Raw genomic sequence first — 105,814 nt, 5'->3', positions numbered from 1 at the left:
GTGACACATCCAATGGTCTGATCGATCTGGAATCTAGGATTTTAATTTATTTTATTCTTAAGAATCTAATGAATAGTGAGGATTTAATCACACATTTCAAATTATGTTATATAATTCTCTGTGCCAAGTTGTAGTTTGTGCAAAGAACTACTCTTCCAATATTAATTCAATTTCGTTAGATTAAGGAAGACATTTTGTAAATCTATGAATAGTACGGTCCATTGAAGTATCGAATAGGTCTGATTCTTAAAATTATTACATAATTGAGTCTTAGAAAACCCATGAACTATGCAAATCATATCCATCATAGAAAAAATTTCACCTTCTACACATCATTCCTAAAGCCATGCGCATTAGTGTACATTTCCACATGGTCAAATTAGACCTATACAATGGATGTTTGATTGATTCAAGATCAATGTCAAATTAAACTACTAAAAAAGAAAAAAATAAATAAATAATAATTATACTAACTTGAATAAATAAATTTCCTCCTTTCTACTTTTCCTTTTATTTTTTTCTATGAGTTTTTTTCTTTAGTTCTGTAAGCTTTTGTGGAAGTCTTGCTCTCACATGATCCCTTTTTAAAGGAGGGGGTTCGTTGGGAGACTAGGGGAGAGTTTTGAATAAAGAGAGATAAATGAATGATAATGAAATTGGTGGATCTCTCTCATTCAAAATTAAATTTAAAATTTTTAATTTTATTTTAAAAAATATGAGCATTACACTAAATCTCTATATTTGTTGCCTAAGGGCCTATTTGGATTCGCGTATTAAGCGGTATTGTATGATATTAAAGGGTTTGATTTGACGTTTGCGGTGTTTGGTTTGGAGTGTATATGCGTGGAAAACCATGCGCACAAACACAAACTCCAGCCAAATTTTCTAAGTGACTGTAAACGGTTGTCAGTCGGCTCTGTTGCCATCAGTACTCTCTCATCAATGGACTGTATTCGGCTATGAGAGAATTCAGAAATCTATTTCTCTCCAAAAATCCTTCCTCTCAATCTCTAAAGCCTCGCTGTGCAGATCTCAAGATCGAGAGAGAAAGATCTGTAATCGCCATGGTGATCTCTTCGCCTCGAATTCATTTCCTCATTGTCCTCCTTGTCTTCCTCCTCTCAATCTCCATCTACAGAGCTGAGATTCGCTTCTCTAAGATCCGATCTGATGGCCGATCCATCACCCGCTTCGACGAGTTCGGATTCACCAATACGGGCCGCCTGGTGCTCAACATCTCTCGCATCTCCTTCTCCAATCCGAATCCGGACCTCTCCCAGCTTGGCTTCTTCCTTTCCACCCGTGATTCATGGCATCTCCTTCGTCTGAGTAATATTCCTTTCTTAGGCTTCTGACCTAAATTCCTTGGAAGAGGCTCAAAACATTCGCCATTTTGCCAAATTCCGATAAGGGAGAGTCGAAACCGTTAAATTTATCTTAATGTTTTCCACAACTTGTTTCTTCATTTTCGGAATGTTTTATATTTACTCAGCTTCATGTTCTAAATTCTGAAAACTATGTTTTCTTCTCTGTTTTTGTTCTTGTTCGAGAGCAGCGATCGTGTAGTTACAGATTTTCCGCCGTCACATAGAAGGTTTTTATGATTTACTTCAATCCTTAAAACCAGCTTTGGGTCCTTTGATAAAGGGACAGCTCCTTTTCCTGGTTGAGACAAGACCAACCTGTAAGCATTAGAAGCAAAGACTACGGAAGGAAATGGAAGTTCGTGAAGTAGAGGGACGTTCTTTGCGGCCTCCTTCAATTTCAATGGTTGCAGTGGCTGTCAATGGAAAAAACAACTGCAAATCTGCAGTTAAGCGAGCATTGGGGAAGTTTTTTCCTAAAGGGAGATTTCAATTCAAGCTCTTGCATGTTGGACGGGTCAGATCATATCAATTAACGGTGATCATATCAATTGACGGTGGGCACCACCTCCTATGAAATGGATGAGAATTTTATTTTATTTTTTTATTTTTTTAAAACAATCCGTACAAAAGCTATTATATGTTGTACAGTTGTACAATACGCAGGCCTAATACATCGTATCTAAACATTGATCTGTACAAGATATTGTATACTTGTCTGAATAATACCTCCTATCCAAACATTGATTAATGGCATGTTGATTTTGATGTATTCTGAAAACCATCAAACGTATACATGAACGATACCCAAATAGAATACAATACACCCTAATATGCGAATCCAAACAGGCCCTAAGGGCCCGTTTGGCCGGGTGGATTGGAAGGGATTGAATGGTATTAGGGTGGATGGCATGGATTTCTAGGTAATGATGGTATTGTCAGTGGATTGTCTTGAGATCCATGGGATTGCTATATCCCTGGATTGCTATATCCAGTCTATTTGGCACGCCTGGCCAGTCCCGGGATTAAACCTTCCCATCCCTTCCAATCCCTCAAACCAAACACGTCCCAAGCAAATTTGAACGGATTAGGGTGGATAGGATGGGATTTAAAGGTAATGATGGTGTTGCCAGTGGATTGTCTTAAGATCCATGGGATTGGGATCAGAACACAGACTCTGTTTGGCACGCCAGGCCAATCCGGGATTTAAGTTCCAATCCCTTCCAATACCATCCAATCCCTTCCAATCCGACCGGCCAAACGGGCCCTAAGGGTTATTTATTATTCCAATACTACCCATCAACCAGGTGGGACATATCTGATAAAGAAGGACAATTAAAAAATAATTGAATAATTATCCACATTCTAGGTACACTTGTGCACGCCTAATGAGTGGTCCGTCCTGATCTTATTGCCAATTCATGTTTAGAGTGGCCCCCAACTGATGAATTAATGTAGATCTCCCGGAAGTGCAACATCTCGTGTGTGCTTAGTGTGCAAATCTTCCATCATTCCTCAATTGTTAGTGAAAATCTAAAGACTCATTTCAAAATAGACTTTCGAATTTTCGATTTTTGAAACAGTGCCGTCGACTGTCATTAGAGAGATGATCATCAACTACAGGCATTGTATTGTGATCGCATCTTTTTGTTTTTACAGCATGCTACATGTGTAGAACATCAGTTCCATGAAAGTTGTACGACCCACCATGAATATCATCCGGCATAAAATTAAGCTGGTCTGATCATCTGGTGGACCACACCAATGAAAGAAATGGACAACCGAATATTTGAGTCAACATACAAATGGAGCTGGTGTGGGTACGTTTCGTGCGAAGCGAGCGCTGACGCTTCTCGTGCTCTGAGTTGTACGAACGGTTCAAAGGACAACAAAGTTACGTGCCCCCAAAATGATGTATTTATCATATCTAAACTGTTCATCCATTTGGCGAGATCATTTTAGATCTTCATGGTAAAAATGAGTAATTTCAAAGGCTCAAGTGGACCACGCCAAATATAACAGTGGGGACAATAATTCTCACTGTTAAAACATTCGTAAGTACCCACCGATGACGTTTACTTTCCATCCAATCTGTTCGTAAGGTCACGCAGACATGGATGAAGAGAAAAAATAAATATCATATTGATCCAAAATTTCTATCATATTGATCCAAAATTTCTATTACCCCGAAAGGGTTTCAATGGCAGGCGTTCAATTCTCCACTACTTTTTACGGTGTGGCCCACTTGATTTTTGAATCTGTTTTATTTTTTTCTCAAGCCTTACGACGAGCTCACCAAGTGGACGGACGGTTTGGATATAACTCATGCCTCAGGACCCACAGAACTTGGTGACGTCAACACACAAGCCACATCGGTGTGTGTGGTCCACAAGCCAATCCGTTTCCATACAAATGTGGCCCACCTAGTAGGTGGATATGTCTAATTTTTGACAAGGGATATCTCCATAGTAATAAAAATAGTTTTAAAGGTACAGATCTGCTGCACAAGTGGTTTGATGGCGGGAAAGAAATTAACGTACCACAAATTTTGGTACCATCGCGTGTACGTGATATGTTGTACGCCCTAACTCACCGTGTTTCCCGGCGAACTCACCACGAGTTATGATGAAGTGCAGGTGACATGCACATGAAATGAAAGAAGGGATGGTCAATGGTCAAGTCAAACGGTCAAAGTAGGTGATCCTGTCGGATGGAATTGAATGCATCCAACGGTCCTCGTGGCCCCATGCCCATCTGAATTGCTCTCCTCCACTTCCATTAAAACAGTCGGCAGATTCCAAGCTACAACCTGTGGATCAGAAACTACAAGGCCACTCCTTCACAGTGTACTCTAACCACACGTTTCCTAATCTCACACACGTGTATAGCCCATCCTCATGCACACACGTGCGCGAGATCCCAGCTGTCCAACGTGTTGATGCCCGGATCCAAGAATCTGGATGATTTATCCATTAGTTGGGGCATACATGTACGTTGAATGTAGACCCTTGAACAGTTTTTTTTTTCGATTTCTTATTAATTATTGGACCAGGACATCTCCATGCTGGGACCCACCTAACATACTGCTCGGATCTTCAACATTTGCCACGTTGGCATATAAAACTGTTCAGTTTCTCTTCGCACGTGGAAATGAGATGCACGCTAGCAAGATTGAGGCTGCTCATCAACTGATCCTTGCCGTGAAGATGCTAAGTCACGAAAATCAGGCCAATCTGAGCCACGTCACAAGTACTCAACCCACATGTTTGGTCCACCTAATGGTAGACATGCAATCTAGACGGTGCAGATTGACTGATGAACGGCTCCAATCTCTCTCATACAGCTCATGAGCAAAATAATTACGTAAATGATTGCCCATAAATGATTCCAGATATGGCCCACGACTCGATCTGTGATCTTCACGTTCTAGACATTTCTTCTTTGATCGTGTATCTGGGGCCCAGTGATGGATATCTGGGGCACAGCATCTTTAATGCGTTGATTAATGCAGATCGCCTTGTATCTAATAGCTAAAATGGCACATGATAGAGACTCCATCTGCTTACGTGTCATGTGCGCATGATATGACCGATTTCCGCCCAACTGGCTGGGATAACCATAAAAATCACCCAGCGAACAAATCAAGCTGTTCCATTAATCAGGTGGCCCACACTCCACACATGTACTTTTGGACCAGATCGATGGTTGTCAACTGCTACTTTGGTGTGGACCACATGATGAGTGAATCAGCCAGATTTATTTATTTACTTACACTAAGTGCTGTTAATGGTTGGCCTGCCCTTTGGACGGTTTGGATGCGGTACACACTTGAGAGGTTGATATTTATGAGCTAGTTGGACGGTAACTTATAGTACAACTAATTGCGTGGCAGATCTACTTAAATCCACTAGTAATCCCAAATTTAGAAAGGCCACACGTACACGTCAGTACCATTTCTGGGTCGATGCTCGCAACAATCCCAACCGTCCAATTTGAGAGATTTTCCAACAGTTGTTCCCTTGTGCTTTAGGGTCCGCTTGTGTATTTGAAATGCACTTGAATCCAAGCCACAGATGAAGTGGGGAAAAGGGTTTTTCCATGGTCTTCGTTGGGACCTTCGTCTATGCGGGGCCCACCAGGTCTCAAGTCCAACCGGTTGGACCATAAGTTACCATCCACCCGGCAGATATCTTCCAACATGTCATTTGCGTGTAACATCCAAACCGTCCAATAGATTGGAGCCAAAATTAACATAACCATGTATAATAATCAGCTTAATCCACTCAGTGGGTAGAGCATATTTGAATCCTGTTATTTATATATTGCTATACATTATTTTCTATGGTGTAGCCTACCTAATGAGTATATCAGTCTAATTTCAATAGGAGGCGATCCTCAAGGTGGGACCAACCATTTGGACCGGTTGGATTTCACATGTACATGATAGATCCCAAGTTATCTGCTGGGTGGATGGTAACTTTTGGAAGTTGGACTTGAGACCTCATTTGTACAGAAAATAGGACACGTATGTATACATGCATCATACGTACATACGTTTCATATATACGTAGACACTTGCTCGTGTGAAAATTCTTCTTGTCCATTTTCATTTAAATACATAAACACGAGTCTGGCTACCTAGTCTATATACTATGGGAAGCTTTAGATATGAAAGAAGTCCACTCTCAGCTTTTGTCTTATTGGGTAGACTTCTGCACTGAAACTTGAATCATCCATTTTCCTCGTGTGGTCCACCTGTGCTATATCCATGCCTTTCAACAAGTGGGTCCCACCCTGTAGATGCTCTTCCTAAAAAATATCTGGTTGATCCAACCATCGAGCAGGGAGATAAGAGAAAACTGACAGACGGTTCATGTTCGATGTACATGCATGGCCCATCTAATTATCGGATGAGCCTGCTGGATTTTAAAGCTTGGAACTAACCCGGCTGAGTCATTTTTGTAAAGTCTCGACCGAGTCAAATCAACGGCTTGGATTTCGTCGAAATTGAGCTGAGTCGGCTCAGTGGAGTTGAGAGGTAGTTGAGTATTGAATTATTGAGTGGGGGTTGACATTTTCGTGAAAGAGATTGTCTTGTTTTTGTCTCTGTGCAGCCAAAACGTTGTGGCCCACCCAAGTGTACGGTGTACCTCTTTTGCTTTTCTTGCTACATTCACCAAAATATGGGGCTCATGAGTCATAACCTCAATGCACCTTAAATCCTGTTATTTTTTGTGGGAATGATCACGTACAGCCATTCCATACTCACTTTCCCATACCACAACCATATTTCTTCCTTCAACGTTTTACAAGTGGATGACATCGAAGCTATGCAAAAGGTGGGCCCCATCATGACGATCAGCTGACATGAAAAACGTAGAGATCTACTCATCATATGGACCACAATTATAGATTGGGTCAGATCAACGGCCATGCTTTGATTTTGATGATGTGGCCCATTTTTCTTGCCAGATGACTTCGTGATGGACCCACCTTCTTAATAGCTTAGCTGTATTAGAAAAGTCATAATATAGCGGAGAAGGTAGTGGCGTATGGTAAGCTTAGTTTGTTATGGTTGCATGTGAGATGTTATGGTAAGTGTCGTTGTCATGCCAGAGCACGAGATCGACCCGACCCATGTTGTACATCCATGTGAGATAAAAATATGGGGAGTTATTTAATACACCGGCTGAGAGTGACGCTTGATACGCATGAATTTAGAAATTGCCACGTAGCATACATCAACTCAAATTAAATGGACTAAATTACGGATCTCTTGGTCATCACTAAGTTAAAATACCAATATTAGATTAGCAGAACAAGCCTAACCTCTGATTTATTGGGACTTATTCATTTATAATAAGTCACTGGATATTTTTCATTTTATATTATCTTGTTGTTATGCGATCAAGACACATGGCCACACATGTAACAAATGGCTTGATTTTGGTTAAATATATGCTATTAGAAAAGATGTTGAGCATGTTAGGGTCAAGTTTGACTTGAATCGAAGTTGTAAACCTGGGCGCTAAGCTAGTCGGATTAGGTTTAGATTTACGACATTTCGCTTAACTGTTCAGCAACCAATTATTATAGTGATCCAATTATTATAGGGATTAGACGATTTTAGAAATTGAGAGTTAGTCTTTTTGAACGCAATCTTTTATTTCAAAAGATTTGACCTTTTTTTAATAGTAATAATTTGAACCGTATTTTTTAATAAAGTAATAGAGACATAAAATAAGGTTAGATTGTCAATTTTATTAATTCAAATGGTAGAGTAGTACAATTAAGAAAAAACTAAAGTGAGTAAAGAAAAAATTAAACTACCTACGACAGCTTGTACTAGCAAAACGGCTGTGGAAAATATTATATATCGATGAAATAGTTGTGGCGTGAAGTCAGCAAGATTGCAAATGTATCCAATAAAAACTCGATAATTGAGGGATCTGACAAAGGGGCCATGAATACGTAATCTATTCTTGCATGTGTACTGTCGCAATGCAATAGATAGTATGGAAATTAAGTTAAGACTAATGGCTTCGAGCTTGGTTGGACAGAAGTGAAGAAACTAAGCGAAGAAGCTAAACTTACCCGTGGTGAATGAAATGGGTAAGAAGTGTAGAGCTTAAATAAATTGATTGATTTGTGTTAGCGAATAAGTTAAACTTGCCCGTGGTAGACGGAATGGATAAGTAGTGCAGAGCTGAAAGAAATTGATTGATTTTTTTTAATGAGTACTTAAAATTCATTTTAGAATAGTGTTTTTATAGATTTAGAGTGACAGTGATTTTACATATGATTCAACAATGTGAGAGATGTAAGTTATTGGCCATGCAAATCGCATTAATTTTCCACATAAGCGTAGGTCATTTATATTAGGCCACGTGCACAAGAAATTATGTACACATCTTGCTCATACGTAAAAAGATTTATTGGAGTCTTCATGTCACTAAACTCTTACATAAGAAATTCCGTTTGAGTTTTCATGTCACTGAATTTTTACATTTGCATAAAATTATTTTCGATAAAATTTTAACATTTAATACTTCTACATATACATATTTCTAATTAAGATTCCTTTTAAATTTGATCTAAATAACGTATAGTGTAGCAGTTACATGCCATCATTTAGACTGTTTAACTAACCATTGTCAGCTGAATGTAAACATGTCCAATAAATATTCATCAATCCAGTAGTAGGTGATTAGATAGGTAATTCAAATTGTGAATCATAATCAAAACAATTGGATTTGAATTAATTGAATGCCTCATTTGCAATTTCCGAGTAATTTTCAAGTGTCTGCGTTTCATCAACTACACCCAGCCGTATGTACTAACATGGGGGTGTACTAACAAGCTAACCTTTAAAACAAAATAAAAAAACCTACACCCAGCCGTATCTCAGTGTTTCTCATGAAATATATATACTAATCAGGGTGTGTAAATCATCTCATCCGTCGATCTGCACATGCTTAATTGATTTGGCCATCTCTTACAGTGGCTGCTGCCAAAAGATCATGTTAATTGGACCTTATTAAAGGGGTGGATCGATAGCTTGTTTTGAGAGGATCGACTGAAGTTAATGATAACCGTCCATAAAGTAGGTCAATGGACTGGATGTTTATGATCATTTATCCTTTTAATTTTCAACATTGGTCCATCCAAGAAGTGATCCTATAATTGAATCGTATGATTTATAAGCATGGGCCACTAATTGGACGCTTGAGATGGTTTCACACTAAATTTTATATAGCTTAGACACATGATCGTTATGTGCATGATGCTGTCCATCCACATGCAACCACACGTGCCAATAAGCCAAATCCTCACGAGATCCAAGATTCCATAAGGTGGGCCACACTGATTAGATATTCTGGAGTAGAACTCAAGTCATTGCAATCCTCAGGTGGGGCCCACTGTACGAACAAATGAACCACGCTCCCATTTGTTTTGTAGAGTACTGTAGCCGCCTCGAGGAGTTAGACGGTCCTGCGTTCAGGCCAAAAGATCGTGGCCCACCTGATGGGAAGCTCGAAACTCACACACGTGTGCCATGGGGCATGTGTGCTTGCATGCATGCCTTATTACTTACGCGTGGGAAAAAGATAAGATAAGATGAGGTATGATTGGGCATAGGGATGTGTGTTTCTAGAAAGAATGACGTGTCAAGATCATGGGTCCTTCCAAATTTCCAAAGCCAAAGGCGGTCGATGACCAACGATCCAAACAGACCCATAGGGTCGGTGATGGTGAACCCACTTGGGTCGTCGGTTTATTTTATTAATGTACTGTCTTTTCATTAACATGGCCTCTAAACCCCTCTCTCGGTCTCTCTAGACCGCCCAAATGGTCCAGGCCACAAGATGCTCTATTGATGGCTACATCTCACCTAACCAAATGGGCCACCATCTAACAGCCCAAGGCCCACAACCCAAATCAGTGGGGCCCACTCCCAGTCCCCCAATCCCAGTATCCACCCACTTAAACCATTCTGACAAGTGACAAATATTACCTAGATTTTGAAATTCTCGCGATATGTTCCTCCCAATTCAAGCTTTTCAAATTCACGGCAGTTTGAGTTATTTGGTATTAAAAATATATTTTTTTTTATTAACATATAATATGTATTTTTAAAGTTTTATTTTAAGTGAGATGAAAATTCTATAAAAATATAAAAGAAAATCTTGCGAGAAATTGGTGAGATGTAGAAAGCTTCTCATGCTGATATTTTTTAGCAGATGACTAGGTGGGCGTTATGCACTAGAGGTTACGAAGGCATAAAGCAAACAGTGGTACCTACCGACCATTTGACCTGGCCACGCCTGTTTTCATCATTTCTCCTGGAATTTTCTATTCTAATACTGTTTGGGGTCAGGATTTTGTGATATTTACATTTTTTTTTAATTTTTTGTTTGGAATTTTGTGAAATTTGTGATTTTTCACATCCACACCTCCATAAATTTATGAATTTAGTGCAAATTTAAAATTTCAAAAATACTAAAGACTTGTCAAAACTTTAAAATGAAAGACTTATTAAAAAAATATATACCACAAGATTCTACTAAGATTTGGGTTTCACCAAACAGTACCTCCAGGAACCGTTAATTTCAGACTGTTTTTTAAGAAGAGAAATTACATTGTTACCTTTGCATTTAAAAATAAATAAATAAATAAAATAGTAAAATTGAGAATCAAAAGTTGTGGGGCCCACATGATATGTATCTCACATTCAACCTATCCAATAATGCACGCCATCATTATTATTATTAAACAAATTGAAAATACTGTAGATACAATCATAAGGTAGGCAAATCCATAAAAAGTAATGTACACCCTTCAAAATATCATAATCTAAGTGTATAGCCCATCTGATGGTCCAATTGACCTAATATTTTGACCATGTTATCACCATAGTGTGGCGCATACATTTGACAGATAGAATGTTATATTCATACCACGTGGACTACTAAGTCTCAAGTTTCATTACTTATTGGAAAGAAAAATAAGCGAGAGCATTTCTATAATTTCATCCCTCAAAAGCACCTCATAGAGACATTATTTGGTAAACCATAAATTTCTAATGAATTTTGCAGTAAATATTTTTAAAAAATGGTAATTCTTTTTAGTAAATACTCCAATGGATCTGTAATTGGGTTCTCAAGCAATGGATTTGGAATTTACCAAATTCAAATCAATCAATTTGTCTAGTCCATGGATTTTTTATTTTTTTTTTGGTTCTTTTCTTTTCCCTAGGTAAATGTGGCATGCATAGGACTACAATTAATACATTGGAATGGCGGACCCCAACTTCAAACTAAACTACCCATTGGGTTCGGTAGGTCATAACCCCCTGATGAAATTGATTGGACCATCTTAACCACTAATTAGTGGACATTTACAAATTGAGTTTAGAGAGTAAATTAGTTTTCATTTCAACTGTCCATCAGATACACATGGATTGCACAGTTAGAACATTATTTCAAGCCTAAGTTTTGGTTTATTATTCATCTACAATACTGTTAATATTGAGTCAGGTGTATGCAAAGAATCCAATGTTTGAGTGCCTGCATTGGAATCACATTTTCTAGAAGCAAAGTATCAACCACCAGTCAGTTCTTTGGTCAAAGGTGTAGTTGCAAGACAGATAAATGAACGTAGGTGTATAATAAATGTCTCTTGGGCTGGGTATGATTTATTTAGATTTCTCTCTCTTTCTACGTCCCCACATTTTAGGGGTCTCAGAATTTTAAAACCAGGCCGAATCGGGTGGTTGGTTGGACCGGAACTGGCTACTATAACCACAACGTTACCTTAAATGTGGTCAGATAGAGTGGACAACTGTCTGTAAAATAACTATTAAAAAAACATCAATCAAAGGTTCAATTATGACTCGAAAACCTAAGTTTCTTTATTTATCTTTGGTTTTAACATTTTAGGAGTTTTTTGGCGAACTGGAAAGTACATGTCTAGAGATGGAATCCATTTGGAGGGTCATTTCCTCGGTTTGGGACCATGAAAAAGGTTAGAAATTGCTTTCAATTGGAAACCAACGGTAGCAAAATAACTGATTATTTATTTTATTTTTCAATTCAAAAGGAATGGATTCCTTCTTTCCTAATAACCAAACACAGCTTTGAATTCCATGGAATTACAATATTCCTAGTAACCAAACATGATTGGCAGGATTTCTTTCTCAGGAATATGTTTCCTGGAAAAAAAGAAAAGAAAAAAATCTTAAAGTAATCCCAAACGTGTTGCCAACAACCCCTTACAAATGTTTAGGTTGAAACCGGCCAGTGGTTCGATCGAAATGCCCCAATATGTGGACACAAAGCTGACGGTTGAAACCCTCTTAGATGGAACAAATTTCCGGGTTGAAATAAATGGACGGCCAATGGTTTGACTAGATTTGTTGTGTGTTCTGCACACATAATGAGTGTATATAGCTCCAATTTTCCCTTGAGGTGATCATCATGGTATGGTCCATTTCCACAGCTGGGAGGTTCAACTAAAGTGACACATCGATATAAAATAAAAATCTTACTTGTAAAAGTTTAAAAATATAAAACGCTGCATGTAAAGATTTCTCACTTTGGCATATGAAATATTCTTCATTGACATAATAATTGGAAAATGGAAAAGATAGTGGTGATGATGAAATAGCTCTCTCTTCATTATGTCCCCGACCATCTGTATGATATGAGTACTAAACCCTAGTTGTTATCTACAATTACAATTGTTTTAACCTAGTTATAATGCTTCATCATCATCATCTTACCTTTTTTTCACACTAGCATGCCTGACTCTTTAATAATAGGTTGTCAAAAGATGCAGGATCCAATACAAATACTTCTACATTTGAACTTAACCTACAAATCTACATGTGGGGCCCAATCTACCCATCATGTACAACACCTCTATTCTCCTAGGCTCGAAAACTGAATATGGCCAAATGTTTTGGGTGTCCATTCATCCCGGATGGATGCATCTTTTGAATGGATTAGATGGAATATACAAAAGATAGTGAGATCACATGCAATTTAGAAGCTTTTTAATGCTGAGCATTCTCATCCTAGTTGTTCCTATAGTGTGGCACACATTTTATTTTTTTTGTTGGGCGCCAAGATTAAAAATGGGGGCCACAAATGCTTTATAGAATGGACTTGGATAAAATATCAATGTGGCCCACAAGTCGCCTGTTACATTAAATCTCAAATCTGGAAATGTTTGTAGCAGATCCAGCTTCCAAAAGAGTCTGCAAGCCTATATTAATTTGCCCATGTACTAGATTTAGCAAATGCATCCTTTGCTAGACTCAGCCCTACCAATACATGTGGGAAAAAATGGATTTTAAAAAATAATAATAATAAAAAGAATCTTTTTCAATTTTGTCCATTTTCCTATTTTGTCTTATGGTGGAGTTTGTCGTGCTTTTTTACATAATGATATTTTTAGTTCTTAGGAAATGGGATGAGAAAGTACTTATATTATATCCCTCTCCTAACAATTTGTATTGAAAATCAAGAATATATTTATAGAACAATTTCACACACATCAGGCACGGCATTGTGTCTTTAACTTAAGCACTTTGTGTGCATAAAGCTATCATGTGTGCATCATGTGTCTAGGCTTGCCTCGTATGTTTACTCTATATATAAACTTCATTTTTCTATTTCATTTTATATAGAAAAAACCAAATCCTCATTCTATTACCCTATTCTTCTTTACTTTATTTTCTATAACTAAATTAGAGAGCAAACTCAAGCTTTTGCAAGTTGTGATTGTGTATACACGTAAACCTGGCCGTCCATCTTGAAGGAGAGTTATTGTATCCGAGAAATGGAGTTGTTAAGACTCCGTGCACCGAGGATAGGATTGTACATGAGCAGAGTTAGCTCGGTAACTCACTCGACTAGACTTGAAAAAGCTCGATTTGACTCAGTTCGAAACTGAGTTCGAGCTGATTTTTTTAACTTGAAAAAATTTCGAACTAAGTTCGAGCTTGCCCGAGCTCAGATCGACCCTACTCGAATCAAACTCAGATCAATTCAATTCGGTGACTCGGTTACTTTGATATTGTTGTTGCTCACCAAATGTTTGATGAAATGACTCAATGAAGTATGGCTGATGGCAAGGAATGTATGTATATGAAACAAATACCATTTTTTTCTTGATTTTTATGTTGTTTACAATGTGTTTGATGAAATATTTATAAATCCATTGCTGCTATTTTACATACAGTAAGATTTTGAAATTGCAGTTCATGTGTTTGTGAAAATATTGCACAAATGAACCCGGCTTGATATTGGCTCGAACTCAGCTCGAACTGGCCCAAGCTACTAATGAACCGAGCTGAGCTAGCCAGTTAGGCTCGAAGACCGAGCGGAGCCGAGTCCAGGCTGAGGTCAACAAATGGCCGAGTCGAGTCAAGCTGTGCCAAGCTCAACTCCGATCGACTCGTGTACACTTCTAATCGAGGAGTCTTCCTTATAAGGACAAATCTATATATAAGATAGTAACAATGACATGACATGCCTTACCTCTCTGAATTTTAATTCTTCTTTTATTTTTTTACCTCTAAATTTTCATTTTCCACCATATCTCTAAAATTAAAATCAACAATACATACTTTTTGGAAACTAATGCCGCCATGCTTTTAAAATCTTAACATGGTACCCTCACACTCGGAGTTCTATCAAGATACCCTGTGTTCAACCGTGCCAGCATGGGTCACTCATAAAGATCACCTAGTACTAAAAAATTTATCAATCCATTCGTCACATGGACCACATCTATAATTTGGCTGGAGCTCTTGTCCAACCAGTGATTTTGATAAGTGGTCCATATCACAAGCTGGTGATGCTGAGGCACGCCTTCTTCACACCGTCGAATGTCACATGTTACCATAGGGCCTGGATGATTGGCGAAAAGCATGTTGGGTCCTCTCTATCCAAATCCTTGAAGAAGTTACTCTTCTCAAATGATTTATAAAACAAACATGTTTAATTATTTTTATTCTTCTTGTGGAAAAATTGTTAATTTTCCACCAACCCACGTAACCAGTACTAATCCATTGTATACGTGTGTGTGTGTGTGTGTGTGCACGCGCGCGTGATACAGACCACACATTAGATAGATCAAGGTGGACAATCCACGTCCGCTCATCACACATGCATCTTGACAGAAAAGAAGAGCTAGCGCACCAAGTTTAACCGAGGCAGTGGTTTTTCTTTTGAGGTAAAAAAAATACAACGGCCATCACACGTCCCTAGACCGCTCGTTGTTTTAAAACTGAGTTGAGATGCATGAAGTGATTTTGTGGGGGATAGTTTCCACCTTGCTCCATGATTCGATCTACACAGTCATGTGCACAAAAACGTTAAACAAAAGGGGGAATTTTACAAAATACTATGTGGCTAATATTGTATTTAATTCCCAGTACCTTTTTCAAAAAGGTTTTCAATGAGCTATCCTAGTAATTTAAGTGATTATCATGCCATGAACTTTCATCAGATCTCTTAATGGAAGTCGGGTTGCCTTTACAAGAAAGGGGTGAGATTGGCTCGAAAGTCATGTTCATATGAAATGCACTACAACTACCATGTCACCCCATGTTAAGCCCAGGGCCCATAATCAGGTGGACCACACGATTGGAAGCAATGTATAGGGCAACACTCTGTGTCAACACTATTTCCCTTGGTGTAGCCCACTTGAATCACGAATATATTTGACTTTTGGGCCTTAGGCCTAAATTTTGGTTTAGAATCTAATGGTTGGAGTGGATTTTATATAATTGTCATAGTAGGCTCCATAAAAATTAAGAATCAAGGGGTGAAGTCTCTTCCAACTATTTTCTTTGGTGTGGGCCACCTAAATGATCATATGTAAACTTGATTTTTTGTCCATGTGACTAACATGGGATTACACATCTAATTGCGAGAGTGAATCTCACATGCACATCCAGTTGGGCCCCATAAAAAATCAACAGTAGGCATCCTCTAAATATTTTTTGAAGAGTGTGTGGAGTCCAACCAGGACCATAGAGTTACGGTCCACTCAATGGATAACCCCAACCTATTAATCCAATGCAACATCCCACCCTTCCAATAGATTGACCCCACAATAAGGATCACCTACTAAAAAATCAACTCCATCTAATCCTATAGTGGGCCAAATCATAGAAAATATTTTTACCATTGATAAATGAAAAAATACAAATGAGGTCCAATAGATGAATAAATGTGTTTGATTTTTGCATGAAGAAATCATCATGGTGATTCTAACCTTTTGGACGGGTTGGATATTGCATGTATATGAATTTTTAAAGGGCCCATCGTAATGTATATGTGAAACTCTGACTCTTTAGATGTGTAATCTCATGTTAAGCACAGGATCTTTAAAAAAAAAACTCAGGCTGACCTGGGATTTCAGGTGGGGCACACCAAAGGAAACAATTTAGATAGATATGTCCACCCTTGGATTTTACGGGGCCCGCCATAATGATTATATAAAAACCACTCCAACTATTGATTCTAAAAATAAAAAATAACTAAGCTTAAGGCAAAAAATTAGATACATCCGTGATTCAAGTGGGCCATAGATAGAGAAATAGTTTGTAGGTTGAGCGGGGCTATTTTCAATCATATGGCCCACCTAAATCATGGATGGGACTGATATTTGGGCCTTGACCATAAAATGGATTGACTTACCCGGTGGTTAGAGTGGATTTCACATAAATATCATGATGGGGCCCACTCAAGATACTAACCCCTCACGCGACCAAACTATTAAGAAATCCAAGGGAAGGTACTCATGTTGAAAATCTTTTCGAAAAAGAAACTCGAATGTAAATACCAAATTAATGAGGTAGTAATTTATCAAATTTCCAACAAAATAATGTAGGGAATTGTTAATGGCACCCACTGAGTAAACATATATTACATACTCAAAATTAATATCAAATATGAGACTTGACTGATAAGTTTGTGACTTGTGATGCTTTGACTGTGGTCAAATTCAGAGAATTCAAAATTAATGAATATTATTGCCCATCCACCTTGAGTCCTGCCAAGAATGGGTAGTTATTTTATACTCTGGCTGCCCGTGACGCTTGACATTCAGACGCTTTGAAATGGTTCATGCGAAAAAAAATTAGCTCAAATTATCAGACTAAATCGTAATATCCAGAAATGAGCAGACACCTTGAAATGGTACATGCAAAATAGATTAACTCAAATTAATGGACTAAAGTGTAATATCCTGAAATGAGATTGGTTGAACTAGGTCGACACTTATTTTTTAAATAAAATCATTGCATATTTTTCATTTTTAACCCTGAATATGAGAGGAGAGAGAGAGAGAGAGAGAGGAATGCGCACCTGCCGTAAGTTCCCATGAGAACTCATGAGAATTTTTTGAGAACTCATCTCATTATTATATGAGTGCAAGATTTAAACCTTCCATGTCATGTAGCAACCCATGAAACTCATATATCCCAATTTTTACCCTAAGCCAATACTTTGGTAGGCCATGGAAAAAGAGAGGCCTTCTCACGAGTTCATGTGAGAAGTGGTGCACACTTTTTTTATTTTTTTTATTTTACACACGCGCACACACCCCACACACTCACGCTAGTGGAATTTCACCACCTATGGGTACTCGAACCCTTGACCGGGACTTGAAGGTCCTGAGAGTCTACCACCCAAGCAAGAGTAAGGACCCTCACACCCTTGAGCATTCGTGTGTGTGTGTGTGTAATAGTTAAATCTCTAAATAAAAGAATTTTTGCTCACCATGATACATCTAAACTGGTACCCATATTTGGACGGTTTAGCTTAAATTACGTGCATGCTCGTATGAAATTTCTTAGTAATTTCAACTGCCCATCCATCACGCTCCACCGAAAGCATTGAAGTATCTCTGACCAATGACAACTGCGAGCGGTGCATGTTAGATCTGGACAATATGGCATGCGGTCAGGACAATTAAGTAAGCTGGTCCCACCATAAGTTCAGACAATTGTAGGAAGAAAGTATATGATTAGACAATAGACTGATGGTCCACGCTCATTGTACAAGTGTACCCACCTCATGGTGGTACCCACTTGATGACGCGTTTTGTACACTTGGATCACACTAGCAGCAGTTTCCCCTGATGACCTGCTGTGGGACCCACCATGATGTATGTATTTTATATCTATACCGTTTATCTGTTTTGTCAACTCGTTTTAGGACATGAGCTCAAAAATGAAGCAGATCCAAAGCTTAAAAGGAGCATACCACACGAAACAGTGGGGTAATGATACCCACTATTCACAAGTTCCCATGGCCCACCGTGATTTTTATTTGCCTTTGTTTCTAAGGTCACACAGACCTGGATGAAGGGAGCTTTTGATCTACTTCATTTTGGGCTCCCACCTAAAATGAGCTGACAAAAAAGAGGCAACATGTTAAAAACAAAATGGATGGGGCTATATAGTAGGGGATGTGGATTACCAGCTAATGTCTGTGAGAAATCCACTTATTTGTACATCCCTTTTGCCAGCTCATGTGAGGACATGATCCCAAAAATGAGCTAGACCAAAATTTAATAGGGCCGAACAGGAAAAAGTGAGGAGGAAAATGCCTAACATTAAAACATTTATGTGATCATTCGTAATGTTTATATGCCATCTAAACCTTTCGTAAGGTTACTCTCATTAGGATAAATTGAAAATATTAAAGTATTAATCTTTTTCAAAACTTTTGTTGCTCTAAATGTTTCCTATTAGTTCTAATAAAGAAACAAAGCAAAAATAATCATATTGTGAACAAGAAATAATACAAATAATATCAGGAGAGCTATTCACGTTACAATCACTCTCTCAAAGACAAATTTATCCCCATAAGAAAAGTCATTGATCTACTAGGGCTCAGCAATTCTACCCCTAGAATACAATAGCTCTCCTTATCAATAAATAACTTGAATCAGGTGTAGACACCCCACCCCAAACTGATAAGCTGGTTGAGTTTGAACTAATGAATGGACAACCAAATCCCAATCCTAAAACCTAACTATAGAAGCCTAAGCCCTAAGATCCCCCTTGTCATAAACTCTAAACTCAATACATTCAACCCAGTCAACCCAGTCAACCTAACCTTAAAACCTAAAAACCTAAAGCCCTAAAACCTTGAGTCAGCTCACCCAGTCAACTCACTGAATCAATTCACTTAGTCAGCCTACCCAATCCAACAATACAGTCAACTCACCTAGTTAAGTCCAAAATCAAGCCCAAACCCAAGCCCAATAAGAGAAAAAGATAAAACCTCATAATAGTAACCCTCATAGCAAAGGCTCTATACGCTTGGAGGAGGCAACCTGCCAAAGCTGGGAGTCCAAGTGGAGACCGACGGCAACCAAGTTACCACCAACCATGTGGCACTCCCCCTCTTTGGGGTGATGTCCCTCAAGCACATGGATTTCTCCTTTTTTAAACCCCAAGTGTGCAATAGAAGTATATTTACTTTGATGTCAACCTTCTTACCCAAAATTATAGTTTACCACATTATCCAACTCATGATATGATACCATATGACAATCTCCAATCATATCTCTTCAACCACCTTTGCCCTTAGGATAACCAGGAATTATAAGAAAATCATATTTAGAGGCTATAAATAGCATCCTCCCCTTCTCATTTCAAGCACACACTCCTACCCATCAGATCCAGGAAGCATCTCTTCTCACTCAGAAGTCCCTTAGCCTTAGTCATTTAGTCATTCCTCCACCAAGGAGAGTAAAAGTGAGAGTAAGAGAGAGAAAGAGAAAGAAAGCCCAGCCTTAGTCTAGTTTAGCCTAGCCTAGCTAGAGTCCAAGCTTCCTGCGTCACCTAAGTTCAAATTTGAGCCACTTCATCTAGTTTTGCGACACTATCGTTCATCCAACCATTCAAGCTTCTATCAGTTTCATCAAATTAGAGCATTAGCATCGTGCAACATTTATTTCCTTTTCAACCCCCTTGCTCCTCATATACATCAGTATCATAGTGCATTTCATCGTTTTCTTACATCTAACTGGCGAGCGTATGCTCTGATGCTTGCCGATATAACCGGATTCTACCCCCAAAAGACTTAGCCAGTTAGCCATTGTTTTGACATATACATTGCATTCCATCGATTTCTCGTATTTAACTGGCAAGTGTATGCTCTGAGAACTGCTGATATAATCAAGGCAGGTCTACCAGAAACCTTAACCAATTGACCATCATTTTATCATAAGCATCAATACAGCATTAAACATCTCATACATACATACTTTGCACCCTACACTCAATCGTTTCAAACGTATGTTATGTGACTTGCCAATATAAATATATTTTGCCCATTAGAAATGTGGATCGATCAATCACTATTGTCATTGTATCACATTACATCTTCTGCATGTAAAAACAAGTCTCATTCCTCATAAATTAATCAGATCTTGTAAAGTAAAGACCGTACATCTATATCGGTAGAGTGGTACCTAACACATTCTCTCTCTGTAACTGGTAGTCTCTTACTCGGAATCTCTAAAACGCAAACTCACGAGTCATCTTAGGGATAAGGATCATCAAGTTATCAATCTTAAGCATTTCTATAGTGTCTAACCAATTGTAGGATCGTAATAATTAGTTAGTAGCGACTCTGGTCAAATATAATACCTTTTTACCCCAAACGAAAGCCCTCGAGTAATGCAACCAGTGGAAAGCAAGAGTCGATCTCCCATCCCCTCTAAAAAATCGTCTTCCAGCATCCACATCAGGTGCACACACGATCTCAGTCATACGAACCCAAACTTAAGCTTATTGATTTACCTAAAAAAAAAAAAAAAATGCAGAGAACACCAAAGAAAAGAGGAAGAGAGATTTTTCTATATGTTATAACGGAGAAACAAGATGCCTTATAAAGATTTAAAAGATAATCATTGGTCTCAAGGCACATGCGAACAGCACATTAATGACATCTCAGTGCATGCAGGCTCATTTATTATTGTGCGACCTCATGATGGCTCTTTGTCCATGCATGCATACGTGATATCACTTGTGCAAAAAAAAAAAAAAAACTAAAGTAGCTTAACTAAAGATATTAAACACTGCACTGCATGATGCCTTGCCATAACCATAGCACGTGCATACGTGTGTGAGGTTACTCCCATGATATACCATTGGTTTCCAATACAAACAGGTAAAGGATTAGCATATAAAGGCTTTCATTTTCCATCTCCATTTTAGCCTAGGATTAAAACCAACACAGTAAATAATAATAATAATAAATCGAAGGGGAAAAGAAAATTGAACTTTTCTTGTTATTAAGTACTTTTATTTTCTAATGTTTCAAAGGTGAGCTTTCAATTCCTACCGATTTTGGTAGTGTGGTCTGCTTGAGTTTTCGTTCTGCCTCCTTTTTTTTTAGCTCATGTCCTCGTGATGGGGCAAAACAGGTGGACAAGGTAGCCTTCTCAGAAACGGTGGGGCTCACCTAAGAGTTGTAGGCTATGATAGCTATCAGCTTCCGTGGGTGGGGAATAGGTGAGTACTAGGTAACAGCTCAATGGATGAGTCCTTGACAGTGGAGCTAATGTATGTGTTGTATACTAGTTGGTCCATCACTTTTCTCAGATCATTTTAGGGCATGATCCCAGAAAATAAAGGCGATCCAAATATCCCATGGATCAGACCACAGGAAATAGTGGTGATTGACTCCCACCATTAAAAAATTCCTAGGGCCCATTATAATGTTTGTCTGTCAGTCATCCAACCTATTAATAAAGTCACATAGATCTGGATGAAAGGAAAACACAAATAACAGCTTGATCCATAACTTTTCTGGCCCACAAAAAGTTTTTAATAGTCAATGACTACTATTTCGTGTGGTGTGGTCCACTTGAAATTTGGATATGATTTATTTTTTGAACCATGTCCTTAAAATGAGCTGAAAAAACAGATAGATTGAGTGGATATATAACACAAACATCAAGGTAGGCCCACGGTCAGGGACTCACCTACTAACCTGTTACAAAACATCATGATGATATCTTTTCACAATACCATCACAAGATGGTAAAGTTTAAAATGTTGTGTTTTTATCGTGATGTTAACTTGAAAAAAACATCAACGGCTATGTTACACAGACATGTTTTTAAATTTCAAATTTATTTATTATTTACAATAAATTTTTTATTTTAATTAGATTCTCCTGATAATATCACAGAAAAACCTCAAATTTCGAAAATATCTAAAGAAATTTCCGTGCACGTGGGGGCACGTGTACTAATGTGGCGCGCGGAGTTATTTCATACTCCAGCGGAATGTGACGGTTCATACACATCCACTGAGAAATTGTAGACATGGATGTGTTTACTCAAGCCAAGAAGTCAAAAACATGGGACCCTCCGTAGAAATGTCATGACTCGTTACCCCAAATTAAGATCAATGGCAGGATCTAACCTCCTACTTTATGCATGTGTTCGCCAAATTCAGATGGTTGATGCCCATTTTCATTTCAACCTTCAATTATATTTCCACCAATCGGCCATTTGAATCATCAATTGAGTGTAACTTTCATTTTATGTCTCCATACAAAGTGGGCCCAACAATTTGGACGGTGTAATTTAAGTTACGTATATGCCATATGTTCAGTTGGTAAGTGTGTGTATGAATCATGACGCTCTGCCAGAGTACCAAATCTTTTGTTGGGATACACGGACACCTGCGAAAGATGCGTATCATCCATGACCATGAGGTTCAACCAGGCTTATGCGATATCCATTTTTTATCCACTGTATTATGCATGTATTCTACGTAAAATTATCTCAACCGATCATTCGAAAAACACCACCGTATCTGGACCATTGCTTAAAGTTCTCAGAACAAATATAGATAAACGGGCCATGGCTTAGGTGATCAAGACCGTCAATATTATGGGTGTCACTATTGATGAGGGACCAATTAGAAACCTTCTAAATTAATGGACCTTAATCCTCAATTAATGGCCTAGAAAGAGACGATTATGAGGGAATTGTAACAACGATTCCCTAGAAAGAGACGGTTGAGAAAAAACGCATCAACGGTCTTCTGGGAATGGACTGTTAGAAGAAACATGCAACTGTCCAAAACGACGGCCAAAGAGTACTTAATTCTACAGTCTTCCCACGAGATCAACAGTCTGCGTCAACGAATATGGACGCCACTTGGCATATCTGATGCATCCGCTGTCTTCCAATGAGATCAACGGTCTGGGTCAATGAACTATAGGTCCCACTTGGCATATACGATACATCTATAGTCTTCCCACGAGATCGACGGTCAGGGTCAATGAACTATGGACCCCACTTTGGCAGTCTTCGCATGAGATCAACGGTCTGGGTCAATCAACTATGGACCCCACTTTAGCAGTCTTGAGATCAACGGTCTGGGTCAATCAACTATGGACCCCACTTTGGCCCCCAAGAAGTTTTCAACGATAAGAGTTTAATCCCCATTGTGTATGAAAACAAAGAGAAGACAATATATAAACAAAAAGAAGATAATCCTCCTTTAGTTTTCTTATATTAGAGACAAACCTAAAGGGTTAAATATATAGAGTTCTACAGTCATCCATAAAAGGCAAATGATAAAAACAGAATTATCTACCTATTGAAATTAGATATATATCATCTATATATGAAAATTAGCTATACATCATACATCTATGGAAAGTATCTATACAAGACGCAGCAGGGGTGGTCGGACGGGGCTGGGTGACGCGGTAGGGGCCGGATCTATCAGGAAGTGGTGCCGCAGGGGTTTGCTGACGCAGGAAAGGCCGGATCTATCAGTAGGTGGTGCCGGTGAAGAAGGTGGTACTGGATCAAGATGTGCAACTGAATATGGTAGAGCAGGGTTGGATTGCTAGAGATCGGCATGTCTCTGATACTATGAAAATAAAAAGAAGACAATAAAGAAACAAAGAGAAGACAATCCTCCTTTGATTTTCTTGTATTAGAAACAACCCTAAAAGGTTGAATATATAGAGATATACAGTCATATATACAAGGTAAATGATAAAAACAAAATCATCTATCCATGAAAATTAGATATACATCATCTATCTATGGAAATTAGTTATACATGCATCATCTATCTATGGAAAGTAGCTATACAAGGCATGTGACTTGTCTAACAGTGTAGTTAACCTAAGTCTTGGATCTACCTCATTTTTGGGCTTATATCCTAAAATGATAAGAAAAAAATGGATGGACGATGTGGATAAGACCCATACATCACGGTGGCCGCTTAAAGCTCCTGCCCTCATATTGTGACTTATTTGATACTCTATCAAATTATGACGCTTGATATGCAGGCCCTTAGAAATTGTAGGCCACACGTTAACTCAAATTAAACCTTCTAAATTGTGGAACCCACTAAGATGAAGTCACAATCTCAGTCATATTGGTTGAACAATCCTAACCAATGATCCGCAGACACTTGTTTGTTGAAATATTATCATTGGGTATTTCTCAATCTTCAACGTCCAATAAATGTCAATCAATCCTATGGTGTGATAATTAAAGGGGCGTAATTTTTTGTTTATGGTACATCAAAACATGGAACATGATCTCCGCGGTTTAATTTGAATTAATTGATTCCACGTTTGCAATTTCTATGTGCCCGCGTATCATCCATTGTACACTTACAGAGTATCCAAGTTTTTCACTTCCGCAAGTGGACTCGAATTCGGTGATTACCCGGAAAAGCTATCTGTGGGCCCCTACGTGATTATGTGTTTTATCCACGTGGTCTATCCATTTTTTTCAGCTCATTTTAAGGCATGAACCCAAACCTAAGGTTGATCCAAATCTCAGTGGTTGGCACCACAAGAAACAGTGGTGATTGAGCACCCATCATTAAAATCTTCTTAGGAATATTACAAAAGTTTTGGATCAAGCTGATATTTGTTTTTTTGGTTGGATGGAAAATCAACATTAGATTGAGCCCTAAGAAGTTTTTAATGGTGGGTATTAGATCACCACCGTTTGTTTCATGTGGTGTGGTCCACTAGAGATTTGGATTTGTCTCATTTTTTGTCTCACGGCATGAAATGAGTTGGAAAAATGGATAGACGGTGTGGATTAAAAAAAAAAAAAAATACATCATGGTTGGGCTCGCAAGGCACTGACTAGCAGCAACATTTGTACGAGCAGGGTCAGCGTGCAATCATGCGTCCCTATTGCTCATTAGGCAACCGTTGTATAATGAGAAATGGTACCTGGATTTTGGATAAGGGCCTCAGTTATGAAAAAGGAAGAGGTCAGACACTTTTTTATTATCAGTGTGAAAACATAGTCTTTACTTTGCGAGGTTGTAATCTTTCAAAAGATATTAAAGAAACTTCCAGTAAAATACTAAGATTTATATGTCCAAATTATAAAAGATAAACTGAAAATGAAATGAAAATAATAGAAAAAAAGATTTTTTGACTGAAATATGGAAAAGAAAAGAACACGGAGTTTTGGTTACTCTAAGTCACGTATTTCAATACAGAAGATCTTCAAGAGAAACGACTATAGAACATACTTTATATGATATCAAAACAGAACCTACTACCTCAGGTGTTTAAAGTAACGAGGTTGGAATATACAAACTTAAAAGGAATAGAATGAAAATGTGGCCTTTGCTTTGAAGTTGAAATATAATAGAAAAAAATTAAAGGATTAAAAGAGACAAGGGGACTCTCTCTCTCTCCCTCTCTCTCTCTCTCTCTCTCAAGTTCTCTGTTGGCTTTGACTCCCCTCTCCCTCTATCGGCCTCTGGAAGCCCTTCTATTAGTGTTTTGGGTGAAGAGGCTTGGCTACCACAAGCTTCAGGCTTGAGCGCAGAGTTAGGTTCATGTGAACCAGGCCATCCCATGAATCATGGCTAGGCATGGATGATGGTGCGGATCATGATAGGGAAATTGGATTGCTCAGTACGCTCTTATCATACTGAGTAAACTTTGCTGGGCCCACCGTGAATGCATGTGACTTATCTACACCATCCATTCGTTTTTCCAGATCCTTTTAGGGGTTCAACCCAAAATTGATGCATATACAAAGCTCAATTGGACCATACCACAGGAAAAAGTGAAACTATTGATTTCCATTGTTGAAAAGTTTCTAAGGCCTTTGGTGATGTTTATTTGTCATCCAACCTGTTCATAAGATCAGACAGACATGGATGAATAGAAAAAACAAATATCAGCTTGTTCTAAAACTTTGGTTGCCCCCTAGAATTCTTCAACAGTAGATGTTCAATTCACATTGTTTCCGGTGGTGTGGTGCAGTTGAGGTTTGGGTATACTCTATTTTTGGGATAAATCAATAAAATTATGTGTTAAAAGAGATGGACGGAGTGGATACAATGCATGAATGAAAGTGGGGTCCACAGAGTTTACTCAGTACGCTTAGCGTACCGAGTTACTCAGTAGGCAATCTGCTTCCCATGATAGGGATCATGGCATGGATGATGACGTGTATGAGGCTCATGCGAGGCTTATGTTAGTAAAGCCACGTGTTAGCAAGCAGTTAGAGGCTGGCCAGAACTGGCGAAATATTGCCAAAATTCAATTTTTTGAAAAAAAAAATGTCTTTGTGTCTTAATCCAGACCATTTAACACAATGCTAGGCTAACTATGGCTTAATCCAGACCATTGGAATGGTCTCCTTTCTGTGATGATTTTAGTTGTTCAAATCCAGTACCCACCCAAGTTACAAAGACAAGTAGTTATGTTTTGATTACAGGGTGTTTATAACGAGCCTATAGGATTCGAGAGTCTACATGATATTACAACCTTCACAAAAGCTAAAAATGTACAGTGCACATCTAGTGGTCTGCCTAATTTTAGGGTTCATTAGCTTGGATCATTCCTTGGCCAGATGAACAAAACCTACAAATATAGAAGATGCGATTAAGGAGAGATCCACATCCCAATTTCAACTATAATTGAATTCAATTTTAAATTCAATTATTTTTAAACTTAAAATTTAGAATTCAAAGGAAAGCTTGCATGGGAACCACCCACAAGTGGGCCCCACAGGTCATGTCCCACACCGATTTGGCCCACCCAACGAGTGGATTGGCCTAATTTTTAGGCCAGGTAATAGTCATTGTGCGGCACACATCACATGTTTGCGGAAAAATAATTGATGTACCACAACTTCTGGTACAGCTGCTGTACCTGTTCATTTCTTATACCTTTTAACGGAGAAATGGTCACATGTCAATGCTTTTATTTTCCGTTTCAGTGAAACATCTAGCTAAGGATATAACATAACATGATGATGATATATAGTGAAACAAGAACTAATCACTCATCAGGTGGGCCACACGAAATACCTTATTTTGATCAACGGTTGTAAATTTACAGTTTAGCCGCCTAATAAATGGACCATTCTGGCTTTCGGCCCACGTGATCGTCATTAGGCGGCCTGACTTTTGCATGGATGGATATTAGACGCAACTAATACGTGTGTTAAAAAAATATATAAAAAACTAATACGTCATCAAAACATAAAAACGTTGTGTAACATACAATGTCTGTTATTATCATTTCCTCTCTATTTTCAATTTTCTTATGAGAAAATGTTCAGGTACAGCGTTGTATGGGAACTTTAACATACAATGCTTTCTTTTCCGATAACATGTCAGTTTTTATAACATCATATCGAGCTGTAAAATAGTGAGATATCATAAAAATCACCAAGGGAAAAAATTAAGATGGTCCATTAATCAAGCAGGCCAGACCTTTGGAATCAATGGATAGATGATGGTCAGACTCTATGTATGTTTATGGCCCACTTAATCAATGGGGTGTGTCAAATTCTTGTCTAGGTGATCTCTATGGTATTGTCCACAATTTCCATGGATTGGATTCTCGTGTGAAGTGACAAATAAGCAGAAAATAAAAAGGTGTATGCTAAAGTTCCCATACAATATCTTCTGGTCTGTTTGCCTTATAAAAAAATGTAAAAAATAAAAAATAAAAAAATTTAAAAAGGTTTCCATACAAAGCTGCATATGAATATTTCTCCTTTCTTATATCGGAAAGTTCCTCGTGCATCGTCAAATCGTGCATCTAGTTTCTGCTGAATCCTGACCATCAACATGAGATGGACGGCCCACTATGGATGGAGTAGCTTTGCTAAGCAACAAGTGCCCATGAGGCAGATCATTCACACGCCAACATGTGGCCCCACGCCATCTCAGATATGTGGAAAATCCTAGCCATCCATCAAAGTGGATTAACCATTTAGATGTTTCTATCCAAAATAGATTTGGCTCAGTTAGCAATTAGCTCGATGTTAGAAACAGGTGAGTGGATTAGAAAACTTTAAAGAAGTTTTTCACAGCCGTAGATTTGTTTTGTAACTGTGGCGTCCTTAATTGGCTAGTGGACCAACCTGATTCTTGGTCCAGAGCATCTGATAGTGATATTTATCCCCCATTATGGATTGGATCTCGCACCCGTGTACATGCTGGCACACGTTTGAATGTACGTCTTCATCGAGAACAACGGTAGAGATCTCGAATATATGGGCCCCACCTGCAAGATAAATCGTCACGTGAATGCAAGTAAACACGAGAAGAGCAGTAATTGAGGTGGGTGCATCTCATCAAATGTCTTTGAAAAGGCCGTATAGATCGGCAAATAACTAAGACTTTAACAGATTTTATAAATAAAAAAAATCTAATAGTAGGTTTCAGTGAATTTTAAATAATAATAATAATAAAATACGGTTGTGTTCCTCCTGGTTTCTCCAATCTCGGTATGTTCTGATGCTATCTAAAGTGGACGGACTAAAGATATACAGATGGAAACATCCTAGTAGTTAATGTTGGGCCTTTTTTCAATTGATTATAGATCAGAGGTGAACTTTTTGGATGGTTATAGAATTAGTTAAACAAAAGCAAGTACATAAAATGCAATTTCAATAACAATGGGAGTTGAGATGAGGAATTAGATAAGATTGATGGTGAAAAAGTATCTGAATGATCATTTTTTATTACTTAGGTCAAGTAATTTATGAGAACAGAGAAATTGAAAATATATTATTTATAGAATTAGAGGTGGCTAAAAAGTGAAGATGTGCCTCTCAAGTTTCACGTCGTTACTATATGTATTAAACTAATAAATTAGAGAAGAATTTATAAGAGTATTGTGCTTTAAAGACAACACATTCATAGTGTATATGAGATGAAAATGTTGAGATGGAGAAATAACAAGATGACGCAGGATAGAAAAACAAAATGAATGTATTTAGGAGAATTTATTTTCACTCTTTTTTATTTTTTACACACACCTCCACCAAATGGGCACTTGAACAAATGACATCATGGTCTTCTTTTTTTTCTTTTTTTTTTATAGCTTGTTAGTACACCCCACTTTCAGTTCACACTTCACTGTTAGCCACCCCCACTAAGGATCGATACCAAGACCTCAGTGTTGAAACGAGGTATCTTTCACTCAATCTACCACTTAAGCTATGGGTCAGGGTGTAAATGACCTCATGGTTGAAACGCACAATATCTACTGCTAAGTTATAAGTTCGAACCCACTATACAAAAAAGTATAAGGTTACTAAGACTCGAACGACAGACCTTAGTAAAAGGAACAAATTAATCATTATCTAAATGATTCGAATTGTTTCTTAGACCTAGCATGCAATTTTATTTTATTTTTTACATTGGGCTTTTTCATTAACTAATATGAAGGTCATCTTGTCCACCACATTTTTTTCTTCACAGGAAAATAATGAGATGTCTTCATGTGCTCTAACTCATTATTTGTATTCTGATTCAGGAACAATATTAAAGTCTTTCAAAGAAGGGTTATCTTGATGTAGGTCTGTAAGTTCTTATTTGTGTGTGTATGTAATCCCACTAAATAAGACAATGAAAAATAAACTTAGTTTAACTATGTGTGTTTGAGAATAAAACTGCACCAATTAAGATTAAGTGAGCTAAGTTGAAGGGTATGAAAAAGCAAAGAAGAGGTTAAAAGCATGCAGGTGAAGATAATAAGAAATATAGTTTTGAAATACAAATGATTTTGATATACCTCGTCGAGGTCAACTCCAAGTGGGTAGCACCCGATCTGGTTTGATACTAGGAGTCCAGTCACCCCTAAGGTAAGTTAGGTTGATTTTGTCCTGACTTAAGTCGTTGGACCCACCGCAAGTCCTTTAACCATTATAAGAAAATATTTGATAGTATATAATGTATTATTTAACTAATGATATGATCCTTGATAGAATATAATAATAGAACCCCAATATTTGGGATGAGACTTAAATGATGATACGTGTGTGGTTTTTCTTCTCATCTCGCTGTCTAAGATAGTTTGGGACTGAGATTCCGTGATGACCCCTCCATTATCCAGCTCTATGGGGCTTATAGTAGTGGTGCTCAAAAAAGCTCTATGTGCTCTATCATGATGTATATGTTTTATCCTCGTTATCTATTTATTTTTTTCAGATCATTTTAGAGTAGGAGGTCAAAAATAAATTAGATCAAAATCTTTAGTGGACAACACAGTGAAAAATTATTATAATTGAACGCCCACCATTAAAAGCTTATCGAGTTTCACAAAAGTAATTAGACAAATATGATATTTGTATTTTATTTACCTAATGGACCGGCCGGATGGCAAATAAACTTTACAATGAGCCTTTGAAGTTTTTAATGTCAGACCTTTAATCACCACTCTTTCCTATGGTGTAGTCCACCGGAGATTTCGATATACCTAATTTTTGTGGTCATTCCCATGTGTAATTGCATCATCTTTTTCTATGATTGATTTAACTCTAACTTTTCTCAGCGCTAAAATCGAGAATGCTGCCAAATATTTGTGGGGCCCACCGTGATGTACGTGGATTATCCACACTACCCATCCGTTATGCCAACTGAATTTAGGACATGAGCCGAAAAGTAAGTCAGATTTAAAGTTCAAGTGGACTACACCACAGGAAAAAGGGAATCAAACACCCAACGTTAAAAACTTCTTGGGGCCATTGTTTACTTCAGTGTGGGCCACTTCAACGTTAGATCTGCCTCATTTTTCAGCTCATGCCTCAAAATGTCATGGTAAAGCAGATGGACAATACGAATATATCAAATGCATCATGGTGGGGCCCACAAATTTAAGTTAATCCTTTTGTACTATTTTTTCAAGCAGAAGTACCTGCTTATTTCCAAACATGCTGAAATTATAATAAGTAGGTATTCATAGGGCATTTACAATGAATTTGAAAATTCAAACCGGATTAAATGATCTAGCAAACTGGATGAAAGGTGTGGATAATACACATACATCATGGTGGGGCCTACAGGGCTTTTACAGCACCGACCAGTACCGAGAGCAGGGGTTGCTACCGAAATCGAGTCCCTGGGAAGAGGCGATCTAAACATAATATTATTGGAGCATCGTCCATACACTGCAAGAGTCATGAAATTTTGTGCATGAAGACTATCCGGAAAGGGTCCTACAATTTGAACGGTTTAATTTGATTTTAATGTTCTACTGACATCCAATTTCAGGACGCCTGAGTATCAACTATCATAGTCCGCCGGATTATCAAATGCCTCCCACAATCCAGAGAGTGTACATGAGGATAAATGCGTCATGTAGCGTAACGTGTTGACTAAAAAGGCTAAACGCTCTAGGGTTACGACTTGCAGATGCCCATCGTCACGAGCCAAACACTGACATAGAACTTCCCTGTGTAGCACACGTGCACGAGATCCTAGACATTCAACTGCACGGCCGTAGATGCGCTGCACGTGTACGTAGGATGGGACCTTTTGATTATCCTTTGATGACATCCGTTCTTAAGAATTGATTGTCCAGAATTCAGACCAAGGACTTTCTTAATTAACGCGTGGATCCAGCTCCATGAACGTACAAGATCTCTTACACGTGTGCTCCCTTTCGGCGCGTACTGCAGATGCATGGCTGCAACGAGCATTACTCTCTCTCTCTCTCTCTCTCTCTCTCTTGAAGGAAATGAAAATCTACAATGTCATGATTCCTGCACGTGTGGAATGCATGGACGATCAGTGAATGGTTAGGATTGTCATCAAGGCAATTTTGGGTCAGTGGTCAATCAACGGAGGAGGAAGCTCAACTGGACATATGGTCGGGATCATCATGCACATGGTTTAAGAACACAAAAACTCGAATCAACTCAGTACTATTTAATATTTAAAAAGCATAAATAATGCTGAGTTGCACTGAGTCGAATCGAGTTTTCTCAAGTTATCGATTTTTGCTGAGTTTCTTAGTGCGGGTTTTGAGTGAGTCCTTTCCAGATGAAGTTTTTCATGAGCCTTTGTGAAATCTGGTCGAATTCAGTCGACTCGGGCCAGTCCAGTACAGTTTTTTGGAGCTTTTAAACTATAATATTTCCATGCATAAGTGCCAGTTCATGGTAGATGATTCTCGGGGGCGCCTTTAATATTTTATAAGAATTTTAGATGACATGAGAAAAGGAATAAAATAAAAAATAAAAGTCTGCTGGAGCCTAGCACATTCCATTTGAGCCATGGTTGAATATCTCATTATAATATGAGCCTCCGGCCGAGTATATTCACTGTATCGTAGAGCTTTGATTTGGAGTCTTTGATAAAATGTCCAGTAGGGCCCATGAGTCGGTGATCACGACTGTTGGTCTGAAAGGCCAACCATTGATGGCGAATTTTCCAAAAAATCCTCTTAGCTACACAATCTTAACTCATGTACTGGTGACATGCAAATAGAGTTTAAGAAAAAAAATGAATAAAGACCAAAGGTTTATCACGTTGGTAACCATTGTATTGACGATCTAGATCATTAAGAGGAGGGGCCCACATTGTAAATTTCATCGAAATCGGTTGCGTATTTAGTAACTCAGTACACTATACTATGTGGGGTCCACCATGAGTTATGTGTCTTATATATCCACCCGGTCCATCTGTTTTAACAGCTTATTTTAGGAAATGAGCCTAAAATTGAAGCATATCCAAAGCTCAAGTGGACCACACCTTAGGAAACAGTGTGAATTGAATACCTAATATTGAAATCTTAACGGGAGCTACAAAGGCTTTGGATCAATCTGATATCTGTATTTTCACTTCATCCATGTCTGAGTGACCTTATGAACAGGTTGGATGACAAATAAACATCACTGTCGGCCCTAGGAAGGCTTCAACGGTAGACATCCTTATCCCCACTGTTTCCTGTTGTGGGGGACACTTGAGCTTTGGATATGCTTCAATTTTGGTCTCATCCCTTAAAATGATCTGGAAAAACGGATTGACGGCGTGGATAAGCCACATACATTCATGGTGGGCCCTACAGAGTTTACCCAGTACGATAAACCGTACTGGGATTGCCCATTACGCAATCCGATTTCAATTTCATCATGCATGTGTGTGGGTCCCCACCTCAGATCACAAGTCCATCACACCGTAGGATTCTTAAACCTCCCACAATACGTTAACACGTCTCTCATCCATTGGATCTATTGGCCACGTCATCAGCAACACGATATTCAAAACCCAAATATGATTTATGTTATTTCTGATAATTCCTACTCCCTGCGTAAAGAGAAACCACATCAAAAAGATCCAACCCTGTACGTCAATCCGTTCATCATGCAGAAAATGTAGCTGCAAGAGTCACATTCACACGCGCGCAAGTGGGCCCCACACGGTATCCGACAATTTCGATATATATGCTAGCTCCCAGCTCATCTACAAAGAGAAATTTGTCTTAACCTCAACGGCTATTAAGCTTTTTATCATAGGCTATGACTTGTAAAATGTTAAAAAGGCTGGATGTGTTGACTGGTTTAGGGTTTTTGCATCCCACCAAAATCATAAAATGTTTATATTTGAAAGGTGGCCCACTAGAATGAAAATCATGTGTATCACGATCTAAAATGTAGGTGTACTACTATGGTATTCATTTGATTCAACTCATGTCTTTCAATCACTATATTGGAGATTTAAGTATGTTTTTAAAAGTAATTTTAAACCAAAGTAATAAGTCAATTTCGACGTCGCATTATTTGATTTGCACTATTATAATCACAAGACAGCTTAGCGCGTTGATCACATGATGTTGCTAGGAAGGATCCCGCTGGAACGGACCATCTATGGGCTGGATCAAAAAGGTTTACGCGTAATCATACTTCAACTTGCATGTTTTTGGGTGGTTAGTATTTCTTTCTTATTTTTTGGATCTCCTGCTCTCTAGAGAATTTGCTCTTTGGAGTAGAACACTGTCATTTTCGTTGAAAATTCAATCTGGCTTACGTCTTATGTTTGTGATTTTCCCCTGATGAATTTGTCAAGGAATGTGGAATTTCACTTCTTTATTCAACATAATTCAAAAGAAAAATAAACTGAAAGAATTACTGAAAGTAAGAAAGAAAAAAACACTAATTAAGGATAGAGATGGACTGTTTCCCATTTGCATGCACACAGGCACACATGCCAATATAGAACGGTGTGCGTGATCTAAGCTTTCCATGTGGTTGGAAATAATGTTTAGATCTTCCATCTCAAAATTCAGGCTGTTTCACTCCTCAGGTGAGCCACAGTGTAAAAACAAACTAACACTTAAACATTTTTCTAGCCATGCATTTTTTTGTATGTTGTGCAACAAGACATGCGCCATGGTCTGATTTTTAGGCCAGAAGATCTAAACGGTCTAGCATACCTGATGGAAAGCTCAGATCTCACAGGCTTATTCCATATTGCCATGCTTGCTTGTGTGTCGAGTGGCAGGGCTCCCAAACACCTGTGGAATTAGCAAAACCTCAGATAGAAATATCCTATTTTTCTTCCATATTCACATGGATAGAAAAAAGAGAGATGATTTTTTGGAGGGCCCATTTGCATGACTTTCCATTGTAATAAGACATGGTTTGGCTTTTTCGAAACAAAGGAAGAGCTTTATCAAATTGCAATGAATAGATGAATGGTCAGAGTGATGAATGGTGGAGAAATGAGCAGAAGGGTCGATCAATCAAAATAGTGGTCCGTTTGGATGCAATGCTTCTTGAGAAATCCTAACCATCATGATTGCTCCTTTTGCTCCAACTACTTGTAACCCATTAAATGCAAAAAGGCCTTCTCGAGTGTTATTGTGAGGTCTATAGTCAAAACCAAGATAGCTAAGTGGGACTTATTCATACTCTGTTAGAGTATGATTCTTGATACTCTGGCGCTCAAAAATTATAAACATGCCATGCATTAACTCAAATTAAACCCATCTATAAGTTATGGAATCCACTGATGATAAGCCATAATCCCAAAATCAGATTGGTTGAGAAATCCTAAACTTTGATCCAAGGGCTTGAAACACGCTAGTCTGATATTTTTCACTTTTAATCATCCAATAATGACTCACCAATCTGCATGATTTTTGGTTCATGATACAACTAAACTGGAACCCATAATTTGGACAGATTAATTAAAATTACATATATGCCATGTGTGCAATTTTTATGTAATCTGTAAGTGCCTGTGCATCATCCATCACACTCTGCCAGAGTATCAAAGTCTTTGTCATGACAAAAAGATATTTATGAAGGACCAAAAACAAAATGAAAGGAGAGAGAGGGGGGAGGACAAAGTGGTCTTTTTAACATCACAGGGAGAGTGTTCACGGAATCACGGGTTTCCCTTGACTCCACACCATGCCATCAGGCCCCACAAACCCTAACACCATGTCTCCATGTCTACAAGACCCAAACGCATGCACGAACATGCCTATAACAGTTTTGGTAGCCCCACATGCATCTTCTCCACACGAGCCACACATGTGAACGTTAAGTTTTCGTGGGACATCAGAGCCGTGCATTAGGTGGACCTCACAATGAGGATTACCATAAGCTGAAATCAGGTTTGTCCACTCATCGGACGACTAGGCCGCATGGGCTCCAAAAGAATGAAAAGAACTTGCACCCACCATCCAAATTCAATGTACATATGTGATATGCCTAATCAGTGGACTAGCTTGACTTTTGCTTATACTCATCATCTTCATGCTGTGGTCCACCTCATGGACCACTCAAATTTCCCACACGCTTCAAAGGTTAGTATGTATGATGCGCTGGTGGGATTAGAAAACAGCGTATAGGTATGAAGTAGGTGAAAGAGTGCATGCATGTATTTATACAGTACATCTCATGTACATGCCACACATGTACCAACATGGCATGTGGGTCCGAAATCCAAACCATCCATCAGGTTGGTCAGACCTTGTAGATGTTTTTTTCTCAAAAATAAATCCGGAAAACTCAGCAGGTGGGCCCCAGTTCTAGAAACAGTTGGATGTGTTTGAAAACTTCAGCCATGTTTTTGACAACCGTACATTTGTTTTAGAAACTGTGGCCCACCTGACCAGTGGATCAAATTGATTTTGGGCTACGGCATCAATATAGTGGTGCACTACTTCTGATGGAAAGATTGGAGCTCGGACATTTATGCCATGTTGGCACGTATGTAGCATGTACGTGAGCTGTATTGCACACACGTGTGGGCTTAGCAAAGCCCTATTTAGATATATGTATTTTCATGCACATGCATGTGTGTATTCATGTGTACAGAATATAGAAAAGAGTGCACATCAATTCGTACGAGAGACGTGCATTTATATAGATACCCAGAATACATCTCTACGTGACATACATACATAGACAGACAGAGAGAGGGATCTAACATGTAATTGGTTGTTAACATGTATGACTAGCGCATACGTGTCAACTACGTGTCAACGTGTGTGCAATATCCAACCCGTTCAAAGGGTTGGACCTGCCATGAGGAACGACTACTGCAAAAATCTGGCCAATCCATTCATCACGTGTGCTATAATGTATAAAACCATGGATATCCCTAGATCTGATCTGAAGAACTCATCTGGCCCGCCTAATGAATGGATCGGGTAGGTTTTTGCTGTAGGTGATCTTCATGGTGAAACACGATAGGTTGACAATTATGCCCCGGATGGACCTCTAGCTGCATATGATCCAAAATAAACACGTGCATGTGTCACACCTGATGAGTGGATTGGCCTGATTGGTGTCTTTCATGTTTGCATGGCCTGGATGCCTAACACGCATGCTAAATGCATGGATGTGTGTGATCTATCATCACACACATGCACACGTCCACGCACGCATATATTATTTATTTACACACATGTATCCACAGAGACAGAGAGAGAGAGAGAGAGAGAGAGAGAGAGTTGGCCAGTTTGATAAAAATCCAAGTAGAAGTAGGTAAAAGCGAAAGAAAGTAAAAAAGGAAAGAGACAAGTTGGTAAAAAGAAGAAAACTAGAAAGGAATGAGCCCAAGGAAGAAAAAGCCCGTATAGAAGCAAAATGGAGAGAGAGAGAGAGAGAGAGAGAGAGAGAGAGAGTCCTCTCTCTCACGATTAAGAAACTCTAGCCAACCTGTCCTCTTCTTGAAACGTCCCTTTCCCTTCTTTAACTCTTCCTTGTAGGCCCGGAATGCTATGCAAATCTTCCCCTCTAACCTCTCTCCCTCCTTCCTATAGACTACAAATGAGAGAGAGAGAGAGAGATAGAGAGATTTTAAAAAATATTAATAGTAACATTAACCTTTTCTAGGTATGAAGTTTTAACTCTCTTATCTTCTTCACCACTTGCTTGCACCACTCCAAAACATGCAAAAAGTTATTCTTACTAGTATATAAATGGTATGGAGCTATCTTCTACACTTGGAGTGATGATCATTGACACTGCTAGTATATGGCAATTGCAGCTTCTATGAGCCACGATGACGAAAAGGATGGCCACGAGCATGATGTTGTCATGCCAGGCTTCCGCTTCCACCCCACCGAAGAAGAGCTTATCGAATTCTACCTCCGCCGCAAGGTCGAAGGGAAGAGATTCAATGTTGAGCTCATTACCTTTCTCGATCTATACCGATATGACCCGTGGGAGCTACCTGGTGCCGTTTCCACTTATGATATGATTTGGGTTTGTAATTCTAGTCATTGGATTTGTGATTCTAACATTTTTAGCCTTGAATTATTGGTGTTTTCAGCGATGGCGGCTATCGGGGAGAAGGAATGGTACTTCTATGTGCCTAGGGATCGCAAGTACCGGAACGGGGATCGACCCAATCGGGTGACGACTTCTGGATACTGGAAGGCGACGGGAGCTGATCGGACGATCCGGACTGAGAGTTTGAGGTCAATTGGGCTGAAGAAGACACTAGTCTTCTACTCTGGGAAAGCTCCCAAAGGCATTCGAACTAGTTGGATCATGAACGAGTACCGGTTGCCCCAGAATGAGACCGACCGGTATCAAAAGGTAATTTCAAAAAGATTCAAATTGAATAAGATGATGAAGAAATCAAGAAGGAGAAGAAGATATGGATGGGACTTATCTTAGATTATTTTGGGTTTTTTTCTTATTAGGTTTTTCAAGAACCCATCTTCCCTTCGAGATAGTATCTTTGAAATTCATCACTACACTATCAATTAATGCCATTATAGTCCTTGTAGCAATTAGGATTTCAATTATTCATTTGTTTCTTCTTTTACTATTGTTTGGTGGGGAATTTTTGAGAAATTCATGGTTTTTAGGTCATAATCAATGACCCATAGGACCTTTGCTTTTAACACCATTGACATTTCCCATAACTTCATCTTTCTCATATTCACAGCCAATTCTTCTTCCTTCTTCTTCTTCTTAATTATTATCCTCCTTCTTCTTAATTCTTCTCTCCCTCTCTCTCTCTCTCTCTCTCTCTCTCTCTCTCTCTTGAACAATCATTCCATTGCTTCTGCAGGCTGAAATCTCGCTTTGCCGAGTCTACAAACGAGCAGGAGTAGAAGACCACTGCCCACTCCCCAATTCACTCTCTTCGAAGCCTTCCTCATCAAGAGGGGTGCAATCAAACAGAAAACACAACACAGATCTTCAGGCTACAACAAGCTCCCAAACTCCAAGATTGAATTCGTCATTGATAGGGAAGTTGGACGAAGCAGGCAGTAGCACCTCTGCCACCGATGATGATGGGACCGAGCTTGGGTTATCCAGGCATAAAGCTTTTGGTGCAATGGATCCGGGAGCGCCCATGAATTCCACCTCGATAGAAGACGATGTGTCTCTACTGCATTCAAAGCAAGCAAGCTCTTTACTCCCAACCTGCACTCTCCTTCCTCCTTCCTCTTCTTCTATTCCGGTGACCGCCATCGATGAACTCCGCAGACTAGTAGATTACCAACACATTTACACACATCATCCTGCCCATATCCTTCCGCCGTCTTCTTCATCCCAACCACCATTTCTATCTCTCAACAACCAACCCAACTCGATGCCGACCTTCTCAGACAAGCTATGGGAGTGGAATCCCATCCCAGATGCTAACAGAGACTACACTAGTTACAAATAACTGCTGAATTGAACATATATACACCGAATAATCTCCTCTTTTTCATCCGCAATTTTTCTTTTTTCCTTATATATCTGTAACTTGTTGTGCTAATTGATGTTGGTGAGAAATGATTGTGATTTAGACTTCTAGCTCGAATGTGTTCAATACATTTCTCTCTAAGACTTTAATTTGAGCTTATAATTTGAATTTTAGATTAGGAGGTGCTTTAATGAAGATGGGAGGACTGAGAGATTCTTCTACTGGTTTTTTTTTTTTTTTTTGTCTTTTGTACTGCTAGTAATGGTAATGATGATGCCAAGATTGCAAAAAGATTTTGCAGAGAGACAGGTGACTTGAGCTCTAGAAATAGATAGAATGGCGTTGTCTTCTTCTTTTGATGGTGGGGACTAACCGACACAAGTAAGCATCTTCTTTTGTTTTCATGTGTAGATGAAGAAGGAATGGGTATTGTATGTTGGAACAAAAGGTTGCTCATATCAGGTATCTCTAGAGCAGTTCCATGCATTTCCATTTCATCTTCTTTTCCTTCTGTTATTTTAACTCTCTCACATTAACATTTGAAGGTACATGAATTTGGGTAAAACTCAAATTTATGGAATTTTAAAGACCTTTGAGACTAAATTGATTTAGGGTAAAATTTATCATTTGCTGCCGTGTGCACAGCTTTTGCAGGTGCATTGTTCGTAGGTTCCTTTGATGCCTGCGAACGCATGAGTCGTCCTAATCCCCCATACCGCTTGGGTCATGTGGAATTCATGAAGACAGCTTGGAGGGGAAGAAGGTGAGGTCCTGCATCACACCTTCATGTCCATGGCCCACTCCTTATCACTACATTGCCATAGTTTGGGGCCTTTTCTGTTGTTGTTGTTGTCAAATAGGGAGGGTTTAAAGCCTGTCTTTGTGTAGACGGGTCCAGGGGAGCTTGGTTGTGTCTTTTGTGACCATGGAATATCTTACCCAATTCATAGAGAGATTGTGCTCTTTCTTGAAAGGTGGTCCAACTTATTACTTGTTTGGGTTTTAGGAATCTCATTTTATAAGATTGTTTTAGATTCCTATTAGTGAGAAAATCCATCCCCCCACCCCCAGATTTTTCCATTTTCTAAATAATTTTAGGGCTTGTTTGGGTGCCACTAAAAAATGAGTTCATCTCAGTTTATTTAATCGTAATTATGTATTAGAGATTATACTTGTTCATTATCGAAATTATTTTTAATCCTTATCAAAAAGACATATGATCTCTAATATGTAATTATGATTAACAAAATAAGATGAACTCAATGTTAGGTGGCACACAAACAGGCCCTTAAAGGATCAGCTGAATGCAACTCTAGATGGCTATGAGACCCCTAGTGTTTTTGTCTATTCAAACGGTTATTGAATTCTCCTCAGTTGTTTGAATTGCAAGGATAACAACCAATCGACAATAGAGTGTGTAATGGGCATGAAAACTAGAGTATAAAATGCCAAGATGATTCTCAATAGTGTGTTTGGATATTCCCTAAATTGCCGGTGTAACGGATATTTTGGCACCTAACTAATACACCGAAAGCAGCCGACATCCACAGTGGCTCACCATGACCTGTCTAGGTAGCCCTTTCCACCTTGTAATGGCTTTTAATTTGATCTAGGATGGCCTTTCCATAGGTCACCCTACTCTGGAGTTGACATCCACAATGGTGCACTATGTGGCAGCACTCACTTTGGCCTATTTCTAAGTAGCCCTTTCTATCTTATGGCGGCTTTCACTTTGATCTAGGTTACCCCTCTTAGAGTTGAAACTTAGAATGGCTTGCTTTATGGCGGCTCATTTTGGCACACATGGAGGGTAGTCCTTTTCACGTTGAGGCAGCTCTTGCTCTAGTCTCAGGTTGCCTTTTGCGCAAGTCACCCCCTCATGGATTCAAACACGGGACGTGGCATTGGCTCGACCTAGGGCTGCAACTTGGGTTCAGGTCAACCCAAACTCGACTGAGGACTCTCAAGATGGGTTAGGGTTGGAAAACTCTAACCTAATTTGAAAACTCGGGTTGAGTTAGGGTTGTGTAAATTAAGAATTGGGTTAGGTCGGGTAAGGAATAATCACATGTATTTGGGTCCAATTCATCAGTTTTAAGTTTGAGTATAGAAGAATTTGGGTTAGATCATGTCTTGGATTGGGTTGCCTTGAGGTCCATTTGGGTTTGGAATGAACCTCAACCTTTTTTTTTTCTTTTTTTGTTAGCTTGTTAGTACACCCATGGTCAGATCATGCTTCACTGTTAGCCACCCCCACTAGGGAATCGATGCCAAGACCTCAGTGTTGAAACGAGGTATCTTTCACTTAGTCTACCACTTGAGCTATCGATCTGGGTGTGAATGAACCTCAACCTGATCCAACGTCCCCGTGTTGCAGCCCTACTTGTAACTATTAATAAGTTAACCAAGGGATCGTGAAATTCCATCATGGTGTGAGTGCATGGGTGTGTAGGGAGTGTGAGTGACCATTAAAATAAAAATAATAAAAATAATAAAAATAAAAGCTAAGGGCTCATCTCAACACACAACTACTTACAAAAGACAGTAGTACGAATAAATTTTTTAGTGTCACGGATGAGACGAGGGTTATGAAAGTGCATCAAAAAATAAAACACGAATGTGGTTTAGCTCAAGAGGGTCAAAGGACCCTTTCCACGCCTCTGATTAACAGGAAATTCGTTTCTTGACTTTAAGCTGTTTATGAAAATTTCCGTTTACTACCGTTCATTAGATGGAGCAGAAGTGGCCCATCTGGATCATATTTGTAGTGTAATTTTGTGTTATAATCCATCCATTGGAGGCCCCACTATTTGGGCGGTTCAGATCTGAGCTATGTGTCACATGTACAGTAGGGCAGTTTAAAGGGCATGGAACCGGTTGGAGTTGTAAGGCCTTGTTCGGTTTTCACTTAAAAACGAGTTTATTTCATTTTAGTTAACAGCAATTATGTATTAGAAATTTTGGTTTAAGGTATGTTTGGGTGCACTTAGTTCCAAAAAATATTATGATATTTTCTACCATATATTAGACTTATTAATCATGAAATTTCATTATACTTGGAGCAACTAGATGTACCCGGCCTTATAAGTTATCAAGATTCTTTTTTAGTCATTGCCAAAATCTCCAATACACAACTACTGTGAGATGAACTGAATTTTTTAGTGGCAACCAAACAAGGCTTTCCAAAAAAATAACTATGCTTCTTTGCTTTGATTGGTTTGCATACGCTCATTTTCCTTTTTTCCGGAATGGAAATAATTCCAAGTGGAAATGGGCGAACACAAATCAATCAGGTTGGATTCTTTAAAAATAAAAAATAAAAAGGTATGCATATGCTACTTAATTTGTGGTGGGTGTAAATAGAAGATCTCTAAAAGGAGTTACTTGATACTCTGGCTGAACTTGATACGCAGGCACTTAGAAATGATAGACCAGGCATATGGTAACTCAAATTGAACTCACGAAACCAAGTTACAGTCTAAAAATCAGGTCGGTTGAATAATCTTAATATCTGATTCGGGCACACTTGTTTTATGATATAAGATGATGGGATATTTTTCATTTTTAACCATCAATAAATATCCAGCAGTTTAATAGTTAGATAAGCAAATAGAAGTAATTTTTGTTTGGAGGATTTAGTTTGAATTACTTGCGTGCCACATATGGAATTTCTTACCAATTTCTAGCTGCCGGTGTATCATCATCACACTCTGCCAGAGTACAAAGTTTTTCACATGTCAAAAAAGAATGCAGATCAGACACGAAGCTATAGCCCATGCATGTGTAGTAAGGTCTAGAATCTATTTGGATGCCTCATTGAATCGAATTGCAGTCTATGAGTATAATTGAGATGAAATAAGCAAATTGTGATTTCCTTACAGCTTCTTGTTCTCTCTGCATATCGATCTGACAATGCAATTCAATTGTACATCCAAACGCAGCTGAATCTTGCTTTCTTGCACTGATCCAATGCACCCAGTTGCTTTCTTGCATCAAGAGGGAAACTTCACCTGCCTCACTCACATTCTGCAGCCGCAATTCCTTTGATTGCATAAATGCTGAGCTTTTCTCAGTTGTTCATGGGCTCAAAAAGAACTTGGTAGCCCCTCTTTACACCTTCCCTTTTGATGGATCCACCCCTTTTCAGCTTTTGGCCAGACGAATGGTACTCTGCTTATGTCATTGTATTACCAGAGTAGAAGCAAAAGGATATCTATCAAACAGAGGGTATAAATACCCACAGTTTAAAAACCTGAAACCCAAACACTATGTGCTTCCAGGTCGGGTCACCTTGAAGAGTCGACTCGATATTTAATAATGATAAAATAATTATGTTTATTACAAGTCTTATAAAGTATGAAATTTAGTAATAGAGCATCATATAGCCTGGTGATCCCCATTTTCATTTTTTAATAAATGACCATTTCACGAGCCGAGTGACTCAGCTCAAGTTGACCGGGTTTGTGACCCGACACGACTAGTCTTCCAAAGCCCAAGCTGAGTCAAGTCTCAAGACTGAGCTTCCTAATGACTCTGCTCAAAATCTCCCCAATTCGAGTTGACCCGACCAAGTTTGGAGTGAGCCCGCAAGTTTTTGAACTATGAAAATATATTTCCTGCTGCAATATTATCATGTTAAATACTGGCAAGGAATAAATCTTAAACCCTAGAATGATTCTCTTCTCAAAAAGGTTTGTTGATTCAACACACAAGCACTGCCCCACTTCCCATACATTCCCCACATGTGCAACCTTTGGACATGAGCCATTGGCTATGCATGCATGCAGAATTAGCAAACTCAGTTTCCAAACACCCATACTAATCCTGTTGTCATCACAGTCACCATCATCGTCATCATCCAAGCCTTGTCCTGGCTATTTGAATTTCTGCAACTTCTAACAAGAAACAATGAACAGAAACAACCATTATAGTTGTGAATTATCTGATTTCATTTCTTTGGAAGTGCAAGGATGGCAACAAAAATGCAGCCAAACAATCTCTGCGGAGATTGTAAACTAATGAGCGCTGCCAGTTTACATTGTATCACTTCCCTTGTGTATATGAACTGGAAAATTTTCTGCCAATACAGAGCCGTATGCCACTGCTTTGTATTTCCAACATACAACCATTCACTTCTAGTAATTTCTAGTAACTGGACAAAGATGATATAGAACAGTCCCAGTTGAGTTAGGGTGCAGGCAGTGGTGAAGCGGCAGTTCTTTTGTCAGATCCAACACGGACATGCATCCTAAAAGTGGGGCTCTTGATGCTGTTGCCACCTCCCTCTTTTCTAGGGACCGAGCGCTGCATAATCCGGATGGGGATCCCGCCCATATTGAAATCTTCCTTGAGAGACTTCATTAAGAACCTTATATCTGTTTCTGCGAGCTGGGTCTTCCCACTTACAAAGGCAACAAATGTCGGGGGGCGAGCCTTGACCTGTGTGAAGTACTTAATCTTGGGTTGTGCAGCTTGATCTTTCCAGGAATGCCTGCTCATAACCTGTCAAGTAGAAAAGAGAAGGGAAAGAAAAGGAAAAGGAAATTATTGTGGCTGAATTGTTGCTTCTACACACTTGTTTTGAATTCCATAATCTTTCCTATGGTATTATCTTCCTGAAATGATTGAGGAAATCAAAACCATAGAAATTACAGTGGGACAGCGAACTAACACAATAGTTTGGCACTACTGCAAATGGGCAATGATCCCCAAAAGCTAGTATGTTGCAATTCTCATTCTAGTATATTTCACAAAGCAAAGTTTCAGGAGGTAACTGAGACTAAGATTTGTGGCAATGAAATGTGAGCAACCTGACTAAGCAGATGCCTGGAGTAGTTCAGGCTGTGTTTGGTTGCAAACCAAATCAAATAACAATGACCGCATTTTCTTTCAAGTCTTATCTTGAAAGTAACATAATTGGAATTTGGAGTGCAGGCCCTCAACATAAAAGATAGGGAAGGAAACCACAAATTGGTTAAAAATCTGCTTTATAAGACCAACAATGGCATGCCCATTCAATAGTGCATCCAAATGAATCCTAGAGGATGGGAGTGTAGGAGGTCGACTGATGGAGAAAAGATATAACGAGGGGCAATGAGAATCCAAGGCATTTCTTAAGAACGTGGCCAAGGGAGCACACTCCATTATGCAACCGATAGGCGTACAGGAAAACAGTCTACTACAGACCTATTAGCCTTACCTTCCGCAGCCAACGATTAAGACGAGCAGTTGATAACCTTAAACACCATTTTTGGTATGTATCCACAACCCGTCGCATGACAGCTATCCGGCCCCTCCCCTCCAATGCTGAAATGAAAACAACTGGTATCCCTGTGATCTGTTACCGCGGTCATATAAGTAGGGAGTGATTTATTCAGTTTGAAAGTAAAAAAACAAAGGAAAGCAAAAGCATTGTGATATTGTTGACAAGGCCAACAAGAAAGAAAGCATCATATTCTTCCCTAGTCTGATGTCACATGTCAGTATTGATGGCAAGATAATGTTTCTTCTTTTTTATAGGCAACAATATCCCTTTATGAAATGAGAAAAAATGATGGCAAAGTTGTTCTTTTGATTCTACTATGTAAGACTAAACTAAGAGCATGGCAATGGATTCTGTGAATTATGTGACTTCTGATGCCCGATCCTTCACGGTCTTCTGGAAACATAATGCCAAATCATTTGGAACTGGAAGTGAAGCTTCAACATGTGAATGTTTTAAGATTTACAAATAATAATAATAATAATAAAACGAAAGAAAAGACAGCAATGATTGTACCATCAACATATTGGCGGCAAGATCAGGGAAGCATGCCTTTATTGTGTTTTCTGAAACTTCAAATGTGTTCTATTTGAAAATTACAGCACCATATATCTCCACAGACTTCAGGGTGGATCTTGGCTATTGCCACTATCCACCATATTGAAGGTTTTTCACTTTCTTTCTTTTTTTAAAGATGATAATTTTATTAAATGAAAAGGCAAGAACAAGAAGAGCTAGTGCATTGGTTGACCCTTCATTACTCGATACACAACCAGTGTTCGTGTTGTCGGTATCGCTACAAGTTTCACTGGCCGGGGATAAAGAAACAACATTATTATCGCTAATAACTGGTAATGCGGGGGAAACATGGGGAAAACAGTGGAATTTTTTAGTAAAACTTCAGGACATGCCTAAATACACATATTTGCATATTTAGGAATAAAAAAATTACAAAAAGAATGCATACATAGTAAGTTTTCATTTAATGAGAGCCTAAAAGCATGCACTGCCATAAAAAAGTCACTCCAATAGTAACCAAAATGAGTTTATATAATACAAATGCAACTGCTATTGGGCCTAAAAAATCACTTCAATAGTAACCTAAAAAATCACTTCAATAGGGAGGATTGAACGTCCACCGTTGACCATGGGGCCCACCTCGATGCATGCATTGCTTATCCACATCGTCCATCTGATTTTCCAGATCAATTTATACATGGGCCCAAAAAATGAAGCATATCTAAATCTCAAGTGGACCACACCACTAGAAAAAAGTTTTCATAGCCCGCCATTAAAAACTTCTTAGGTTCCACCATAATGTTTATTTGTCATCCAATCTATTGATAAGGTTACAAAGACCTGGATGAAGGGAAAACGCAAATCCTCCCTACGGCAATATAATATGGCCCACAAAAGCTTTTAATAGTCATTCACTTTCTTGTGGTGTGGTCCATCTGAGATTTGGATCCGCTTTATTTTTGGATCCATGCCATAAAAATGATTTGGCAAAATGGATGGTGTAGATATACAACACGTACATCAAGGTGGGCCCCACAGTCAAGATCCCACCCACATCTAGTGCGACTTATCTGTCATAGAGGGACAGATTGCATACTTACACTGCCAATAGTGATGTAGATAATGGACAGTGCTCTGTGGGTCCCATAATGATGTAGGTGTTTTATTCATGCTGTCCATCCATTTTGAGTCATTATTTCAAGGCATGAGCCCAAAAATGAGGAAGATCCAAATCTTAGGTAGACCACACCACAAGAAAACAATGGTGATTGAATGCCCACTATTAAAAACTTCCTATGGCCCACTGCAATGTTTATTTGTAATGCAACCTATTGATTAGGTCACATAGATCCACCCTACAACATGGGGTCAAAAAGCCAAAATAAGTGATTCTTTTTTAGCCCTCATAAAAAGAAAACTGATTCTTGAACCTTGATGAAGGTAAAACAGAAGTATCACCTCAATCCAAAACTTTTGTGGCCCCCAAGAAGTCCTTAATTGTGGGCGTTCAATCACAACTATTTCTTGTGTAGTCCACAGTCCACTTGAGATTTGGATATGCTTCATTTTGGGTCCATGCCATAAAATGATCTGGTAAAATGGATAGACTGCATAGATATACAAAGGATACATTGATGTGGGCCTTACAGTTAGAGGTGGGCAATGATCCGGGCCGGACTGAGTTAGCCCTAGGTTGGTTTAGCTCGTTTTTGTGCAACCCCAGTTTGTGAATCAGCTCAGTTTGGGCCGCAAGTTAGGTTTTCTCCAGAAAAATTTGGTTCGGTCCGGGATCGATTTGGTTGAAAATTTCGAACCGAGCCGAGCCGAGTTCGAATAGGCAGCGGCTCTTTTTTTTGTTGGTTGTTTAAATAGAAAAGAATTATAAAGGTTAGAAATAACACAAAAAACAAAACAACAACAACAAAAAAAAAAAAAAAAAAAACAAAAACAAAAACAAAAACAAAAGTATCGTACTACATGATGTTTAACATCCTCCAAAGGAGGAGTGCAACTTCAAAATAACTATCGTCGTTACCTTTGGGGTTTTTCACGTTGAATCAAGGGTGGCCAGGCAAGGGCTGTTGGATAAGGGTTTGAGTAGTGAACAGTGGACGGTGTCGGCAAAACAGCATAGCAAACGGACCGGGGCAACGTCATCAGGCAAAGGGTTTCGATCAGAGAGAGAGAGAGAGAGAGAGAGACGGGGGTGTGGCGGGAGAGATCAGAGAGATTTGGGGACTAGGTGCGGTGGGAAGAGTTTATGGGTTTTTTTTAATTATTATAACTAGTATTCTACGGGCCGGACCGATCCAAACCAGGCCGAGCCGAGTTTCAGGCCAAGCTGACGCTGCAAGAATTTGGGTTCGGGTCGTCTATTAAACAGGCCACGTTAGGGTGGCTCGTCGCTGGCTCAAACTCCGTTTCGAACCGGGCCAAATTGGGCTTTTGTGATACGGGTCAGGGAGAACTTTTGAGCGGGCTCGTTTATCCCTAGCCCTACCTACAGTCAACCCACATCTCTCAATCCCTGTGTGGACAAGGATAACACGGACAAACTACCACTGAAAGCCTTTCGCCTGAACTTCCTGAAGCTAGGTGGGGCCTACCGTCATGCTTATGAGAAGAAATTCACCCCATCCATCCATTTTGCCAGATCAGCGTAGGGCATGGTCCCAAAAATGAGGTAGACACAAAACTCAAGTGGGACGCATGATAGGAAACAATGAGGATTGAACGTCCATAGTCGAAACATTTGTTGCAGCCACAGAAGTTTGGGATTAGGGCCATCTGGCTTCTTCTTTTTTTCAGTTCATTCGAGTGGTAATGACCTTATGAACGATATCGATGGCATATAAACATCATGGTGGAGCCCAGGGAGGTTTCAACGGTAGGCATTTCCCTACCCACTTTTTTTCCTGTCATCCAACCCACTTGAGTTTTGGATCTTCCCCATTTTTAGGCCCATGTCCTAACATGATATGGAAAAATAGATGTGTGGGGTGGATTCTAACAAACATCACGATGGACCCCACAGGCCCCACCTAGCTTTTTTGTCGTGGGAACACGAAACTCTTTACCTTGCGCGACTTTGATGGATCTCTGAATCCACCGACTTAAGTGGATCCCCAACCGTGATGTGACTTACATCCACGCCGTTCATCCATTTTGAGAGCTCATTTTCGGGCATGATCCAAAAAATGAAGCATATACAAATCTCAGGTCGGACCACACCGTAGAAAACAGTGGTGGTTGACCATTAAAAACTTCTTGTGGGCCACAAGTTTTAGATCAATGTGATATTTGTGTGGTCCCTTCATTCAGGTCCTTTTGACATTATCAACTAGTTAGATTGCAAATAAACATTCCGGTGGCTCCAAGTTTTTAATAGTGGGTATTCAATAGCCACTATTTATTATGGTGTGGTCCACCTGAGATTTGGATCTGCTTCATTTTTTAGATCATGCCCTAAAAGGATAAAGCACGAATGTACGACACATACATCACTATGAGCCCCACAGCAAGGGATCCACCGAAGCTGCAACCAGCTTTTAGCCACTTTTCCAACGAGGTGGGTGGGACAAGACCCACCTGTGGGGCCCACCTCAATGTGTGTTGTATATCTATGTCGTTCATCCGTTTTTCCACCTCATTTTAAGGCACAAGCCAAAAAATGAAGTAAATCCAACTCTCAAGTGGACCACAGACCACACGACAAGAAAAAGTGATCGATGACCATTAAATACTTTCATGGGCCACAAGTTTTGGATCAAGCTGATATTCATGTTTTTCCTTCATCTGAGTCTGTGTGACCTTATGACCAGCTTGGATGGGAAATAAACATTACAGTGGACCCTAGGAAGTTTTTAATGGTAGGTTTTCAATGACAACAGTTTCTTGTGGTGTGGTCCACCTAAGATCCGGATCTACTTCATTTTTCAGCCCATGCCCTAAAATGACATGGGAAAAAGAATGGGGAGCATAAATTACAAAGCATACATTGAGGTGGGCCCCACAGTCACACACATCCCCGATTCGTCACTTGCATGACTTACATTTGTAAGTCGAAAAGAAAGGGAAGTGAAGGTCGAACCCGACCATGTCTCAACCCTAGAATCAGAATCGAAGCCCCCTTCCATGAAAAAATGCTCGATTCTTACAATCCAAGAAAATTTCAACGAAAAATTGTTATTCCTAAAATTTGTCAAAATCCCTATATCAAAGAATTTTTTAGTTATTTCATACCTTTTGAAGACCGGAGGATCAATCCTCATAATCCAACCACTTCTTAATCTTCTAAAACTACTCCAAAGTAGCTGAAATTGAATTTCTCAAACAGATCGAATAAGAAAAATGTATTTTTTATTTTTATTTTTATTTTCAGATTTATGTTGGACTATGAAACAAGTTTATCAACGATAATCGACATAAATGTTGAAAATTTTGCCCTTTTATCGACAAAAAAAATTAGGGCCGTTAGCTACAATAGCACCCGTAATAGCTAGCAACAATAATTTATAAGCGATATTTTCAAATAAACGAAAATACCCACAAAATTAGCGAATTTTCATTGATATCTAAAAGAGATATGACATATCTATTGTTCGGTATCGGAGAGCAAGCCATACTAATATTATCAACGATAATTCGATATTGTCATCAACAACTCAAACACTATACATAACCCAAACAAACAATGTAAGGTAAAAGGACCAAGGATTCCAAAGAATAGAAATGAAGAAACGGGGCTCCAACTACAAGGAGGTCAGTAAGATTGATGCCCAATATCCTCATCCCACTCCCCTGAGAGTTCCTCCCTAAAGCAGCCATGGTACCCCACTCATGATCATAAACAGGATACCTCTTTTTAGAGAGTTGCCTAAAGCATACTTTTCCTTAAAAATTCTTATATTCCTCTTTCCACAACCCCCATAATAACCCAAAAGTTATCATATTCTAGAGAAGCTCCATTCACCCCCCACAATACCCCAAAAGTTACCATATTCCAATGAAGCTCCTTTTGGCCCTTGAATAGACCATAGCACCATTCCAAGCGCGCATCAGCAATAGGGTCGTTTAAGGACTAAATAACCTTGAATTAGTTAGGGAAAAAATCCCATCTCTCTCACCTCAAACCAGTAGATAAAAAGATGATCAATTAACTCCTCAATCTTTCTGCAGATAACACATTTGGATATGCAATGCTTCGTTTCTTTTAACTATATATTCCCAAGATCTTGTTAGCCAAAGCAAACACAAGAAAAGCCTTAACTCTTGGGGGCACAAGAGCCTTTCCCATCACTTGCCACCAACTTCGAGGATAAGGATTTAGTTGAAAACTTTCCTTTTGGAGACGACTTCCACACTTTTATAATGTTCACTAATCAATATACACCTCCTTAGCATGCTTAAAAGATTCGGAGAGAGAGACACTACTTGATCATGTACAATCTTGAATTTTTTTCCTCCTTTGTGATCACAAGTTAGAATAAAACATGGTAAGAATGAACCAAAGGCAAATCATCCAACCAAGCATCCTTCCAAGAGAGAATTATATCCACCTTGCCCTCCAAAAAGTGGATGCCCTTGTTCAAAACCATGCCCACTCTATTCACAATTCCTCTGTTATCATTGTCTGGTATCACCCCAACCTTACTAATAGCTTTCAAAACCTCAAAGCCATTGGATCTAACACACATAGTGTTTAACTTGTTGATGACAATATTGAATTGTCACCGATAATATTGATATTGCTGGTTTTCCGATACCGAACAACACATGTTGTATCTCTTCTGAATATCAGCGAAAATTTATCTATTTTTTCAGTATTTTCAATCATTTGAAAATGTCACTAACAAATTACTATTGCCAACCACCACACGACTGACACCGCACCACCCACACCCACCCCCCCCCCCCCCCCCCCCCTTTTTGTGGATAAAGGGGCAAATTTTTCGATATTTTCATCGATTATCATTAACAAATTCGTTTCACAATCCAGCATAAATACTGAAAAATTAAAAAATAGAAAATACATTTTTCTCTTTTGATTTGTTTAAGAAAATTCAATTTCGACTACTTTGGAGTAATTTTAGAAGATCGAGAAGTAGTTAGATTGTGTGGATCGATCGTCTAGTTTTTAAAAGGGATGAAAAAACTAATAAATAAATAAATAAAATGGATTTAGGTATATCAGCAAATTTGTAGGGAATATTGTTGCGATTTTCTGTCGACTACAATGTTGTTTCTTTATCTCTGGCCAGCAAAACTTGTAACGATACCGACAACTCGAACACTACACACACACACACACGGAAAACACCCACCATCGACAATACCATGTTTTCCCACAATAATTTTCCTCCAAAGTGCATTTGGCTCCTCCCAAACCTCCACCACCACTTTCTTAAAATAGCCCAATTTCTCTCCCTAACATTTCCAACACCAAAGCCTTCTCCCACTGGTCAATTTCCGAAAGAAATTTCCTTGGCTTTGCTCAATTTCAATGCTACCACAACAAGAATCTTAAAGAAAGAAAAGAAATGCACCAGGAGATTAGACACGGCAGCTTTGATGAGGGTGAGATGATCCCATGGGAAAGATACGCACCCTTCCATGTGGGTAACCTTTTTTCAATTCTCTCAACTATTGGACCCCAAAGGGGACGAGCTCAGATTACCCCGAAGAGGAAGACCCAGGTACATGCAAGGAAGGCCCACATTGAAGGTTTCTTCTTCTTCTTGATTCACCACATTGAAGGTTTCTAATACTGGTTAATGACAAAACTATTTGTTGATTGTTGTTCTTATGATTACCTGCATTAAGGAAAAAAAAAAGGAAACACAAAAAACTTCCAAAAGAATATGTCAGCGGAATAAATTTTAAAATTTCTTTCTGGAATGTCTGCATTCTATGCATGCAAGATGCAAAATTCATCTCTCATCTCCTCCTGCACTACCCCTTTGCCTCGAAGGTCTAAAAGGGTATTTTGCTCTTTGCGAAGGTTTCCTGGGTGTTCCCTTGCTCGATTAAAGCCCGTATCAGATCGTGGGATGTTGGAGGTGGAGGAAAGCTTGGAAAAAAGGTATGGAAGATGTCTGCTTGTAGCCATGTGGATCATCTGGCTAGAAAGGAACAACTGCTGTTACAACAATGCAACTGGTTCAGCAGGTAGGGTCTTGTGTAAGGTGTTCTATTTGATAAGGGAATGGTCTCCGGGTTAGTGTCTCTAGGCTGGGTTTGGGTTTGAACTTCTGCTCTTGTATATTCCTCAACTGGCCTCTTTTGCAGGCTTCCTTTTCTTTTTGTTTTCCTTCAGTTTTCTTTTTCTCTCTTGTAGCTTCTGCCTTTCAGCCTCTTTGGTTTTTTTTTTTTTTTTTAAATAATATTATTCATCTTTCAAAAAAAAAAAAAACTTTGAAATATAACTCCTCCATTTTTTTAAAAAATGGCCTCTATAACCAGAAAAGAAAACAGAAGAACCAAATCCATTAAGAGTACGAGGTAATGAATTCCACATAATTGCAGATAGTCCAAACATGAAATTTGATGGGCACATACTCCACAAATAAAAACAGGTGTCATGCCCTTTTTCCATCAATGACAAAGATTTTTTTTTTTTTGTTTTAAAAAAAAACAAGGGAGCAAAAGTGACAAAAAATCAGCAATACGAATTCATGGTTAATTTGCTTAAATACAATCCCCCTTGAGCACAATAGCAATCTCAATTCATTAAAGATGAAAGTGAGCCACCACAGAGGAAAGCATGCCCCAGAGGCCCAAGCAATGGCATTATGTGAGCCCATCTGCCATCATCAGCCCTCCCATCCATTTAGCAAAGACATTTGTGTGTCTATGCATAAACTGATATAAATTCACATTTGGGAGATATTTATATGGGATGTGACAACCAATGATTGTGGAAATTTAACACCTCCAGTAGAAAAGTTCACAGAAGGAACCTGAATTAAACTCTGCCTATCCTTCAAAAAAAAAAAACTCTCATGATGGATGTCAAAACTGACCAGTCATCACCAATCTTTTTCTGAATGTAACACCAATCTCATCAAAAACAATACACGAGAAAGGGAAAAAAAAATGTCGAATACACAAGAAAAATCAAGTATCATTAACATGTCCAGAGAACATTTTAGCTTGAAAAGAACTGTAGAGCCAACAAAACTGGAAACCAGTTCCTCAATGAAGCAACGTGAATATCCTCAGCAAAAAGGGTCCATCATGTGGTTGTTTTAATCCAAAATCTAAGTGCATGTAAGCTAGAATATGTTCCAAGCAAACATAAAAAGCAACCCAAAAAGCCGAATTGAAAGATCACTATGTTGCCATGGATATTAGGAACTGCAAAAATGCTAGGGACTGACAAACCTGAGGTATAACTGTTTGAATTTCTTCAGGAACAGCCTTAATGACCTTCTCATATAACTTCGCGTTTTGCTTCCCACTTAGAAGATCCATCTTGTTGACAATCACAACCAGACCACGACCTTCTTCTACTGCTCGACGTGCTATAACTACTTCAGCATGATTCATGCTACTTCTGGCTTTTGCAATCTATACATTCACAGATCATATGGTAAAGGTTATGGCCAATAAATGCAACAGAAACACCCTCAACAAAATAAATGGTTACAAAATTGTCCATCTTGCAAACATGTATTATGCATGCAAGCAGATATATGGTTATTATGATTTAGCCCGAAGAAGGCTATCTCTACAACATATCCAGAATGAATGATATTGCAAAACCAGGCAACAAACTTACGCAAGTACCTTTATGAAATAAAAGAATAATAATATAAACGTGTAAGAAATGATTGACAAAACCTCATCATCTGCTGCCTTGAACTGTTGTTCTTGCATTCTTGCTTCTTCTTTTTTTCTTTTTTCCGTTAGTCCGGATACCATTTAGAAAACATATGCCTATAGACTCTCAAACACCAGACTGGTTGGAACCTATCTCAAGGTAACAAGATGTCCATTTTGTGATTCCAACCATGGCCCCCTAGTTTTCACTGGGATATAGAGATTGAAAGAGCATAAAAATTAGAGTTTCTCAGGAATGTGTTTTGTGGTTTCAGTTTAGAGCAGAAGGATAGTGATGGATACTTTGGAGAAAGCCATCCATTTATGGTTCTGTGGAGGCTCATCTGCTTAATTCTCTGGCTCTTGCAATAAGGTTTTCATTGATTGGCAACCAACAGGAGAGCTCTAAAATGAGGTTTGGGCAAGCGGCCATCACTCTGGGATTGCTCCCTACGAGTGTGGGTTCGATTCCCCTCCTCGGCATTACCCGATACACATGGTTGTGGGTGATTGCATGTATCCGCAGGGAATAATCTCGCTCTAAGGGGCCGGAACACCCTGTGTCTTCATTAAAAAAAAAAAAAAGGAGAGCTCCAAAAGTCAAGTGAGAGTAAAAGGAGTATGTACATCACTTCTTAAAGCCAAGTGGCAGCTTCATCATATCTGCAATTGTTGGTTTTCTAATTGTTTTTAAAATTAAACGAGGCTTGTCTTTTCTGCATTACAACAATCAGATCTATTATAGATCTCAACAGATCTACAATCTTGGCAACAAGGCAAGTGGAAAGTCACCGCACAAAAAGTAAAAGCCACACCTCTTCTGCATCAAGCACCAATGCAACAACATGAGCCCTCATAAGATTTTTTCTTGACTGCATAACACTCAGTGATGCTGGTCCCTTTTCTTTCCCTGTTCTTTGTAGCCAACCAGCAGTATCTACCTGCAAAAGAAAACACACCTAACAAGATGAAAGAGCAAAACAACCAGCTTTATACCACTTGATGAAAAAAATTCATCATCATCATCATCCTCTGAGCTTTATCCCAACTAATTAGGGTTAACTACATGAATCCTATTCTGCTATTCCATTCTAGCATAAGTTTGGAATGCTGTATTTGTTCGGATTCATGATGGAAGTTATGGCATAAGTTTGACATCAGCTGCCAACATGATGCATCCCTCCTCTTTTATCAGGGCTTGGGACTGCAACGAAAGCACAAAACTCCCATAGGCACAGTGTAATATAATTGATTACAATCAAGCACTATCTTATAGTCTATTACATAAGTTGATTATAATCAATGAGTTGCTTGAAAAAAATTTAATTGTATTAAAGCAAAGAAACTCTTTGCTAACCGTAAAAGAGTAGTGTGTGTGTGTGTGTGTGTGTTGCGGCACTGTAGCATGGTACTGTATATTGTAGTCGCACTGTAGCATGTGGTGAGGTATTATTGTCTAGAAGATCTGGTTGCTTGGTGGATGATGGAAGAGAAGAAAGGAAAAGGAGGGTAGAAAAGAAAAGGGAGGAAAAGAAAGGAAGGGGAGGGAGGTGGAGGGGATCTTAATGCTCTGATACCATGTAATTGATTACATGGTGGAGAAGAAAGGAGAGAGAGAGAGAGAGAGAGATCTTTGGAGAAAGGGTTGTGTAGAGAATATGTCCATCTCACGCCCTAATGATATTTTATTAACCCCAATGAACATAAATGAATGGTGTCCTAAGGGGCACCAAAGCATATCCACACATGCCCTTACAAATGAGGTTTCATATATAACATAAAATCCCAAACACTTAGATGCACATACATATGCACACACTCTACTCTCCTACACTAAACAAGTTGCAGATGGGTTTTAACCTGTGATGAAGTGAAACCAAACAAACAAAAAAAGCATTAAAGCATTAAAGCAGGGCAACACTTTGCTATGTAACCTGCAAAACTAGTGCATAACCTATGTTCCATCTCACGTTCTACAATTCCACTCCATCAAGGATCCTATCCTCTGTAAAGCAATAGGTCATCAAGTCTTTTCCTTTCCCCTTGCCCTTTTAGAGCCTTCAACTTAAACACACTCCAAACTGGCATAGTTCTTGGTCTCTATTGCACATGGGCAAACAATCTAAGTCTACTTTCCCTCATCTTATCACCTATTGGTGCTACCAAGGTATTCCATAACAATGAGAGTGGCCGTAATGACCGCCACCATTATCACTATGATATGGGCCGTTATGGCCTCTCTCTTTTTCTTTATATATATATATATATATATATATATATATATATATATATATATATATCTGTGTGTGTGTGTGTTTCGGGCCTGTAATGTGTAACTGTTACCACCATTACTGTTATGTAACCCTTTTCTAATACCTCGGGTGCTACTCTCACATTTCCTACATCCATTCACTTCTAATTCTATCCTTGTCTTACCACTCAACCATCTCAACATTTGCATTTCAGCAAAACTCATCCAATGAACACATTGTTCCTTAACTGCTAAACATTTTGTCTCATAAAACGTGGTTGGGCTTATAGCCATCCTATAAAATTTTCCCTTCAATTTGATTGATACACGGAGATCACATAAAACTCTAGAGGCACATCTCCATTTCTTCCACTCAACTTGAACTCTTTTAAAAAAATGGTAATTTCATTAAAGGGTCGCGGCCACTATAAACAAATATACATCGAGAGCATGAAAAAGAAACAAAACTACATTCATCCCCCCCAGGACAAAGGGCGGGGTGCCGCACCTCGGAGCCCAATCCAACACAAACAATTTAGCCCTCCTAAAAACATCTATCACCTTCCTGTTTTTGTTTTTGAAACATTGACCGTTTCTTTCGAGCCAATGAGCCCATAAACCCACTAACAAGCACAGCCTCCATATCGTCTTCCTTGATATCCCAATATCCTCTCCATGCCATGATAAGAAAAAAGAATCTATCAAACTCGGAAACGCCCCAAGCACTCCAAAAAGTTGGAAGAAATGGCACCACACCTCTCTAGAAAAAGGACAATGGAGAAATAGATGATTCACCGACTCTGCATCACTAAAGCAAAGAAAGCAAACATTCAGAAGAATCATATTCATCTTTGAAAGATTGTCTAGTGTTAACACCTTGTTCCTCCCCCACAAGCCATCCAAAAGCCACCACCTTCAACAGAGTACTATAACGCCAAAAACAAGCTGTCGGGGAAATCCCTACTCTTGCCTCATGATCGATAAGCACCCGATAGAAGGATTTCACTTAAAAAGTACCCGATTTATCTTTCAACCATCTGAGCAAGTCGGAATTTGAAACAGTCAAAGGAGAATTGGACAGCCATACAAGTTCATCCATACGGTTGTACAGACAGGTGGGTATAGTTGGGTATGGTTGTACGGGTGTACGGTTAAGGGAGGTGGGTTGGATGGGAGTTTGGGATGGGTTACATTTCATGTGTATGGGTTGGGAGAAAGAAGAACAAGGATAGATGTGGAGATTATTTGCTGATGGGGAAGAAGAGAAAATAACTAGAGAGAAAGAGAGAGAAAAAAGAAGAAACGCCTTTTTGATGGAAAAGAGTAAAAGAGAATGATGACTTGGAATCACTCTATGGCATCTATGCAATAATGGGCTAGGCTGGGGACGCCCAACCCTAACAATCTCAGGAAAGACTTTTTACAAAAAAACACTCTCAGATAAAAAGTTTCACATAAAAACACTCAATAAAATAAAAATTGTTTCTAACTCACTAAACTCATAAAAAATATATGCTAAACCAAAAGGAACAAACATATAAACACCTAAATAAACTAAACTATTTCATGACCCATGATCAAGATGTCCAATGACGATGATCCAATAGTCAGAATGGTCCAACTAAGTAGCCCATATGCATCTTCCCAATGCCGTTCAAATATAAATATGTGTGTGTGCGCATCTTCCTAGTGTATGGCCTTCAAAGATGCATAATCATGTATGTGGGGTCTTCAACGGGCTAGGCACTCGAATTGAGGGCCCACGAGGCCCCATGTATGCATCACCTAGCCATAAAGAAACGAGAGCTCTCCTCCTCCGGTATACTCTAATCGGTGCTCAGATGTCCTCATCAAAGCCCCTATTTCTTTGAAAATATCATCGATCTAGAATTCAAGGGGTATATTCCAAACCTGGTACCAATGTTCTTCCCAACCGAAAACAAACCAGGCTTCCCATTTTTGAATATCTATTATCAATCCTTTCCAATATGTCATGCATGCCGAAAAAATAGCTTCTGCTTGAACTTCGCTACCCAGCGAGATGAGCATCGAGTCCAAGTAAATAGTTTTGACTACAATATCTTGCTCATCCAATCCCATACATTTGCTAGTTAACCATCCCACCACCATTGATTCTGCTAGCCCTAATTGAACAGAAACTATAAAGGCGAGCTCAAAAGTCCTGAGAGAGTCCTCCAAAACTTTGTTATGATCCTCACAATTGGGCCTTCACAAGATGGTTCTCTCCACACCCACCTTTCTTCCGTATAATGCCGTCTTTCAACTTTTGATCTCTTCATTATCTATTTTTTAAACTGCATCCTCAAAGGATTTCTTTTATGGAAACGGACACATTTCCCTCATTTTCGAGACATGCCTTACTTTCCCTCTCTATTTTCAAGTTTGTCCATCATCTTTGTTGCTAAAATTCTGTATTTATCTCAGCCAAAATCTTCTCTATTCTTCCTTTCTGGACCGTATCCTATTCTCTGAACCTTAAGCCTAGTGTCCCCAAAACTCTCGCCATTCAGAAGGTGAACTGCCTTCTCAACCTTGTCGTTTGTACTCATACGAATGAAAGCAAAACCTTGAAACGTATTGGAGTTCCTCTCTCTCGAAATCACAACCTCCATAACAATCCCAGCACTTCCAAACACCCTTTCAAAATTGATGGACATCCATCCTTCCAGAAAGCTTTCCACAAAGAGAGTTGGAAATTCCGACAATGGAGTTGTGCGTTGTGCTCTTCCCTAGTTCCCGACCTGTTGACTTCAAGGTATTCAAAATCGGTTACGTAACGGTAACAGTCATAACTGTTACACATTACAGGGTCAAAACGGCCATAAAGGTCGTTACAGAAAAACAGGCTGCAAAGGCCCTATAACGGTCCCGTAGCGCCCCCTAATAGTCCTATAACAGTTTTTTCAAAAAATAAATGAAGGCCATAACGGCCAATACGGCCCGTATCATAACGTAATGGTGGTGGCCGTTACGGCCACCGTTGCCATTTTGGAATACCTTGGTCGGCTTCCTCCTCATTACCATTTGCCAACTTTCGTCTTCTTCCTGAACTTTAGCTTCCAAAATCTCTTTTTCTTTTCCCTTATCTTTTTGTTTCCATATCCTCATCTCAGAAAATCCTAGTTGAAGTCTTTCAATCACGATGTAGCAAAACCCAGTTGAAATCTTTCAATCACGATGTAGCAAAACCCAGTTGAAATCTTTCAATCACGATGTAGCAAAACCCAGCTTGAACTCTATGAGCAATATCCTTCCCAATATCTTTGTTTTCATGAACTATCGACCTAAGATATCGAAAATTGTCATTTTGGGGTACTTGTTGGTCAGCATCTTTAACCAATTCCTCGTTTCCACAACATCCCATATACTTTGTTTTAGTCCAACTAATGTTAAAACCTTTAGATTCCAAAGCACCCCTCCACTGTTCTAGTTTTGTGTTTACACCCCCCTCTCATCAATCAAAACTATGCTATTTGCAAACAACATAAAGTGTGAAATCTCTTCCCGTAAACACTTTCATTAACACATCTATAACCAATACAAAAAGATATAGGTTCAATGCCAACCCATGGTGTAAGCCTTCAATAAGGGGAACTCGCTTGTCTCTCTATTGGTAGTCCTCGCATTTGTTGGTGCTCTCTCATAAATATTCTTAATCATGTCAATTTCCTCCCGAGACTCCTTTCTTTCCCAAACCAAATTAACTCTCTACTAACCCTATCTATGCTTTCTCTAAGTCAGTAAAGAACATGCACAAATCCTTATCTCCCCAACTACCTCTATCAGTTGAAAATGAACTGCTACTACAAGAAAATTCAATATTTCCCAACTCAAACAGGCAAGCTTTTCCTCAAAGAAGAATGGGTCAGACCAAAGCTTGACTGTCTCCATTTTGATTCTATATCAGGAGAAGAAGCTTCCAATCTTGAATCCTATTTTTCGTCTACTGAAGTTAAGGAGGCGATCGACACGTTGGGGGGGAGATAAAGCTCCAGGTCCAGACGGATTCCCGATTTTGTTTTTCCGGACTTTTTGGGAGGTCCTAGAGGGAGACATTACGGCTTTTGTCAACGAATTTCACGAGAGAGGTCGGTTATCTAAACAACTTGGAGCCTCTTTCTTAGCTCTCATTCCAAAGTCTCCTGGAGCAAACTCAATGCATGATTTAAGGCCGATCAGTCTCCTTGGTGGCCCCTACAAAATTCTGGCGAAAGTTCTGGCTTCTAGATTATGCGGGGTGATGGGAAAGATTATCTCCGACAATCAAAGCGCCTTCATCCTGAGTAGACAAATAATAGACAGTGCTTTGATCGAGTATGAATGCCTCGATTTGAGCCACAAATCGGGAGCCAAAACTATTCTATGCAATCTGGATCTAGAAAAAGCCTACGATCATGTAGACTGGGATTTCCTTCATTATATGATGTTGCGGATGGGTTTCGGGGCCAAATGGTGCAGTTGGAATAAGGAATGCGTCATCTCTGCATTCTTCTCAGTCCTCCTTAATGGCTCTCCCAAAGGTTTTTTCGGCAGTTCTAGGGGCTTGCGTCAGGGAGATCCCCTTTCTCCTTTCATGTTCTTCATCGTGGGGGAAGCTTTCTCCAGAATGCTTACTAAAGGTCGAGACGCTGGCATCATTACTAGATGTAACATTAATGGATTGGACTCTCCAATTTCTCACATCCAATTTGCAAATGATACTCTTCTATTTTGTGAAGCTAATCAGGACAAAATCAACAATCTTCGTACGGTTATTCAGTGTTTCAAGGCTGTTTCAGGGCTCAAAGTCAATCTATCCAAGTCCAAGATGTTCGGAGTGAATTTGGAAGAAGCCGAGATAAACCAGTTTACTGAACTTTTCAATTGTTCAATGGGTAGTCTGCCGACAACTTTTGTTGGTCTACCATTATGTGTGGGAAAGCCTCCAAAATTCTAATGTGATAAAGTTCTAGACAGATTCGAGTCTTATCTAGCTAGATGGCAATGCAGATATTTGTCTTTGGGTGGCCGTATTACTCTGATCAAAGCGACGCTCTCCAACCTTCCCCTATATTTCATGTCCCTATTTAAATGTCCAGGTATGGTTTTAAATAGGCTCAAAAAATTAAGGCGTGATTTTCTGTGGCATGGCAACAAGGACAAGAAGAAGTTCCATCTGCTTGAATAGAAAAAGGTGTGTCAACAAGTGCAGGAAGGTGGAGCAGGCATCAGGACCCTTAAGAGCATGAACCAGGCCCTTTTAGGTAAGTGGATCTGGAGATTAGGCACAGAAGATGGAAATCTGTGGAACCATTTGATTAAAAACAAATATGGTACATCAGCAAGAGTAGAGCTGGGCAGAATCCAATCCGATCCGACGGATCCGATTCGATCCAGCGGATCCGATCCGAACCGGAGGCCAGGATCGGGTCAGATCGAGTAGGCCCACTCAAATCCAACCGTACATCGGATCGAGTTCGGATCAGTGGCCAATCCGGACCGATTCGATCCGATTGGATCCGATCCGGTCAGTTTATATGAAGTTAAAATAGAGTCGTTGGATGTTTGCATCTTTAACCGTTGAGAAATAAAGGGCTGGGGTTAAACCGTTTCCAAAAAAAAAAAGTGACGTGAGGGCATTAACCAGTGGGTGGAGCATTAATGAAGCATGCATTGGGCAGGTACCTTGAAACCTGGTTTGAATTGGCTAGTGTAACATGGAAGCAGATTGCGTACTGAGGAAACTCTGTGGGCCCAACCATCATTCATTCAATTTATCCACTGTCCATCTCTTTTAATAGATAATGTTATGGCTTTATCCCAAAAATGGAGTGTATCCAATCCTAAAGTGGGGCACACCACCGGAAACAGCATGAATTGAACATCTACCATTGAAAATTTATTGGAGGCAAAAGAAGTTTTAGATCAAGCTGATATTTGTTTTTCCCTTCGTCCATGTATTTCTGATCTTATGAACAGGTTGGATGACAAATAAACATCACTGGGCCTCATAAAGTTTTCAACAGTGGAAATCAATACTTCTACTTTTTCCTGTGGTATGGTCCACTTGAGCTTTGGATATGCATCAATTTTGGGTTCAACCCCTAAAATGATCTGGAAAAATGAGTGGACGATGTGGATAAACCACATGCATTCACGATGGGCCCAACAGAGTTTACTCAATACGATAAAAGCGTACTGAGTAACTTAGTACGCAATCCAATTGCATGTGATACACGACACCAGCTATACAGCTAGTGTAGATACATGCCGTGCGAAGACAAGCGCGGACGCGCCTCGAGCTCCGAGTTGTACGATCGACTCAAATGAGATCAAAGTTACATGGGCCCCACAATGATGTATTTATTATATCCATACCGTTTATCCATTTTTCAAGATCATTTTAGAGCATTAGGAAAAAAAAATGAATCATATTGAAAGCTCAAATGAACCACACCAAAAATAGCAGCGAGGATAATGATTTTCGCCGTTAAAAAATTGTAGGGCCCACCATAATGTTTAATTTCTAACTAATTTGTTAATCAGGTTAAAAATACATGGATGAAGAGGAAAAACAAATTTCATATTGATCCAAAACTTCTGCGATCTCCAAAAGGGTTTCAATGGTAAACGTTCAATCCCCCACTGTTTTTTGCAGTGTGGTCCAACTTATCTTTGGATCTGTCTAATTTTTCGGCTCAAGCCTTAAGACGAGCTCTCCAAATGGATGGACGGTTTGGATATAACACATACCTCATAGTTTGACCCACAGACCCAACTCGATCTGAACCGTACCCAACCCGATCCGACTCGGTTCGGGTCAGGCCAACTGTGCATCGGATCGGATCGAGTCAGCTGACCCGGACTCGGTCCCGGATCGGATCGAGTTCAGGTCAGTTACTTGAAAATTCAGATCGAGTCGAGTTGGACCCAATCCGGTCCGACTCGACTCGGTGCCCACCTCTAAGCAGGAGGATGGTGGACAAAGGACTCTTCGGCCTACAGGGCTTCTACTTTATGGAGAGGTATTTTAGCTACAAAACAGGAGGTTCTCAAAGGAATTGTCTTCATGACGGGTAAAGGCGACAAAATCCGTTTCTGGGAAGACATCTGGATGGGAGAAACAACTTTTAAAGATGAATTTCCGAACATGTATCGGTTGGCTCCAAATCAATCTATATCAGTAGTAAACAGTTACCACATGCTAGGGACCAAGATAGTCTGGAACCTGCCCTATAGAAGAAATCTTCATGATTGGGAAACAGGCGAATATGCAGCCCTCCTCAGTCGTATTGGCAATGGCAAACCTGATCAGTCCTCTGCAGACAGATTGTTGTGGAGATTCGACAAATCGGGTACTCTTTCGGTCAAATCATTATATAATTCCATCTACAAAATTTGTGTTGCTCCAGAAGAGATTATGACTGATAAAGTTTGAAATACAAGCTTCCCCCGAAGATTGCTGCTTTCGGTTGGTTGGTTGGTAAGGAGAAGGTGCTAACAATTGACAATTTGAGAAAAAAAGGAATGATGATCACGAATATCTGTCTCTGCTGCATGGGAAATGCTGAATCTGTAAACCATTTATTCATCCATTGCCCCTTCCTTAACCAGATTTGGTTGACAGTTCTATCTCGGTTCGATATATCTTGGTCTCTTCCACAATCGACAGGAAGGCTGTTAAAAGCTTGGCATGGCGTCTCCATCAGAAAACAAAAAACCATCGTATGGAGAATGGCCCTTCTGGCTGTATGGTGGGTGGTGTGGAAAGAAAGAAACGAGAGGTGCTTCAAGGGAGTCACTAATTCAGTGGGATCCAGTGTCCAAAATTCACTATTACATCACCGAATGGGCCGTTTTTATTTTCCATCCTTCAGTTTGTAATCTGTTTTCAGAGGGAGACTAATACCCCGCTATCTCAGCTGCTTATCTCTCTTTTGTATTTTTCCAAATTTTAATGAAAGTGACTGTTACTTCTCAAAAAAATAAAAATAACAGCCATGTGATTTTTTGTGACACATTCCCAATATGGTACAACTCATTCCAATATTAGATCTTGGTATAATGTTGAATTTCTTTAGAATTATTTTGGAAGAAAGTGATCAATGATACTTTCTGATACTGTGTTTATATCAGAATGAACCAACAAAATGTGCATGTATGATGTATCAAGCTATCACTCTAAAGAAAATGGTAAAACTATATCATCAAAGCACAAAGACATCATACCAGGTATATGGTTCTTCCTTGGAATTCGAACTGAGCTCTAACAGAATCTCTGGTCAAACCAGCTTCTGGACCAACCAGAACTCGATCTTCTTGTAGCAATGCATTCAGCAGTGTAGACTTTCCAACATTGGGCCGTCCTACAATTGCCAACTGCAAAGGTAACTTAGCCTCTTCTGAGGTATCCTCAACCTCTGAGGAACTATTATCCTTGATGAGTTTATCTGCAACAGAGAATGAAATGAAGCTTAGTGGTCAATGGAGGTCAAAGAAAATGTACAGATTCTCAGAAGGAAACAATCCCTGAAAGAAATATAAAGCCACGGAAGACAACAATCAGACAGATACAAGATAATATTTCTTCATAAAGCTCTAAAATGGTATGCCGTTGCCAACAAACCTTTTAGTAAAAGAAAATTTTAAACTCAGACAATCAATCTTACTCAGGCCGAAGCTGTTGGTTTAGCTCCAAAGAGTTAGTTCTAGTACAGAAAAGAATGAAGTAACAATGTCTAAGAAATTTACTAGGATACTAGCTCCCTCCACCGACTGTGGTTCCCTACCCAGATATAGTGATCAAACAAAAACCACTGAATCAATTGATACACTAAATCACGCATAAGGAAAATGTCTGGCGAGTTGTGTTTTTCAGCAAGAAAACTTAATGACATCAAGGAAGAACCTACTTGGAAAATCACAGAAAACATTATAATTGCCAACTCCTTCACCTCAGCATGCCATTGGACATTATTTGAGTCCTCATTTTATTATGATGATTCATTATATGATGAGGCCTTCAAAGTGGACATGGAATTTAAGAAGGGTCTGCAAGCTTGTCATGATAAGATGTCTTCAAGTTCACCAAGGATCATACAGGCACAAAACTAGGCTCATTCAGTTACAGTAGAATTGTTAACAATTTACATTTTAATAGATAGTCACTTTCTCTTTAGAAGGAATACTGTGGAGAGTCTGGAGACTGCCCCAAATATTGTAATGTTTTACAAAGATTTTGAGTCTCACCTGCAGTATCGTTAAGGAATACTGTGTAGATGGTGCCCCAAAAATGGTCATGCTTCACAACGATTTTGAGTCTCACCTGCAGTATCTTTACTGGTACTGGAGCACATATTCAGCACATATGTATCTATTTGCATTTGACTCTTAATCTTGAACTCAGCATCCTCATTTTTTTTTTACACTTTACAATACTTAGATCTCATTTGTCGCCCTCTTTTCATAGATCCACATGAAAAAAGAGGCAGAAGCAAACGAGTTATATTGTAATGATACTATAGCATCAGGCACACTAAAAGGCTAGACAAGCATTGGCTTGTCTCAATCCAGCAGCATCAAATCTAAGAGACAGGAATCTTACCATTCAAAGTTTGAAGCATATAATCCTCAAGAAGAGGACAGAGAGCTTCATAAAGATCAACCATACCCAACCCAGTCTCTGCAGATATTGCAACAGGATCCCCGAATCCTAAAGAATGGGCTTCCCCAGTTGCTGCAGTAAGTAACCCGATTCGGTCATCAAGTGATTCAGATTTATTCAGCACCAAGATAGTACTAATTCCTGAAGCATGCTTGCGCAACCACTTCCCAACTTCCAAATCTAGAGGCTGAAGTCCATCTCTGGTGAGGAAAAAAGTGCCAAAATGAGCACTTACTGCAAGATGATGATGATAATGTAGCATGTAGCAAGACACGGGCAGTTCTTTGAAATCAAACAAACCTCGCATCTATCAAGAAGATTGCAAATTGAGACCGTGCTATCACATTTCCAGTCATTTCTGCAGTTCTACTAAGAATACTTCCTGAAGTTGCTGCCATTTCCAAGCCAGCAGAGTCCAATACTCTAAACCGCAGATCGCCCAATTTTGCAATGCCTTCACGTATATCGCGAGTGACGTGATCATCAGGGGTGTTGTATACAAGAGCCTCTCTCCTCCGAATTAAACTAAATGAGCATAAACAAAAGTAAGCTACACTTAAACCCGTAAGGCATAAGTATCTTGCGAAAATCATACCAAAAGCCGCACCCAAAACCCAAACAACAAAAAAAAAAAAAAAAACAACAACAACCTGCTCCCTCACCGATTAAAGAGTGCTGATTTGCCCACATTCGGACGTCCAACTAAAATAACAGTCGGAAGCAGATCAGCATCAACTTTGCTGAACTCCACCATTGATTTCTTTCGTCTACTTTTAGCTTTGGGTACGTTGGCATCAGAAGCAAAAGATTTTGTGAATTCAGTGCTTGAAGTGCTAGGTTCACAAGAACTTGATAAAGCGTCTTCAACAACTTGATGATTTTCACTCGATACCTGCAAATCTCTATTTTCCTTTGCAACTTGGCAAAACCCTTCTACAGCCAGAAATTGCCAAGGAGCTGAGATTGGCCTAGAATTTAGTCCTGGTGATAATATTTTGCATACCCCAGTCGCAAATAAGGTAGGCCTGGACAATGACCCTGAGAGCATGATCATGGTCCTTTTAGAAGCACAGAAGAAATTGATCAGAATTTCAATCAGTACAGCGAAAAGAGCTTACCAACATGATGCCCCGAGGGACTGATGAGATTCCTTTCTGCCGAAGGTTCACTTTCATTTTTTACTTTGGTACGTAACCTGCAGCTGAGAGTACCAAAACCTTTACACCTTCGGACCCAAAGGGCTCGAACCCAGGACTGGGCCATGCTAGAGTTGATGCTGCCACAACAAGCAGAGAACTGGATCCACTTGCATAAACATAATGAGTAGCTCAGGATTTTTCTACATTATTACAACCAGGCACATGTATCTGCAATTTGAAGTTGAATATGAGTCAACAGACTGCTGTAGTTACAAAAGTTCAAGTATCAGAAGATTTCTTTTCTTTATGAATCATGATAATTTGATGATATGGGAAAACTTTGGGAAAGAAATTATTTGCGATTCAAGAATATTTTTTTAGGACAGTTCAGAAGAAATAAATTAGTAAAAGAATTAAACTTTCAAATTCATCTTCTCCCTTCTTTCCTATCCTTTCAAAAAATAAAAATCTTCTTCCTGCCTTCCTATTACTGTGTGCTGAACGTTATGGATGGGGAAATGGGCCAAATAGAGCCCTAACGACAGTTACTACAAGATACTCTGCCAGAGCATTACCATAGCTCAAGGTTTGTGTTTACTAAATAATTATTATAAAAAATAAAAAATAATAATAATAAAAAGAAGAAGAAGAAAGGACTATCAGACAATTCTATCCATCAATTTTCCTCTGACTATTAAACATTTATGTTCTCTAGCTTTGCCTAAGTAGACATCGGTCAAATAGATAGGAATGTCTAGTAGGCGTAACTTTTTGTCCATGTACCATCCATGCCAAGGCCCAACAAAAGAGCTGCTAAGAATTGTGCTTGATATCATGAGAGCAAGCTGGAAGGCATGGAATGAGAGCTCTTTGTCTAACTATTAGAAAGGCCTGTTCAATCCTGTTTAGGCAAAAAAACAAGAAAAAATATTTTTAAATGGTTGAAACATGAAAAAGCATTGCATCGAAAAGGGAACTTTATGAAGGATATTCATTGATAATCTGGTGGGTGGAAAGAAGGGAGTCTTGAGAGCATGGTATTAAAAAACTGTTACGTAACAGTCATAACTATTACGGCTAGTTCATAGTGAAATCCATTAGGCAAGACAGTGTTGTAATGCCCCCTTTGAAAAAAAAATCGCCCATTACAGAACTGTAATGGCCATAATGGGCTGATACAGGACCCTAACAATCTGATATGGGGCTGATACCTTTTCCTCCCTTCGAAAACAAAATTTTAACTGGTGTATAGTTTTAACAGCCATTACGGGAGCCATAACGGCCAAAAGGACATGGGTGGAGGTAGAAAGATGATATATTGACATGATTAAGAGTGTACAAGGTTATAAAGGGCAGGGGGAAGGTCCAAAAGGACATGGATGGAGGTAGGGAGAAGATTTGCTGACCTATGGTATAACTGAGGATACGGTCCTTTAAAGAGTCAAATGGCGGAAAAAGATTCGTATGCCCAACCCCAATTCCCACCACCACCCCAAAAAAAAAAAAAAAAAAAAACTCACACACTCACACTTTTGCACCACCTCGTGTTGAAACTCCAGAGAGTCCTACCACGGAGGCACGGCAACAGGTGTGAGTCTACCACTAAGTCTTAATGTACGTAGCATACAACACTTTTCATTGACATCAATTGAGCACAACGAAAAGGCTATGCATGTTCTACAGTGCCATGTTGCATTGATTGTCAAAGTGTCCAAACTCCAGGCTCATTACAAATTAAAAATTGCTCCTGGTACTCAGCCAAGAGCCCTGAGCATTGTACAAGGACGTGCTGTAGTAGTAACCCATTACCTTCTGGGTGGAATTGCCACAACATGGGCATTGTTAAGTGCCAAGACAAAGTAACATGCGGGAATCCTAAGGTAACAACGAACAACTGACTTTGATATCACAAGAAAAGCCAATCACAGGTTTACAAAATATGAGTTAACAAATGGATTCAAATGAAAATTAAGCGCAGCAAAGAGTGTCAGATTTGAGAATGATCAGCACTAAAAATTCCAAAAATCTTTTAAAATAAATAAAATAAAATAAAATAGCTTCATAGTAAATATATAAAATGTGAATCTCAGCATTCAAATGCTAAAATTAGATCAAATAAAAACAAATTTGGAAAAATCTGACGAACCCATTTTAGGATTTTCTGACTTCGGACATTTGATCAAGAGAATTTCTTTTCTTTTCATTTCCATGTTTCCATTTTTGGCGGAAACTATGGGAATTTTGAAAGTGAATAGGAAAGGTACGAATGTAATTATGTAAACAGCTTATAAAAACTCTTCTTCTCCAAGGACTCGAAGCAGCGGTTTCAATCGACATAGAAAGAGAGAGAGAGAGAGAGAGAGAGAGAGAGAGAGAGAGAGAGAGAGATCTACCTTGTCTTGTGGAGATTCAAAAGGGGTTTTTGGGTAAGAGTGGTGCTACTGCTGATGACAGGAAGCAAGCTTGGGAGACCTAACCTGAGCGCAGCGCGCCAATTTCCTCAACGATGGAGGACGCGGACTGCGTACTAACTCAGTACGCTCTGGTACTAAACACTGTAGGGCCCACAGATTATGTGTCTTTTATCCACACCGTCCATCCGTTTTTTCAGCTCATTTTGGGGCATGATCCAAATTTTGAAGTATATCCAAAGTTCAAGTGTACCATGAGAAACGGTGGATGATTACGTCCACCGTTGAAACCTTCCTATGGCTTACGGTGATGTTTGTTTGTTTTGGTCCTCTGGCCCCATTGATTTTTAAACAGTAACTTGCTTCTTGTGATGTGACCCAGTATCACGCCCTGATCTGGAAAAAAATGGATAGACGGCATGTATAAGACACGTATATGACAGTGGGCCCATTGAGTTTACTCTTTAGAGGGCACGGATGCTGTATGTGGCGTATTCACGCCGCTCGTTTCGGTGCATGAACTCCGTTTTTCTGCTCGTTTTAGGGCATGGCCCCATGGAGTTTACTCAGTACACCATAGCGCACTTAGGGCCTGTTTGGCGGGCTGGATTAGATGGGCTTAGGTGGGATGGAATTGCATCTGGTCCCGTGCCAATTCCACCCCATGTTTAGGAAGAGCGGAAAAGCTTGGAAGTAGGCTGCATAGAATCGTTTTGGGTCCCGTGCTAATAACACTCAACGTTAGCAAGTTGTGTAGGTCCCACCATGATGTGTGGGCTATATCCACACCATCCACCCATTTTTTGAGATCATTTTAGAGCATGGGCCAAAAAATCAGGTAGATCTAAAGCTCAAGTGGACCCCACCATAGAAAGCAATGGGGATTGAATACTTACCGTTGAAAAATTCTTTGGGGCTACATAAGTTTTGGATCTGCCTCAATTTTAGGCTCATGCCATAAAATGAGGTTATAAAACAAATAAACAGTTTAGATATATCACGTGTGTTATTATCAATAGTTTCAAATGATGGTGGGTATATCCTTTCAATGTACCACCGTGTTACAAACAAAATAGGGAATTAAGCTTATCCTATGGTAACAGGGACGGTCCCTGCCATGGGCAAAAATGATGTTTTTTGAATCCCATCCCAACTAATACCGTGGGATCGGCCCGGTGAAACAAGCCCTTAGGGCCTGTTTGGGCGGTGGGATTAGAAGGGATTAGGCGGGATGGAATTCAAAAAAACATAATTATTACCCATGGCAAGGGTTGTCCCCCGTTGCCAAGGAATAAAATTAATTCTATGATTTGGTGGTAATACGGTAGTACATTGAATGGATATACCCACCATCAATTGAAATTATTGAGAATAAAACACATGTGTTATATCTAAGCCCTTCATTTGTTTTGTAACCTCATTTTATAACATGAGCCTAAAAATGAGGCAGATCCAAAACTTATGTGGCCTCAAAGAAGTTTTCAACGGTAAGTATTCAATCCCCATTATTTTCTATGGTGGGGTCCTCTTGAGCTTTAGATTTACCTGATTTTTTGGCACATGCTCTAAAATAATCTCAAAAAATGGGTGGACGGTGTGGATATAGCCCACACATCATGGTGGGACCTACACAACTTACTAACTTTGAGTGAAATTGGCATAGGATCCAATGCAATTCATATGCAACTATTCCATTCTTTCTGAACATGGATTGGAATTGGCACGTGACCAGATGCAATTCCATGCAACCTAATCCCTTCTACCCCCTGCAGAAACACGCCCTTAGGGCCCGTATGGCCACGTGGAGGGGGATTGGAAGGGATTTAATGGTACTAAGGTGGATGGCATGGATTTCTAGGTCATGACGGTGTTTCCAATGGATTGTCTTGAGATCCATGGGATTGCTATATCGAGTCTGTTTGGCACGCCCCGGCCAATCCCAGGATTAAACCTTCCCATCCGTTCCAATCCCTTAAACCAAACACGTCCCAAGCAAATTTGAACGGAATAGGGTGGATTGGATGGGATTTAAAGGTAATGATGGTGTTGTCAGTGGATTGTCTTAAGATCCATGGGATTGGGATCAGATCACCGACTCTATTTGGCACGCTCGGCCAATCCTAGGATTTAACTTCCAATCACTTCCAATACCATCCAATGCCTTCCAATCCAGGATTGGAAGGGAATGAATGGTATTAGGGCGGATGGCATGGATTTCAAGGTAATGATGGTATTGTCAATGGATTGTCTTAAGATCCATTGGACTGCTATATCCCCGGATTGCTATATCGAGTCTGTTTGGCACATCTGGCCAATCCTGGGATTAAACCTTCCCATCTCTTCCAATCCTTCAAACCAAACACGTCCCTTGCAAATTTGAACGGATTAGGGTGGATGGGATGGGATTTAAGGGCCTATTTGGCCGCGCAGATTGGATGGGATTGGATAGTATTAGAGTAGATTGCACGGATTTCAAGGTAATGATAGCTACGTCAGTGTATTGGTGCAAGATCTATGGGATTGTTATATCCTGGGATTGCAATATCGGGTTTGTTTGGCACGCCCAGTCAATCCCCAGATTAAACCTTCTAATCTCTCGAACCAAACACGTCTCAGGTAATTTTGAAGGGATTAAGGTGGATTGGATGGGATTTAAAGGTAATGATGGTGATGTCAGTGGACTGTCTTAAGATCCATGGGATTGCTATATCCTGGGATCAAGATCCCGTGTCTCTTTGGCATACTTGCCCAATCCCAGGCTCTATCTTCCAATCCCTTCCAATCTGCCCAGCCAAACAGGCCCTAAAAGTAATGATGGTGTTGTCAGTGAATTGTCTTAAGATCCATGGGATTGTTATATCCCGGGATTAGATCACACAGTCTGTTTGGGGCACCCGGCCAATCCCAGGATTTAACTTCTAATACTATCCAATCCCTTCCAATCCACCCACCCAAAAGGGCCCTTAGTTACATAGTACGCAATCCGCGTCCAACGATGGTCGATGGAATTTGGCCTGATCCACTGCGATGTGTATTAGATCTGGGACGTTCATTGTGCAGGTCCAAACTCGTGGCATGAAGATCAGATGGTCCCAAGTGGGAATTTAAGTAGTCCACTGGACCACTGAAATAACTTGTTGTACTTGCATCCCATTTACAAAACCCCAAGTAGAAGAAGACAAATGATCCAGGGGACTGATTCATTGTATGGAAATCCTCCCATGCACATATTTGAATTTGGAGCTGGTGCCATCCACATCACCCATCTGGCCCATTCATTAGGTCTTTTCTGTGCGTCTTCGTATGCTATACAAACATCATGTCAATGGACTAGACCTACCTTTTTTATGAACAATCTTGTATTGATCAGCTACATACAGGCATGCTTATTCTGGGCCCCACCTGATAGACTGATCAGCTACATTTAGGCACGCTAATGTTGGGGCCCACCTGATGTACTGATCAACTACATTTAGGCATGCTAATGCTGGGGCCCACTTGATGTATGGATCAGCTACGTTTGGGCATGCTAATGTTGGGTAGCTCGGATTCACACGAAATCACATTGGTACGTCCACCACTTGCTGCGAATGGCTGGCCATTTTGGTGCCTCCAGCCAGTTGTACACATGGCTCGTGAATTATCCGAACTGGTCATCCTGTGGGCTCCGTCATTGATTGGCTTGTGAGGGAAAATAAAAAGGTGGGACCATAAACGATACGATGAATGGACCTTTCTCATTGAATGTTATCTAGGCCTGTTTTTTAAAGGAGGGGAAGAGGGGGAAACGCACCTCCATTATCACGAGCCTATGACCATTGAAGAAGCTCCCCTAAGCTCTCTCTCTCTCCAATGGCGTTGTGCGCCTCCCTCTCTCCCCCTCTACAATTAGGGTTATCGTGCACCTGTCTCTCTTTCCCTCTCTGTTTCTTTGCATGCATGCAGTTAGAGTTGTGGTTTTCTTTTTCATTTATTGGGATAGACTCATTCAATTGGGCCATAACAGTGGGGCCCACCCTAATGTGTGTGTTTTTATATATATGTGTCATCCATAAGTTTTGCCAGCTCATTTTAGGGCCCAGGCCGGAACATAAAGTATATCCAAATCTCAGGTGGGCCACATCACAAGAAACTATGGTGATTGAATGTCCACAGTTAAAGCTCCCCATGGTCTAGTCTATTGAGGTCAATGTGTGTTGAACATCAACACCATGCATTTGATGGATCCCTCTCGGATTATGTGATATTCCAAAAATCAGCTGTATATGGAATTTAGGTGGGCCATACCATCTAAAACCATGTAAAGACATGTCTAAAACATATAAAAGCACTTGTTGGGGGCCCACCTGAGTTTTGGATGCGGCTGAAACTTGGTCTGACCCCTCATCTAGGTGGGACACACACAATGGATGGTCTAGATTTGTGAACCACATCTCAGTAGACCCAATAAATGGTTATGAATGTTTTAATGGGAGGGTAAACCCTCTCAACTATTGTATGCGGTGTGGCCCACCAAAGTACTGGATTGACTTAATTTTTAAGCCTATGTCCCACCATGGAATGGTGCATCTGGTTGACAGGGTAGATGTTCGACACACATCATGGCGGGGTCCACACAGCTCAACCTCATGGGAAGTTCCCATGACGTCGATATATATATATATATATATATATATATATATATATATATATATATATGAGGGCCACAAACATGCTATGTGAAACAAATGGATACCCACTTCTAAGCATCGGTGTATCTATGTGATTGGGCCCACCAAATGGATGAGTCTCATGTTTTTGTAGATATGCCAAGGTGTAGGGGAGCTACGGGGCTGCACTACACCGTGTACAACTAAAGTATCAAAAATGGCCTAGCATGGAATATCGTAATAATTAGCTTAAATATTCCTCTTAACGGGCTTAACAAAATGATACATTTGGTATCAAGATTTTTCATGTGATCATGACATCTTGAAATGATTCCCTATTTCAAGTTATACTTGGCTGTAAATATACAACTTCTTACCTATGAGTAACTTATAGGCTACCCAAATACAAAAACCAATTTACCTGTAAATAACTTACAGCTTACATCCAAATAGTCACCTGGAAGTCACTTGTTTGTAAGTCCCTTACAACTTAACAACTTAAAGAACTTATAGGCATCCAAACAGGCCCTAAGTCACTTACGGGGAAGTAATTTCTCACCCCAAGCCCTTGGAAGTTTCCTGGCAAATTTGCCTGTAAGTGATTTACAGGTGAATTCCTTCCTCCAAACAAAACAGGTAAGTGACTTCCATGGCTCTATAAGACATACAAGCATCCACTCAGACACACGACATTTACGATATATTGCACGATGATGTGAAAAGGCTAAGATACAAACATATAGCAAGCGATGACACATCTTTCCTCTTCTTTTGTGGAGAGAGAGAGAGAGAGAGAGAGAAGGACATGTTTAAGTCTAGTTACAGCAATGGACACAAGGCGGTGTAGGTTGGTCCAGGGAGACCTTGTGTGTTGATCCTGTTATTCAGTATTTATAAGGTAAGAATAGCATCGGGAGGATCTTGACGAAAATTTGGCGTTTTGGGCAGAAACGATGATTGGCGAAAGTTATAAAGAGATCAGGGCTTGGGAGGTGAGAGAGAGAGAGAGGGATTTCAAAGCTTTAGCGAGGAGAGAAATAGAGGAGCTTAGAAGAAGAGGCGTCGTGGGCTTTAGCTTGGAATATGAAAGAGGAAAGCAAATTGCCTACTGAGTAGCTCGGGACGCGGTTTGGCTAGTCACCCTAATGCAAAGTAGCTAGCTGGTGTCAGAGCTCTGTGGACCTACCATTATGCATTTGTTTTATCCACTCCGTCCATCCTTTTTTTTCAAATCATTCTATGGCACGAGCCCAAAAATGAGTCTGATCCAAATCTCAGGTACACCATACAAAAAGAAAAACAGTGTTCATTGAATGTCCACCATTAAAAGGTTCTCAGGGCCTACTGTAATATTTATCTACCATATAACATGTTGATAAGGTCACACAAACCAAAAGGAAGGAAAATAAAAATAAAAATCGGCTTATCCAAAACTTGGTGTTCAAAAGATTTTCAAGAGTAAGCATTCAATCCACACCATTTTCCTTCTTCTTTTTTTGTATGTTGTACACGAGCCCGTCCCTGAAATGAGATGGAAAAACGTATAGCTGAAGTAGATATATATATCATTTTGGGCCCGCAAAGCTTTGACACAAGTTAGCTGACTGGTGTTGAGGCCACTAGCCAAACCCCGCTCACTAGCTTGGTACACTATATTGAACTGAGTAAACTCAGTTGAGGCCACCGTGGATGTATGGGTCTTATCCACACCATCCATCATTTTTTATATTAATTTAGGACATGAGCGCAAAATTAAAGCATATCTAAACCTCAAATGGACCATGCCTTATAAAACAGTGGGTTTAATGTCTACCTTTGAAGCTTTACTGATGATGACCTACGGTGATGTTTATCTATCATCTAATCTGATCATAAGGTCACACAACACATGAATGGAAGGAAAAGGCAAATATCAACTTGTCTAAAACTTTTGTACCCATAATAAATTTTCAACAGTAGTCATTCAAACTAGGGCAGTGACTTGCCTTAAATCTTTTTAAAATGTCAGTAAGTCACTCGTTTATGAACCTTATGTTTGTAGCCCATCGGAAGCTCAAAATCTCCTCTCTCTCTTGTTGTGGTATATATTTCAATGGGTTGTGTATGTATACCAATTTATGTTATTAAAGATAATTTAGACAATCAATTTCAAGTTCTGTGATTATATTAAAGAATTGTGTATTCTAAATATAAGCTCCCAAATGAAAGGTTTTAATCCCAACGTATTCCTATTATAAGTTGTTGAACACCACTAACTGGGATTTAGAATCACCTTCATTTGAGCATAATTATGATTTGTAATCCAATACATCCAAATACAAACTCTTAAACGATCCTTCAAGGGTCCAGGCTTGTTTGAGACGTGGGATTAGGTGGTATGTAATTGCATTCGATCCCACGTGAATTCCATTGGCCGTTTGGAAACTACGAGAAGGATTGGATTAATGTATATATTATATCACCCAATTATAGTAGTGGAAATTGTAAGATTTCTAGATGATTTCAAAATCTACTACATCTTATTAGTGCACTTATTTGTGTATCTTTTCTGTTAATTATGTGCATTAGTGTGTCAGGGAGTCGGTTGAGCTATTGAAAGTTGAATACCGTTGACACATGAAGACTGGAGCATTAGATAAGTGAATAACAAGTATACGAGATGCCTTGGTGACCCCAGCCTTAATCCAAAACAACCATTGAACCTTAAAATGATTATGTCCTAATAAGTAAACCTTGTTTGATTATCCAAGAGCCTTATAAGTTTTAATTAAACATGCTTAAATAGCCAATAATTGACTCGAGCTATTGTTAAACCAAACAATCTAAAAACAACAAACTCATGGGTGCCATCAATCGATCAATCGGGCTCAAGTGATCAATCATGGCCTAATTCGTCTAGCAACAAATTCACCATAAGTTATAATTACCATGATTAATCAATCGATCGATCGAATGGGAGTTCAATCGATCAATAACTCGTATCGATTAATCGAACCATTAATTTATGCTCATTTTTTACCGTTGGAACTTGGTTCCTATATACAGGGCATTCCGTGTTTGGGCTCTAAGATGAGTTTTTTGTGTAATAGAATGCTAACTCAAGCCACACATTCTAGACCTCTAATCCCATGAGATCCAAGTCTCCCTCTCGTGCTTCATTACTCTGATGAGGATTTCAACTTCAATGAATAATAAGAGTTTGATCTTTATTGTTCTTATAAAGATTAAACTTGGACTAATAATCAAATCATCGCTTAAACCCTCTAGAACACCTATCTAAATGAATATCTTGGGAATTACAACATTTCCATGTGTTGTATGAGATTCACCCGACCTTCTATCACCTTGGTCATCCCAATGGAGCATCGCATATGAGGTGCATGATCTTGGAGCTGAAGCATCGACAATCGTCGACATTAACGATCAGGAAAACAAAATGAGAGCATATTCAAGTATTGGAAAGTTTAGAAGAAATAACCTAAAAAAGTGCATTAATGTGGCTCAATCCAATAAGTGTCGATTAGTCATTGCGTATGCTATTGACACAGGTGCATACGTGGTAAGTTCTTGCCTGCCATTTGCTGACTAGGTTTCTCTTGACAACTGATGTCAATTATGGTTTCAAAGAAGTACTCCCAAAACCCAATCAGATTAATTATAGGGGTTATTCCATGCCTCACTACTTGGGAATTCTGGTTAGAACAAAATCGGAAGAGGTTTGATGACAAGAATGCTCAAATTTCAACCTAGTTCGTAAATTTGTTATATGAATCCAATTCATTGCCTCATCGAGGTTTCATTCATAAACCTTTTTTATTGATCGCAATGCATAAGCTCGTTTCACAAACCAATTCAGCCCACCAAGTAAAGTAAAATAGTGGAAACTAAATGGCACCACCCCCCATGGGTCGTTTACCTTGGATTACGTGATAAGTTATTGTGTATGCCACTAACACGGGTGAGTACATGGATAAGTCTTTGTGTAGGCATCCAACAGGAGTATATGTTTGTATAGGTTATAAGTAAACCTGATTTAAAACTTCCGATAATGAATACAAATGCACTTAGGGCCTGTTTGGTTTTCTAGCTCAAGTGTAATTACCTTGTAAATGAGTAATCATTATTTACCAAGGTAATTACGTGCATATTTCCCAATGCTGACTTGATCAGTTACTTTTTAAGCACTTAAATCAAGGAATTTGTAAAAAAATATGGGGCCCACCATAATGTGTGTAGCTTATCCACACCGCCCATTCATTATGCCAAATGAATTTAAGGCATGAGCTCAAAAATTAGGCAAATCCAAAGGTCAAGTGGACCACACCACATGAAATTATGAGAATTAAATGCCTACCATTAAAAACTTGTTAAGGCTCTTAGAAATTTTAGATCAAGTTTATATTTATATTTTTCACTTATCCATGTCCATGTGACCCTATGAATGGGTTAGATGGTGAATAAACCTCAATGTGGGCCCAGTAAAAGAATCAACTTTCAACGGTGGGCAAACTAAGTCCATTGTTTCCTTTCATGCGAGCCAATTGAACATTAGATCTTCCTAATTTTTTTCGGATCAAGCCTCAAAATATTCTAATAAAACAGATGGACGACACGAATATTACATACATTGTGGTGGCGACCACGGATTTAAGTCAACATTTTTTAACCGGTGTTCTAGGTGAAATTACTCACCCATTTCCAAACAAGTGAAAAAAATGTAATAATTACTTCTTTACAGCAATTTACTTAGATTATGGAAAACCAAACAGGCCCTTAAGGAAAGTACGTCCTCTGGGGGTAGAGTACGGAAACCAAACTACCATACATGCTTGCATTTGCGATTGTGAATTTTGTACTTCTTAATCATGCTTATGTGCTCGATTAATTGAATCATACGAATGCTTGAATTATATTATATGTTAGGCATTTAACTTGTATGGCATGCACAAACCCACTATCAGTTGTAGACTCGTTACTTCATTAACATATCCACTGTAGTTTATGTGATTGAACCTACTTTGGCTTCGAAGCCTTAGTGTTAAATTGTCTTACTTGGTTTTTTTTTTTTGTAAATTAATTTAAGTCGGGCTATTGTGTCTTACTAGGCATAATTTTTAATCTGCCCTAATCACCCCCTCTGGGACAGTCATCCATTCCTTTGTTCCGGCAAGCTTTCGTGTGTCGTGGTAAACTATTCTACACAAATTCACATACGTGAGTCCACACTAATGCATGCGTTTTGTCCATGTCGTTCATCCATATGCATCCTTTATATATAACATTCGAGTTGCATGTGTACATATGACTGCCATTGGTTCTAAATTTAGTCTATTGATTATAGTTTCATGGTCTACCAAATGTAAATTTTCTTAACACAACAATTTACACCCATTTTTTGACGCCCTGACATGGGCCAATCAAAGGCTACCATATGTCGACACCATGAAATTACAGTTGGTACAGAACATAATCTCACCACGAGAGTATCACAGTTGGCATTACTTTCAACGTTACACATTCCATTATAAATACGAAGGTGCGTGCTCTTATTCATGACTTTTGAAGAGCAAATCAGCACAGGCCATGTGGGCATAATTGTCATGCCAATTAATAAGACAATGTGCCCAACACATTTATTAGAGACTCGCCGAGGGAACAAATCTTATCACGAATTCAACTATGATTTTCCGACAAGGATATCTCCCACAGCCCTTTTAAAATAGAAATTCGGAAAGACAGTAGTGTTAGAAAAAATCCCAAAAGACCGATAGATTTGATCAATGTCCAAGCAAGTTGTGGCTCAGACCCCATATAAGGATAAATGAATACATTGCCTAGGTTAGATATGCAGCCATGCTCCATTTGGGAAGAAAGAAAAAAAGAACGGATAATGGGCTTGAAGAAGGACATTACTTGCTCGATAACGGATTAGTATCGAATAGATTTGGCCCATTGTTGGTAATAGACTCGTAGTAGGTGTCAAATCTCATTTCTCCGATTAGGAACTAAGTGATCTATACTAGGTTGCTGATACGAGCAACTATGATTAAGTGAAATATATTTTCCGAGAGTCTGATAGGGAGCATCCAAGTGTATAAGTGGAAATTAATAGGAGATACGACGTTCTCGGATTTTGTAGAGACATTATTGAGAGTTTTCATATCCTTCCAAGGAGATTTTTCTTGTCCGGAAAGCTAATGACATGAACACGAAATATAAAAAAACAACAAGGTTACCCTTGACGAGGGTTTCACTGCCTTGACTTTATATAAAACGAGCAATCGAATAAGAGCTCCAGGCCCTATACTAGACACGTTAACCTATCTTTTATTTATTTTTCTTCTATTCTCTTAGTATAGTTTATATAAATTTAGCTTCTACCTAAAGGCTATTGCTACAATACCTCAGGAGTGAAGATAGTTTTTATGCATCGTAAATTGTAAATCATGATCTTCAAAGTTTTGATTTGGTTAATCATACTCGCCTTGATTTGTCTATTTTAACAAGCGTATCAGGTATTTATTCATTTTTATCTTTGTCTATTCATTTGATTGTCTCATAACTTATTAATTGTAGTAAGCATCATTTTATAATACTTGAGAAATTGACAACATTTTATTTTATTATATTCTAACATGTATTTTCATTCATTTGAGAAGTGTTTTGAATTTAAAGTTTCGGTGAAAGAACAAGTCCTTCAAGCTGTAAACTCGTGCCTATTGTTACAAGCAAAAAAGAATCTTATTCTGAATGGTTAATCTTATTTCCTTTCACTAGTCACCTAAACAAAATGCAATATTGATGGTTGAAAGGACTCCATTCGACCCGATCTCCAATCAATTTATCTTAGTAAAGGGGAATCAACAATTCAATCAACCCTTGTGTTAGACAGACTAACAACCTGTGCATCTTATTCACGCACCTGGTATTCAATCTAATCTAAAATCTCGATCACGCCAGTGCTCCGGTTGAATTAGAGTGCAACAACATCGTTATTCTTAAACGTAGAATTTGATATTAAATATGGGAATGGATGATCAAAATATCACCGTATTCGTAGACATTCAGTTTTTCTTAATAATGATGTTTAATTCCATCTAACGCGCGAACCAAACAAGAAATACAAGGGGCACAGGCTTCGCAGAGCAATGCCCCCAGCAGAGTACCGCAAGGCCGCAGCTATGCTACAGGTTACTTGGCATGCAGTTCGGTTGATATTGAAATATGATTTTGTTTGAACTATTAATGTAAAATGATGGTGACCAATGCTTTTCACACGTAGCAATGATTTAAATCTATCCAGACCATCCAAACAGTAGATCCTATGGTAGACATGAAATACATATACATGTAGCCGCATCAGAGCATATTAATAATCTATATATACCCATGACAACCTATACATGAGCCTCTACGTGTACAGCTGACTTATGACTTTGTAAATGGTATATAACTCGCATCTTAAATCTTTTAACTTAAGGGTTTGGAAAGCCTTCAGAGAAGCCAGTACAGCGCTGCACCCCTCCGCCATCAAAAACCCAAATATCAATTCTCTCGATCCACAAAGCCGTTGAAGAGGACATTTTCGCTTATCAATCGACCCTACAAGAAGGTCGATTTTCGGTATTTTCGAGAGCGTTGGAGCTGAAACGAAGGAGAAAACCAGATATCCCCCTTTTTTCCCACATCCGTACAGCTACAAAGCTCGAATTTTCAGTTTTTGATTGATCGAATATCTTCTTCGGCTAGATAGCGGTATGTTCTTGCCTCTTAATATCTGTTAATGAGTAATTTTTCATTTCGGATGAAGATTTACGGTTTCTTCTGGGATTTTTTCAAATTTTTTTTTTTTTCGTTTTAGGAGGCCAGTTGCTATGCAATGCTGTAGGATACGGGTTGAGATATGCAATTTTCGTTTTCTATTTTTCTATTATTTATATTATTATTATTCATCAATAATAATGATAATAATAATAATAATAATAATAGTAATAATAATAATAATAATAATAATAACAATAATAATAATAATAATAATAATAATAATAATAATAATTATTATTATTATTATTATTATTTGTTCTAGGGGCCTGCTGTGGTGTTTGTGGTGTCAGTGTTTTAGCTGGTTGCTATGCAATGTGTGTGCATGGCATGCTATGCGATGTTGTTTTTCCATATATATATATATATTTTTTTTCTGGTGCGTGTGTATGGAGGTGATGGGGTGGATGTGCATTGTTTTCTATGGCTTAGCCCACACGATGGTTGGATAGGCTTGATTTTCTTAGGTGGCTCACAGTTGGCTAGTGTTTTTATGTTGTGGCCCGTTGCCCAGTCCAGCAGGGTGGATCCATTTTTCTGTGCTGTGGCTGTCCATAGTTTCCTATGATCTAGTTTTCTATCATATTGGCTGTCCATCATTTTATATGGTTAAATACTTGAATATTGGCATGTTATTTTTCATTGTGTTATTTGTGAATAAAAATCATTTTTAGGCATTTTTTTTTTTTAATGTTTGTTCTTTACATTTATTATTAAATTTAAAGGGCCAGTCCTATGTCGTAAATGAGGTGGGGCTATCCCCACTTTGGTCATTTCCATTACATGGGGTTGCATTATTGCAATTCAACTTAATCAAGCATCCAAACAGGGCATAAAATGTTTCCAGACCCCTTCATTCCAATGGTTCCAATACTTGTTATAGTGCTCGAATAGAAAGCGGTGCATTCGGTATCTACCCTTCTGTAAAATGCCTTCCTATTTACGAAACTTTCACTGTTTGGTAGGAAATTTTCAATTATTTTCAAATATCCAAAGACTAGAAAACTAGACCTGACCCTCAGCCAGGTCGAGTCAGCTGGATGACTGAGCTGAAGATGACTCTTGAACAAAATAAAAAAGTTGTAAATGTTGAAAGGAAAAATGGTAATTAGAATTAATAATGGAGGTGATTATCGATTAAAGAAATTATTGGGCTGATTTTGTGTCTCGTTTCAAAATCAACCGGTGTCTCTCGGGCTCGACGGATCTTCTTCTCAAAGCTTGGCATGGGATCAGAATAGGAAAGAAAAAGACTCAGATTTGGAGAATGTCTATCCTTGCAATTTGGTGGTCCGTTTGTGAAGAAAGAAATGATAGATGTTTTAGGAATATTTCAAACTCTGCCGAGTTTGTAGCTTCCAAAGCTAAGCGTTTGGTGATAGAATGGGCCGCTTATGTAGATGCCTTAAAGGATTTTGATTTTCTTTTTCTTGGAGTTTAGTAGTTTCTGTTATCTCAGTGGATCTTCGCTCTTGTTTCTATACTTTTTCTCCTTCTTAATATATAAATCGTTATCTTTCAAAAAAAAAGAAAAAAAAGAAATTATTAATTTAAAAATAAAAGAGGAAAGAAAGAAAGTACCTTGATCGAGTTGTTCAAACTAGGGTTTACTTTTTTTTTTTTTTCCTTTCTATTTTCATGATTTTTTTCGATATGTGGATTAGCGTTTCTGCTTCTTCTTCTCTCTCTCTCTTTCATTTTTTTTTTTGGACCTCTTCTTCAAGTCTTTGCAGGAAGTTTTATGAAAGAGAGAAACAGTGGCTTAAGCATGCACGAGTAGGGTTTCAAACTGGTCGGAACAAAGGGAGATGATAAGGTATAGGTGGCCAGAGTATGCATGCCACTCCATGTTACATGTGGACCTCGTGTAACAGGGAGAAATGTAACACAGAGAGACATGCTCGAGCATAATTTGGTTATTACATCTCTAGTACCTTATCATCTCCCTTTTGCTCCGACAGGTTAGAAATCCCACTCGTGCGTGGTCAAGCCACCATTTCTCTCTTCTATAAAACTTCCTGCTAAGACTTGAAGAAGAAATCCCAAAAAACGAAAACAAAAGAATGGAAGAGAGGTAGCAGAAACCCTAATCTGCAAATTGAAGAAAATTTAGGAAAATAACAAAGCTAGAAGTAATCGGTGATCACTTCTGTTATAAATTCTAAACATAAATTTTCTTTCCAAGTGCAACTCTGCAAATTTTTGATGAGGTGGATTACTTACAAGTCACAAGTGCAATTGCTGCCTTTAAATGGATTTCTCCTTGCATTTTTTTCCCCTTTCCTACCAAGGGCCTGTTTTGTTGCCATCAAAATTCTGTTTGGATAGAACTTATTGAACACATTTGTCTAGCTAATGTCCGCCTCAATAGGCTTGTATGGATAGAGTATTTTGCTGTACTGACTGTTGTTTGTCAAACTCCCTATTTGGACAATCTTATGTGGCCCTTGCACACACTAGACACATGTGGACATGCGGTGCACATGTAAATGAATACTAACACATGCAGTGCATGTTTGTTAGTTGAAGATGCACATTGGCACATGTCAGAAATAGCTAGAACATTCACAGTGGCGCGTGTGGCTATGTAGTATGTATGCATGGGTATTAGTACATGTGGCCTGTGACGCCTGTCTGGGGCACTTGAATGTTGAATGTGGCATATGTGGGGTACTTCAAGATGGGTGGTCTTGCTTGGGGCAAATTCACACGTGCCATGCATGTGCACAAGAGACAGCTACTCATGTATTTGATTGAAAATGGGCTCAAAGCAACTCTGTGTCTGGATTGCATTGTACACACCAACGGCTAGTCTTTTGGACATGCTTGACTTTGGTTTGTTGGATTTCTTGCTAGTGTGTGAATAATGGTTGACAAACCATGGACATGTGCTCTTATTCAGACATGGAAGGCTGTCTGAATGGAATTTCTTCAGTAACCAAACGGCCCCTAAGAAATGTTTCTTGAAATCTATGCACTCTATTTAACCCCTTTTGATTGTAGAACTTCATTTTGTTGTCATTGATTACTCTTATGTTCTATGCTTATGTGAATACAACTTTATTTCTTCTTTCATTTTTTCATATTACATAGGTGAAGAAAGAAAAATATGGTTGGGACCGATGCCAAAGTCATCGAAGGGGCTTCTATAGAACTGAAGCAGCTGCAACTTGATCAACATCAAGGTGCCAAAGATGGTGTTGTGGTATGTATTTAAGTCCGAGTTTGGATGCATGAGAGAATTATAAAAGTTCAGTTTAATCAAAGAAGAAATGAAAAAAGTGAAATGTTTTCTTGTTAAAAAAAGGAGTTCATGTTTCACCTGGAAATAGCCTTTGGATTGCATTTGCAGGTACATTTCTTTCAAGTGCAACTTGAGAGTTGACATTAACACTATTGCAATTGGGAACCTAGACCTTCCCTATGAGTGCCATGCAAAGACACTACAATTTGGTTATTCTTTTCTTTACCTTTTTTTGATAGGTAATTTTATTAGAAAAAGTGCCAAGCAAAACAAAAACAAAGATGCTAAGAAATCATCTGGAAAACAAAGACCGAAACCCCATCACAAGATAACACACCTTTGCTACAATCATCCTTCCCTGAATCTAACTAATGACCCTGTTCCGAACCTCCTAGATCACTCCCTCACCAGATTCAACCATGTTGTGAAAAGTTCTACTACTTCACATATGTACCAACAAGCAAAGAAAGCTGCCAAGAGGTTTTCCTTCTTCTACCAATTTGAACTCCTTGCCAAGCCGTTATGGATGTGACTGGGCATCACCCATGTGATTTAAAAGAGGATAGCAAATTTGACCATTTAACTGTGGGAGAAGTCACAATGCAGAAATAAAAGGTCCACCTTCCGTCTCCTTGTTGTGAAGACACAAGTAACAACAATCTGTTACACATGCTTTTGTGCGTAAAATGATCAATGGTTAACACCTCGTTCCTTACTCCCAACCAACAGAAGGCAATGACTTTGGGATGACCTGGAATATGAGATGTGGGGGCATAACTATAACGGGGGAAGTACCCTCCAAAAAATCATAAAAGGATCTATTTGTGGATTTGCCATCTTTATCAGGCCTCCACCACCGCACATCCTTTTCCTTGGGTTTAGGAGCAACCTGAGATAACCTATCCAATAATAGGATGGGATCGTTTGCCTCCATGTCATTGAATTCTCTTCTAATTTTTGGTTCCAAACAATCCACTCTCCCTTTATTTGGTAATATTGAGAATCCATCATGTCGTGCTCGTTGGCAATTAGATACAACCTAGGAAAATGGGACACGGGTCCCTGTCATCGCACGGAGGACCCTTCTCAAATCGAAACTGGTCCCAAACACTAATTTTCCCCCCCACAAGCTCGGAGAACAAGGGCCTAAGCATGGACATCGTTCTCGATAACCCAGGCAAGAGCTTTGTACTGAGAGGATGCCTTTGTAGACAAACCCCCATGATGAGAACCACATTTGCAGGAGATGAATTGTTTTCATAAAATGTCATCTTTCGTACAATTTCTCCATAACCATTTGCAGAGAAGAAATAGCAATATTAATATTTTTGAGGGATTTGATTCTTGCTCCGCCTTCATATTTTGGCTTGCACACTTACCCCAAAATTAAATGGAATTTGTGCTTTCTTGTGTATCGTCCATCATACTCTGTAGTATCAAACTCTTTGAAAAAAACGGCATATGCCTTCCAGAGCTTTTCCCAATGAGAAAAGTGGGAAAGGAAACCTTGTTTTTTTTTTTTTAAAATTATTGGAGAGATAACGGTAACTATATCGATAATTAAAACGGAATACAAGAAAAGAGGGTCCTCCTGCCAAGATAGCGAAAGGATTAACCTTCGATTTGTAGCATATTACAACCCTTTAAGTTTACAAAATTAGAGGCCCACTCGGCTAAATACTGCTGAACTTTCTGGAGTGTTGATCCCGCTGACGCATCTCCCATTCATTTCTTCCCACACCGACCACCAAACAACCAATAGGCTCATTCTCCAAACCGTAGTTCTTTGTTTTCCTAACTTAGGCCCATGCCAAGCTTTTAGCAAACGATTAGAAGAATCTGGAAAGGACCACGGAATATTGAAGGAGTTTAGAATAGCTGTCCACACTTGGTTAATGAAGGTGCAATGAATGAACTGGTGGTCCACCGATTCTTCATCGACCATACAATAGAGACAAATGTTTGTAATTATTATACCCCTTTTCCTCAAGTTATCTATAGTTAACACTTTCCAACTAACCAGCTGAATACTGCAATCTTTGGAGGGACTTTAAATTTCCACACTTGATCTGCCATAGCCTTTTCCACAGTTGAAAGGTTCCCGTCTATAAAATTATATAGAGATTTAACCAATAAAGAACTTGAGCTATCGAGTCTCCATACTAGTTTGTCTTCACTCGTCTGATCGGGCTTACAACTGATGATGTGACGTTGAAGAGTTGCAAATTCTTCGATCTCCCAATCATGTAGATTTCTTTTGCAAATGGGATTCCAAACAGTTTCGTCCCCAATTTTAGAATAGCAGTCAGCCACCAGAATGGATCGATTCGAGGTAAGGCGAAACATATTCAGGAAGTCTTCTTTTAAAGATGAATCCCCCTCCCATATATCTTCCCAGAAGCGAGTGTTATTGCCTTTTCCTATAACAATATCGATACCTTTGAGAACCTCCCTCTTTGAAGATAGAATACCTCTCCAGAGAGCCGAGGCTTTATAAACTGAGGATTCCTTTGTCCACCAGCCTCCCTCTGAGCTGTCATACTTGTTTTTAATAAGTGAGTTCCACAAAGTCCTGCTTTCTGTTCCGAGTCTCCAAGTCCATTTGCCTAGAAAGGCCTTGTTCATGGTTTTTAGATCTTTGACCCCTGCATCACCTTTTTGCACTTGCTTACACACCTCCTTCCACTCGACCAAATGGAATTTTTTGTCCTCCTTTCCATGCCACAAAAAATCTCTTCTTACTCTATCAAGAGTTAACAAAATCGACACTGGACATTTGAACAAGGACATGAGATACAGGGGCAGATTAGACAGGGCTGATTTAATCAAAGTAAGACGACCTCCCAATGTTAAATATCTACATTTCCATTTGGCCAGGTATGTCTCAAATCTTTTGATAACTTTGTCCCATAAGCGCTTTGGAGGTTTCCCTATACATAGAGGAAGGCCAACAAACATAGTCGGTAAACTTCCCATTGGATAGTTGAAACTGTGTGAGAAAATAAAACATAGATTTTGGGGGAAAATTTCGTGCATGGAAACGCACTTTCCCAATGCTTCTAACAGTTTTGGTGCTCACAAACAGTGGAAGAAACCCTCTTTCCTTTTGCGCCTATTCACGGAAAACAGCCCCTTAATGTTTTGTATTCACTATAGGAGCAAACTGTAGTTCAGATGTACTGGAATCTTATGCAACTGAATCAGCAGGCTTCACCACCCAGTGCATATGGCTCAAATCTTTGGGGGTAATAGCAGTTTCATGTCATGTGTGTCAACACTATGAGCTCATTGATGGAGGCCTCAGATATATCCAGTTTGGGGTTTTAAGACAAACTTGGAAGCTGTGGTATCTTTTAGGTGAGGTTATCCTGATTATTAATGTACCCAGTGCTAATGTATTTTGGTTAGTTATATCTTTTAGGCCTTTGGATTGTTCATGGAAATTCAATGGTGCTTAGGTTTTGTCTTATGTCTCAATTATTTATGATATCCATATTTGTTGCATTACTTTTGTTCTCTCTACTCTGTATAATTGTTTTCTGCTTTAGTGTGATTTTTGCGGAGTATCTGTCGTATTTTCAGGAGTCAGTTGATACAGTGGAGAAAAAGAAAGTAGAATTCTCCGAAGGAGAAACCATATCTTCAAATCCTAGAGATGTAAATGGGAAGGCTGGCATGTCTTCATCACCTTTGCAAGATGATGATGAAGATGGCCAAGGGGATGATACAATATTAGATGGATTGCCAGGTTGCTTGTCTTACCTTTTATTTCGTGCACACTATTCTATCATGTAATTTTGGATTAGTTAGTTCTTCAAGTTATTCTTTTACTTCTTAAGATTATCAATTAAAGTTCTTTTCTTTAGATATATTCAATTGAAGTTGTTCAATTATAGAGATCCAAGTAGATTTAAGGCCTCATTATGTGTTTGCTATATCTGTGGAGTTTTCTCAATCGATAAATGCTTAATCCATGCAGAAGTATCTGCAAAAAAATAACTGCTAAAGAAGAGTGTCATTCATGAATTATGTCTACTCTGTAGGTTGTATGGGGCATTTTAATTCTGCACATACATACATGCATCTCTCTCTCTAATTTGTCCCATCTCTCTCTCTAATATGTGCCTCTGCTTGAATTGTGACAACTTTTTGCCAGAAACTGCAAAGAAGAAGAAGAAGAGAAGCAAAAGCAAGTGAGTACCTATTTCTGGTAGCACCCTTTTCTTTAGCATTCATATGTAGAACTTCTACCCCCTTTCATTGAAGGTAGCTTTATTATCACTATTTGAATGTGTACAGGAAAAAGAAAGAAACTGTGAAGCAAACTGATCCACCATCTATTCCAATAACCGAACTGTTTCCTTCTGGGGAGTTTCCCGAGGGTGAAATCCAACAATACAATGATGAGTAAGGGTGTTTACTTTAGTGGCATATTCTTGTAATTGGTAGCACAGATAGAGCATAATTATATTTGTTTTCCTTCACATGAGTGAGAATTAGATGGAAATTAAATAGACGTTATCATGTTAATTGGGTGATTGTATGTTTTATTTTCTTTTCTTTCTCAACTGAGGATTGGAATTAGGTGATTGGGTGAGCAAATGGGTGGGCAAGGTCAAGCTGTTAGTAATTGAGTGGGCTTCTCTTTTAAAGATGTAGCTGATTATGATCTCCAAACCGCACCCCCCCCCCCCCCCCCCCTTTCTTTTTTTCGGGCTGTAACCAGAGTCTTTTCCTTTGTATTCTTTTCCCGTTTTGCTTTGTCAGCGGCCTTCTTAATAAAATTTCAGAAAAAAACTCAGGGTTGGAATTAGTGGTTTGGAAATTGAATTAGTATCTAAAATTTATAAGAGGTAAAGAACATATTTCATCATGGTAATTGGGTGAATGCAGGTTCTCTTCTTTGCTTTCTTAACTCAGGGTTGGAATTAGTGATCTGAAAATTGTCAACGGTTATCTGAAGGGATTCTTCAAAAAGCTCTAGGGGTCTTCGTCAGGTGGACCCTCTATCCCCCATTCTCACCCTTATGGCAGTTGAAGCTTTAGGTAATATGCTCCACAACGGTCAAGTTGAAGGATTCAAGGTGGAAGGGATATATCAACCCATCTCTCACTTGCAATTTGTGGATGATACTTTATTTTTTTGTGAGGCGTCCTCTGACGTGGTGGAAATTTTGAAGACTATTGTCAAATGTTTTGAAGTTGCGTTGAGTGGGCCTTAGAGTCAAGAAGTTGCATGGGGTGTGGATGGAATTGGAAGGTGGAGTGGATGGCAAAGATTTTTGGGTGTGCGGCCGGGGTCCTTCTGGCTACTTTTGTCGGTTTACCTCCGTGTGTGCGAAAATAGGCTCTACACCTATGGGATAAGGTGGTGGAAAGATTAGAGAGGAAGCTAGTTTCGTGGAATACCCGATATCTCTCGATTGGTGGTCGCATCACACTTGTAGAAGCAGCTTTATCTAATCTTCCTCTTTATTTTATGTCGCTTTTTAAATGTTTGCCACGAGTTCCTTCAAGGCTCGAAAAGCTAAGGCGGGATTTCTTATGGTAAGGCATGGAAGAGAAAAAGAAGTTCCATCTTGTTGGTTGGGTTGAGGTGTGCGAACCGTTTGAGGGAGGGGTGGAAATCAAGGACCTTAAGGCTATGAATATCGCTCTGCTTGGTAAATGGATTTGGGGTTTTGGAGAGGAAGAAGAGGCTCTTTGGAAAGAGGTTGTCAAAAGTAAATACGGATCCATGATCGGTGGGTGGCGGATAAGGGAGTTGTTAGTGTATACAATGTTGACCGTGTGGAAAGGTATTTCTTCCGTGAAGGAGGCATTTTCAAAAGGGGGAGGGATTCTCTTTCGAGAATGGTGAAAAAATTAAATTCTGGGAAGATGCTTGGGTGGATGCCTCTTTGTTGAAAGAAGATTTTCCTTCCATTTTCCACTTATCTTCGGACCCCTCCATTATGGTAGCAAACTGTTATTCTCGAATTGAAGGGATGGTGGTATGGGAGCCTCCTTGTAGGCGTTTCCTTCGTGATGAGGAAGTTGAGGAGTATGCTGCCCTCCTGGGGCGCATACATCTCCTTTCTCCAGTCTCTTCCAATTCGGATAAGTTACATTGGAAAGCTGATAAGTTGGGCTCATTCTTAGTAAAATCTTTCTATTCCCTTGTGTGTGAAAAAGTGCCCCAAGGTGAAGTGGGATGCACAAAATTCGTGTGGACCTATAACGTTCCCCCTAAGATTGCAGCCTTTGGATGGTTAGTCGTAAGAAAGAATGTTCTCACCATTGACAATTTGCGGAAGAGATCTATGATCTTACCGAATATTTGTAGCATGCGTATGCAAGATGAAGAGACTATCAATCACCTTTTCCTGCATCGTCCTTTTCTCATTTTGATTGAGGCGGATGTTTTGGGTTGCTTCCAAATTGCTTGGTCCTTCCTGGAGTCGGTGAGCCAATGTTTGCTAGCTTGGCATATGCTTTGGAGAATGGCTTTGCTTGCCATTTGGTGGGCGGTATGGGAAGAGAAACATATATGCTTTGACAATTCTTAGAAACTGGTTGATGACACTTCCCAAAGAGCTAGATTTTTAATTATTGAATGGGTTTCTTTTGTATCGCTATTAAAGGGATGTAATATGGATTTCCTCGGGGTGTAGTTTGGTCATTGCCTCTTCGTCCTTTTGTTGTTGTTGTTGTTTTCCTTTGTTTTTGGAATTTTTATTTATTTATTTATTTATTATTATTATTATTTTTGGCTTTTAATAAAATTATGTTATCTTTCAAAAAAAAGAAAAGAAAAGAAAAAGAAAAAGAAATCCCTATATTGGAAGATGATGGACTTTTACCAGGAGATGGACCAAGGGGACGATTGTGCACCCATAGAAGAAAGGAACAATAGATTCTTGATCAATAAATGTGAATTGGTATTTCAGCCCAAGAGCAACAAGACGTCTATTTTCTGTAAAAATTAATTTAAGCACTTACTAATTTGGGTTTGCCAAACGATCTGAATTGTATAGGTGCTGGAAATAAGTTTTTATCAGATGACACCTTAGATGTCTTGTTGCTCTTGGGCAATGGTATTGGGGGGGGATTTCAGATGCTAGGATTGAGGATTTCTTTAGGGAATGGTTGCTTGGGAGTTCTGTTGTAATATTATACTGTCCATGTGTCGGTTTTAGTTTGGCCTTGCTTCTTTCTTTTTCTGATAAAATCTCATTGTCGATTAAAAAAAACATGTTGATTAGGTAAGTAGGTAAAATGATTTTTCCCCTGTTTTTGGCATGGACCATAAACAACCTTGTTTTTTTTTTTTTTTTAACATACTTCTATTTATTTAAAACCATGGATGCCTCATTTTATGAAATAAGATATGTTTACATGGTAAGGTATACCCGGATTGTCATATAGAAATTGAGTCTACTCTCTCTCTCTCTCTTTCTCTTCTGACTTCTGAGTCAAGCCCCTGAAACATGTACGTAGTCCGGCAAAGTTGTAATGAGTCACACTAGTTTCTCTCTAGGGAGGCCAAGTCTGCATGGTGGATGTGCTAGGTGCTGACTAAATAAGGTGTTCCTGAATGCAGTGGTATGGCAGCAACAATCATCCATTGCTTAATGGATTTTTGTATTATTCTTTACTTATAATAATTTTTTGAAAACTTTTACATATTTTAACAAAACATTCTTTTGAGAAAAATTTCACTTGTTTGCACTTTTAATAAAACTTTGTTGTCCCAAATTATTAAAAAAAAAAAAGAACTAGTCATACTGGTTATATCCCAAGTCCCAACCGAATCACACTCTAAAGGGGTGTGCTATTATTGTGCTGGTACCTCTGAAAGCTACGGTGATATTGGACAGAAGTGGGGCTTACATGATGTATTTATGACTCCAACCTGTCCATCAGATGTGTGACCTCAAGTTACCCCTAGTACACAAATGTCAGCGTGATCCAAAACTCAGGTGCTGACGTGCTGTGGACTACCTGAGTGTTGGAATGGGCTGATTTTTGAGATATGGAGCTAACATGAGCTCATGCACCTGATGGATTGGTTGGATGTCCTGCATACATCATGTGGGCTGCACATCTCCCTCTTAAGGTGACCACTGCGGTGCACCTCCAATCTGAAACCAATTTTTGGTTCCCCGAGGGTCAGCATGTTTGACCCCTCATCCATCTCTAACATGTACATATATATTATGTTAAGCCATAATTTTTATTTTTATTTTCTCAAATATTGGTGTAAACATTTCAAAATCTTTAGCAGTTAAGAACAAGATATGGTCATTTTAATTTTCAAGCAGCAAACTTGACTCTGAGTAACAAGATTCGTAAAGCTGGCCCAAATATCTGGGGCAATTTCATGTTGATGATGATGGAGATGGACTGATATTTGAGAAAAACATCATGGTCAAATCAATCTTATACATTTTGCCTCAAATATTGATCAACTCATAACCTTCCAAGGCACATCTTTGCAATTATTGAGAGAAACTTGGTACAGTTTCCATGCAAATTCTGGAGCATAAATATAAATTGTACTAGATCAGGTTTAAAAACTGAACTTTATAGAGCTAGAAGAATTCATTTCGCAAGCTAAGAAGAAAATACACCTTGCAAAACAAAACATAAAGTTCAAGATGTAAGGATACTCTGAAAATTCCTACAGTTTCAGGATCAATCTTTCTTGCATGTTTGTTGAATTTGGTTGTGCATCATTGATTCCTCTATATACATGTATAATCCTTCCATGATGACCTGGCTTTTGCTCATCGAGGAATATATAGGCGGCCAGACATTGTTCCTAGTCAAATTTGTTTTAGGGAACTTATTTTGATTGAAGAGTGGGATTTTATTGAGCCTAAAAATAAAAAATAAATAAAAAGAGCAACTCGCGAGACAAAAGATTGGAACATAGGGAAAGAGTTGGAGACCCAAAGTTGGCTCCTATTGACTCTGTCTATCTTAAAAACTGGTATTGGAAAATTTGTTTTCGATGAGCATTGGAACTTCATTAAAATGAAGACAAAAGTAGGAAACAAAAATAGAACTCTATGATGGAGCCAACAGAGAAGGATATCTTCAGGGCCGAATTCCGCAGGCTAGCAAAATGCCCAACCAACCCTCACCATGGTAACTTAAATACCTATCATAAATATTCACACCATTGTAGAGAGCACTCAACTTAGCAGTTTCATAAGCCTCCTCATTCACTTCTCCAGGGATAAGAGCAAGTGAGATGGAGTGATGATTGCACAGGTCAGTGACCTCGTCAGTGGTATCTGCAATCCTCCATGGAAATGGATCACCCTTGGCCCAACCCAAGCTATTGCACTTTTTGAATCACCTTCAGCCACAACAGGATAGGTCTAAATCAATGACAACCTTGATCTCTTGGAGCAAAGAAGCAGCTACTACGGCATTCAAATCAAAGATGCTGGCAGGCCTTCAAACTTTTGCAACAATAGAACCCTTGTAGTCATGTGTAAGATCACCAATACCTGCAATTCCCAAGGAACATCCATTGAAATTTACTTTGGAACCCGCCTAGGGAGGAGGCACCTAAGGGGTATTCACCCTACTTTTTTTTTTTTGTTGAAAAGTGACGTCTTATAAAAGAGAGAAACGAGTACACAAGGGCCTGACCCGCTGAGATAGCAGACCAGAACACCTAAGGAAAGGAAAACAAAAACAAATTGCTGCAGTTACTCTGCAGCACTAGGGAGGCCCATTCCACAATAAGATAATGGATTCTTTTGATTAGATGACCCATGTCATGGGATTCCCCTTTAAAGCATCTACCATTGCGTTCTTCCCAGACTGCCCACCAGACAGCCGCTAGAGCCATTCTCCAAACAACCTTTTCCTGTTTGCCGAGGACTACCCCATGCCAAGCAATGATCAACCTATCTGGAGACTGAGGATGGACCCAAGAAATCTTGAACCAAGAGAGGACCATGGGCCAAATCTGTAGGATAAACAGACAATGAATAAAGAGGTGGTTCACTGATTCAGCCTCCGCCATACAACATAGGCAGATATTGGGAATGCACATGCCTCTTTTCCTTAGATTATCTACTGTCAACACCTTTCTGCTACCGACCAACCAACTGAACACCACGAACTTTGGGGGAATATTCAAATTCCACTTATGGTCCATCATGGGAGCTGCCGAAACCATGAATTTGTTGTATATTTGATTGTATAGAGACTTGACCGATGAGCCCAAATAAGTCTGTCGGGGTTTTGAAGATCTATAGAGCTGTTGTTGAGAATAGCTAGCAGGCCCTCTAGCTGAATAATTTCATTATCGTTCAGATTTCTGTCACAAGGGATGTTCCACACGGGCGTAGATCCAGAAACCGAAACACAATCTGCTACTGGACTACCCCGATTAGAAGCCAATTGATAGATGCGAGGGAACTGCTCTTTAAGAGGAGAATCACCAATCCAAATGTCATTCCAGAATGATATGTTTTTGCCGTTCCCAACCGAGAGCCGAGTCCCATTTATAACTGCCTGCTTCATTTGTAGCACGCCCTTCCATATCGCTGATGTTTTATAAGCTGTTGAGTCTTTTGTCCACCACCCTCCAACTGACTGACCATATTTGCACTTTATGAAGGAATTCCACAGAGATCCAGATTCAGTCCCGAGCCTCCAGGTCTATTTACCGAGAAGACCATGTTCATCAGTTTCAGATTTTTAACCCCCGCTCCTCCATCCCGAGTATGCAAACACACTGTTTTCCAATCTACCAGGTGAAAATTCTTCTTTTCACCGTTACCAAAGGAAGTCCCATCTTAGGCCTTCAAGCTTGTCATAGATAGGCTTCGGACATCTGAATAAAGACATATAGTATAGGGGTAAGCTGGATAGGACCGCTTTGATCATGGTTAGACGACCCCCTATCGATAGATACTTGCATTTCCAAGAGGCTAAATGTTTCTTGAATCTATCTATGACTTTATCCCATAGATGATTTGGAGGTTTACCCACCAAGAGAGGCAGACCGACAAAAGTGGTGGGAAGAGAATTCATTGAACAGTCAAAGAGAGCTGCAAACTCGGCTATCTCCTTCTCTTCCATGTTCACACCGAAGATAGTGGACTTGGTTAGATTCACTCAGAGGCCAGACACTGCCTTGAGGCATCGAATGATGGTGTGAAGATTGCCTGCCTTCTCAATATTAGCTTCACAGAAGAGCAGAGTATCTTCAGCATACTGGATGTGAGAAATGGGAGGCATGCCACTGATCTGGCAGCCACCAATAATGCCCTCTATTGAACCTTTTTGCAGCATCTTGGAGAAGGCTTCATATAGAGATTGCTTGCCAATTGTGGAAAATCCACAAAAATTGGAATCCAATTGGGCCCGGCTAGCATCCAACTTGCATATCTTCTTAAACAAAGTTCTCGCTGAAGATGATTTCCTAGAAAAGGTCAGGCTATTTCTTTCTAGCTAGGGGTGGCAATGGGTCGGGTTGGGTTAGGTTAGGTCCAGGTTATAACAAGTATGGGTCTAACCCAAATCCAACATATTTATAAACAGGTTGAAAATCTTGACCCTAACATAACCCATCTGTAATGGGTCAACCCACACCTAACCCACTTGATCCGAATCCAGTGGATGTGAGAAATGGGACGCATGCCACTGATCTGGCAGCCAACAATAATGCCCTCTATTGAACCTTTTTGCAGCATCTTGGAGAAGGCTTCATATAGAGATTGCTTGCCAATTGTTGAAAATCCACAAAAATTGGAATCCAATTGGGCCCGGCTAGCATCCAACTTGCATATCTTCTTAACCAAATTTCTCGCTGAAGATGATTTCCTAGAAAAGGTCAGGTTATTTCTTTCTAGCTAGGGGTGGCAATGGGTCGGGTTGGGTTAGGTTAGGTCCAGGTTATAACAAGTATGAGTCTAACCAACCTATTTGTAAGCAGGTTGAAAATCTTGACCCTAACACAACCCATCTGTAATGGGTCAACCCACACCTAACCCACTTGATCCAAATCCAACCTATTTATAAATGGGTTGAAAATCTCGACCCTAACACAACCCATATGTAATGGGTCAACCCAAACCTAACCTGCCTGACCCATTTAATTTAAAAAAATAAAAAAATAAATTAAATGTAGAAATATTGCCATTTTGTAGAAAAATATAACCTAGGTAGAAGTATGGTTGTTGTAGAGTATCCTAGGTGGTAGAATCTCCTCGTTGTTGGGGAACGGAAGCCAAAGAAAATTGGCGAGGCTTCTATACTATTCTTTCTGCTGTTTCTGCCTCTCCCTAAACAGGGGGCGAATGTTGTTTATATAGGCCAGGAAACTGTCAGCTCGCTAGGAGCCGACAGACACTTGGCAACAATCTTTCATGCAGGTGGACACTTGTCAAGAATGAGCCATGCAAGGTGCCACGTGATTAGCCGACGGTTTGCTCTAGGCAGGGGTGTCTACACAACCACACTACAACCATCATAACCAATTTCAGTTTTATTTATTTATTTAAATTTATTTTTAAGTTAAATTATATTATCATATATAATGCATGTATATAGTTAGGAAGTTAGCTTTTAACAAGGAGGCAAGTGGCGGACCATATTCATGACCCGCTGAGTCCAACCTATCAAACCCAGACCCAACCCATTTAATTTTGGGTTGGCAAAACACAACCAAACCCAACTGACATGGGAAATGGGTTGACCCAAACCCAACTTTCTAGGTTGAGTCTTGGCCAGGTTGGCGCATTAGGTCAAGTTTTGCCAGCCCTATTTCCAGCTCTGTCTTCCTCTAAAGTATCCATGAATGAAGATTCCTAAGGATTTTTTATTTGGAAAAACAATGAAATTTATTGAAAAAGGCCATAGGAAATAGCGGCGAAAAGCAACAACTACACCTTAATGACAAACCGCAAATATCTACTACTCAAATAAAGAAAAGATACAATCATCCTTGGTCTTTAAACAAGAGGCCCATCCCATTACACCAAAGTTTGCCTTCCTGAATACCTCCGACGCCGATCCGCTCTTATTTTGGGAACATCTGCCATTCCTTTCCCCCCATAGGGCCCATAAGAAAGCCAATAAGATCAGCTGCCAAACCACGCTTCCACCTTTCCTGACAGGCTGACACCAACTCCATGCTAAGCATCTCCTGAACAGACCTTGGCATAATCCAAGACGTTTGAAATAAATTCAAGACCCACACCTCTTGTGCATAAGGGCAATGGATGAGTAAATGACAACCCATTCCGCATTTCGCATGCGCATATCGCAGATAAGGGGTGACCAAGCTAGGGAGGATTTTTTGCTCCGGTGATGAGATCTGTCTGAATCTTTTACGGCTAGTTTGCTAGCCTCCCCTGGAGTTGTCACCTTTGCATGGTTAGTTGGTCCAACAGCACATACTTTTAGGCTCCATTAAATGGAAACTTACCATGCATTCTTTATGCAGTTTTTTCCCCCCCTAAATATGCAAATATGTGCATTTTAGTATCTCCTGAAGTTTCACTGAAAAATTCCATCATTTTCCCCACGTTTCCCTGCATTTCTGGAAATCAGCGATATTATCGGCGATATTGATATTGTTTCCTATCCCCGGCCAATGAAACTTATAGCAATACCGATACTTCGAACATTGGTTGTGATCAAATCCTCATTTTGGACCAGTTACGTTGTTGCACTATGATTATTGTCAACGGATGCTGTTTATGCCTGAGGGAGGGATGCATAATAAGTCAACCTTCAGATACATTGTAGTTTTTCGTATCTGGTTTGGGGCTGGGTTCTGGGGCAGTTTGAAGTGGGATGTCAATGTCCTGATCCAGTCTTCAATTGTTTGAGGCACAGAGGATTCGCCACTCCCGGAAGAAACGTAAAATTATTCAGGAGTATTGTTTCTTGGTGGTTCTCTGGGTGATTTGGAAGGAACGCAACAACTGCACTTTCAGTGGAATTTGTGCTCCTGTCTCCAATGCCATTCTTAGAGTCAAAGGGCTTGTTTACTCTTGTTGGACGGAATCGGTGGGTGTTCTTCAGTTGTTCTTAGGGTCAACCCCTTCTCTTGAATAGCTTTTTGGAGCTCTGTTTTGCTTTTGACCTTTGGTTCCTTTTAATAGCATTGGACAACTATTTGGGATCGGCTTTACGAATTGTGTTTCATAAGGAAACAAAAATCTAATTCTCATGATTTGGTGAAAGTCCGACACTGGGCGGCCACCTGGCATCAACCCTCCTTTACTTGGGCTGGGGGCTGATCAAAATAGCTACTGGGCAGAGTTAGGTTGGTCAAAGATTGTCGATGCAGTACACAACTAAAATCAGGAAAAGCCATCTAGTTTCTTCTATTTTTATTGAGGACATGATTATGATCAGCAGGGATAGATTTGTATCTATAGCTTCATCTGGGACCTCTAAGTGGATATTATTTGAATGTGTTTTTATGGCCCCTTTTCAGTTGATGTGGGGGGTTTTGGTAATTTAAATCTCTTGTTTTCATTAGTGTGCGCTTTTGTTGCCGTTGCTGATGATACCTGTTTTGTGGAGCTTTATTTTTAAAAGCTGATGGCTGCATTACAGTAACCTCTGGAGGACAACATCTGAAGAAAAGAGGGAACTAGAGCGACTTGAAAAGCCTATGTACAATGCAGTTCGTAGGGCAGCAGAAGTTCATCGACAGGTTACACTTTGATCTTATATTTGCTTTTCTGCATCATATGTTTTGGATCAGGTGTCTAATCAGTTCACTGTTGAAAAGATTAATATAATTTGTTAAAAAGGCATGAATTTGCATCAAGTTCTAAGTTGCACAATGTGATGTTTTGGTTTCTTGTGATTAGGTTCGCAAATATATGAGGGGTCTCTTGAAGCCGGGAATGTTAATGATCGACCTCTGTGAAACCTTGGAAAATACAGTTCGAAAATTAATTCAAGAGAATGGCCTCCAAGCGGGCATTGCCTTCCCGACAGGGTGCTCGTTAAATTGGTAATGTCATTTTTCTCTGATAATCCACATCAATCACAATTTGTTTTTACAAGGTCTGTATTAAAAAACCTTTACTTTACAGGGTTGCAGCTCATTGGACCCCAAATTCTGGAGATAAGACCGTACTTCAGTACGATGATGTCATGAAGCTGGATTTTGGAACTCAAGTTGATGGTACTGCCTACTAGATTCCTGCAAATATATTTGTTATCTACTTTTGCATCTGCATGTGTATTTACACTGTTTGTAATGTAGTTTTCTTCTTCTGTGCAATGTGCTAGTGACATGGGATTGGTTTATTTTTGTTTCTTGTAACCTCATGTTGATGTTCTACCATTGCCAATGCAGGTCTTATAGTCGATTGTGCATTTACAGTGGCATTCAATCCAATGTTTGATCCCTTGCTTCAGGCTTCACGGGAGGCTACAAATACAGGAGTTAAGGTATATTTTTTTCTCCTCTTTTACCACCTCTGAAAATATCTGATGTTGGTTATACGAGCGAAACCAAATTTTGCAGCAGAGTTTGCTAGTGGAGTGAGATAAATTAGGCACAAAAATGCAGAACTTGGTTAAAAATAAAGATTGTTACTGGTGGCAACATTAGCCTCCACGTCCAGTTCCAAGAGCCCAGATAAAAGAGGAAGATTAATTTCTGGGGTGCTGCTGATTGTTAAACTTTTGCTAATCTACCATTTAAAATCCAAACATAAATTGCTGGGAGAAAGGCTAAAATGATGATTATTACTAATACTATTATTATTTATGTTTTCATCCCCTGTTTGAAAATTTTACTAGTACACTGTTGGTATATTTCGCTGTTCTGTAATAGCTACAATATGTCTACACATTGATTCTGAGCCGATACATAATTGGTTGGAATTTGTTCTCCTAGCTGTTGCATAGTGATGGGAAAGTGACTTGTGTAGTAGAGAAGCACTTTACCATAGAATTTGATTGGGTGTTGCTTGTGGAAAGGATATGCAAATAGCTTAATCAGCTTCTGTCCCATTATCTCATACCAATTGCTGGTTTCTTTTCAAAGCATTTTAACAAGTTACAGTAATAAGTTAATGAATACATCAAGACTGCTAGAGTTCCTGTCATTAATGAACATGCATGGGTCAGATTTTTTTTTGGGGGGGATTTTTCTTATTTTTCTATTTTCAGGAATCGGGAATAGACGTGCGTCTGTGTGATGTTGGTGCTGCAATTCAGGAAGTCTTGGAATCATATGAAGTGGAAATCAATGGGAAGGTGTTTCAAGGTAAACTAGTTATAGTTGCTCAACTTCACTTTCTTATTGTCGAGAGCGTGAATGAGGTGAATTTGTTCATAGTTTGATTTCATACAGTGGTTGGTCCATTCTCCTTATTGTTATTGTAATCTAAGAATAAACTATAAGGTCTATTGTTATTACGGTATGAAAGGAAAATAGCCCTTAGTTTTCCTTTTATAATAAAAAAATAATCTAACAAAAAGGAACTTGATCTTTTGTTATTACATTCCCAGTGTGAAGAAGAATGTCAGCAGCTACTAAAGATCAAGTACATTTAATATAGAAGCCTTCTGAAGGTTCTTACTAACTAAATGCAAGGTGAAAGGTAACCTGGGCAAGGTGGTCATGTGCGTAATTAGAGCTGGTGAGGGTGATGCTGAAGTTTGCTTTTGCAAGGGTGTGGGATGGAGTACTAATAATTAAACAAAGCCTGTGTTTGTGCACTTCTCTCACTACCAACAGAACATTAATTGCCAAAAGAAAAGGAATAGAGAAAAACGGATGATTCACATGCTACAGATGGCAATTGCATTGAGTTGCGTCAACTCTTCAATTAGGAATTGTACCTGGTTGGCACTGTCTGAAGGCATCTTCCTTCTGTCTTTTCTTTAATTTTCATTTCCTCCAAGGTTAACTGGATCGTGGGTTGCTCTGATACGTGGTACAGGAATGGGCATACGGTACGCTACTTCCTCCAATACGTGGTACCCTAGGGGTTGGATCACGCAGGCCACTCCAGTACGTGCTCTTAAGCATGTGGAGTATAGGTTTATATTCAAGTCAACATCATAATTCAGATAAGAAATGGTGAACATATTATTACAGTTCCCGCATGCATGCTATTGGCATAAATCAAAGTATAAATCTCTACATTATAAAGCTAAATTTACCTCACAACTTAAATCAACACTGATATGGAATTGTAATTTGGGATCACTAGAAGTTCTGGTCCAGATTGCAAATGACTCATAATCCGATTACATTATTCAGAATGGAAAACATGAAGTGGTTGTCTATTCAGGTAACATTGATCCGGTCTTTTGTTACTAAAAAAACCTTGAGCTTGCATTTTAACCTGTCCTGTTTCTTCTGCATGCAATATGTCCCATCACACTGTATTTTTATATTATCTAAGAGTCATTACTTGTTTGTGACAGTGAAAAGTGTTCGGAACTTGAATGGACATAGCATAGGACGCTATCAAATTCATGCTGGAAAATCTGTACCAATTGTAAAAGGTGGTGAGCAAACAAAGATGGAGGAGGGTGAATTTTTTGCTATCGAGACTTTTGCATCAACAGGTAAAATGTAGTTGCGTGGTATTTGAATGATAATTGCATGTAGCTAATGATTGAAAGAAAGATGGCAGTAGTTCATGCATAGACCTGGGGAATGTCAATGTGCTTGTATGCTTTTATGTGCAGGGAAAGGATATGTTAGAGAGGATTTGGAATGTAGCCATTACATGAAAAATTTTGAAGCTGGACACGTACCACTAAGGTTGCCTAGAGCGAAACAGCTACTTGCCACAATCAACAAGCACTTCTCGACACTTGCATTTTGCAGACGGTATTTGGACCGCCTTGGAGAGTCGAAATACCTAATGGCACTAAAGAACCTCTGTGATGTTGGTATTGTTCAGGTATGCATGCATGTTTCCATGTCGTTGTGAATACATACAATGAGTATTCTTTTGATATATTGTGCTTATTTAAATTCGTCACTTGATGCTCTGAGATGTCTAGCAGAATCACAACCGTAACCCAAGTCAATTTTGTGAGGATTACTTGGTGAATGCAAACCATTCAATTCTTTGGTAGAAGTACCTTGTATGGATTCTTTGATGCAAGCACAAAAAGTTGAACCCATGCATGGTTGTCTTGTTGAACCGAGAACAAGACTGATCTGCATGCTACCTAACCATTTTTTCTTTTCTTTTTTCAAATGTGAAGTCTTGCTACCAAACATTTTCTTTTTTAATGTTCAGCATGCAACAAAACATAGTGCATGATGCACGAGAAAACCTCCCCTTGGGGGGATAGCGTATCAGAATCAATACATTGAGCCCACAACTCTTGCTGAGATGATATGATGAAACTCCAATTTCACTAGACACCTTAAAGTTGCCCCTTGACTGGCAATGCACAGAAGAGGGGAGCTGCCCATGCCAAAATCAAGCAAATGATGCCATCCTCAGAAGACCCTCTGAAATGCACCCACAGCGTCATGATTTTGGCCTCACCACATATTGTTTGCCTAGTTTATGATGTCCTACATTTGGGGTTTGAGCCTATAGGGCGGGCGGGTTTCAACATTTGAGGTCTTGGGTTTGACCCCAACTTACCTATAAAACACACACACACACACAAATATATATATATATATATATATATTCCATATTTGTGAGTCTTGTCTGCAAGTTATGCTGATGATTTTTTAACTCGTCAAACTAGTTGCTGTCATCATCCATGACAGCAAATGCACACAATGCTTGTCTGCAACTCATGCAAAAAAGAAACATTCTTAACCTTGCCATTCATGTGAGATCTTGAACTGGAACTGCTCCATGCCTTGCTGACAGCCTAAGTTCATTCTGAACTTAAAATAGTAACCCTTCTCTTCTGCTAATAACATCATGATATTATCAGCATTGTGTGGTTGGATTGGTTTATTTTTATGGCAGCAGGCAAAAACTCACAATTGATTGTTCCTTTTGCAGCCATACCCTCCTTTATGTGATATTAAGGGCAGCTACGTGTCTCAGTTTGAGCACACTATCCTACTCCGGCCTACCTGTAAAGAGGTCATATCCAGAGGTGACGACTTTTGAGTCCTATTTTCTTGATATATGTACGTATCGCTTTTTTTTATTTTAAAAAGCTTGTTTTGTGGATTGCTTGTCAAGAAACCTCAGTCCAGATGTCCTTTTGTTTTGAGAAGTATTAAGACTGTTAGAGCACATGATAAAGATAGCATGCATAGATGAGGAATCCAACGGATTAATCCGGGAAGTGTGTTACATTAGTTTCCATGTTCTCACCATATAATTTATCCTATATGATTTGTATGGTGGAAAACCTTTTACATGGCAAAATTTGTGTTTCGTTTTGTTTTTGGTAGTGCTGGAAGTAGGAAACTTCAAGGCAATAAGCTATAGGTAGCCGGATTCGAGCCCAGATCACTCTCTAATGGAAAAGTGTCTCTACCTGCTTTTATTATTTAGTTTAAGATGTCATTCTTTGGAATCAAATGCTACAGATTCCCAATCTTCAAATTACAATGTTAGGTACATGTGGAGGGAGATGCCTTATTAGAAAGAGACTTGGGGCTTGTTTTCAGTCACCCTTGAAGGGGGCACTTGAGGCCTAAATGCCCTTTTTGCTCCAAACGGCAGGTGATGTTGTGCATTTGAATGCATTTTGCAAAACCCCTTTTCATCT

The 105,814-nt window shown here is 39.3% G+C and overlaps 3 protein-coding genes across 4 annotated transcripts; 2 read left to right on the top strand and 1 right to left on the bottom strand.

Moving 5' to 3' along the window:
- Positions 1–37,491: 37,491 nt before the first annotated feature.
- Positions 37,492–39,551, top strand: LOC131236638 (NAC domain-containing protein 35-like). Its single transcript, XM_058233945.1, has 3 exons — positions 37,492–37,857; positions 37,954–38,222; positions 38,704–39,551. Exons 1-3 carry the CDS (start codon positions 37,656–37,658, stop codon positions 39,307–39,309), a joined length of 1,077 nt encoding a protein of 358 aa, XP_058089928.1. The 5' UTR covers positions 37,492–37,655; the 3' UTR covers positions 39,310–39,551.
- Positions 39,552–44,184: 4,633 nt separating this feature from the next.
- Positions 44,185–70,528, bottom strand: LOC131236637 (uncharacterized). Of its 2 annotated transcripts, none has more exons than XM_058233943.1 (10): positions 70,379–70,528; positions 67,965–68,213; positions 67,509–67,884; positions 67,147–67,371; positions 66,787–67,046; positions 65,412–65,632; positions 55,747–55,872; positions 54,494–54,679; positions 45,530–45,667; positions 44,185–44,832 (listed from the first exon to the last, which is right to left on the bottom strand). In XM_058233943.1, the coding sequence occupies exons 2-10, from the start codon at positions 68,107–68,109 to the stop codon at positions 44,518–44,520; spliced, it is 1,992 nt and encodes a 663-aa protein (XP_058089926.1). In that variant the 5' UTR covers positions 68,110–68,213; positions 70,379–70,528; the 3' UTR covers positions 44,185–44,517. The 2 variants fall into 2 exon arrangements, with proteins under 2 accessions (XP_058089926.1, XP_058089927.1); XM_058233944.1 differs by having other exon boundaries at positions 67,965–68,248; positions 70,379–70,483.
- Positions 70,529–82,518: 11,990 nt separating this feature from the next.
- Positions 82,519–105,468, top strand: LOC131236636 (methionine aminopeptidase 2B-like). Its single transcript, XM_058233942.1, has 13 exons — positions 82,519–82,800; positions 85,960–86,071; positions 89,693–89,858; positions 90,267–90,303; positions 90,410–90,517; positions 100,691–100,790; positions 100,951–101,096; positions 101,179–101,270; positions 101,445–101,539; positions 102,266–102,362; positions 103,532–103,675; positions 103,799–104,016; positions 105,094–105,468. The coding sequence occupies exons 2-13, from the start codon at positions 85,976–85,978 to the stop codon at positions 105,202–105,204; spliced, it is 1,410 nt and encodes a 469-aa protein (XP_058089925.1). The 5' UTR covers positions 82,519–82,800; positions 85,960–85,975; the 3' UTR covers positions 105,205–105,468.
- Positions 105,469–105,814: the final 346 nt, after the last annotated feature.

This window comes from Magnolia sinica, chromosome 2 (genome assembly GCF_029962835.1).
Source record: "Magnolia sinica isolate HGM2019 chromosome 2, MsV1, whole genome shotgun sequence".
NCBI lineage: Eukaryota > Viridiplantae > Streptophyta > Magnoliopsida > Magnoliales > Magnoliaceae > Magnolia > Magnolia sinica.
Note: the sequence above shows the minus strand (reverse complement) of the source record. Positions and strands in the feature narration are given on the sequence as shown.

Excerpts from the sequence above, each read along its gene's own strand:
- LOC131236638 (XM_058233945.1), top strand. The coding sequence starts at position 37,656 with ATGGCAATTGCAGCTTCTATGAGCCACGATGACGAAAAGGATGGCCAC. Across the intron at positions 37,858-37,953 it reads TGACCCGTGGGAGCTACCTG|CGATGGCGGCTATCGGGGAG; the intron begins GTGCCGTTTCCA and ends TGGTGTTTTCAG. Across the intron at positions 38,223-38,703 it reads AGACCGACCGGTATCAAAAG|GCTGAAATCTCGCTTTGCCG; the intron begins GTAATTTCAAAA and ends TTGCTTCTGCAG.
- LOC131236637 (XM_058233943.1), bottom strand. The coding sequence starts at position 68,109 with ATGGCCCAGTCCTGGGTTCGAGCCCTTTGGGTCCGAAGGTGTAAAGGT. Across the intron at positions 67,885-67,964 it reads TCCCTCGGGGCATCATGTTG|GGTCATTGTCCAGGCCTACC; the intron begins GTAAGCTCTTTT and ends TCATGCTCTCAG. Across the intron at positions 65,633-66,786 it reads TATGCTTCAAACTTTGAATG|ATAAACTCATCAAGGATAAT; the intron begins GTAAGATTCCTG and ends TCTCTGTTGCAG.
- LOC131236636 (XM_058233942.1), top strand. The coding sequence starts at position 85,976 with ATGGTTGGGACCGATGCCAAAGTCATCGAAGGGGCTTCTATAGAACTG. Across the intron at positions 101,097-101,178 it reads ACAGGGTGCTCGTTAAATTG|GGTTGCAGCTCATTGGACCC; the intron begins GTAATGTCATTT and ends TTTACTTTACAG. Across the intron at positions 101,271-101,444 it reads TTTTGGAACTCAAGTTGATG|GTCTTATAGTCGATTGTGCA; the intron begins GTACTGCCTACT and ends TTGCCAATGCAG.